A 144,179-nucleotide genomic window follows, 5' to 3' on the forward strand; every position below is an offset into this window, starting at 1 on the left:
AAGCCCTTTTTACATCAGCAGTTGTCACAAAGTTCTTATACAGAAACCCAGCTTAAAACCCCAAAGAGTAAGCAATGCAGATGTAGAAGCATGGTGGCTAGGAAAACCCCCCTAGGAAGTCAGGAACCTAGGAAGAAACCTAGAGAGGAAACAGGGTCTGAGAAGTGGCCGGGTCTGTGCCGGGTGCCAATCTGCGATTGCCTACCAATTAATTTAATAAAATGCTCTGAATATCTTTTGCATCTGAGTAATTAATGGTGACCCACACAACTACCTGTTAACCAACATATGCAATTTAATCAGAATGGGAAAAAGTCAATCCCATTTTTTTAATAGACATTTACCTTATCTATTATAATCTATTGATCATCTGTGTGGCAAACCACTACAAATATTTGAATCAGTTTTGTTTCTGAAATTGGGTTTTAATTAATTAATGACCACCTTCTAAAGTAGACAAACTTGTTTTGAAAGAAATGTATAAAAAGTTAGGCTTATTATTTTGTTGTGCTATGTGCTATGTGACCATGAGCACAAGTTGAGCTTGTCACGTTAGCTACTCTCCCGTTATTTCACGCCAAAAACAGTTTGAAAATGTTTGCTAATGTTTGTTTATGTTGCTAGCAATTTCGGGCACATTTTTCCCACATTTGTATATACAATATCACACGTGAAAAGAACGTTTAACAACATTTATTTATACTTTCTATCGCCAACCTGTGTACTCACCAAAAATGTTGGATAAATGTCCCACTCATGCCATATTACCATTGAAAAAAAGGAACATAAGTGTCTGTCCTATATGTAGGCGATATAAGAAAGCTCAGGAAATATTAGAGTTTTTTCTGACACATATTTAACCCCTTATTTTTGTTGGCACAAAACTACCTCCATACTTACATTTGTGTGTATGGCTTACACTCAAACCAGTACCTTGACACTTGTGGGGGTCCTAGAGCAAAACGGAGAACACTAGGAGGGCATTAATCAGAGAGGCAACAAAGATACCATAGATAACCCTAAAGGAGCTGCAAAGCTCCACAGTGGAGATTGGAGTATCTCTCCATAGGACCACTTTAAGCCGTACACTCCACAGAGCTGGGCTTTATGGAAGTGGCCAGACAAAAGCCATTGCTTAAAGAAGAAAATAAGCAAACACATTTGGTGTTCGCCAAAAGGCATGTGGGAGACTCCCCAAAAATATGGAAGAAGGTACTCTGGTCAGATGAGACTAAAATTGAGCTTTTTGGCTATTAAGGAAAACGCTATGTCTGGCGCAAACCCAACACCTCTCATCACCCCGAGAATACCATCCACATCCACAATACCACAGTGAAGCATGGTGGTGGCAGCATAATGCTGTGGGGATGTTTTTCATCAGCAGGGACTGGGCAACTGGTCAGAATTGAAGGAATGATGGATGGCGCTAGAAAGAGGGACATTCTTGAGGGAAACCTGTTTCAGTCTTCCAGAGATTTGAGACTGGGACGGAAGTTCACCTTCCAGCACGACAATGACCCTAAGCATACTGCTAAAGCAACACTAAAGTGGTTTAAGTGGAAACATTTAAATGTCTTGGAATGGCCTTGGCAAAGCTCAGACCTCAATCCAATTGAGAATCTGTGGTATGACTTAAAGATTGCTATACACCAGCAGAACTCATTTGTAAATGATGTCTGAGTGTTGAAGCGTGCCCCTGGCTATCCGTAATATTTAAATGGTGCCGTCTGGTTTGCTTAATATAAGGAATTTTAAATGATTTATACTTTTACTTTTGATACTTAAGTATATTTAAAACCACATACTTTTAGACTTTTACTCAGGTACTATTTTACTGGGTGACTTTCACTTTTACTTGAGTCATTTTCTATTAAAATATCTTTACTTTTACTCAAGTATGAAAATTGGGTAAAATTGTGGTGGATTGAGACGCAGCCCATACAAAAAAATCTGATGCTCAAAGGGATATTCAATGTCTGCTTTTTTTATTGTTACCCATCTACATATCGGTTCCCTTCTTTGTGAGGCATTGGAAAACCTCCCTGGTCTTTGTGGTTGAATCTGTGTTTGAAATTCACTGCTCGACTGAGGGACCTTACAGATAAGTGTATGTGCGGTACAGAGTCATTAAAAAATCATGTTAAACCCTATTATTCCACAGAGTGAGTCCATGCAACTTATCATTTGACTTGTTAAGCACTTATTTAGGCTTTCCATAACAAAGGGATTGATTACTAACTGACTCAAGACATTTCAGCTTTTCATTTTTTATTAATTTGTAAAAAATGTTTTATAAAAAATAATTCCACTTTGACATTATGGGGTATTGTGTGTAGGTCAGTGACAAGTCAAAAGGTGTAAATACTTTCTGAAGGCACTGCATTAGGACCTTTGTAGCTCTGTTGGTAGATCATGGCACTTGTATTATATTCTGTATATGAACCAGAAAAAAAAAGCGAGTGAGATGTCTCACTTCCTCTTCCGTCTCTGGTACTCCACCATGGATTTATCACGTGCACATAGTTATCCATCCAGCAGGTGTGCGAGACTAGAATGTAGGTCTACTTGTTTTTTATGTTTACATTATGTGATATCATGTCCATAGTGGTATTCTACGAAGCAAGCTAGATCTACTCAGGCTTTTATAAAGCTAGCTAGCTTCACATTCCAGGCATCTTCCGTACTACAATGGTGGATATTGCTCGTCTGTCTGCCGCTCTAGCAGGCTTGTAACTGCACGTGCATGTCGCATATGGCTAGTGGAACGCTAAGCTCTTCATTGAGACAATGCTGAAACATCAACCCATGTGCGAGTCAGTGCCACATTTTAATTTGTGCATTTTAATTTGTGCCGAAATCAAAATGAAAGAAAGGGTATCTTGCAAATTCAGCAGACTGGTGTGAAATAGGCTTTTAGAAGTGCCATCTTTATTTGAATTTGTCTGGGGTGTCATTCACTCAAAGTTTGAGGGGGCACAAAGTACGTGAGGATGGCTGGGGGGGTTGGATAATTTTGCACTGGTGGTTCTTTTTTTAAAGAAACAAAATATTCTTCTCTGCATTGCTGCTAAAAACAGTGTAAAAGATTGAAAGGAATGTGAGTCTTATTCAGTACATTTAGTTATTGCTTGCTTTTCTAGTCTACCAACGTTGCTACAGGCATGCCAGCTAAAATAGTTTGACAATCTAGCTACTCTAACTTGATTGATAGCCTGAAATGGCTAACTTCATAAAATGTCTAGGTGGCTAGTAGTATTACAGAGACATCAACCAAAAATATGATTAGTATTTATTAAATATTTTTAACAGGATAAATCTGAGGGGCACGTGCCCCTGTGCCCCCAATGGGGATGACGCCTCTGCAATTGTTAATGCAGTCTTTGATGTGCTTTGGTGTGCATGACCACTTTTTCTTTTCCCACTCCTTTCACTCTTGTTGTGTTGTGGCCATATACATATAATCCGTAGAAGGGGTTTGGAACCTCTAACCCTGGCAATTTGACTGAAGAATGGCTGCCAGTCTTGACTTGATTGCGAACTGCAATCTATGGATTAGGCCTATATGTCTATGGTTGGTTGCGGCTGTCAGTTTGCCTTTTGCAAACGTCAAAATAGAATCGAGTGAAAAATGTACAGTTTGGAAAGCAAATACTGTCATTATTAAATTTGTAAAGTGATAGGTATTTTAAAGGGATACTTCAGGATTTTGGCAATGAAGCCCTTTATGTACTTCCCCAGAGTCAGATGAACTTGTGGATGCCATTTTTATGTCTCAGCACAATGTCATTGTGCAATGATTGGAAGTCTCTGGTAATTGCTAGCATGCTAGTTGATACCATAGACTTCCAGTCATTGTGCTATAACTTTCTTCATACTGGATGCAGAGACATAAAAATGGTATCCATGAGTTCATCTGACTCTGGGGAAGTAGATAAAGGATTTGATTGCCAATATCCTGAAGTATCCCTTTAACATAACGCACACAAAAAACATTTGATGAATGAAATATTGAATCATTAGTCTTCCTCAAATAAAGGTGATGATGACACAATCTTTGTGAGAGGGAGGGTATCTGATTTCATTGGTCCTCAACTTCCCAGCTAGCAATTCTAGGGAGAGAGAACGTTTTTGCAATCTTACCCGTAATGTTCCTCTAATGTTTGAGTGTCCAGTTTTCCGTTAGTTAGGGGAACATTCTATCTATGTTAGTGAGAACCTTTTTAGCATGGTTTGGTGTTAAAGTTAGAACATTCCCTTAATGTCAAACAGAACTTATATAGAAGCTGTTTACAATGTTCTCAGAATATAGAACGTTAATGTTCTAGACACATTTAATGGGACCTTGCAAGAACATTCATGTGTCCAGTTTTCTGAGGGTTAGGAGAATATTCCATCAATGTCCCACCAAACATACAGTACATAGTTCAATCGAGTACAGGCTTAACTGAATGACAACAGAGACAGAATGCAACATGGAATTTAATTGAATAGTTTGGGGTAGTCCTCGTCTCAGAGGAATGCTCCTCAGAGCCAGATGCTGATGACATGTTGCACTCTGCTGGGCAGCTGGCATTGAAACCCTCCCCCGCTGGGAGAACGAGGATCCGAAGATGGTCCTTTAGTTGGTGGTGGTGGGGAGGTGGAAGGTTGGTGGTGGTTGGGAGGTGGAAGGTCATTCGAAGACTGTTGCTGCAAAACAGCAAGTGAGAGACAGAAGGGGTGAGTTGGCATATAAATACTCCCTTAGACAGGGGTGTAAAGTACTTCATAAAAAATACTTGAAAGCACTACTTAAGTAGTTTTTGTCAGTATCTGTACTTTACTAGTTTTTGACAACTTTTACTTTAACTTCACTACATTCCTAAAGAAAATGATACTTTTTACTCCATAACTTTACCCTGACACCCAAAAGTACTCGTTACATTTTGTATGATTAGCAGGACAAGAAAACGGCCAAATTCACACACTTATCAAGAGAACATCCCTGGTCATCCCTACCGCCTGATCTGATGGACTCACTAAACACATGCTTTGTTAGTAAATTATGTCTGAGTGTTGGAGCATGCACATGGCTATCCATAAAAGAGTTGAGACTCTTACGAACACGTACATGTTGGTTGTTTTGCTCTAGGACTCACACAGGCCTTACGAGATTCGTCTGAAGGTCCCCCGGTATCAGTATCAAAATAAATGGTAGTACACTATATATTGAGACTGTTCAGTGCCAGAAATAAGGGGTACAAATACATGTAAAAAAATATATATATTTCCTGATCTTTCTTATAGCTCTCAGATATAGGACAGACACTTTATGTACAATTTTACACTGTCCATTTGCAATGTCTTACAATGGGCATTTACCATCCTGAATTGGACATGCTCTAATATTCTGCAGAAATACCCAATTGACTGGCTCATTGAACTCATGATGGACGAGCAGTGATAGTGGTTCCTCTCCATCGCTCGGTGGTGCAACGAGAGAAATTGAAAAACATCCAAAATGACCCCCATTGGCAGGACCCAGGTGGGTGGTGGGGGGGGGGGGGGGCCCTACCCGGCCATGGACCCCTAGCACCCCCCTGAAGCCATTTAGAGCCATATTAAAAATCGCTCCTGGTAACCCATTCAATTACCAGGTGCACAGCTGTCCATTTGCAATGTATTACAATGGGCATTTACCATCACGAATTGGACATGCTCTAACATACTGCAGAAATGCCCAATTGACTGGCTCCTTGAATTCGGGAAGACCGAGCAGTGATTGTGGTTCCGCTCCATCGCTCGTTGGTGTTGATTTCAGCCTGTCCATTTGGTGATGGAAAATCCCTCATTATATACATTGGAAATGGACAAATGTAAACTGTCCATTTGCAATGTCTTACAATGGGCATTTACCATCACAAATTGGACATGGTCTAATATAGTGCAGAAATGCCCAATTGACTGGCTCGCTGAACTCGGGATGGACGAGCAGTTAAAGTAGTTCCTCTCCATCGCTCGTAAGATGCAATGAGATGCAAGTCCCGTTGGTGCAATGTCCTGCTTGTTGGTGTTGATTTCAGCCTGTCCATTTGGTGATGGTAAATCCCTCATTAAATACATTGGAAATGTACACTGTCCAAATGTACAATGCCAATATATTATACTGCCATCAAGTTAGCCATCAGTCAATAAGATATCATAATGACACCAAATTTATAAACTCAGCAAAAAAAGAAACATCTCTTTTTCAGGACCCCGTCTTTCAAAGTTAATTCGTAAAAATCCGAATAACTTCACAGATCTTCATTGTAAAGGGTTTAAACACTGTTTCCCATGCTTGTTCAATGAACCATAAACAATTAATGAACATGCACCTGTGGAACGGTCATTAAGACACTAACAGCTTACAGACGGTATGCAATTAAGGTCACAGTTAAGAAAACTTAGGACACTAAAGAGGCCTTTCTACTGACTCTTTAAAACACCAAAAGAAAGATGCCCAGGGTCCCTGCTCATCTGCGTGAACGTGCTTAAGGCATGCTGCAAGGAGGCATGAGGACTGCAGGGCAATAAATTGCAATGTCCGTACTGTGAGACGCCTAAAACGTCTCACGCCTAAAACGTACAGGGAGACAAGACGGACAGCTGATCGTCCTCGCAGTGGCAGACCACGTGTAACAACACCTGCACAGGACCGGTACATCCGAACATCACACCTGCGGGACAGGTACAGGATGGCAACAACAACTGCACGAGTTACACCAGGAACACACAATCCCTCCATCAGTGCTCAGACTGTCCGCAATAGGCTGTGAGAGGCTGGACTGAGGGCTTGTAGGCCTGTTGTAAGGCAGGTCCTCACCAGACATCACCGGTAACAACGTCGCCTATGGGCACAAACCCACCCAACCCATCGCTGGACCAAAAAGTGCTCTTCACTGATGAGTCGCGGTTTTGTCTCACCAGGGATGATGGTCGGAATCGCGTTTATCGTTGAAGGAATGAGCGTTACACCGTTACACCGAGGCCTGTACTCTGGAGCGGGATTGATTTGGAGGTGGAGGGTCCGTCGTGGTCTAGGGCGGTGTGTCACAGCATCATCGGACTGAGCTTGTTGTCATTGCAGGCAATCTCAACGCTGTGCGTTACATGGAAGACTCCCTCATGTGGTACCCTTCCTGCAGGCTGACCCTGACATGACCCTCCAGCATGACAATGCCACCAGCCATACTGCTCGTTCTGTGCGTGATTTCCACCAGATACTGACTGTTACTTTTGTTCAGGGACACATTACTCTATTTCTGTTAGTCACATGTCTGTGGAACTTGTTCAGTTTATGTCTCAGTTGTTGAATCTTGTTATGTTCATACAAATATTTACACATGTTACGTTTGCTGAAAATAAATGCAGTTGACAGTGAGAAGATGTTTCTTTTTTTGATGAGTTTACATACTGACACCAAACCCACTTTGTCCAACTCGTTAGAAGCCAATTATCACATATTTCAGAGCCGGCCCAAAATTCACAGCGCCTTCTGTTAAAACCATTCAAAAAACGTAAAACACGTAGTTACATTCTAGCTGCTGGTCCAGTTCTGACATTATGTTTAGGCCTAGCTGAGGCGACCCCGAATCCTGAGTTTCGGCTTGATAGGTCATTCATTGACCAAGCAGCGACCTTAATTAGTGCTGAAAAGGCACTTTTTACAGGCGTTGCTACGGGGTTCCTGGAAGAGCTATCAGACAAGAACTTTAGGGTCCGTCTCTATGGGCTGAGGCGGTTTCAATGCACCTAGTCTTGTGATTTTGGTACTTTTTTAAGTGTTGTCATTTTCGCAACGTATAAAATGAATTGAAGTTATTGCAAATGGACGAGGCTGTTTCTCGGCCTGAGAACCTTCTAGAGCGACATAACTCACAGTGTACTACCGACTTAAGCTCTAGAACAGGTTTATAAAGTTTCAGAACTCTAGGTCTGATGGTTCTTTGATGGGTCGAACGCAGGTAACTATTGCAGGCTCTGTGCGTCTGTAAGCCCTCACAGAAAATCACAGAAATCACATAAAGCTCCGAAACCTGCCTTAACGGATTCACCTTAACACGCCGCAACTGGATCAATAACTTTTTGGAAAAAAACCCACATTTGTTTAACCATCATCAAACGGACGTTGTACAATTTCTCGTAAATTACGATAAATGGCTGGTTCTATTTTTCCTTACACCGTAGGTTTATGTACTTTGACGTGAAGTGGTCAAGTTAACTCTGTATTACCAATTTCGACCTTTAATCCAAGAAAATGGGCATTAACTTCTTTGGGATAGGGGGGCGCTGTTTTCACTTTGTAAAAAATCGTTCCCAAATTAAACTGCCTCGTACTCAATTCTTGCTCGTACAATATGCATATTATTATTACTATTGGATAGAAAACACTCTCAAGTTTCTAAAACCGTTTGAATTATATCTGTGAGTAAAACAGAACTCATTTTGCAGCAAACTTCCTGTCAGGAAGTGAAAAATCTGAAATCGAGGCTCTGTTCCAGGGCCTTCCTATTCATTTGCTTGAAATCTATGGATATACATGCACTTCATACACCTTCCACTAGATGTCACGAGGCAGTGAGAGGTGGAATGGGGTGTCTAGCTTGATCTGAGGTCGAACAAGAGCTCTTGGAATGACGTGACCACTATTTCCTTTGTTCAGCAAGGCGCGGGAAGGAACCCTGGATTGCGTTCTGAAAAGCTTTCGTTATAGACGGCTAATATCTCCGGCTTTGATTTTATTTGATACATGTGATAATATCATCGTAAAGTATGTTTTTTCAATATAGTTTTATCAGATTATTGAAAGTTTATCGGGAGTTTTGGCGGTTTCCGTTCTCTGCGTTTGGTGAAGATGGACAGCTTCGTGCCACTTGGCTAGCTTTGGTTGCTAATTCGACAGGAGAAAAGGACATTCTAAAACCAAACAACGATTGTTCTGGACAAAGGACCCCTTGTACAAGATTCTGATGGAAGCTCAGCAAAAGTAGGAACCATTTATGATGTTATTTCGTATTTCTGTGGAAAATGTTTAGTACTATTTTCCGCCCTCATTGCAGGCGCTGTCTCGCTATAACGTAAGCTGTATGTCGTACTAAAGTTATTTTTAGAATTCTAACACGGCGATTGCATTAAGAACTAGTGTATCTTTCATTTGCTGTACAACATGTATTTTTTAGTAAAGTTTATGATGAGTTCTTTGATTAGATTAGGTGAGTGTCAGAAATATATCCGGATAATTTTGTGCAGTTTGGCTACGTATTCACATTGTAAAACCACGATTTGTACCGCTAAATATGCACATTTTCGAACAAAACATATCTGTATTGTGTAATATGATGTTATAGGACTGTCATCTGATGAAGTATGTCAAGGTTAGTGAATAAATTTATATCTTTTGCTGTTTTTTTTGCTATCGCTACCTTTGCGGTGAATGAATGCGGTTGTGTGTTTGACTATTGTGGTAGCTAATATAATGCTAAATTGTGTTTTCGCTGTAAATCACTTAAAAAAATCAGAAATATTGGCTGGATTCACAAGATGTTTGTCTTTCATTTGCTGTACACCATGTATTTTTCATAAATGTTTTATGATGAGTTTTTAGGTATTTCACGTTGGTCTCTGTAATTGTTCTAGCTGCTTCGGTGCTATTTGTGATTGTAGCTGCAATGTAAAACTATGATTTATACCAGAAATATGCAAATTTTTCGAACAAAACATAGATTTATTGTATAACATGTTATAAGACTGTCATCTGATGAAGTTGTTTCTTGGTTAGTGACTAATTCTATCTCTATTTGGGGGTTTTGTGCAAGCTACCTGTGCTGTGAAAGAAATGTCTGTGCTTTTTTGTATTTGGTGGTGAGCTAACATAAATATACGTGGTGTTTTCGCTGTAAAACATTTAAAAAATCGGACACGTTGGCTGGATTCACAAGATGTTTATCTTTCATTTGCTGTATTGGACTTGTTAATGTGTGAAAGTTAAATATTTAAAAAACATTTTTTCTTTCTTTTCGCGCACTGCCTTTTCAGTGGAATGTGGGGGGGGGTTCCGCTAGCAGAACCCCGGGGCTAGACAGGTTAACTCAAAGAGCGTTGAGGCCTCGATGCCATCTTGTTTCAGGGCTAAAAGTACATTTGGCCAAACCTGTGCTCACCCAGTTTCGTCTTCCAAGTCTTTTCCATTTACGAGAAACGGCCATGTCCATTTGGTGATGTTTTGTCCATTTGTCCATGTCATAAGCATCCAGTCGCAATCTGGTGGAATTTTCTGGTAAAAATTTCCAAAAATGTTACATTTTATAACGCGGAAATCAAATGTCCGAGAGACTTTATTTGATAACTTCCCGGAAGACCGGGCCCTGGGGGACGACCCGAGGCCGTCGGCCTATTTTAATAACAGCTGCGGACGTCTAGTAAGGAATCGTACACTTCCAACATGGAGATCCTCATCGATCCTACGGAAAATGCCGAAGAGTGCCCTTAAGGTATGTAAGGCCCAGATTGTACAAAAATGTAAATACATTTTTTTAAGCTCTAAGGGGTCTTAAAATTCATAATCAAATAGCAAAATGATCCTCGATATGACCTTCTTCAAATAATTCCATATAGCTTAGTTTTTTCTGGGACACAAATGTTTTTTGAAACATTCCTATAAAATGCGTCTAGAACATTAATATCTTATGTTCTGAGAACAAGGCATCCATGTTTTGTGTATGTTTGGTGGAACGTTGATGGACTATTCTCCTAACCCACAGAAAACTGGACATGAATGAACATGAATGTTCTTGCAAAGTTCTCATTTAACATGTCTAGAACATTAAAACCTCTTAAGGATTAGCCCCTTTTTTTCAATTTTCGCCTAAAATGACATACCCAAATCTAACTGCCTGTAGCTCAGGCCCTGAAGCAAGGATAGGCCCTGTAAAAGGAAACACTTTGAAGTTTATGGAAATGTGAAAGGAATGTAGTAGAATATAACACAATAGATCTGGTAAAAGATAATTCAAAGAAAAAACCAACCGTTCTTTTGTATTTTTTTGTACCATCATCTTTGAAATGTAAGAGAAAGGCCATAAAGTATTATTCCAGCCCAGGTGCAATTTAGATTTTGGCCACTAGATGGAATCAAGGTGTGTGCAAAGTTTAAGACTGATCCAATGAACCATTGGATTGCTATTTAAAATGTTGTATCAGGACTGCCCAAATGTGCCTAATTTGTTTATTAATAACTTTTCATGTTCAAAATTGTGCACTCTCCTCAAACAATAGCATGGTATTATTTCAGTGTAATAGTTACTGTAAATTTGACAGTGCAGTTAGATTAACAAGAATGTAAGCTTTCTGCCAATATCAGATATGTCTATGTCTTGGGTAAGTTCTTTATAAGTTTTTTATTTTACTTTTATTTAACTAGGCAAGTCAGTTAAGAATAAATTCATATTTTCAATAATAGCTTAGGCCCCTTGTACAGGGGCAGAACCTTGTCAGCTTGGGAATTATTTTGTCAGCTTGGGGATTTGATCTTGCAAGCTTTCGGTTACTAGTCTAATGCTCTAACCACTAGGCTACCCACTGCCCCAAAAGTTATGGGAACATTTGTTGTTAGCTGGGTTGTGGCTCAGACACTTAATTCAGAATAAATGGATTTAGTCCTGAGTTAACCTGCCCCAGAGCAGGTTAGTTCTGAATGATTCATTGCCATAGAAATGTATCTAGCTAAAAGGTGAGCCACTTTCGTGGTAAAGGTTATCCTGAGTTGAACTCATTTGACCTTGCTGACTTAAACCTGATTCGTAGTATAGGGCTCAGATGTTTTGAAATGTGTTATGTATTGGGCCTTGTTATTGAAACTACTGTAATAAAATTCCAATGAACACATTTCAAATGTCACTTTTGTCAGACGGACTTTTATGCTGAATTCCAAAGAAGCGGAAGTAGACGACTTTTATTCTGACAAAAATGTGCAACGAACACTGTAAATTGGTGTAACGTTAGCTAGGTGGACATTGCATTTTGCTAACTAACCCTACCTGTAGATCTTTTTCTAGTGTTATACCAACAAGTTCGTTGGGAAATCAGTTGATTTTTTTCAACGAACATAACTTTGTCTATTTGCAAGTAAGTGGCTAAGCTAGCTATCTTTTCAAGATGATTGACGTTTAGACTACCATTTAACGTTAGCATTTAGCTAACGTTCACTAGATAGCTAATGAAATTGCATTTATTGTTGATTTAGCTACTGTAGCTAGCAGCAAATTAATTTAGTTGATAACTCACTAACGTTAGTGCTACTTTTTGTTGGAAAACTGAAGCTATGAAGAGATATTTAGTAGAGTAGTCAGGGTAACAGTACTGACAGACTAACTAGCTAACGTTAGCTGATGTGTTTGCTCGAGCTAACTTTACAATCATATTTTGACTGACTAACGTTAGCTAGCTGGTTAGCAAACGTTACCATAATCTTTAGTGTAACGTTAACTGCCTAGTCCTCCGCGAAACACACCCTAAATATCTAGCTAGTCGCGCATGCGCCGGTTATGTCCCTCACTAGCTAACTGACGTTCCTTAATTAACTTGAACCACTGAACCTAGCTGGCTAACTAGCTATCTTAGCTTGCCAACTGTTATAATGTTTGTGCTTGATGACGCTTTCACCTAGCTTGGTCCCGCAACTAGCAATTACATTTCGATTGTTACTTTTAATGTGACAGGTGATGGTATCTGTAACATTAAACATTATTAATTTAAATGACAAAGATACTTTCGGCAGGATGAACTAACAACCTCTGAAATAGATACTACTGAGGATGAGCATTTCCATTGGTGACAATGACGGTGCTGGCGTGAGCATAATTAGAAACGCATTCTTTCACACTGACTGAGTGATGATTTTTTTTTAGTAGCTACAGAGATCCTTATCAGTCTACTACAGGGAGACTACAATGTTATTGTTTACTTACTGGGATTGGGCAGATGTACACCGGCTCACTTCAAAGAATTGTGACGTTTGTTGAATGCTGAAGCATCAATAACAGTGGTGAGGAGGAGCTTTGCAGACTCTTTGTGTCCGGAAGTAATTTAGCCATTCATTGTACACCTTTGTGCTCCGTAGAGTTGCTATTTTCTCTAGTTTTCTCATGTCAATTAGCCTGTAACGTTCTTGGATTACTCATTATATTAATAAAGTCTGATTTAATCAAGAAATACGATAGTCGGTTTAAAAAACGTTAAAGGTACCAGACTGTGTTCTGTTTGTGTTGGAAAAAATCACTACATATCCCATTGAGCCAAGCAGGGAGAGGCTACCAGTTGTCACAGTTTCAAGACCAGTCAGAAACGTCCAGCTAACCTTAAGCCTTGGGTGCTCCCGAGTGGCGCAGCGGTCTAAGGCACTGCATCTCAGTGCTTGAGGCATAATTACAGACCCTGGTTCGATTCCAGGCTGTATCACAAATGGCCGTGATTGGGAGTCCCATAGGGCGGTGCAGAATTGGCCCACCATCGTCCGGGTTAGGGTTTGGCTGGGGTAAGCCGTCATTGTAAATAAGATTTTGTTTTTAACTGACTTGCCTAGTTAAATAAAGGTTAAATAAAAGCCAATGACGCCGGTGGATCTCAAAATTGAACATTGATCTGTGTTAAGTAGCAATGATATCCTTCGCCATAGTTGTCTTACGACAGATGGTTTGAACCAGTCATGACTATTCTACAAACAATAAATAATTTAAGTTTCTTTCCAGCGGATTTCTTAGTGACATGATTGTATAACTAGCAAAGGAGTTTTGAAGTTGAGGGTCCAGTATTTATGAAGTTGGGCAATGATGATGAAAACTGGAATAGTTTAGCAAGGGAAAACTGGGAAAAACAAGCTTGGGACAGGATTTAGCTGGGTGCATATGCACACTCGGTTAAATCAGGAGACAGATTTTTTATTTTTTTGGCCCTGGCAGCGAAAGTTCGATGAAACAATTCAGAGACTGAAACAATAGGCTACATCAGATGATATCTATTTAAAGAGAGCGAATCGATTTACAGTCCCGAAATCAGTTTTAACTGTTAATGCTAAAGGAAAGATTTAAACAATGTTTGAGTGAACCCTGAATCCAGAAAATTAACGGTGAAGTCTCTTCCGGACACGGTAGACGACTCCTCCTCACCACTCTATAGCATCCGGTTAGACCCTCCTCTTTTGCACTCCTCTCCTGTCTCCTCTTGCAAGGACATATAGAGAAGTTAAGAGGAGAGAGAGAGAGAGAGAGAGCGAAGCGTTCACTCTTTGTTTGATACAATTGTTTTTGGTGATAAATAAGACAAGTCAATATGGCTGGAATGCGCAGGCGGCATTCTGTGGCTGTCCCGGCGATGGGCCTGGGTATTGGCCGGGGCAGCTTGGTGAGTCCTATCTGATATTCTGCCTAAAACTAGGCTAGTGCTTGTCTTTAGGCTATAGCTACATTTATTTGATTGAACAAACAGCAAAAGTCAGCTATTTTGCCTATGACTAGTAATTGGCTATCTACATTTGATTTGATTTACATTTAAAAAATGTTGTTATTGTGCCACCTTTTGAGAACAGAACGGTATCAAGAGGAGTTTTCGTGTTGATATTGCTGGCAAAGAAATGAAGATAAAATAATGGTTTTACTCACAGTGCAGGCGATACAGCAAGGTCCTGTAGATGATGTTGGTGATGATGATCTAACATGTTGTGGCTCCACGATCTGTTCACCTCTTCATCTGAAGAAGTCATGGTTAGGATGGGTGGACTATTCCAGTTTTGAAGGGTATTTCCTGGTGGTTCATTTTATTCCAATGTTATTACCAATGGCATACATGGGAACTCAGCTTCTCCTTCTTCTAACACCATTTTCCTGCCATGATTGGATCCTGGCTAGTCCTCCCAGTTGTCTGCCCTTCGGACGATATCCATAAGGCTAGCTACCGTGAATCTGGTCTCATCTCACATGGCATTGCCTCGCCGAAGACCGAAATATGTTTCAAGATCCTCCACTGCCCCCATTTGACCATTTTTATGAATGAGTTCCTCTGTGTCTAGACAGTGAGTGGTGCTGTCTGTGTGTCTGCTGGCTGTAATGGTTACAGGGTGCTGAACCATATGACTGGGTGTGTGACTGTGTCCTCAGGCTGTCTGTGTCCCAGCAGTCAGCTGTCTGGCCTAGCTATCGACGAGTCAGCTGGTTGACATTCAGACAAAGGGAACTAGGCCTAATGATATGTCATCAACAATATGTTTTTTGAATCTAGTTCTTGTTGTGGAATAGGCCTTTTATCATATATTTTCCCTCTCAGCTTCTTCATAGCTGTCTATATGGCCTAGCTAGTAGACAGGAGTCAGCTGTCTGATATTCACAGGGAACTATGCCAAATGTGGTAGCCTGACGACTAACTCTAATATTTTTTTAACTAGGCAAGTCAGTTAAGAACTAATTCTTATTTACAATGACGGCCTACACCGGCCAAACCCAGATGACGCTGGGCCAATTGTGTGCCCCCCTATGGGACAACCAATCACGGCCAGTTGTGAGAGAGCCTGGATTCGAACCAGGGTGCCTGTAGTGATGCATGTAGCACTGCGTTGTGCCACTCGGGAGCCCACTTCTTCACTTGAGTCTGAGACCGCCAACATTGAAGTTGTTTGTGGTGACGAGAGGCATTGTGCAAAACAAAGTCATCAGCGATTGGATTGGCTCTAACCATTCAGAGTATCAAAGCCAATGACGAATTTACAAACCGCCGCTTCACCCACGTGTTCCGGCCCAACCCATCAGTTTCTGGACCAATCAGATGGGCCCGGGATCGGGGAGGTACTCTGATCCAGACTCCTTGCAGAGAAGAAACTAACGTCCGTGGGCGTGGTGCAGCGAGTCTGGGTAGCCAGGCAACTAATGGGGCATCGAGTTGATGGCATATCCATTCCCCCCCCATCAACTATTATTCACTTAAATGACACATTTCATGGTTTAAAGTCTTAATGATAACAAAATCAAAGTGTCCTTACTGACCACTTACAGTGGCTCAGTGTACAACAACAGTCCTTGCTCTCTGTCCTTCCAGCAACCATTAGTGGACTCTGCTCCACCCTCTAATGTCCTTCTGTGTCCCCCTCTTTCTCCCCCCTCCCCAGCTCTTCAGCAGCCCCCTCCTGAGCAAGATGAGTGCGGACGGGGGCGGCAAGCCTGCCAAGGTGGGCTCGGTGGTGGAGGTGATCGGTAAGGGTCAGCGTGGCACGGTGGCTTACGTGGGCGCCACGCTCTTTGCCACTGGCAAGTGGGTGGGCGTGATCCTGGACGAGCCCAAGGGCAAGAACGACGGCACGGTCCAGGGGAAGAGATACTTTCAATGTGATGAGAACTGTGGTATCTTCGTGCGCCAGTCCCAGGTAAGCTAAGCTTACACGTCACACGATATAGACACTTCATACAGTGCATTCGGAAAGTATTCAGTCCCCTTTACCTTTTCCACATTTTGTTACGTTACAGCCTCATTCTAAAATTGATTTAAATTGTTTGTCCTCATCAATCTACACACAATACCCAATAATGACAAAGCGAAAAATAGTTTTTTAGAACTGTCAGCAAATTTATTCAAAATAAAAAACAGAAATCCCTTATTTACATAAGTATTCAGACCCTTTGCTATGAGCCTCGAAATTGAGCTCAGGTGCATCCTGTTTCCATTGGTCATCCTTGATATGTTTCTACAACTTGATTGGAGTCCAGCTGTAGTACATTCAATTGATTGGACATTGAGGCACGCACCTGTCTATATGGTCCCACCCTTGACAGTGCATTTCATAGCAAAAACCAAGCCATGAGGTAGAAGGAATTGTCTGTAGAGCTCCGAGACAGGATTTTGTCGAGGCACAGATCTGGGGAAGGGTACCAAAACATTTCTGCAGCGTTGAAGGTCCCCAAGAACACAGTGGCCTCTATCATTCTTAAATGGAAGAAGTTTGGAACCACCAAGACTCTTCCTAGAGCTGGCTTCCCGGCCAAACTGAGCAATCGAGGGAGAAGGGCCTTCGTCAGTGAGGAGACCAATATCCCCATGGTCACTCTGACAGAGCTCCAGAGTTCCTCTGTGGAGATGGGAGAACCTTCCAGAAGGACACCATCTCTACAGCACTCCACCAATCAGGCCAGATGGAAGCCACTCCTCAGTAAAAGGCACTTTACAGCCCGCTTGGAGTTAGCCAGAAGGCACCTAAAGGACTCTCAGACCATGAGAAACAAGATTCTCTGGTCTGATGAAACCAAGATTGAACTCTTTGGCCTGAATGCCAGTGTCACGTCTGGAGGAAACCTGGCACCATCCCTACGGTGAAGCATGGTGGTGGCAGCATCATGCTGTGGGGATGTTTTTTAGCGGCAGGGACTGGGAGACTAGTCAGAGATCCAGTACAGATGAAAACCTTCTCCAGAGCGCTCAGGACCTCAGACTGGGGCAAAGGTTCACAGCCAAGACAATGTAGGAGTTGCTTCGGGACAAGTCTCTAAATGTCCTTGAGTGGCACAGCCAGAGCCCGGACTTGAACCCGATCAAACATCTCTGGAGAGACCTGAAAATAGCTGTGCTGCGATGCTCCCCATCCAACCTAACAGAGCTTGACAGGATCTGCAAAGAATAATGGAAGAAACTGCCCAAATATAGGTGTGCCAAGCTTGTAGCGTCATACCCAAGAAGACTTGTGGCTGTAATTGCTGCTAAAGGTGCTTCATCAAAGTACTGAGTAAAGTCTGAATACTTATGTAAATGTGATATTTCAGATTATTATTTTTTTTACTGATTTTGCTTGGCCATTATGGGGTATTGTGTGTAGATAGAGGGGGGGTGGGGAATTATTTTATCCATTTTAGAATAAGGTTGCAAAGTAACAAAATGTGGAAAAAAATCGAATAAAATTTTATTTGTCACATTTATCACAGGTGTAGACTTTACAGTGAAATGCTTACTTACAAGCCCTTAACCAATGATGCTTTTAAGAAGTTAAGAAAAAGAAATATGTTAAGTAAAAAATTAAAAAATTAAAGTAACAAATAATTAAACAGCAGGGTTCTGAATACTTTCCGTATGCACTCCAATGCAGATGCACGCACTCACGCATAAGGGGATGAGATGATATTTGATGATGAGACATTCATTTTAGTGGGCATAAACTACTTGCATAGGAACAATAGTATTCACAAACACGCACTCTGTGGTGGACTGACGTATTGAGCATCTCTCTCCCTCTTTATCTTTGTCAGATCCAGCTAGTGGAAGATGGATCCAGTGCCACCTCTCCAGACACCCCAGAGGCGGCCACTGCCAAGTTCCTGCCCAAGCAGAAAGGTGAGCTGGATAACAAAGCTTTTATACCGTCATTTTGGCCCCCTACAGGGTCTGGGCCCATGCTCATAAAGCGTCTCAGAGCAGCAGTGTGATCTAGGATCAGTTTTGCCTTTCAAATGATTATTAATAAGATTACATGGACAGAGGGGACCTGATCCTAGATCAGCACTCATACATAGACTGTGAATACTGACCCTGGTGCTAATCGTATGCTACACTGTAAAACTTTACATTGATGATACCATTTTTTCTTTTTTACAAGTAGTTTATAAACTATAATGAGTTTGAGAGAACAATCTTTTTTTCCCCCCAGACATTCCTGAGACTCCGAAATCAGTCAAACAGGTGCAGTAAAAATACAGACAATATATTTTTTGTTTGTTTTAGAATGATTTGTGCCCTTGTGCTGATTTATACCCCGTCCCTCTCTTCCCCTCCCTCCCATTTCTCCTTTTTTCAAGTGATTGTCCTCCCTTTCCCATACTTCTCTCTATCCCTCTCTCCTTTCCCCCCCGAATACCGTTACAGATGCACATTCCCAAGAAGGTAGAGATATTTAAACTGTGCTCATCTGCCTTGCCATGGTCCTTGCTTGTCACGTTTTCTTTTCCAACACATCAGCATTTTTTTAAATTTAGAATTTGGCTATTCTGGGTTATATTTTTGCTCAACAGTAATATATTTTCTGTAGTTTGTCTTTCGCAGTTCATACCTCAACTGTTTTACATGGACATTTTGTGTGCACATTTTTTTCCCTTTTGATTTCTTGAGACATTTGGGAGCATGATTCACATTTTTGGGCTGTTACGCACATTTTTTTAGATTTGTATTTTTTGGTTAACCTTTCTGAGACAAGTGTATGCTTGCTTGCATTGTGATGCGCCGTGTTTGTGCCTGGACATCACTTGGGTTTTGAATTTGAACTAATTTGATATACTTTAAAAAAAATCGCCTTCACCCACTAATCTATTACAGTATGTCTTCAGATTTTGAACACAGTAGTTATGGTCAGTACATACTTGCATAAAGACTTCAGTGGTTAATCCAGTAACACACAGTAGTAATCCTGCCTGTAGAGTGATATCTGTGTGTGTAGACTAATCTTAACCCTGTGTATTTCTGCTCCTCTCGTACTGCTAATTGCTGCCCTCGCCTCCTCTGCTGGGCCTATGTATGTCTATCTGTGTATGTGTCCTCTATCCTCTCCTCCGCCTCTACCCACCCTCCTCCAGTTCGTAACCCGCCGTAGTACCAAGGTGAGCTTTTGAATATCAGACAGAGGCATTCAGTGAGGTAACAGGGGTACTAAGAGGGAAGAGTTCACCTGTCTCTCATTTTGTGTACCATATGAAATGAAACATGGGTTTATAGCTCTTAGGTATGGATGTTGTAGGAATGTAACAGATTAGGAATGCAAAATAGCATCTACAGTCTAGAAATGATGTTCAGAGTGCGATATTCCTGCTACAGTGTACCTCATATAGGTCTACTCCGATAGTAGCCAATATTTAACATGCAGTATTTCACACACTCTACATGTATCTGCATCGGCCTAACTATAGAATGTGGGTGTAGTAGAGTGTATAAAGTTGATATAGAGAATGCCCACAGGAAGAGAGATCGCAGCAGCAGACAGTTCTTTGAGCCCTAACAGAGTCTACTTTGTCACACACAACAGTTGAACACTCCTGGTTGCCTCTCCTCCTCCAGCTCCCTCCCCTCCCTCCTCATGGTACGTTCCAGGCCTCAAACCACGCCCTCCCCCCAGGGAGAGACCAACTCACGTCCTGGAGGGGTGAACTCTGGTCATTCTGGTCATTGGTCAAAGGTCAAAATCCTAACAATAACTGGAATGACTACAGCATATATAGTTTGTTTTTCAACCCAAGTCCCCACAAAAAGGAAACAGTAACTTGCTGCTGTAGTTTAGCAACCATCTACGACCAGAGTTCACCTTTTTCCATATAGTTCAGTTAACCTGTGCCAGTTCCTTCAAGGACAGTTGATACTTTTTATTGTAGGCCAGATCAGCACAGTAAGGGGAGACTTATATGGCACTGGGTGTGGCGTTTTATCACCTGTGTGCCAGGTGTGTTGACTCACTATGACAGGTTCACTTTACCATGGGTTGACCTTAGTTCACCTGGGTTTGTTCGTCTGTTCTTAGCCTGAGTGCCAGTCTGTTTCTGCTCGCTTGCCAACTCCTTATGGGCAAATGACAGCAAATTGATCTCGGACCAGGCTATGTACCTGTGTTCTGGGTGGCAGTCTCTTTCACTATGATCACTGGGATTAACGGGTAATGGTACTGTCTCACGGATGTAGTTTTCTCTTTTACATGCGTTTTACTTTTATTTCTCGATTCCTTCCTATTCTCTCCCCTTTCTATCTTTTTTCCATCTCTCCCTGCCCCCCTTCTCTTCTCTTCCCCTCCCCAGACCCCCCGAGTCTTAGCCACCCCGGCCTCTGGTCTGTCCAGCTCTCTTTCCAGGGAGGATGTCAGTGAGGGCAGCCTGTCTTCCAAGGGTGCACTGGGGGCTCCCGTCGTCCCCCTGCCCAGCGGCACCCCTGCCACGCCCGGAGCGCCTCCCCCTGCCACCCCTAGCAAGGTCAGTCCACAACACACCCTGCCCAATTAGATCATTAGCTAAGGTAGTGTACACTAATTCTGGTTCTTGAGAGTTAGTGTGTGTACTGTGTGTAGGCTTTTGTTCTAGCACAGCAAGAATAGTCAAATAGTCATTATGACTTTGATAAGTTGATGGATGTTTTTAGTGCTGGGCTGGAACAAAAGCCTGGCTAACCTGAAGCTCTCCAGAACCAAAATCGGGGACCACTAATCTAAGCCCAAAATATCACCTCAATCCATTGTTTCCTCATTTGTCATATCATCTGTTGACTGTTCTATTCATGTTGTCATTGTAAACAGGCTGAGCCTCCCGTATCTAAGCAGGTAGGGTAACATTATCTGGACGCATGCGTAGATCTGGCCTGGGCATGTTGTTTGACTAACTGAGTTCACAGGGTGTTTCAGAAGAGTGCTTCTCCTCAACCTCACTACTACTGCACTTCCCCAATGTGCCCACAGAGGGCAGAGTTTCCATCTTTGGTTTCATGTCAGTGGAACTGTGTCACTGCAACGATGGTTCTTGGTGGTGGGAGCGTGTATTTGAGCTGTGTGCGGGTTTTATATGCGGGTGCTTTAGACTCCAGTCACTCTCTGAGATGTCAACTATCCCCTCTCTCGGGGTTAAAAGTGCCTTTCCCAATTGACCACACATCAACATGAAGTGATTCTCTGTGTGCACCTCCCTCTTGCCGCTCTCTCTTTCCACTTCTTTATTCCGTTCTTCCCCCAGGAGGAAGAGTCTCTGCGAGGTCAGGTGAAGGATCTAGAGGAGAAACTGGAGACCCTGAAGATGAAGCGAGCAGAGGACAAGGTCAAGCTGAAGGAGCTGGAGAAGTACAAGATCCAGCTGGAGCAGCTGCAGGAATGGAAGACCAAGATGCAGGAGCAGCAGGCCGACCTGCAGAAACAACTCAAAGAGGCCAAGAAGGTAACAAGTACTAGTACCCACCATAGAAATGAATAAATCACGTTGATGTCTCTTTATGGGTACCTGTCCACTTTCCCTATTAGATAAGAAACATTTTCAATGAACAGTAAAACATGATATTCTATTTGCAAAAGTTCTTATTTTTCTTACAGGGTAACTGATGAGGGTAACTGATGTAATTGTCTTGTATGTGAAGTGAGATTACTGATGTTAGCTCTCGTCATTCAGGATGCTCGGGAGGCCCTGGAGTCTAAGGACCGCTACATGGAGGAGATGTCAGACACGGCGGACGCCATCGAGATGGCCACACTGGACAAGGAGATGGCCGAGGAGCGGTCGGAGAGCTTGCAGGTGGAGGTGGAGGCACTGAAGGAGAAGATGGAGGAGCTCACCATGGACCTGGAGATCATCAAACACGAGGTCGAGGAGAAAGGTCAGAGTTCACTCGACAGGGTGGTAATGTTAAATGATTGGTAGCGTGTTGACCTGCTCTTAATGGGGGAAATAAAGTTGTTTGGATTGAATTGACCTTGAATTGACCTGTTACCAAATTTGGAAGTAACACAATTTTGATTGTGAGGTTGAGGAGAAAGGTCAAAGGTCACTAGTAGTGTGCTGGTGTAAAAAATTGCAAAATGTATTCCGTCTCGTCCTTCCTGGAGCTTATTGTCGATCCCTTTTTACTACAGGGATTATTGAGTAGCTACTCAAATGTAATTAGATTTTTTTTCCCTAAGAAACAAATCAAATTGTATTTGTCACATCAGTAATCTCACTTCACATATAACAGGTGTAGACCTTACAGTGAAATGCTTACTTACGAGCCCTTAACCAACAATGCAGTTTTAAGAAAATACCCCCCCCCAAAAAGTAAGAGATAAGAATAACAAATAATTAAAGAGCAGCGGTAAATAACAATGGCGGGGAAATATGCAGGGGGTACCGATACATAGTCAATGTGCTGGGGCACTGGTGTCAAGGTAATTGAGGTAATATGTACAGTAGGTAGAGTTATTAAAGTGACTATGCATAGATAATAACAGAGAGTAGTAGCAGTGTAGGGGGAGGGGCAATGCAAATAGTCTGGGTATCCATTTGATTTAGCTGTTCAGGAGTCTTATGGCTTGGGGGTAGAAGCTGTTTAGAAGCTTCTTGGACCTAGACTTGGCGCTCCGGTACTGCTTGCCGTAGGTAGCAGAGAGAACAGTCTATGACTAGGGTGGCTGGAGTCTTTTTGACAATTTTTAGGGCCTTCCTCTGACATCGCCTGGTATAGAGGTCCTGGATGGCAGGAAGCTTGGTCCAGTTATGTACTGGGCCGTTCGCACTACCCTCTGTAGTGCCTTGCAGTTGGAGGCCGAGCAGTTGCCATACCAGGGAGTGATGCAACCCGTCCGGATGCTCTCGATGGTGCAGCTGTAAAACCTTTTGAGGACCCATGCCAAATCTTTTCAGTCTCCTGAGGGGGAATAGGTTTTGTTGTGCCCTCTTCACGACTGTTGGTGTGCTTGGACCATGTTATTTTGTTGGTGATGTGGATGGCAAGAAACTTGAAGCTCTCAACCTGCTCCACTATAGCCTCGTCGTTGAGAATGGGGGCGTGCTCGGTCCTCCTTTTCCTGTAGTCCACAATCATCTCCTTGGTCTCCTGTCTTGGTCACATTGAGGAAGAGGTTGTTGTCCTTGCACCACACGGTCAGGTCTCTGACTTCCCCCCTAAAGGCTGTCTCACCGTTGTCGGTGATCAGGCCTACCACTGTTGTCATCAGCAAACTTAATGATGGTGTTGGATTCGTGCCTGGCCGTGCAGCCATGAGTGAACAGGGAGTATAGTAGGGGTCTGAGCACGCAACCCTGAGGGGCCCCCGTGTTGAGGATCAGCGTGGCGGATGTGTTGTTACCTACCCTTACCACCTGGGGGCGGCCCGTCAGGAAGTCCAGAATCCAATTGCAGAGGGTGGTGTTTAATCCTAGGGTCCTTAGCTTAGTGATGAGCTTTGAGGGCACTATGGTGTTGAACGCTGAGCTGTAGTCAATGAATAGTAGTCTCACATAGTTGTTCCTTTTGTCCAGGTGGGAAAGGGCAGTGTGGAGTGTAATAGAGATTGCATCATCTGTAGATATGTTGGTGCGGTATGCAAATTGGAGTGGGTCTAGGGTTTCTGGGATAACGGTGTTGATGTGAGCCATGACCAGCCTTTGAAAGCATTTCATGGCTACAGACGTGAGTGCTACGGGTCGGTAGTCATTTAGGCAGGTTACCTTAGTGTTCTTGGGCACAGGGACTATGGTGGTCTGCTTGAAACATGTTGGTATTACAGACTCAGACAGGGAGAGGTTGAAAATGTCAGTGAAGACACTTGCCAGTTGGTCAGCGCATGCTCGGAGGACACATCCTGGTAATCCGTCTGGCCCTGCGGCCTTGTGGATGTTGACCTGTTTAAAGGTCTTAATCACATCGGCTGCGGAGAGCATGATCACACAGTCGTCCGGAACAGCTGATGATCTCATGCATGTTTCAGTGTTACTTGGCTCGAAGCGAGCATAGCAGTAGTTTAGCTCGTCTGGTAGGCTCGTGTCACTGGGCAGCTCTCGACTGTGCTTCCCTTTTGTAGTCTGTAATGGTTTGCAAGCCCTGCCACATCCAACGAGCATCGGAGCCGGTGTAGTACGATTCGATCTTAGTCCTGTATTGACGATTTGCCTGTTTGATGGTTCGTCGGAGGGCATAGCGGGATTTCTTAAGTCCCGCTCCTGAAAGCCCGGAACATATTCTGTCTGTGCTAGCAAAATGGTCCGGTAGTTTAGTATCTGCTTCATCTGACCACTTTTTTATTGACCAAGTCACTGGTGCTTCCTGTTTTCATTTTAGCTTGTAAGCAGGAATCAGGAGGATAGAATTATGGTCAGATTTGCCAAATGGAGGGCAGGGAGAACTTTGTATGCGTCTGTGTGTGGAGTAAAGGTGGTCTTTAATTTTTTTCCCTCTGGTTGCACATTTAACATGCTGTTAGAAGCATCGGTCTGTGGTGGTATGTAGACAGCTACGAAATATACAGATAGTGTGGTCTACAGCTTATCATGAGATACTCTACCTCAGGTGAGAAAAACCTTGAGACTTCCTTAGACAAACAAACAAACAAACAAACAAAGTAGCTGTGATTTATCCAGTATTGCTTGGCAAGTTGAGACGTAACCTAACTGCATTTCTTCACCAGGTTCTGATGGAGCTGCCTCCAGTTACCATGTCAAGCAGCTGGAGGAGCAGAACAGCAGACTGAAAGAGGCTCTGGTCAGGTGAGTGTGTTTAAAAAAAAAAAAAAAAACTCCCTTGAACATTTTACTCCAGGATTCATTTTAATCTGTCCAGAAAACCAACCCATAATGTTTCCCTTTGGTTTGAGCTTTAACAGAACTATCTCTCCTCCCAGGATGCGTGACCTGTCTTCCTCTGAGAAGCAGGAGCATGTGAAGCTCCAGAAGCAGATGGAGAAGAAGAATGGAGAGCTGGAGACTCTGAGGACCCAGAAGGAGAAGCTACAGGAGGAGATGAAGCAGGCTGAGGCCACCATTGATGAGCTGAAGGAGCAGGTTAGTCAGCCAGTTTTATTTATTTATGTATTAGTACCAGTCAAACATTTGGACACCTACTCATTCCAGGGTTTTTCTTTTCTTTTGACTATTGTCTACATTGTAGAATAATAGTCAAGACATCAAAACTATGAAATAACACATGGAATCATGTAGTAACCAAAAAAGGGATAAATCAAATTTTATTTTATATTTGAGATCCTTCAAAGTAGCCACCGTTTGCCTTGATGACAGCTTTGCACACTCTTGGCATTCTCTGGAATGCATTTCGATGAACAGGTGTCCCTTGTAAAAGGTTAATTTGTGGAATTTCTTTCCTTCTTAATGCGTTTGAGCCAATCAGTTGTGTTGTGACAAGGTAGAGGTGGTATACAGAAGATACCCCTATTTGGTAAAATACCAAGTCCATATTATGGCAGGAACAGCTGAAATAAGCAAAGAGAAAGGACAGTTCATTATTACTTTAAGACAGGAAGGTCAGTCGATCTGGAAAATGTCAAGAACTTTGGAAGTTTCTTTAAGTACAGTCGCAAAAACCATCAAGCGCTATGATGAAACTGGCTTTCATGAGGACCGCCACAGGAATGGAAGACCCAGAGCTGTTTTGCGGGTGCTATTTAATGAAGCTGCCAGTTGAGGACTTGTGAGGCGTCTGTTTCTCAAACTAGACACTAATGTACTTGTTCTCTTGCTCGGTTGTGCACTGGGACCTCCCACTCTTTCTATTCTGGTTAGAGCCAGTTTGCGCTGTTCTGTGAAGGGAGTAGTACACAGCGTTGTACGAGATCTTCAGTTTCTTGGAAATTTATCTTATGGAATAGCCTTCATTTCCAAGAACAAGAATAGACTGATGAGTTTCATAAGAAAGTTCTTTGTTTCTGGCTATTTTGAGCCTGTAATCGAACCCACAAATGCTGATGCTCCAGATACTCAACTAGTCTAAAGAAGGCCAGTTTTATTGCTTCTTTAATCAGAACAACAGTTTTCAGCTGTGCTAACATAATTGCAAAAGGGTTTTCTAATGATCAATTAGCCTTTTAAAATGATAAACTTGGATTAGCTAACACAACGTGCCATTGGAACACAGGAGTGATGGTTGCTGATAATGGGCCTCTACGCCTATGTAAATATTCCATAAAAAATCTGCCGTTTCCAGCTACAATAGTAATTTACAACATTAACAATGTCTACACTATATTTCTGATCAATTTGATGTTATTTTAATGGACAACAAATGTGCTTTTCTTTCAAAAACAAGGGAATTTCTAAATTACCCTAAACTTTTGAACGGTAGTTTGTGTGTGTGTGCGGGCGCGCACATTCGGAAAGTATTCAGACCCCTATACCTTTTCCCTCTTTTATGTTACAGCCTTAAAATTTATTAAATGTATTTTTCCCTCAATCTACACACAGTACTCCATAATAACAAAGCAAAAACAGGTTTTTAGACATTTTTGCAAATTAACTGAATATCACATTTCAATAAGTATCCTTTACTCAGTACTTTGTTGAAGCATTTTTGGTAGCGATTACAGCCTTGAGTCTTCTCGGGTGTGACACTACAACCTTGGCACACCTGTATTTGGGGAGTTTCTCCCATTCTTCTCTGCAGATCCTCTCATGCTCTGTCAGGTTGGATGGGGAGTGTCGCTGCACAGCTATTTTCAGGTCTCTCGAGATGTTCGATCGGGTTCAAGTCCGGGCTCTGGCTGGGCCACTCAAGGACATTCAGAGACTTTTGGCTTCCGTCTGGCCACTCTACCACAAAGGCCTGATTGATGGAGTGCTGCAGAGATGGGAGAATCTTTCCAGAGGGACAACCATCTCCAGTAACCATTGGGTTCTTGGTTACCTCCCTGACCAAGGCCTTTCTCCCCCGATTGCTCAGTTTGGCCGGGCGGCCAGCTCTAGGAAGAGTCTTGATGGTTCCAAACTTCTTCCATTTAAGAATGTTGGCGGCCACTATGTTCTTGGACCTTCAATGCTGCAGATTGTTTTTGGTACCCATCCCCAGATTTGTGCCTCGACACAATCCTGTCTCGGAGCTCTATGGACAATTCCTTTGACCTCAAGGCTTGGTTTTTGTTCTGACATGCACTGTCAACAGTGGGACTTTATATAGACAGGTGTGTTCCTTTCCAAACCATGTCCAATCAATTGAATTGACCAATCAAGTTGTAGAAACATTTCAAGGATTATCAATGGAAACAGGATGCACCTAAGCTACATTTCTAGCCTCATAGCAAAGGGTCTGAATACTTATGTAAATAAGTTATTTCTCTTTTTATTTTTAATACATTTGGCAAAATGTCTAAATACCGATTTCCACCTTGTGCTATTGCGTGTAGATTGAGGAACATTTTTTATTTAATTAATTTTAAAATAAGGCTGTAACATAAAAAATATGGAAAAAGTCAAAGGGTCTGAATACTTTCCGAATGCACTGTATACTACATGAGGTGATGAAGCAGGTTGAGGTTACCTAATGATCTCCAAGAACAACCTAGGAAGTTTTTCTATGTTAGTGTCACTTCGGATTACTCGCATCTGTATGTTTTTTTTTTTTTTTTTGTATATGCCTAGGTTGCTTTTAAGAGCTTTGCAACATACGTATTTGTAAAAAGTTCTATATAATTGAGATGTTATGTGTCCTAGGTTGATGCTGCTCTCGGGGCAGAGGAGATGGTGGAGACTCTGACTGAGAGGAATCTGGACCTGGAGGAGAAAGTCAGAGAGCTCAGAGAGACTGTCACAGACCTGGTGAGTTCATATCAATACTCCTGTCAACCCTGTTACCTTCATGTCAACCCTGTTACCTTAATATCAATGTCAACCCTGTTACCTTAATATCAATGTCAACCCCGTTACCTTAATATCAATGTCAACCCTGTTACTTTGTATGGTTTGAGTCGTCAGGGATTTGTTGAGTTCACACACCCATACCAACTATTTTTGGTTTTGAATAGCCAACTCTGTGTCAATGCTATGCCCCTGCTGTGCGCACACTATATTGGTAAGGACTCTGTTTTAGAGTCCGAGATACACCCTTTGTGTTTGAACCCTGTCCACTCAATATTCACCACACCACCACATAAGACACCCTACCACCTCTGACCCATTCCAGGAAGCGATCAACGAGATGAATGACGAGCTGCAGGAGAACAGCAGGGAGACGGAGATGGAGCTGAGGGAGCAGCTGGACCTGAACGGGGCCAGGGTGAGAGAGGCCCAGAAGAGGGTGGAGGCCGCTCAGGAGACCGTGGCTGACTATCAGCAGACCATCAACAAGTATCGCGAGCTCACCACCAGCCTACAGGTATAGAGTTTGAATTCATTGTTTCAGTGTAGTGTCACACAACATGCAATCGGAAGAAGGGCACTTAATAAACACACTATTGTTGTTAATAGTTTAAAAAAACGATTCTGTGAACTTGTTTCTCAGTCAGGGTTTTACTGACATCCTGAATACATCAGCCTTTAGGCAAAATGGGAAAGGTCTTGTTAGCTGACTGGTTTATTTTGGTTATTTGTATATGAATTGTGTGTGTAGGATACCAACAGGGAGCTGACCGTTGCACAGAATGCCAATGCAGAGCAGGTCCAACAGCCTCCTGCTGAGCTGTTTGACTTCAAGATCAAGTTTGCTGAGACCAAGGCCTACGCCAAGGTAAGAAAGTGTCCCACATACATACAGTTCAGTGCAGTAGTTCCTTTACAGGGACCGCCAGATCACCGTTTTTTTAAAGTAAAAATTTTACATCAAATATTTATCAGTGAATGTAGTAGTTTAAAGGCCTATTATTGCAGGATGTGTGAGATTATACCGTTACAACAACAAATAACATGTTTATCCTATTCACGTGTGTCTCCCCAGGCCATCGAGATGGAGCTGAGGAAGATGGAGGTGGGCCAGGCCAACAGACAGGTGTCTCTCCTCACCTCCTTCATGCCCGACTCCTTCCTGCGTCATGGAGGAGACCACGACTGTATTCTGGTGCTCTTGCTCATACCAAGACTCATTTGCAAGGTATTGTGTGTGTGTCTGTGTGTTCCAGTTGATTAGTATTACAAGCTCCGAATTTGACGAGGAATGTGTGTGAGTATTTAAGGTTCTTACTGTGTGTGTGCCTAATGTGTGTGTTCCTCCCTCTCTGTAGGCTGAGTTGATCAGCAAGCAGGCCCAGGAGAAGTTTGATCTGAATGGTAACCCAGTGGAGAGGACTGGGATGAAGATGAGAGGACCACCTGGAGAACAACTCAGCTTTGCCTCTGGACTGGTGTATTCTCTAACCCTGCTACAGGCCACACTGCACAAATATGAACAGTAAGGAGGATAGAATTAAGTAATATGGTCAATATACCACGGCTAAGGGCAAAACGGGTGCCTGGATACAGCCCTTAGCCGTGGTATATTGGTCATATACCACAAACCCCAGAGGTGCCTTATTGCTATTATAAACAGGTTACCAACGTAATTAGAGCAGTACAAATATTTTTTGGGTCATACCTGTGGTATACGGTCTGATATACCACTGCTGTCAGCCAATCAGCATTCAGGGCTCGAACCACCCAGTTTATAATCTCACTTATACTTCTAAGATAGTAACAGCATATTGAAGTGGCTGCTTTCTCTGTCTCGCCTGCCTGATCACACTTGTTTTCCTATAGAGTACATCTAATGATAATCGAGCAAAGGGAAATCAAGGAGTGCCATGTTCTTTAAAGAGCGAATGCCCCTAAAAAGCAACTTCTCGTTTTGAAAATGGCCTATGTAGCATCGATATGAGTCAGAAACATTTATTCTAGTGTAAAAATGGACTACAGCGTGTAAATAGGATCGTTTTGGTCATGAAGTCCGTGTCGTCCAAAACTGTGAAGGGTAACATAACAGTTTTTCTTGGGTTGGGTTTATTTCAATCCTGCACACAGCTGGCAGAACCCAAGTAAGCATCAATTTGCAGTGCAGCTGCACACGCCCGATCTTAATGCCTATGGTCAATTTGGTTTGACATTCGATATCCCCATGGGGGTAGTTGGGGACCATCAGTAAATTACACAATATTGGACACTATATTAAAAGGTTAATAGCTCCAAATTTCAATGACTTAAAAACCTCAAACCAACTATGCCTTGTAGAAATGCATATACAAATATTAATAGCGTTTAATGAGAACGAAAAGATGTGCGACATTTACATTGTGTTCATTTATTTACGATCCATAACTAGCCCCGGAGATGGGCTATCCAATGTCAAACCAACTTTACCACGGTTGCACACCAGCCGGCTGAAACTAATTGGTGAGAAAAGTTGACTAGCAACAGCTAGCCTAGGCGACTTCAAGACACAAGACCTGGTAAGTTATCTATATGGTTGAGTGACTAACTTTGTATTGTTTCGGCAGGGTGAATGGACATCTCTTGTTTGGCTTGAGTCATGGCCACTTAATTTCTTTCTGAAAACGAGGCCAAATCAGGAAGTTCATACATTTCCTTCTCTCTCCCACTCTCCCTCAGATCTCTGAACTGCTGCAGTGTAGAGGTGTATAAGCGGATGGGGACTCTCTACTCAGAGATGAGTGTCCATGAGCGTTCCCTAGACTTCTTTATAGACCTGCTGCACAAAGACCAGCTGGATGAGACTGTACACGTGGAGCCTCTCACCAAGGCCATCAAGTACTACCAGGTAGGCAATACACACCCTGAACACTCGCGACAGAGAACACACACTTCACACACAAACTCTTGTTGACACTCAATATATAACACACAATGGCCCGCACATGCTGTACACTCTTGAGAAAGAGCTAGGACCAAGACGTACTATTGCTTCACCATACCATTTATTTGGCTAGTTACTTGACCACTCTTGACAGAGAACACTCCACACGCTCTGTCCACTCAGTTGTGCTCATTCTCTCAACTCTATACACACACACACACACACACACACACCTCAGCACTGACATACTATATACTATAAGTTAATCAATGCTATGAGTAGGGCCTTGTAAGCTACTCATTGACTAATCTGTTTTTATTTTGCAGCAACTGTACAGCATCCACCTGGCGGAGCAGACTGAAGATTGCACCGTGCAGCTGGCTGACCACATCAAGGTACAACCATCCTTCATCAACAAAATCACTATTACATTTTATTAAGAAAAACATTATTTTCTTATACAATTGCTAGAAAGACTATATTTAAAAAAAGAAAATACCCTTGTAGCCTATTACAAACATATCTTCCCTAAATTCAGTTATAACACTGAACCGAATTTGACCTCTGACCTTTGAACTCTGACCTCCAGTTCATCCAGAGTGCGTTGGACTGTATGGGTGCTGAGGTGGTGCGTCTCAGGGCCTTCCTGCAGCCGGGGCAAGAGGGGGCTGACCTGAACATCCTGCTGAAGGACCTAGACACATCCTGCAGGTCTAATACAATACTAATATGTCATTTCTATGTAGATCAATTTATCTCAGTTTATATTTTTGTTATTTACCCCCTGCAGCGACATCAAACAGTTCTGCAAGAAGATCAGACGCAGGATGCCAGGGACCGACGTGCCAGGGGTGCCTGCCGCTCTGGCCTTTGGCGCACCGGTATGCGCCTTGTTGGGGGATGGGGTTCCGGGTTGGGGAGTTTTAGCCCTGGGCCAAGTGTTTCACAGTATCTTTGGAGCTCCGATATAGACCACATTTCTTAGGTCTTGCACCTAACCCAAACCCACTGTGCTGGCGTTTGGAGCGCAGGGCCAAGTGTTTACAGTAGCTCATAAAGTACAGTAATGCAACTCAACTTTGCATTTGTGGAACCGGGACTACTGCATGAGAATTTGACTGACAGTTCTGTGGACCAATGGCAGGTGTCAGAGACTCTAACGGACTGCAGGCGTCAGCTGACGCGGGTGGTTGCCGTGCTACAGGAGGTAGCTGCGGCGGGGGCGCAGATGGTCGCCCCTCTAGGGGAACAGGAGGGGCTCAACACCCTCAAACTGGAGGACGTGGCCTTCAAGGCTGTTGAACAGGTACAGTGACCATATACTGAATATAGATTGAACATAGACTGATCATTGCATGTTTGCGATTGACTACATTGCAGTTGGATTGCACGGAATCATTGATCTAGTATTAAAAATCCCCTTGAGGGACTCATGAGTGGCGCAGCGGTCTAAGGCAATGCATTGCAGATCTGAGGCACCACTACAGTCTGGGGTTCGATCCGTGACATGGAGCCCCATAGGGCGGCGCACAATTGGCCCAGCGCCGTCCAGATTAGGAGAGAGTTTGGCCAGGGAACTTTCCTTGTCTCATTGCGCTCTAGCGACTCCTTGTGGCGGTCCGGGCTCCTGCAACCTGACTTCAGTCGAAAGGTGTTTCCTCTGACACATTGGTGCGGCTGGCTTCTGGGTTAAGGGAGCAGTGTGTGAAGAAGCAGCGTGGCTTGGCGGGTCATGTTTTCGAGGATGCATGTCTCGACCTTCGCCTTTCCCGGGCTGGTTGGCGAGTTGCAGCGATGAGACAAGATCGTAGCTACTAATTGGGTATCACGAAATTGGGGTGAAATTACAATAAAAATAATAACAATAATAAACAGAAAATATCACCTTTACATCCCAAAGAACTACTTTGTGATCAAGATTAGTGATTCTGTCTTGCTCAAACTGACCCCTTCAAACACTCTGACAGTCTCTGTCTCTCCCTCCTCTCCAGGTGTATGGGTCCCATGGCCTGAACCCCCATGAGTGTCTGCGTCAGTCCTGCAGCTCTGTCATCTCCACCATGAACAAGATGGCTACCGCCATGCAGGAGGGAGAGTATGACGCCGAGCGACCACAGGGAATGGTATGTACGGGACTAGGGCTGGGGGGAGTATGACACTAGGTGGGAGGTATGGCTGGAGACTGAATGTCTTAAAATTTTCTAGCCTTTTCAAAACTAAGAATGTTACGTCTGTAGCACTTTTGCCCCCATTTAATTTAATCACTCTCTTCCCCTTCTCTCCCTGCATAGACTCCCCCGGTAGAGGCTCGTGCAGTGGCCCTCAGGGCAGAGATCACTGACGCAGAGGGTCTGGGAGTCAAACTGGAGGACAGAGACACCGTCATCAAGGAGCTCAAGAAGTCCCTCAAGATCAAGGTACGGTCATGTCTCTCCTTTCTCTCTCGCACACACAAAGATGCACACGGTTATTCTCATCCTTGTACTTTTTCTTATACACACACATTTTCCCCCTCGCGTTGCACATGCACCGTCTCTCACATGAACACCCGCACACTCTCACTCACTCTCCGTCTCTCTCTCCCACCTTCCTGTCTCTCTAACCCAGGGAGAGGAGTTGAGTGAGGCCCACGTGCGTCTCAGCCTGCTAGAGAAGAAGCTGGATACGTCCACTAAAGATGCAGACGAACGCGTGGAGAAGATCCAGACCAAACTGGATGAGACCCTCGCCCTGCTGAAGAAGAAAGAGAAGTAGGACCGGGGAACACGGTGGCTGTGGGACTATTAAGGAAGGAAGGAGGATTTTGTAGAATCAGGACACTTCTGTCTGTGTATAGTTGTGTGCAATGGATTTTGCTTTCTCCTATCCCAGTGCCTTTCAGATCAACATATGGGAGATGTAAGAGAGGAGTAGGGGTGAAGATGGTAGATAGTCTGTTTGGTGGAGAGATGGCATATTTTCACCTAATATAAGTGTTTTTGCATCGTTGCCTGCTGTAGAGCCAGGAGAGGACATTATTTTAATTCACATAGTAGATGTATTACATTGATCAAGTATTTGTGTATAACCTACGTTTTTTTTTTCACTCTCTCTCCCTACCCCCCACTCTACATCCCTCCATCCATACCTCCCTCCCCAACCCAGGGAGTTTGAGGAGACCATGGACGCCCTGCAGGCAGACATCGACCAGCTGGAGGCAGAGAAAGCGGAGCTGAAGCAGCGTCTCTCCAACCAGTCAAAGGTGACCATCGAGGGCCTCAGGGCCCCGCCTGCCTCTGGCATCGCATCCATCATCTCAGGAACCGCCGGAGGTGAGTCTCCTGAGTCTTTTGATACCTCGCACGCCTTTATACCTATATAACGCACCTGACACCTCACATTATACCATCACTCATATTCTGATGAAGCTGTTTCAGAAGATTGACATGGAAAAAGCCATGTAGTGTTTGTGCGAAATCAACTTTAGTCGTGAATTTGTACTTAGAAAATCGCCCGATAGACAATGTTATCGCCTCCTAGCGGCCATCCCAAAAATGTCAAATGCTAATGTAAAATGTAAAAAAAAAAGACTGCGAGCTCGCATGCTACAGGAGGGACAGGGTTATCATGACATTGACAAAAGCAAATTATTGGAGCTAAATCTTTTCCAGCAGCCTGCCCTATTCCATTCTGGTGGAGCTGTGGCACGAAAGAGGTGTGTAGGCCTGTCTGTAGTGATGGGCATCTTTCCATTTTCAAGACGATTCGATACCTATCTAGATACATGAGCGATATGTTTTAGTTTGAAGCGATTGGTTTGATTAGAGGAACGGTTCGATGCGGTACAATTCGGTGCACTAACATTTGTTGCATACACACAAGCTTTCCATTCTAAATGAAAATCTGCTGCTGATGGAGATCATGAGCTGGATCTGTCTGAGGAGATGTGTGTGTGTATGATGTATGTAGGCACCTGAGCTAAGCCAGAAGAGAAACTTTACCACCCCACTATCACGGAACCCAAACCGGCTGCGTGCGTGCGCCATCGTGCATACATTTATTTTGTCCCCCTACACCAAATGCGATCACAACATGCAGGTTAAAATATCAAAACAAACTCTGAACCAATTACATTAATTTGGGGACAGGTCGAAAAGCATTAAACATTTATGGCAATTTAGCTAGCTAGCTTGCAGTTGCTAGCTAATTTGTCCTCGGAGTTGTTATTTTACCTGAAATGCACAAGGTCCTCTACTCCGACAATTAATCCACACATAAAACGGTCAAACGAATCGTTTCTAGTCATCTCTCCTCCTAGGCTTTTTCTTCTCTTGACTTTATATTGCGATTGGCAACTTTCATAAATTAGGTGCATTACCGCCACCGACCTCGTTCGTCTTTCAGTCACCCACGTGGGTATAACCAATGAGGAGATGGCACGTGGGTACCCGCTTCTATAAACCAATGAGGAGATGGGAGAGGCAGGACTTGCACCGTGATCTGCGTCACAAATAGAACTGACTTATATTTTAGCCCTTGGCAACGCAAACGTTCGTTGGCGCAATAATTGAATAATATTGATTTCTAAATTTATTTTTCAACGGTTGCGCACACGAGTCAGCCTGTTTGTTAAGTGTTAGCATTTTGTCATCCAACCCCCCCCGCCCCCACACTTTTGATCTGAAATCACCATCACCCGCTAATTAGTTTGTCATTTTAGCAGATAAAAAGTGTTAGAGCTAGATTGAATTGAAACATTTGGTATAACATAGCCAATGAGTATAGAGCACAACTTTGGATTTCACCCTGTCTCATAATTGAATGGTTTAGACAGTTTACGTTTGGACAAGACTTGGTGATTGCTGTCCTCGTTGTGAAATTATCAACTTTACCATGTATATCTAAAATATACAGATTTTTGTTTCAAGCAAAACTACCAAAACAAATTGTTCAGGTTCACCCTCAGCAATAAAATGAAATTGAATGTAAGCGCCCCCGATCAGCATGTGAGCCAGATGAGTTATCTCTGGCGGTAGCTTATGCTACTTTTATTCCGGTAAAACACAATTTTCAAAAGCACATTTGATAAAAATAACCTACGATATTACATTGGTTGACGCTCAACTAATAAAGCGTAATTTTGCGCAAGCTATTTTACAAACATTTGAATACTGAAGGTGATGTTCACTTGTGCAAGATCAGGAATAGGCCTACATTTTTGCTGGTCAGCGTGAAAAGCTGCACACATCGCAGAGTTTGACTAGGCTACTGATATTGCCTGCCTGGGGTTGATGCAAAATTACTTTTAAATCAATGACTGTCAACACAATTACATGCTTAGTTCGACACTGAAGGTGAGAGGTATTTTCTTATTTGGACACTGAAGGTGAGAGGTATAAGATGAGAGGTACACTATATATACAAATGTATGAGGACACCCCTTCAAATTAGTGGATTCGGCTATTTTAGCCACACTCGTTGCTGACAGGTGTGTAAAATTCAAATCAAATCAAATCAAATTTTATTAGTCACATACACATGGTTAGCAGATGTTAATGCGAGTGTAGCGAAATGCTTGTGCTTCTAGTTCCGACAATGCAGTAATAACCAACAAGTAATCTAACCTAACAATTCCACAACTATTACCTTATACACACACAAGTGTAAAGGGATAAAGAATATGTACATAAAGATATATGAATGAGTGGTGGTACAGAACGGCATAGGCAAGATGCAGTAGATGGTATAGAGTACGGTATATACATATGAGATGAGTACTGTAGGGTATGTAAACATAAAGTGGCATAGTTTAAAGTGGCTAGTGGTACATGTATTACATAAAGATGGCAAGATGCAGTAGATGATATAGAGTACAGTATATACATATGAGATGGGTAATGTAGGGTATGTAAACATTATATTAAGTGGCATTGTTTAAAGTGGCTAGTGGTACATTTTTACATAATTTCCATCAATTCCCATTTTTAAAGTGGCTGGAGTTGAGTCAGTATGTTGGCAGCGGCCGCTAAATGTTAGTGGTGGCTGTTTAACAGTCTGATGGCCTTGAGATAGAAGCTGTTTTTCAGTCTCTCGGTCCCTGCTTTGATGCACCTGTACTGACCTCGCCTTCTGGATGATAGCGGGGTGAACAGGCAGTGGCTTGGGTGGTTGTTGTCCTTGATGATCTTTATGGCCTTCCTGTGACATCGGGTGGTGTAGGTGTCCTGGAGGGCAGGTAGTTTGCCCCCGGTGATGCGTTCTGCAGACCTCACTACCCTCTGGAGAGCCTTACGGTTGTGGGCGGAGCAGTTGCCGTACCAGGCGGTGATACAGCCCGACAGGATGCTCTCGATTGTGCATCTGTAGAAGTTTGTGAGTGCTTTTGGTGACAAGCCGAATTTCTTCAGCCTCCTGAGGTTGAAGAGGCGCTGCTGCGCCTTCTTCACGACGCTGTCTGTGTGGGTGGACCAATTCAGTTTGTCCGTGATGTGTACACCGAGGAACTTAAAACTTTCCACCTTCTCCACTACTGACCCGTCGATGTGGATAGGGGGGTGCTCCCTCTGCTGTTTCCTGAAGTCCACAATCATCTCCTTTGTTTTGTTGACGTTGAGTGTGAGGTTATTTTCCTGACACCACACTCCGAGGGCCCTCACCTCCTCCCTGTAGGCCGTCTCGTCGTTGTTGGTAATCAAGCCTACCACTGTAGTGTCATCCGCAAACTTGATGATTGAGTTGGAGGCGTGCATGGCCACGCAGTCGTGGGTGAACAGGGAGTACAGGAGAGGGCTCAGAACGCACCCTTGTGGGGCCCCAGTGTTGAGGATCAGCGGGGTGGAGATGTTGTTACCTACCCTCACCACCTGGGGGCGGCCCGTCAGGAAGTCCAGGACCCAGTTGCACAGGGCGGGGTCGAGACCCAGGGTCTCGAGCTTGATGACGAGTTTGGAGGGTACTATGGTGTTAAATGCTGAGCTGTAATCGATGAACAGCATTCTCACATGGGTATTCCTCTTGTCCAGATGGGTTAGGGCAGTGTGCAGTGTGGTTGCGATTGCGTCGTCTGTGGACCTATTGGGTCGGTAAGCAAATTGGAGTGGGTCTAGGGTGTCCGGTAGGGTGGAGGTGATATGGTCCTTGACTAGTCTCTCAAAGCACTTCATGATGACGGAAGTGAGTGCTACGGGGCGGTAGTCGTTTAGCTCAGTTACCTTAGCTTTCTTGGGAACAGGAACAATGGTGGCCCTCTTGAAGCATGTGGGAACAGCAGACTGGGATAAGGATTGATTGAATATGTCCGTAAACACACCAGCCAGCTGGTCTGCGCATGCTCTGAGGACGCGGCTGGGAATGCCGTCTGGGCCTGCAGCCTTGCGAGGGTTAACACGTTTAAATGTTTTACTCACCTCGGCTGCAGTGAAGGAGAGCCCGCAGGTTTTGGTAGGGGGCCGTGTCAGTGGCACTGTATTGTCCTCAAAGCGGGCAAAAAAGTTGTTTAGCCTGTCTGGGAGCAAGACATCCTGGTCCGCGACGGGGCTGGTTTTCTTTTTGTAATCTGTGATTGACTGTAGACCCTGCCACATACATACCTCTTGTGTCTGAGCTGTTGAATTGCGACTCGATTTTGTCTCTGTACTGGGACTTAGCCTGTTTGATTGCCTTGCGGAGAGAATAGCTACACTGTTTGTATTCGGTCATGCTTCCGGTCACCTTGCCCTGGTTAAAAGCAGTGGTTCGCGCTTTCAGTTTCACGCGAATGCTGCCGTCAATCCACGGTTTCTGGTTTGGGAATGTTTTAATCGTTGCTGTGGGTACGACATCGTCAATGCACTTCCTAATGAACTCGCTCACCGAATCAGCATATTCGTCAATATTGTTGTTGGACGCAATGCGGAACATATTCCAATCCGCGTGATCGAAGCAGTCTTGAAGCGTGGAATCAGATTGGTCGGACCAGCGTTGAACAGACCTGAGCGCGGGAGCTTGTTGTTTTAGTTTCTGTTTGTAGGCTGGAATCAACAAAATGGAGTCGTGGTCAGCTTTTCCGAAAGGGGGGCGGGGGAGGGCCTTATATGCGTCGCGGAAATTAGTATAACAATGATCTAGGGTTTTTCCAGCCCTGGTAGCACAATCGATATGCTGATAGAATTTAGGGAGTTTTGTTTTTAGATTAGCCTTGTTAAAATCCCCAGCTACGATGAATGCAGCCTCAGGGTGTGTGGTTTCCAGTTTACAAAGAGTCAGATAAAGTTCGTTCAGGGCCATCGATGTGTCTGCTTGGGGGGGAATATATACGGCTGTGATTATGATCGAAGAGAATTCCCTTGGTAGATAATGCGGTCGACATTTGATTGTGAGGAGTTCTAGATCAGGTGAACAGAATGACTTGAGTTCCTGTGTGTTGTTATGATGATCACACCACGTCTCGTTAATCATAAGGCATACCCCCCCGCCCCTCTTCTTACCAGAAAGATGTTTGTTTCTGTCGGCGCGATGCATGAAGAAACCAGCTGGCTGCACCGACTCCGTTAGCGTCTCTTGAGTTAGCCATGTTTCCGTGAAGCAGAGCACGTTGCAATCCCTGATGTCTCTCTGGAATGCTACCCGTGCTCGGATTTCATCAACCTTATTGTCAAGAGACTGGACATTGGCGAGTAGTATGCTAGGGAGTGGAGCGCGATGTGCCCGTCTCCGAAGCCTGACCAGGAGACCGCCTCGTTTGCCCCTTTTACGGCGTCGCACAGGGTCGCCGGCTGGGATCAGATCCATTGTATTGGGTGGAAGGCAAAACACTGGATCCGTTTCGGGAAAGTCATATTCCTGGTAGGAACGATGATGAGTTGACGTTAATCGTATATTCAGTAGTTCCTCCCGACTGTATGTAATGAAACCTAAGATTACCTGGGGTACCGATGTAAGAAATAACACATAAAAAAACAAAATACTGCATATTTTCCAAGGAACGCGAAGCGAGGCGGCCATCTCGTTTCGGCGCCGGAGCACACAGCCATGCAATCTCCATAGACTAACATTGGCAGAAGAATGGCCCGTACTGAAGAGCTCTGACTTTCAACGTGGCACCTTTCCAACAAGTCAGTTCGTCAAATTTCTGCTCTGCTAGAACTGCCCCGTTCAACTGTAAGTGCTGTTAATGTGAAGTGGAAACGACTAGGAACAACAATGGCTCAGCCGCGAAGTGGTAGGCCACACAAGCTCACAGAACAAGACCGTCAAGTGCTGGAGCGCATAGTGTGTAAAAATTGTCTGTCCTTCACGCTTCACCATCTGGCAGTCCGACGGACGAATCTGGGTTTGGCGGATGCCAGGAGAACACTACCTGTCTGAATACAGGGTGCCAGCTGTAAAGTTTGTTGGAGGAATAATAGTTTGGCTGTTTTTCATGGTACGGGCTAAGCCCCTTAGTTTCAGTGAAGGGAAATCTTAACGCCACAACATACAATGACATTCTAGACGATTCTGTGCTTCCAGTTTTGTGGCAACAGTTTGGGGAAGGCCCTTTACTGTTTCAGCATGACAATGCCCCTGTGCACAAAGCGAGGTCCATACAGAAATGGTTTGTTGAGATCGATGTGGAAGAACTTGACTGGCCTGCACAGAGCCCTGACCTCAACCCCATCGAACACCTTTTGGATGAATTGGAACGCTGACTGCGAGCCAGGTCTAATCACCCAACATCAGTGTCAGACCTCACTAATGCTCTTGTGGCTGAATGGAAGCAAGTCCCTGCAGCAATGTTCCAACATCTAGTGGAAAGCCTTCCCAGAACAGCGGAGGCTGTTATAGCAGCAAGGGGGGGACCATCTCCATATTAATGGCCATGATTTTGGAATGAGGAGTTCGATGAGCACGTGTCCACATTCATTTGGTCATGTAGTGTATTTTTTTAAAAGACATTTTTAGCGGAAAACATTTTGTGAACCGCCGATTTCATAACGTTTGAATAAATTTCTGACCAAATGGGTCCAGTGGAACGACGGGTCCACTCATACCGCTGTGTATCAATTAATCATTACATCCCTACCGGTCGGTGTGTGCCGAAGCATGCAAATGGAGCGAGTGACACGCAGTCAACAGTCGAGTAATGGGTTGTAAATCATCATGGGCTGCAGAGCAAGCAACTCTGCTGTCCTCAACTGGTTATAATTATAAACTGATTTGCATTTTTGCCTCATCCTCTCTTATTAGGCCTAGGCTACTAGACTATACGTTGTAGGTAAGGTTGCACATGTTTGGAATAATATGTAAATGGGCATAGGCCAACTACAGGCTACGCATCGTTTCTTTCATAAGCTTTGCTCAGCTGTAGCCCAAGTTACATTTTTTGACTTATTTTTCCATCTTGTTTGCTCAATTTCAATTCTTGTGGCCTAAAATATTTGCCATTCAAAATAAAGCTGTGATTAAGAATAGCATAGACTCCGACTTTCATGATTGTTCCCATTTTTAAAAGCTGCAACTTTAAGACAAACACTTTATTAGCATAACTGGAATTTATCCATATGGATAGGGCCACATTTGAAATGTTCCTAATATAAGAACTATAAAAGGCATATGCATGACCATGGTAGCAATTGACAGGGAACACTTTGGAGATGATGAGGAAATGATCCGATCAAAGGTGAGGACGCAATGGTTGTGTTGATTTGATGTGCATTTTACATTTACTGTACTTTTCACAACATTTTGTAAATAACGAAATCTGAAAATACTCGTGTTACATCCAGTAACAATACGAATATTCATTGACATTTTTGAAGTAGGTGCAAGATAAGAAAAAAAACGATTGCAAGGTTTTAAGCGAGCGGTCTAATTGGTGTCTTCAAGTGGCCATACACCTCTCCCAGACTGTGCACAGTTACTAAGTAATTTCCATGCACTTTTATGACTCCAGGAAAGAGCCTTCAACTACCCGGTGCTTTTTTTTTTTTAGCTCGTAGCTTTGCCATTTAGGAACTGAAGCACGCACACTTGTTTGGGACACAGTCCTGCGTCGACCACCATCACACACATTACTGTTGCTGTTTACCCTAGCCTAAAACACCGGTACATTTATAAATTGCAATCTGGGTCAGGTAGGCATCATTTGAAAGCTGGTTCTATTGCCAACATGGCTAGCTAAGTTCTAAAATACGATCTTACAGTGTTGGGTTTTCAAAAGGCACTTCAGACAAACAGATTGTACTTTTGGTGTGCATAGAATGGAGTCATGAGTGCATTCAGATGTTGGTCGAACAGAGCGATCATAATCGTTGATAGTGTAAATGACGTGAGTTTTCAAATATGGGAATGTAGAGTGCACATCTGGACTCATGGGTGTGCGGTTTGCTTGTATGACATCGAAGCGGTATTTATTGTAATTGTTAACGTCTCATCTTTCAGAACACATCAACTCATATCGATTTACAGCATTTCCCTCACTTAGACAGCAAATGTGCAAAAGTAGTCCAATTAGCGGGAGGGAGGGAGGGGGGGGGGGGGTGTCTTATCACGCGATGTGCTCTAGTTTATAACGGCTGTCTGTCAAAATCTACAGCGCTGTGAAGAGAGAACCTGAGCTCTGACGTCATGTATAGCATGTTACTGTACAGCCACTGCATTCCAATTGAGTGGAAAGGGATACTGCTAATATTATATTTCAATTAGTAGGATAAGGGTCTCATGCATAATGTCTGTCTTATAGTGCTTTGCTCAACTGTAACCTAAGGTTTGTTCAAATTTCAAATTTGTTCTCTCATTATTACCTCAGGCCTACCATGTTTATAGGTAATTCAGGTTATTAAAATAAAACGTTACTTTCTGAGAAAGATCATGAAAGCGCGATGGTAGAGAAATCCAGTATGCATTAAACTGAAAGAGTGCCTTTAATAGGCCAAGTCATATTCGTATCAAATGGAGAGAAAATTAGTCTTTTAATCAATACGATTTAATAAAAATGTACTTTGTTTATTGGCCCAGATCATCTGACATTCGAGAGAGAGAAAAAAAAAAACATTTTCTGAACGGACATTTTGCGCTGTTTTGGTGAAACTCTTAGCTCTGCCTACGTTGTTCTCTTGCATTCTGTAAATATAACATATTTTTTGAAATTGACTATAGCCAAAATAAATATATAGGCCATTTTCTCAATGTCACCCATGAAATTCTCTGCTGGCTTTGCCTGACTCTGCTTTTTACTGTGTGGCCACAGTCAAGCTGAAATAGGCTTGGTATCGTCTGTCACATCACCATCGATGATGGCTGTCAATCATCCTCGATAGACGGTGCTAACTTAATATCATCCAATCCTAAAGCCATGTTGTGATTAGGGTTTATAATCTGCTAAATATGTTCTGACTGTTTTAATTTACAAATGTCTTACCCCTCCTTATCTCCCCCTTCTCTCCTCCTCCCGCCCCCTCCCTTCCTCCTCTCCAGCGGGTGTTGCCCCAGGGGCAGGGGGCCTGTCTGGGCCGGTGCAGGTGGTGGACTCCCCTCTCCTCCGTCAGCAGGTGGAGACCCAGAGACTGGGCATCAAACACCTGAAGAACGAGAACAACAGACTGAAGGTCAGACCACTGCAGGGAACTGACTTGTGTGTGTGTCACTTTTAGTGCCATCTCTATTCTGTCCTAATCAAAATATGGATTCATTCTTTCTCTTGTTACCAGTAACGAGAACCCTATTTTTGAAGATCATTGAAGTCTGTCTGTGTTGTATGCTTTTCTTGATGTAGTTCATTGAACAGTCTATTTATCATGGAACGTGTATTCACTAGGAGTTCATTGAAAGTAGTCCATTCCTTTTCATTGTACATGTATGTTTCTGACTGTAGTTAGCTCTGTGTTGATGACTGTGTCTCTGTCTCTATTGATAACTCTCTGTATATCGCTCTCCTCCAGGCAGAGAAGATGAGAGCCCAGTTAGCCTCCCTCCCTCCCCTCCACGTCCCCAAGCTTCCTCTGAGAGAGGCCTCCATCTCTCCCCCTGCTGAGGGGCCTCTCCACGGGGCTCTCTACAGGAAGACAGACCAGCTCCTGGGGACCCTGCTCAAGATGAGCGCCGCCGTTAAGGTGGTCGACATCACCGGGAAGACTCCAGGTGGGAGGGATGTGGGTGTTTTTGTGTGACAGGAAGACACCAGGTCTGTGTGTGTGTCTAAAGGGTTTTGTGAGTGTGTAGCGTAGTTTATATTGTTTTTCAGTACGTGTGTATTTGAGTTAGATAATAAAATCTAATATGTACCATCTCTTTCTCTCCTACAGTGAGTGCGAGTGCTCAGCTCCTGGACCAGACAGCTCGACTGCAGTCTCTGAGTGACGCTCTGGACAAACTGAAGGTGACCTGAATTTATATGATCAACCCTAGTAATAATCATAGTATTTCTCTACACCACAGACCGATTTTGTCCACTAATCTCTCGATCATGGAAATGGACACAACAACATCTCTCTCTCTCTCAGGGTGAAGTGTCAGAGCATGTGGTTTCTCAGCAGTCTGGGGCGAAGGTCTCCTCTGACTTTGCCACCTTCCCCATTTCCTCCTTTGTCAAGGTAACACACACATCAGACACTTCGTAGGCACTCACATAAATACAATAGATATCTGGTTTAGGCATAAGACTGTATTTGTTGTCCTTTGACCTGTTCTTCTCAGGCCAAGGAGGAGAAGCAGGGGGGTACGGTGTTCATAGGGCGCGTGGCCATCCCATGTGCCAAGGGCCAGGAGCAGGTGCACCGTCTCGTCCTATCACAGCAGCACCTGCAGCAAGTGCACCGCCTTCTCATGACCTAAGATGCCATCCCATGGGCCTGCAAGCTCCTCCAATCAGAGCACAGCAGATGCAAAAAATGTTTTTTTCAGTTCCAGTCCCTTTCCTATTGTTCATCAGATTCTCTCAGGACACGTTGTTACACTACACCACCTGGTCAAAGGTATTACACATCTATGCCAAAGAGACAAGTGTTCTCGTCTAAATACTTCATACAGTAATTGTTATTCTTTACCAACACGTTCTACATGATTGTCAGTCTTTTTAAAGCAGCTTTTGAGTGACTCAACTCGTAAATGTTGCATCTCTAGAACTGATTTTAAAGTATGGAGAAACAAACGACAAAATGTATGCACACCAAGCGAGTTGATGATGGAGCAGAAATTAGTTAACCATAGGGAAATGGCACAATTATTCATGCATTGCACTTTTTGTACTGTGGTGATTATTTAAATCTACACCTACCTGTGTAAACCAGCAGTCAGGACCAAGCAAATTCACCACTGAAATAAATGCCATTTAGCCACGTTAATGTGTTATTCCCATTTTGAGAGACTACTTTATTCTAGATCAAACCTAGGGTGTCAAAAGGCACCCTATAACATGACAATGAAGTTACAAGTCATACACCTTTAACTTCTGAGACGGGACGCTAATTTGATAAATGTAGGGTGTATGACATGCCAACAGCAACCAGGTTTCACTGATTTATAAATAGTGTTGGTATTCACAAGTTCAGTTAGACCATCATATGTACCGGTGTCGAGACCTTAGTCATTATGGTAGATGAATGCAAGTATGTCTGGGTGGAAAAGACATGATTTGTAAATGCTGAAGATTCTAGGATGTGGCTAGTGTTTAAAGTTAAACCTCAAAAGCCATTATACTGTTTAACATGTTCCTACTCCAGTGTTCATTGAAGACCATGTAAGACAACACAGTGGACTGACGGGAGGCTGTATGACTGTCCTGTATTCTAAAACAGACCAATAAAGTTCTTACCTAACAAAATTGATTACTTGGTAACATGAAATTCCTTCCATGCCTAGACCTGGACTAAAACACAAGGAGACTCAATCAGTGTAATTTTATTGTAACATTTTTCCAGTATGCCTAAACATACAACCAACCCCCAACCATGGCAAGAAAATACTAAGATATAGACTGACAGAATATAATGTCACAGCCTTTCAACTTAAAGCCTCAATAGTAAAAAGAAACAATTTTTAAAAACTATGATTTCTTGAGCAGAAGGCAATACACAGCCCTTTAGAAATGTAGTTTGAGGCACCACACATGTTTGGGATACACAAGCAAATTACAGAATTATGAAATACCTTTAAACGCTGCCCATACATAATCACGTGATGAGATGAGCAAGTACCATTAGTTTGAACACTATATACAGGGCCCGGAGTTTTTCCTGGTCACATGGTCCAGGAAAAGCTCTATCCTAGTTTGCACAGTCTACAGCAAAGAGCTACACAGAACTAAAGTACAAGAGCTTTCCAGTCAGTATCTCTGGCATGTGTACGGGGCGTAGTGCTTCTTCGGTTGTTTCTTCCTCATCACATACTGGTTCTCAGGACGGCGAGGGACGTAGGGTCTGGGGTGGTAGGCCTCATTATGCTGCACCGGCCTGTAGTGTCTAGCTGGAAGAGATTAAAGGGAGAGTGCTAAACAGTCATTTGGGCTTTAATCACCCCAGGATTGATACAATTCTTTACTACAGAGCAGAGGCACTACTTGTAAATCCCTTTTGCATCAAGCAAGGGAAGAGAGACTTCAATGGCTAAATGTTCTTGCTTCACACAATGGAATCTGGAGGGATAGGTATACAGAACTACACTTAATGGCCGTGTCCAAAATCTGTCTTGCCTACTATGGCCAGTGTCAGAGGTCCCATGATTAGACTACTGTGCGCACGTGTTTGTCAACTTACTACTGCTCCGGACCATCCCGTTACTTTCACTGCATCTGTTGTCCTGTGAGTGTCTGTTGACTGGGGGATGTCTGTAGACCGCCGTCTGTCTGTGGTTGACCACTTGGGTGTGTCTGTGATGCACCGGGGCAGTCGGCTGTCTGTTGACCGGGCTTGGTCTGTCGGCTTGGTCCTCCTCGAAGCTGAAGTAGCCAACGCCGTACTTGGGGTGGACAGGAAGCTCGTCCTCATAGAATCAAGTCAAATTGTATATTCATTTTCAAATGTGTTGGACATTGTTAAATTGTGACTTGACAATTTAAAAGTGCATTTAGAATCGCAACACTTCACAATAAAAAAATGGAAGAAATAAAAGGCAATAAATAGAAAAACAAAGGATGTCTAAAACAGTCAAATCACAGATTAAAGGCCAAGCTAAAACGGTGGAGTTAAGTGCAATTTCAACCTCACCACTTTAAGCAACATACCAGTATCTACATGAGAAAACGGGAAATAGTGAAGTGTCCCTTTAAAACCATCAATGGTGTTTGCCCCTTACCTCGTAGAACTGTTCTCCGCAGCCGTTGTATTTCCCTTCCAGAGGCCTGTAGGGTTCATCCGAAGCTGGTCTGTAGGGCTCAAGGCCTGAGTCCTCAGCAGGATTCCATCCTAGAGCACAAAAAATAAATAGAGAAATGTTAAGTTTAATGTACGTAAGCTATCCTTCCATAGATCTGTAGGGCTGAAGGACAGAGTCCAATGCAGGCTGCCACCTTAGAGATACAGGACACGAGGAGAGACGGATGTTGCAGTTGAGTTGAATTAATGAATACAGAATTGTTATCCCCAAAAAGGTTTCTCAAGAGCTGTATTAGGAAGTTGTCATTATACAAATATCTGATTCATACCTGCTGAATTGGGAGTGAAATAGTTTGCCTGAGGCTCGTATCCGTCATAGTGTCCAAACCCCTCTGTTGCCCAGGCAACTGGTGAATTACATGGCAGGGTCAGTACACATACATTTATCTCCACTCACTGAAAGATTCCTTAGGATCCAAACCTCCCATAACCTGTGGTCATGAATCATTACGCAGTTGTGGGAGTTGTGAATTAATTGGTTACTCAGGTGCCGTGCACAGAGGGACAGGTGTGAAGGAGGCAAGTCAAGTGGGTGTGAATGACAGCAGCCTTTTTAAAGTGGCATTAAGTGAAGATGCAGGTTAAACTCCACAGTAGTCAAGTGAACCAGGCAGTCAAGTGAACCAGGCAGTCAAGTGAACAAGGCAGTCAAGTGAACAAGGCAGTCAGTAAATCATTTTACCACTGCAGTGACCTGGGTTCATCATCCTGGGGTCTGGTCTCCTGAAATGAGGCTCTGGTGGGTAGTGCCAGGTGTGTAGCAATGAGGGAATAACACAAACTCCAAAGCAAATCAGGGGGAGAAAAACAGGTTTATTTGAGAAGGACAAATCATAGATGTTATGCTGGGAGGTAGATGTTCAGTCTCCCCTGTTCTCAGTTTTTCTCTACAGAACAAAGGAACAGGATGCCATTTATAACCCCCCCACCCTAGCCTGGAGTTGACCAATCAGAAGTCCTTGCAGTACAACTGGGTCAATGGCCAAATAAGTATCCTGCTCCCGACTCAATGTACAGACCGTAGCACACGTATCTCTGAGTTCAGGAGTGACATTCCACAGATTCTAAAACAGATGTTGAACTGAAACCCAACTCCTATTTACAATTCCCTATTGACCATTAGTACTCTATAGCCTTTACTCTTCTCATCCGCTGTGTTGTGTATTTATCTTCAAAATATTCTTATAACCTCAACGTCACGATAACCCGGCATGGTACTACTGTACTGACCAATACAGTGGAAGCCACCACTTACCTCTGTTCTTGGTCATGGTTTTTGTGTGGGCTTTGAGCTGCTGCTGCTCTGAATGATCAATGTGCTCTACAGGGAGAAGAATACCAGTCTTTCAACTGACAGTCAAATTCAAAAACAGACAGGTGATGTGTGTATGTATATTTATTATACTGTATGTGTGTGGTGTTCTACTAACTAACGGTGGTGAGAGGACAGTGTAGCACAAACCCCCAGACCTGTGCAGCAGCAGTAAGGATGTGATGCATCAGTGAGCTAGAGAGTTCCAGTGTGTATGTATTTACAGTGTGTGTGTGTGTGTGTGTACTAACCAACAGTAGTGGCAGGACAGTGCAGCACCACTCCCCAGGCCTCTGCAGCATGTTGCAGCAGTAAGGCGGTGATACGTCGGTGGGCCAGAGAGTTCCAGTGGACCCCATCCTTCATGCGGTGCGCAAGCGAGAAGCGGAACTGGAAGTGGAGGTCCAGGACGTCAAGGCCATAGGCGTCGGCCACCTTGCTGCTGTAGAAGTTGGCCTGGATCACGTCGTAGCACAGCGTTGGGCCCCTGTGCTCCATCTGGTTGGGAGAAATTAAAGGGGAAGCTATAATAGTTCTTTAGCCATTATTGTGCATTGTACATCGTTTACTATAATTGAGCAATTACTGGGTCACGTTAAATAGGAGCAAACATTCTTAAAGCGGAAAGCCAAAAAAAGCATTCAAGTTTGGGTAGTAAATCAAGATGGTTCCAAATCCGTGCCTATTGAACACGACCCGGCCTCGTCATCTATCTACCTCAGGAACGAAGAAGCCCCCTACGATCCTCTTCCCCAGGGGCATGGTCATGTTCCAGATGACCAGACATTCAGGAGGCAGGATGGAGTTCATCTTGTCAAAGAGCTTATGAAGGTTCTCCTGGTACTCAACATGCCATTTAGGGTTATACCTGGGTGACAAGACAAACCCAGGGACACAAACTAGTTTTTTTTGTGTTTAAAAAAAAATGTGCACACAAAAGAAATGGTTGTATAATGCAAGAAAATGTGCCTATTTTGAGGACAAAGTTGTCACAATACCATCATTTTGCTCAAGATTGTGATACCAGGCCAAGTATCGCAATACAGAGTAGTATCGGGATACCCAAGGGGTTAGCCCTGCCCCCCCCCAGAACGCATGTTCCCGTTTTGGATACGTTCTGCACAAAAACTTGTCCCTGATAGTCACATCTCTACACAATACAACAAATTGAATTTAACTTCACAGTTCAGTGTTCCCCTAGGATATTTTTCCATCAGTGGCAAAGTTGGCATGGGGGAGTAGTAGTGGCTGTGGACAATGGAGCGGTCTCTGACTGCAGATTTTATAGGCCCTCTTGGCCGCAGAGAAAACTTTGCTGTTTTAAAGCTAATTTCCTGCAATTCTACACATTTTGCCATGTTCTTATGCCATCAGAGTGACTCATAAAAATAAAGATATACATATATACACACAAACTCAGGAAAAAAAGAAACGTCCTCTCACTGTCAACTGCGTTTATTTTCAGCAAACTTAACATGTTTAAATATCTGTATGAACATAACATGAGTCAAACTGAACAAGTTCCACAGACATGTGACTAACAGAAATGGAATAATGTGTCCCTGAACAATGGGGGGGTCAAAATCAAAAGTAACAATCAGTATCTGGTGTGGCCACCAGCTGCTTTAAGTACTGCAGTGCATCTCATCCTCATGGACTGCACCAGATTTGCAATTTCTTACTGTGAGATGTTACCCCACTCTTCCATCAAGGCACCTGCAAGTTATCGAAAATTTCTGTGGGGAATGGCCCTATCCCTCACCCTCCGATCCAACAGGTCCCAGACGTGTTCAATGGGATTGAGATTCGGGCTCTTCGCTGGCCATGGCAGAACACTGACATTCCTGTCTTTCAGGAAATCACGCACGGAACAAGCAGTATGGCTGGTGGCATTGTCATGCTGGAGGGTCATGTCAGGATGAGCCTGCAGGAAGGGTACCACATGAGGGAGGAGGATGTCTTCCCTGTAACACACAGCGTTGGCAATGACAAGCTCAGTCCGATGATGCTGTGACACACCACCCGACCATGACGGACCCTCCACCTCCAAATCAATCCCGCTCCAGAGTACAGGCCTCGGTGTAACGCTCATTCCTTCGACAATAAACGAGAATCCAACTATCACCCCTGGTGAGACAAAACCGTGACTCGTCAGCGATAAGCACTTTTTGCCAGTCCTGTCTGGTCCAGCGACGGTGGGTTTGTGCCCATAGTGAGCTGGTGAAGTCTGGTGAGGACCTGCCTTACAACAGGCCTACAAGCCCTCAGTTTAGCCTATTGCAGACAGTCTGAGCACTGATGGAGGGATTGTGCGTTCCTGTTGTAACTCGGGCAGTTGTTGCCATCCTGTACCTGTCCCGCAGGTGTGATGTTCAGATGTACTGATCCTGTGCAGGTGTTGTTACACGTGGTCTGCCACGGCGAGGACGATCAGCTGTCCGTTCTGTCTCCCTGAAGCGCCGTCTTAGGCGTCTCACAGTACGGACATTGCAATTTATTGCCCTGTCCTCATGCCTCCTTGCAGCATGCCTAAGGCACGTTCACGCAGATGAGCAGGGACCCTGGGTATCTTTCTTTTGGTGTTTTTAAGAGTCAGTAGAAAGGCCTCTTTAGTGTCCTAAGTTTTCATAGCTGTGACCTTAATTGCCTACCGTCTGTAAGCTGTTAGTGTCTTAACGACCGTTCCACAGGTGCATGTTCATTAATTGTTTATGGTTCATTGAAGAAGCATGGGAAACAGTGTTTAAACCATTTACAGTGAAGTTATTTGGATTTTTACGAATGATCTTTGAAAGACAGGGTCCTGAAAAAGGGTTTATATTGCAGCAGTGGTATGCCGCTGCTAAATTAATATAGGGGAAACACTGCACTTTTTACTGTATAATAGAAAAGGCTATTGCAGAAAATAGCTGATTTGCTCATATCCAAAGGCCTACATGTGGGCAGGAGGAATGTAGTAAGGAATATAAACGCATAATGATCTGCTTTTTCATTAAGGGGGGGACCCCACATCTTTAGCCTACTCTTCAGACAACTTTACACACAGCCTACACACTCTCCCTCTCACACACATCCATTTTCTCTCACACACACACTGCTCTCAAAAGTTATTCTTTTTGGAGCCTAAGGAACACCAGAAAAATACGGATTTTGGATTCAGATTTAGCTTAGAAATACATTGATTAGGCATACGCTTCCTACTTTTGAAGCACTACCATGAGTAGGCTAACTATCCCTTTGCCATCCAAATGTGTGCATCGCCAAGGGGTACCATGTTAGCTAGCAAGCCAGGCAACATGACTAAACATAGTCGTGTGTTATCAAACCTCACAGACCATGAGTAATTTAAAACGGCCCGCGACATGGTTTATAAAATGATATAACATATGTGCCAATTCGCCGTAGAATGGGGTTTGGCCTAGAAACTTGCGGTTTTCAGTGATGTTAAGGCGCAAGCATGACTGTCACTGTGCTCCGTTTTTCCTCTATGGCAGTGACAGCGAAGACTAGTCAGACTGGAGAACTTGTTCTTACAGGCGAAATGAAAAGGTATCTACGTATCCACTTCACTCGCGTTGCGAGCCACTCCAATAATTAAACAAAATGTAATAACAGTGAAAATGTGTCATCGGCCCAAACAAGAAAAACATATTAGCCCATTTTTAAGCCCAAAATTGTCAGATGCTAAATGCTTTTCCACATAATTCAAAATTTGATTATATTTCCAAGTACGATACATTTGTTCACATTTTCATTTCTTTAAATCCATAATATCAAAAAACAAGTTGTTTTTAGTTGGAACTAGCCTAAAAACTGCCAAAAATTAAGAAGCACTGTTTTTCAAAATAATATAATGAGAAAATAAGGAATTGGTTATTTTTCTCATCAGTTATGTGGGTGGGGCTATATCTGTAGTCCCATCTCATTTTCCATATGCATATCCTGTTCAACATAGCTTTCAAAATAAGAGTTGAGCGTTTGTTGTGAAAGCAAAGGATCATGATTTGGCAAGCTCAGGCTACAGTGTATGACCCTAAAGGTGGTTATGCGTTTTAAGCCATAGATATAATACCAAGGTTTTAAGCATTCTATTCCATTTCGGTTAGTGGGCCAAATACTTTCCCCTTGCAGCTACTCAATTGTGTCAACTTTTTGGTCAGAAAAAGTTCACGTTAATCCACTGAGGCAAAAAGGACAACGCCTATAACCTGTCAAAAATTCCCCAAAAGGGGATATACAGTATCTATTGCCAACTGAACAGAGGAGTTGTCCATTTCAACACCACAGAGCTCCGCTATAGGCGTACCAGTGACAAAGAGTGGAGATGCAGGAGAAGCGCTGTCCATTAAGCTGTGCTGAATAAGGCCAGGCGTGGCCTCGGCTCCCTTTAAAAACGTGGAGTTTTCCTTTGTAGTCTAGGCCTACTTCCTGATTTCGCCATTTGTTCAGTCGAGTTTCTTCGCTCCCTTGATTAGTGTAACCAATCCTTTGATTTATGCCTTTTATTTCAATGCATTATGTAGTTTTGACCACTTTTGTCCTGCGTTTGCTTTCGCTGAGTAGCCGTTATGGCTTTTGATGTCGACCTTATTGTGCATTGTAGCCACTATTCAGTGGCATTAACATGTGCAATTCAGTAAGAGAAAAGCTGTGAATGGGGAGTTGAAAATGGGAAGGGATGGCCAGAAAAGCAATTTTGGGGAAAGATTTGGTCTCATGGTCCAAGTGGCTCTATGCCTGTTTTCAAATGTGCCCATTTATTTATGGTTTGCTTATAGGACCTACAGAAACAATCATTTAATGTGTCAATGTTTTAATTGGGTCTGTACTCTCGAAAATGAATAGGCCTCCATTAGAATAGGCTACTTCTTGGCCGTTTTAACTGTTATAAATTATATATACCACCTCAGTCACCGGCTTCATCAATAAGTGCATCGACGTTGTCGTCCCCACAGTGACCGTACGTACATATCCCAACCAGAAGCCATGGATTACAGGCAAAATCTGCATCGAGCTGATGGGTTTGAATTTCCGAGCTTTAACCATTATTAATCATTAGTTATAATAGAGACATGAGGGGTGCCATAGCCGAAGGTCTACACCAGAAGTTAATGGTTATCTGTAGGAAGAAGGGTTATGGTGGGAGCAATTAAGCTTGGAATGGGCTGAGTGCAGGGAAAACGGTCACATGTGGCAGTACTGATAAGGGGAAAGAGCCGTGGATAAGGGGGTCAAGGTCAGGTCATGTCACGTTAAGGGAAAGGGAACCGTTTATTGCCCGTATCACTTAGTTTCCTGCCAAGCAATAAAGATGCAATGTTTAGCAATAAGGAGGAGACTCCACCCAAACTGGGGTATGTATACTACCACGGGTGGAACCATGTCTGTCTGATGCAGCTGTATTGACCCTCTGGGAAGAATAAACTTGGTTTAAGCTAGGGATGCACAATATAGGGGTGAACATATCGGAATCAGACGATATTAGCTAAAAATGCCAACATCGGTATCGGCCAGATGTCAAGTTTAACGCCGATGTTAAAAACTGATGTCAAAGCTACCGTGCATACCCATATAACGTAGGTACATGGCGTAATGACGCACGTGGAGCGCAAAATTTTACGTGGCAACACAGCATTCCTAACCTAGCCCACACAATGACTGCTGTGTGGATCGAGCAGTCAACAAGTCGAGCAATCACTTGAAAGAGTAAGAAAATTTCAGCGAGACAACTCAAAGGTGAAATCCATTAAAGCCAAAATAATGGAATTCATTGCCCTTGACAATCAACCGTTCTCTGTCGTGGATGTTGGCTTTTGCCGACTGGTCGAGCACCGGTACACAAGTGTGCTATTTTTCAGATGTTGCCCTACCAGTGTTACACAGTAATAGCGTCATTGCTATTAGCTTCACAACATACAAACATACTATGGAACGCCGTTTGGGTCTTTGCGTGTCAAGAAAGATACAGTAGCACTGTCAAAACTGTACAAAAAAGTCTGCAAACAAGCAAACACAGACCACGAATGATGCGTTTACAATACCGCAACTTCTGGGATAGCTAGTTTTAGCTTGTTACCTAGCAAGCACCAATACAACCTGCAGTCATTTTCATTATTCTTAGCAATGATTTAGGAATCCTTGTGAGTAACTATTAGCTAGGTTGCCACTTGTTCGCCTATTGAAATTGAACTCATCTGGCTAGTGAGCTCGACCGGAACGAGTAATGTGTTGTGAAGCTAGCCACAACAAGGATTATGCACAAAAGTGGAATTTGAAGTTTGCCTTCAAAATAAAAGTATGTCATTGACAGTGATGCAAATGAATACAAATAGAATTATGCCAAACTTTGATTTTGAAGTCTAACCGCAAAGTCCACAATTGTGGCTAATCCTTATTGTGGCTAGCTTCACATAGATGGGCCCGACCACCATTAATCAAATAACTGTCTTATAAATTAGGGTTATTTTAGATGACACCTAGCTATATAGCTAACTATAGCTACTGAAACAGATGTAATTTTGCTATGTTTTTGGGACAAAAATATTGTTTGCATCTATAAGCTAGCTAGCGTTTGTTTTTAATGACGAGCACTGCAGGTGCCCGAGACAACTTTACCAGCATAGCATATGTATCGATGAATCGTCGTGACATATGAAATACGAGGGAATGTGTAATAACTACGTAAAAAATTTACGAACGTGTTAAATTATTATGTGACAGGTCAGGTCCTGAGGTCCTGATTGGTCAAATAGTGGTATTTGACGTGTATCTTTTTTGACACGCAAAAACAAATGGCGTTCAATAGAAATCCTGGTTGAGAATGAAACGACTGAACAACGAAACAGCACAGCAAGTAAGTGAAAGAAATAGGTTTTGATTGTTTTACTGGTAATGTAAAAAGTAAATGCCAACAAAATAACTTTTTGGTCAGTGTGGTGTGTGTGTCTGTGGGTATAACCTTCATTTAACTAGGCAAGTCAGTTTTACAATGACAGCCCGGACAACGCTGGGCCAATTGTGCGCCGCCCTATGGGACTCCCAATCATGGCCAGATGTGATACAGGTTCTTGCACCGAGATGCAGTGCCTTAGACCGCTGTGCCCGTGTGTGTGTTAAATAGTTAACTGTACTAGAATGCTTAAAAGGCCACAAAATTTTAATAGCGGATATCAGTATCGTTTTTTTTGGGCAAGGAAAATATTGGATTTCGGTATCGAACAAAAAATGTCATATCGGTGCATCACTAGTTTAAGCTTTCAAGGTGTCCGTCAAGTTCTTACTCTTATAATTAGAAACTAACAGAGCTAAAGGCTAGAGCTGCCGCTTTCAAGGAGCGGGACACTAATCCGGACACATAAGAAATCCCACTATGCCCTCAGACGAACAAGCAAAGCATCAATAGAGGATTAAGATTGAATCCTACTACCACTGACTCTGATGCTCGTCGGAAGTGGCAGGGCTCAAAAACTATTACGTGCTACAAAGGGAAACCCAGACGCGAGCCTTCCAGACGAGCCAAATGCCTTTTATGCTCGCTTCGAGGTAAGCAACACTGAAGCATGCATGAGAGTACCAGCTGTTCTGGACGACTGTGTGATAACGCTCTCGGTAGCCAATGTGAGCAAGACCTTTAACAGGTCAACATTCACAAAGCCGCGGGGCCACACGGATTACCAGGACGTGTACTCAAAGCATGCGCGGGCCAACTGGCAAGTGACTTCACTAACATTTACAACCTCTCCCTGACCGAGTCTGTAATTCCTACGTTTCAAGCAGACCACCATTGTCCCTGTGCCCAAGGAAGCGAAGGTAACCTGCCTAAACGATTACCGCCCCATAGCACTCACGGCGGTAGCCATGAAGTGCTTTGAAAGGCTGGTCATGGCTCATATCAACAGCATCCTCCCGGATACCCAGACCCAATCCAATTTGCATACCGCCCCAACAGATCCACAATCTCTATTGCACTCCACACTGCCCTTTCCCATCTGGACGAAAGGAACACCTATGAGAATGCTGTTCACTGACTACAGCTCAGCGTGCCCACAAAGCTCATCACTAAGCTAAGGACTCTGGGACTAAACACCTCCCTCTGCAACTGGATCCTGGCCTTCCTGACGGGCCACCCCCAGGTGGTGAGGGTAGGCAACAACACGTCTGCCACGCTGATCCTCAACACTGGGGCCCCTCCAGGGTGTGTACTTAGTCCCCTCCTGTACTCCCTGTTAACCCACGACTGCGTGGCCAAACACGACTCCAACACCATCATTAAGTTTGCCGATGACAACACTGGTAGGCCTGATCACCGAAAACGATGACAGCCTATAAGGAGGTCAGAGACCTGGCAGTGTGGTGTCAGGACAACAACCTCTCCCTCAATGTGAGCAAGACAAAGGAGTTGATCGTGGACTACATGAAAAGGTGAGCTGAACACATTCCCATTCACATCGACAGAGCTGTAGTGGAGCGGGTCGAGAGTTAAGTTCCTTGGTGTCCACATCACCAACGAACTATCATGGTCCAAACACACAAAGACCGTCGTTAAGAGGGCACGACAAAACCTTTTCCCCCTCAGGAGACTGAAAAGATTTGGCATGGGTCCCCAGATCCTCAAAAAGTTCTACAGCTGCACTATCGAGAGCATCCTGACTGGTTGCATCACCGTCTGGTATGGCAACTGCTCAGCATCTGACCATAAGGCGCTAGTGGACAGTGCGTTCGGCCCAGTACATCACTGGGGCCAAGCTTCTTGCCATCCAGGACCTATATACTAGGTGGTGTCCAATCACCCAAGTTATAGACCGTTTTCTCTGCTACCGCACGGCAAGCGGTACCCGGAGCGCCAAGTCTAGGACCAAAAGGCTCGTTAACAGCTTCTACCCCCAAGCCATAAGACTATTTACATTGACGACACCCCCCCGCCAACCCATTTGTTTTGTACACTGCTGCTACTCACTGTTCATCATCTATGCATAGTCACTTCACCCCTACTGCCATGTACAAATTACCTCGACTAACCTGTACCCCCTCACATTGACTCGCTACCGGTAACCCTGTATATAGCCTCGTTATTGTTATTTTATTGTGTTACTCATTTTTTACTTTAGCTTATTTGGTAAACATTTTCTTAACTCTTCCTTGAACCGCACTGTTGTTTAAGGGCTTGTAAGTAAGCATTTCACGTTAAGGTCTACACTTGCTGTATTCGGTGCATGTGACAAATAAAGTTAGATTTGATAATAATGATTTACCTCTACAATGGTTCATGAACTCAGGCCTACATGATAAACTTGAGATATTTTTACTACTTAAAACAAACATAAAGCATCTAACAATAAAAAAGTCAACGTCATAATAGCATTAATTAAAAGCCCATCTTTTATTTAAGCAGACTAACTACACTAGGGGTCGGTTTGGGAGGGAAACCTGTAAGGGGACGGTTAGAGCACGTAGGTTACCCGGACTGTCTAATGCCTCCGCGACCTTTGCTCCTGCAATGCCTGGAATGGACACCCTGGGACGGCGGTTCCTGCGGACAGGGCGGCTGGTGGTTTTTCTGCATCTTCTGGACATTGTGATCGATAGGCTAGGTAATACTATGAATGACTTTGAGACTGGCTTTGGCTCCGTTATATAGGGCGGTTCTACCGTGCCGTTCCAAAGCACAAAAACCAGGCAGATACAACAAAATACAGCGAAATATAAAAGTGGCCTACTGGATGTAAGAGGGGGACACTTCTTTTGAGCCTAAAATGAAGAAAATCGGCATAAGATTGGCATAGGTTTTCCGCATGTGATGTAGATCACATGTAGCCCAGCAGCTAAGAATCCTTAGCGTAATATATACAGTGCATTCAGAAAGTATTCAGACCCCTTGATTTCCCCCACATTTTGTTACATTACAACCTTATTCTGAAATGTATTAAACATTTCCCCCCCTCAATCCACACATAATACCCCATAATGACAAGCGAACAGTTGTTTTGCCAAATGTATAAAAAAAGAAAACAAAATATCTTATTTACATAAGCATTCAGAACCTTTGCTATGAGACTCGAAATTGAGCTCACGTGTATCCTGTTTCCATTGATCATCCTTGAGATGTTTCTACAACTTGGGAGTCCACCTGTGGTTAATTCAATTGATTGGACATGATTTGGAAAGGTGCATGTCAGAGCAAAAACCAAGTCATGAGGGCGAAGGAATTGTCCGTAGAGCGCTATAAAACAGACCTAGTAGGTATCATGAATGCTTGATGAAAAATAAATAAAAGCGTGCGTAAAACCTGCAGACATCCTTAACAGACTGGTCACCTGGAGACGTCCCAGAGACAGGAGTTAACGATGACGACGTCTGGTTTGAGACCGTCTTCGAAGTCCCTCAGGATGCTCTGCATGTAGCGCGAGTAGATCCTCGTCAGGAAGTAGAACCGCACCAGGTGGTGGTCTGAGCGGAACTGACGCACCTTAGGATGAAATAAAGGAAAAGACAGATGTCATAAGAGATCAGGAAGTGCACATGGAAGCCAATAGTTATAATTGTGTCATCTAGGGCCATTCATTCCCAGTGCAGGTATACTTCCTAAAGAATCACTGTCTTTCTCCTTTTTCTCATCCCAGTGACACACCTCACGGTATTCCGTCCCATTGGTCATTTGACCCAGCCGTCCGCCCTCCACCAGGATGTCTTGCTCGAAGCTCATCTCTCCCTGGTGATGAGGGAGAGAGGGGGTAGATTGGGGGGGGGGGGCAGAGGGTGTGGTGGTGGAAGAAGCTAGAAGCCACTTTAGTCCTGGTATTATTAAATCAATCATGTATGTTTTTTTTTTTTAGGACACATTGAAAGCAAAGCTGCAAAAATATTACAATAGAGAGATAGAATGTATCTACAGTAGGGTTGGACAATGGTCAAAATATCATATCAACGTTTTTCTTATTTTTTACAGTATGGCATTATGATAGTATTTTAAGTTTCTGAATAATACAAGTTATCTATTTTATGAGTAGTGCATGACCCTAGGATGGAAACTAATGAATTCTAAGTGGTTTTAATGTGCTTTCTCCAATCAAATTTTTTTTTACATTTAAAAAAAATATAAAAATACTCAACCAAACTATGACAAAACTGACAGTGAAGTGTTCATTTATTTAGCACTGTATGATAATACCTTTATAGACAGTATTGTAAAAATCCATACCGGTATGTGGATCCATACCGTTATACCTTAAAAGACAATATATCACCCAGACTTAATCTATAGATCAAATGTCTTTCTAGAAATGTTGCATGGGATATCTCACTTTCACCTTCCAAAATCTGTGAGTCAAGGTTTACCTTAGTCTTGAGCTGACCCAAGCTGAGATATTTGTCCTTTTGCAGCAGAAGCACAATGTCCTTATACACTGAGCGCTGAACTGTGGAGAACACAAATTATGGACATTGACTGACAACGTAAGTTCAGTTGGCAATTTGTCATCCAAGGGGTGCACTGTACATTCAATTTGATAACCACAGGCGAGCACTCAAATTCAAACCTGGACACCGGGAAGCCAGTTCTACTGCTTTGCTTGTTAGTATTTATTTGTTTCCCTCTAATCGGGCAATGATTTAGGCCTGGGACACTAGGTGGGTGCAACTCATTAACAGGTTGAACAAAAAAAAACAGCAGTATCCAGACCTCGTTGGGTATGATTTGATACCCCTGGGCTAGGGCTTCTTGGGCCTGGAGACACGAAAGACTGAACCACTGACATACATTGGTTTGTACACTTACTCGAGTCCCCCAGGACAACAACAAACTTGTTGTGTAAGAGCTGGCTGGCTTGCTGCTGGCTCACAGCCTTCATGTTCTCCCTCTGTTCATTAAAGTAGAGATTAGGTTCCCAATATTTATAGGAGTGCCTATCAGACGTTGATTTATAAATTGTGTGAGCACTGATAACAGAGTTTCAGAGGACAGAATAGCAATTATATTGTTAGTGGTGTCATAGACATTGCTGGGAAGTAGCCTACTCACTTCAATAGTCACCAATGCATGGGGTCCAATTGTTGCAGATTCCACATAAAGCTAACATACATTGCTAGGCAGGCCAAAAGGCTATCTGGCAACTCTTTCAGACTGTTATTAACAAGGACGTTAACTACTTGATAATGTCTCAGGTTAGCTCTGGTTCAAGGCGTTAGTGTCCGTTCCTCCAATAGTGAAGGAACGGACACTAACGCACTGGACCAGAGCTATCAACCAGGTCACGATACTTACCATGTTTGGTTGAACTTGAATTATCTTGATTTAGCTATTACCATTAATAAATGTAAGCAGGTGGTTGAAGTCAAACCTGTCTTAACCAGGATGCCCCTGGTCTGAATAATCGAGTTATTGTCCAAATGATCCAATTATTAGTTGGCTGCTACTACAGTTAGCTAGTAACGTTAGCAAACCCGTTTTTTCAGTTTTTGTAGAAAAAAATTATGCCGATTGCTGGCAACTTGATTTTCCAGAACGGTTTGGTTAAATATGCAGTTTTTGTACGTGATTCTTTCGCCACAACAATCCTCGTCTTTGATTTTATTGAAAATATGAATAGTCATTCGCATGCTAATTAATTGCAACACCAATTTGCACCTGTATTGCTAGCCAGTAGTAGCTAGCTAGCAAGATAGGGAATGAGAAGTCCAATTCCACCTGCATTGCGAGAACCCATCAACATAAATGTATTTTCAATTAGCATTAGACGAACGTTAGACAATAAGTTCTCTATGGTTTGATAAAATACTGTAATAATTTTAAATCGAAAAGGCATCGAAATGTGGCTAATCTTTGTGTCCGATGACTTCCATCTGCAAACCATTCACCGCGTGAAATTTGATGTGTGAATTTGAATTTGGCGGAGCCCGCGTCGTGTTAATTATGACAGGTCGTAAAGAGCGCTCATTGGTCGTAATGACCAAATTTGTCCTGCAGATGGTAGTAAATTAAAGTCACTGTGATCATAACGAGATGATAAACAGTATCATTGCCATAGGACTCATTGATCAAACAAACAAGCAGCTATTTTTTAGATGCAGTTTGATCTCCATTTCTACAAGGTTCTACAAATATAATTTATACAGTATTTATTTGGTTAGTTTCCACACCGAAAAATAATAACTTGATCAGACAGTAATATGTTTTATTATACAAGGTCAGACGTTTACTGTTATTCAATATCCTTTATTTCAGGGACCACAATTCCTATCTGTTTCATGATATCCTTTTCAGATTTCCACTTTTAGTAAAAGTCACTGTCATCATCATCAATGTCATAATCTATCACTTGTATTTCATCTTCTTTCTTCAATGTTTCCCTCTCTTCCTCCTCTTGCTCCTTATCTTCCTCCTTCTCGTCATTCTCTTCATCCTTCTTGGTCTCTTGATCTCTCTTCTGGCGATAGTCCCAGTATATCCCAGTCAAAGTCTTTGCTGCTTCCAGAGAGACTTTGAGTTTTCCCATCACCTCTTTCTCTACATCCACACTGACAACTATTTAGGGAGAGAGAGAGAGCGAGAGAGAGGGGGAGATGGAGAGAAGGAGAGAGGAAGAGAAAGAGGAGTGGTAGAGATAGAGGGGTGAGTAGAGTAAGAAATGCAGTGCATAAGGGAGGAAAAATGATAGAATATGTCACAGAAATATTTACAACAATAGAAATATAGAATCTCACTGTCGATCTGCCGCTCGGTGATGTCATTCCCTGTCAGCAGCAGTTCCTGTAAGTCCAGGAAAGCGTGGCCAACGTCGGTACACTCCTCGTCATCGTCATCATCATCATCCATTGGCTCGTTGACCACTGTGAACTTCAACCTGGGTAGACACACATTATAGCATGCATTGACTCTATTGAAAATGGCACATACACATTCATGGGTATCATCCAGTGATGGCTGGTGGCACTTTAGATTGGGGTCATAGTAATGGTCATAGTAATGGCTGTAAAGGAATGAATGGAACGGTATCAAACACACATGTGTATGATACCATTACATTCATTACATTCCAGCCATGACTATTTTTTCTCTCTCTCTCTCTCTCTCTCTCTCTCTCTCTCTCTCTCTCTCTCTCTCTCTCTCTCTCTCTCTCACTCACTCACTCACTCACTCACTCACTCACTCACTCACTCACTCACTCACTCACTCACTCACTCACTCACTCACTCACTCACTCACTCACCTGCCCTGGTTTGGGTCAGTTCCCTCCAGCATGGTGTACAGGTACTGTCTTAGTGGGGCTGCCTCAGAGCTGTCCACATAGATGACTGGGAGAATGAGGGAAATAAAGAATATATGGTGAGACAGGGAATTTGAGCATCAACACCTACACCCGTCCAAACACACACAGACACACCTCGTGTGAAGTTGTAATGTATCTCCTCCCCGTCCGATGGTTTACGGAGGGACATGGGTGTCTCTGTGGTTTCCATGGGAACTCCCAGGAGGCGGTACTCCACATAGACGCGCTGCACTGACTCATCGAGAGCCACTCGGGAGGTGGGCTCAAAAGAGAGAGAGAGAATCTCCACTCTCAACTTGTCTCCCTGAAACACAGAAATAAAGATTTAAAGGAAATTTGAGAAAAATGTAAGATGTCTATTTTCTATTTTTCTCATTCTCACCTTAATCAATCAGTTGGTCACCAGACCCAATCGATTGATACATTGATTGATTGATTCTTACCTTTCTGATTCTCCTTGAAGATGGAGGAACAATGATGACATCACTACGGTTGGAGGTCCTTGATTCTCTGGATTCCATGACCTCACTATCCACTTGGGCTACAGAGGGAAGTAGAACCAATGACTGTTCATGACATCAGGATATTCTTATTCAACTCCAGGACAAGAGTACTTTATTTTTCTTAAATAGGATACAGATAGCACTGTAATGAATGATCACCTTTGTCACTTTTCTCCTCCTGCTCCTCCTCCTCCTCTTCCAAAGACACCTGTTCCAGTGAGGGGATATCCTGAGAGGGAGGAAAAGATAAAGATGTCAAACGTTCACTCTTAACGTATGATGATCAAATCATTATACTGTTTCTCTATTCCTTGCAGTCCTTTTAGTCGTATACAAACCTTTTAAATGTGATCCTGCTTTTGCAATTATTCCCTATAATTTGTTATAATTTTTTTACTTAAAAAAATTATATATATATATATTTTTTTTTAACCTTTATTTAACTAGACAAGTCAGTTAAGAACAAATTCTTATTTACAACGACGGCCAAAACCGGACAACGCTAGGCCAATTGCGCGCCGCTCTATGGCACTCCCAATCACGGCTGGTTGTGATACAGCCTGGATTCGAACCAGGGTGTCTGTAGTGACGCCTCTAGCACTGAGATGCAGTGCCTTAGACCGCTGCGCCACTCGGGAGCCCAATTGTCTTACCTACATGTTAGCATTGCTTATGGCCATTGTCTGCATTCAAATTTCTGCTATACTATCTATATCCACTCACCTTAAAATAACTCTTATCATCGCTGGCGGAACTCCTGGAGGAACGAGCTGAGTCAGGTCGAGATGGGGTCAACTCTGACACAGGCGAACTCTGACCTCTGACCTCAGGTGGCCTCAGAGGGGTCGCCTGCTTCTGGGAGGGCGTGGCTTGACTCGTCCCAGGTGTCAGAAGGAGTGTGGCAGGTGATCTAAGAGGCGTGACCCGTTTTCTCGCTGGAGACTGGAGGGGTGTGGCGACACTGGGTTCCGGGGAAGTCACAGGTGTGGCTCGCTCTGATTGGGCGTCGGGTTGGGGTAATCGCAGCTTGATTGGTGGAGGACGGGGCTTGGGCTAACAGGTACAGAGAGTGATAACTCAGTATCTCTGAGTTTTTCAAATCTCATAATAGAGCAAATACTTTGTTGCATATTCAGATGATAATGGTTGGTTGTTTGTGTGCAAGTGTGTTCCATACCTGAATGCTGGTCTCTTTTTGTGCAGCAGGTCTGTCCATTCTGGGCTCAACAGCCTTTGACTGAAATAAGGAGAATATAAAGAGAGGTAGAAAAAGGTTGCATGAGCAAGGAGATGCTAACAATTAATGTGACCAGTCTATGTAAAAATGAAATGTGAACCATACCTTCACCCTAGGCTTGGCAATAGGCCTCGGCAGTTCCTCTGCTCTCTCGCTCCTCCTCTCCATCGCTCTCTCCATCCTGTCCATCTCCTTGTGTCTTTGGGTGCTGTCCTCTGGTGGTTGGAAGGGGTAAATCCATCGTATGAACACGCGGACCATCCCCCGCGGACCGCCACCCGTGTCCCTCAGAACATAGTCACCTGAGAGTAAGGAAGGAATTAAAGAAGGAAAGAAGGAAGGAAGGAAGCAAGGTACAGATGGAAGCGAGGTATAGCAGGAAGCATGGCTTCGGGGTGCGACCAAAGTTTCCCCTAGGTACAGATCTAGGATCAGCTTCATGACACAAACTGTTCACACCCCTCTTGTTGACGGAGAGAACATTTTGCAGGTTTAAAGCTTATATCCTGCAATTATATACATTTTGCCATATGATGGAGACTTTTTTTGGTGCATTTTAAATCTAATTTCCTTCAACTCTACACATTTTGTCATGGTGTGCAGAGACAATTTTGCAGATTTAAAGCTAATTTCCTGCAGTTCTACACATTTTGCCATCTCTTATGTGTGTTCATGTGATATTTGAGTCACTCAAACATTATAGCACAATCATTTGGCAAAACAAACGAGTAAAATTTTTTTTTAGCTGACATGGGCTAGTTGATCTGGACATTTCTGACAAGTTATACAGTGAGGAAAAAAAGTATTTGATCCCCTGCTGATTTTGTACGTTTGTCCACTGACAAAGAAATGATCAGTCTATAATTTTAATGGTAGGTTTATTTGAACAGTGAGAGACAGAAAACAACAAAAAAATCCAGAAAAACGCATGTAAAAAATGTTATAAATTGATTTGCATTTTAATGAGGGAAATAAGTATTTGACCCCTCTGCAAAACATGACTTAGTACTTGGTGGCAAAACCCTTGTTGGCAATCACAGAGGTCAGACGTTTCTTGTAGTTGGCCACCAGGTTTGCACACATCTCAGGAGGAATTTTGTCCCACTCCTCTTTGCAGATCTTCTCCAAGTCATTAAGGTTTCGAGGCTGACGTTTGGCAACTCAAACCTTCAGCTCTCTCCACAGATTTTCTATGGGAGGGGATGGTGTTCTTGGGGTCATAGGCAGCATTCCTCCTCCTCCAAACACGGCGAGTTGAGTTGATGCCAAAGAGCTCCATTTTGGTCTCATCTGACCACAACACTTTCACCCAGTTGTCCTCTGAATCATTCAGATGTTCATTGGCAAACTTCAGACGGGCATGTATATGTGCTTTCTTGAGCAGGGGGACCTTGCGGGCGCTGCAGGATTTCAGTCCTTCACGGCATAATGTGTTACCAATTGTTTTCTTGGTGACTATGGTCCCAGCTGCCTTGAGATCATTGACAAGATCCTCCCGTGTAGTTCTGGGCTGATTCCTCACCGTTATCATGATCATTGCAACTCCACGACGTGAGATCTTGCATGGAGCCCCAGGCCGAGGGAGATTAACAGTTCTTTTGTGTTTCTTCCATTTGCGAATAATCGCACCAACTGTTGTCACCTTCTCACCAAGCTGCTTGGCGATGGTCTTGTAGCCCATTCCAGCCTTGTGTAGGTCTACAATCTTGTCCCTGACATCCTTGGAGAGCTCTTTGGTCTTGGCCATGGTGGAGAGTTTGGAATCTGATTGATTGATTGCTTCTGTGGACAGGTATCTTCTATACAGGTAACAAACTGAGATTAGGAGCACTCCCTTTAAGAGTGTGCTCCTAATCTCAGCTCGTTACCTGTATAAAAGACACCTGGGAGCCAGAAATCTTTCTGATTGAGATGGGGTCAAATATTTATTTCCCTCCTTAAAATGCAAATCAATTTATAAAATTTTTGACATGTGTTTTTCTGGATTTTTGTTGTTGTTATTCTGTCTCTCACTGTTCAAATAACCCTACCATTAAAATTAAAGACTGATCATTTCTTTGTCAGTGGGCAAACATACTAAATCAGCTGGGGATCAAATACTTTTTTCCCTCACTGTAGATAGCTCTCTAAGGTCTGCAATGACTGACATGACAAGAGGAAAACTGCTGATTCACTACCCAGTTTTAAAATTGCACCTTGTGCATTCAACGATTACAACTTTCAGGAGTAAGCTGAAAGCCCGACTGAGTTCCATAGGGGGGGCACCGTTTGGGAACCACAGACCTTTAGGATGAGTCACCTGAGAGGTCAGAGCATGAAGGTGAGACATACTTTTTATTTCTATGAATCAATATGATCTATTTTGTCTTTAACAATGTGATGAGTTTAAGGGTTTGCAGGGTTTTACTCCAGCTCAGCACTAAGGTTCCATGACGGATCAAATCAAGGGCACCCTGTAGCTCTACAGAATTGGTGATAGATAGGGTAGGATTACGGTTGATGACAACTGTCATTTTCTCACCTCTGATAGGTTGTCCTGCTGCCAGCGGGCGGAGTGGTATGGGTGTCTTGGCCAGGTAAGCAGGTGGAGTCTGATCATCATTGTCATCGAACACATAGACCCAGAGACTGCCCCCTCTTAGGTACTCCAGAACGTCAGTGGTCACGGCCAGAGGGTAGCTGACCGTGTCGTTGAACAGTGGGTTGGCGCTGCACGGTATTGTGGGGGAAGCGTGAGGCGGCAGGTCGTAGAGACGGTACACGAGGTAGGAGTCCGGAAGTAGTTCCGGCCAGCGGGCTCTTAGACCCACGCAATGCTCTAGCACCACCTCCAGCTCGTTGGGTATACCTCCGCCATAGTCAAATAGCTCCTGCTGTAGTGGAAAATAACATTGTGCACTGCATGAATTCAACCACCCAGTGAATCTTTGGTCTTTTAAGAGCAGAGCTAGGCTTACAATATTCCAGTAACTTTCCCCCAAATTCCCAGGTTTTACAGAAATCCCAGTTAGAAGATTCCTGGAATCAGGAGGGAATAAGCTGGATATCAGGACATCTTCCAAGTAGGATTTCTATAAAACCTGGGGATTTTAAATGACAGACCTGTTGTAAAATTGTCTCAGTAGCCTACCTCGCGCACACTGTCCTCCAAGCCTAGACCTCTCTGGGCCCAGATGGGGCTCCACTGTCTCTGTGGACTGATGGTCCTTCTGTCCATCAGTCTGTCTGTCATTCTGTCTGCTCCTCTCTCTATCCGTCTGTCTGCTCCTCTCTCTGTCATTCTGTCCGTTCCTCTCTCTATCAGTGTGTCCATGGGCTCCGCAGGAGGGAAGAGACGCATCCAAAAGTCCAGGATCCCTATGACATCTCCCTCAGAGCCTTCAAGGGATAATAGGTGAGTCTCAATGATGGGCGCAATCATACTGGTTTACACAGTATGTCATATTACTGGTATACTGTATATCTAATGTTTCAGTTCTACTGGCCCACATTTGCATGGCCTCGCATAGTGTCTGCTAATAATGATGCACATTAGAACACATAAATAATAAATTGTGGCTATAACAATGGTTGATCCATGATAGCTGAAACCGTTGTTGCTGCAATATAATGACACCAGGTGATGCTAAGACTTACCTGCGATGTTGACTCGTCCGCTCACCCGCTCCCCTCTCCTCTCTACCGCTCCAACCAGTGGCACCTGCGCCCCCCCTCGGGTCAAGAAACGCACCCCTCCCAATGCCTGGTGCAGCTCCACCAGCACCCCTCCCCCCTGACCCCCCAGCCTCCCCAAATCACGAGCAGAGAGTGGGTACTTCGATGTGAATCCGTAGTTGGGTTGCCCTCCCGAAACCAGGGGTGTGGAGTGCATTTCAAAGTCCAGGAGGGCGTAGGTGCAAAAGGTCACAACCGCTTCACCTTTTGACCCCGCCCCTTTCCGGGCGCCCCCCATGGTCCGTAGCCCCCCAGGGGTGAAGGCTGCCCCCCTGAGGTGGATCTCCAAAAGGGACTCCCCCGCTCGTAGTTGAGAGAAAGTGGTGTCGTCTTCAATGGGCTGTACCACTTCCTGGTCCCCCCCCGGCCAGGTGTACTGTAGTGGTATGTTCCGTTTGTAGTTCCTAGGGCTGTAGGCTAACTCCTTCAGCTGAGCTTTAAAGAAGAAGAAAAAAAAGTGATTTTAAAGCTTTAGTAGATGACGCTCAATTACATTTTTGATATTAAAGGAATAATTCACTCAAAACTATATTTTTGTATTTTTTTCATTTCTGCCCAAAATGTTTTGCATGTCAGCAGTCAAGTTTTCAAGATATTGGACTTTTAAAAAGAAAAGTGTAACTTGCCACATCATGAAAATGAATCATATGATGCAAAACGCATCATCATTATGATGTGGCAAGTAATGTCGCGTTCACGTGCTAGTCAGAACGAGGAAACTCGTTCAACTTGCTAACTATTGTAGTTATACACTTGCCGCGTTCAATGAATCAGCAAGTCGGAAAGTTCAGAGTTTCCTCGTTCTGACTAGCATGTGAACGCGGCATTAGACTTTGCTTCTTGTAAATCATATATCTTGAAAACTTGACTGCTGACATGCAAAACATTTTGGGACTGTATCAACATTAGACTAATGAAAGAAATACGAAAGATCATTTTTGAGTGGATTATTCCTTTAAAGAATAATTATTTAGATACCATTTGAATGAATTAGTGATATCTTATTCAAACATTGCAAGTCGTCACACTTTATTATAGGGATCACATATTGAGGTACTATGCCCTTATGAGTCCCACATTGAGACCGCTTACTAAGAGTCTGTTTCTTGTGTAACTTGCTCTTATGGCTTACAATGAGGTTATTAAGGATTGGCCGGTAAAACATGACTTGTAATGTTTGAATTAGAAAACACTTAATTGAGACCTAATATATTGCCAATTAAGACATTATAAAGGCCTTAAAAGCTACTAATATACACACTTATAAACTACAAATTAGTGGCTAATATGTGTACCTTCAAATAAAGTGTTGCCACATTCTTCTTACCTTGTAAAGTGTTGATTTGCAAGGCTCTTCTTCCAAGTAGTTTATCTTTCTCCGCTACCCTCCTCTTGGTCTCCCCCCTCTCTCTTTCTGCTCTCTCTATCATTGTGTTCAACTCAGCCTGTGACAGGACAGGAATAGGAAGGAGAACAGAGGAGAGGGGGTTAAGATGGAAGGAAGGAAGGGAAGAGGAGAGTATTGAAGATAACCTTTATAATTACCTTTGTGTGTATGCAAGCGTCCATGCGTGCCTGTGTGTGTGTGTTAATAATAGTAATAATAATAATACATGGGATTTATATATCTCTTTTCAAGGACCCAAAATTGCTTTACAATTATAGAAATTTGAAAGGAAAACAGGTAGGCCTATCTGCCTACCTGCAAATCATTATTGATGCGGTGCTGCAGTAACAGTAAGTCTCTGGTCTTCTGTAATTCTAACACAGTCTCTGCTTGGGATGCCTGGAGGTCCCTCAGCTCTCTGGATGAGTCCTCCACCTTCGCATCAATCCCTAGGAACCGCAGACCCTCACGGCCCTCCTGCTGTAGCCTAAATGTCTACGAAAGGCATTACAAAATGCGCAGTAAGAGAGAACGTTAATAAGGTTTAAAGGACCTCTTATATTGTTGACTCGTTATATTGTCGTTATTTAACTAATCTGAGAAGGCACTAACCTTAATCTGTATCAGGGTTTCACTGAGGTCCTCAACACTCATGTCAAACTCCTGAGAGAAACGGAGGGAGAAAGAAGAAAAAGAAGAGAGAATGGGGAGACATGAAAATCGGAGCAAAACTGTTTTATAACATACAGTATATTATTAAGTTGATATTAACATATTCTTAACATGTTATTCATGTCAATAATAACCTCCCACCTTTGTGACTGAGTCCAGTTTCTCCTGCAGTGATGTCACTTCCTGTCTGTACTGTAGAACTTCCTGTTCCATTCGATCATGTTTTCCTCTAATCGACTCAACGGACTCTATGAAAATTCATATAAAAATTATTGTCAAACAATAGAATAGACTGCCTATGATATTTAGAACACAATTGATACCCAATAAGTCATGAGTGTTTCTAGACCACGTGACCTGACCAGGAAAAACCCTAGGTCCTAGTTATATGCCAGGGCTTTGTCCAAACGGCACCCTATTCCCCATGTAGTAGACTAAAATTGGGAATAGCCAGTGTACCATTTGAGACACAGCCTAGGTCAGGTCACATGGCCAAGAAGAAACTCTTGGCTTTACCAATAAGCAGTACTGAACTTAATCTCTCTCTCCTTCACCTCTCTCCCTCTCCTGTTGTTCCTCTATCCTCTCTTTGTCCCGTTGCAACCTTTCTTTCTCCTCTTCCAGCCTCCCTCGTTCCTCCCTCTCCACTCGCAGAATCTCCTCAAGCCGTTTTATGTCCATCCTCCAGATCTCCTCTTTCTCTCTCTCCCTATCTTTTTCCAGCTCTCTCTCTCTGTCCACCTTCTCCTCCGCATGACTGTGGACAGATAAAGTGCTGAGAAGGAGAGAGAAGGAGAGAGAAAGAGAGCGAGAGCGAGAGCGAGAGAGAGAGAGAGAGAGAGAGAGAGAGAGAGAGAGAGAGAGAGAGAGAGAGAGAGAGAGCGAGCGAGAGAGAGAGATGGGCAGGTGAAGAAAGAGAAAGACAGAAACAGTGTCGGTCCATTTACTATAGTTAATTAATTCCTCACCTCTCCAGGAGTGTATCATAGCTGTCCTTCAGTAGATTCTTCTCTCCTTCCAGGTCTGACACTCTCTCTTGGAACTGAATAGAATAGTATAAAGTTAGAAGTATTTGGCCTTGTATCAATGGGTAGGGAGGGAGAACTTCTACCTACTTCCTCCACCCCTACTTGCAGACTCGTTGCAATACCTCCTCGAGGGCTTGCATAGAAAGAGTGGCAGCGGTGAGCTGTCCCTCCAGTGTCAGCGCTCTCTGTCTCTCTTGTTTCAGCTGTTCACTCAGCTCCTCTACCTTCTCCAGCAATGCCCCCTGGCTCTCCTTCAGTGACCTCTGACCCTTTAGCGGACATATGGAATATTAGACGGTCAATACAAGTTCTTTCATGTTATTGGCTGATTGTTCATAGTTACACTGAAGGTTTCTCTTACTACCTCTTCCAATTGAGCTTCATAAGCCTAGAATGGGGGAGGGGGGGGGGGGAGAGGGAGAGAAACAGGGTCGAGGTTGTCAGTTTCTCATCATGATGAAGTGAAAGAATGGATGAACGAGGTAGAGAGAGCCCCCCACCTCTTGCAACACGTTGAACTTCTCCTGGCTGACACGCAGGGCAGCGCTCTTGTCTGACAGATGCTTCTGCAGGCGGATCATGTCCACATTGTCCTTTATAGTGATCCTGGAGAAGGAAAAGGTCCTCGTTTAGATTCACAACATACTACAGCTCAGAGGTGTGCTAAGAAGTAGGAATGGGTAAGTGTGTGTGTGTGTGTCTGTGTGTGTGTGTGTCTGTGTGTGTGTTTGTTTTTGTGTGTGTGTGTGTGTGTGTGTGTGTGTGTGTGTGTGTGTGTGTGTGTGTGTGTGTGTGTGTGTGTGTGTGTGTGTGTGTGTGTGTGTGTGTGTGTGTGTGTGTGTGTGTGTGTGTGTGTGTGTGTGTGTGTGTGCATGCTTGTGTGTGTGCGCGCATGCTTGTGTGTGTGTGAACTTCCCCCACCTGTGTCCGCCGGCCTGTTGTCTCCTCATCTCTTTCATACTGTCCTCTATCTCTCTCTCCTTCTCCCCAAGTGTGTCTCTCAGGGACTGGGCAGCCTGCTCCAGCTCTGTCACCCTCACCTTCTGGGTCTCGATCACACTGGACCTGCTGGATCAAAGAGGAAAGAAGACGGAGAAATATAGGAGGGAGCGGAAAGAGGAGTAGTTATGCTTCTGCTAAGGTAAGATCACACAGGCCACACAGCAAAGCATTGTCATCTATGGGTCTGTTAGTGTACTGTTAGGAAATTGATGTGGTTTCATAGTAATACCACTTAGAATGAAGCAATGTATTAAATGATGCATGTATTCTAAGTGGTTTGCTTGTGTGGATATTGGAACATAGCCTATGAACCTGCCTCATGGGTTGCTTGCCTAACTACATCAGAGTGGTTTGCAATTATAATGGTTTGTTTTTATGCAGACAGGCAGTCACTCACGGACCTGAGGAACGTATGTCTGTTTAGGAGTGGTACAGTAGTGGAGGGGTGGGAGGGAAGAACGTTGGACGAATGTTGGACATTTGCTTCTCTACTCAACTGTTTTTTTGCTCATGGTCTCTTGCGTGCATACACGCACCCACTCTCTCCCTCTCCCTCTCTCTCTCTCCTTACAATGTCTCTATCGCTCCTCTGGTGTCCTCCAGGCTGAGGCCGTAGCGGGGCGGAGCTGTCTGTGCTGCTTGTCTGACTCCCCCCTGCCCATCCATTCCCCGCCCTGAAAGGAGAAAGGGGGAAAGGTGTCCTGTGTTGAAATGCATATTTCCTTAATTCCTCCATTATGATTGGATCGGTGAAAGCCTACAGAGGATCCACTGGATAGCTTTCACCAATTTAGTCAATCGATCAAATGTATTTTATAAAGCCCTTTTTTACACCAGCAGTAGTCACAAAGTGGTATACAGAAACCCAGCCTAAAACCTCAAAGAGCAAGCAATGCAGATGCAGAAGCACGGTGGCTAGGAAAAACTCCCTAGAAAGGCAGGAATCTAGGAAGAAACCTAGAGAGGAACAAAGCTCTGAGGGGTGGTCACTCCTCTTTTGGCTGTACCAGGTAGAGATTTAGTCATGTCACATCAGTGATGACGTACAGGGAGGGAGGACAATAAATAGAATTTCATAAACAATACTGTGTAGAATTATTTTCACATAGATGACTCAAAATACATGACTCAAAATATCGCTCTATAGTTACACAGACAGCTAAGTACCTCTGAGTCTGTGGTAACTCCGTCCAGGCCCCATGTCCATGATGTGCTGCCTGGCCATGCTGAGTTTGCTCTGCAGTGCCCCCTTCTGGCTCTCTAGGGTGGCCACACGCGCCTCCAGCTCCTGGATCATCTCCTCCATATCCCCCTCCCTGACCCTGGTACCGGCCTCACCCGGACGCCCCTCCCTTAGACGCATCAGCTTGGTGGACATCCTGAGGAGAGAGGACATAGAGGATATACATTGGGTGGTCTGGTTCAGCTGGGTTGTGTTCATTAGGGCACACCGTAGCAAAATGTTATGTAATGCAGAACAAAAAGAAGCGTGTCTCATTGGACAAGTACCTGCGTAGCCTCTGTTCCTGTGTGCGTGTGTGCTGTCTCAGTAGGTTGTTCTCCTCTTGCAGACGGAAACACTGGTCCTCCAGCTGCTCCCTGGGCACCTGGAACACCCTCTGACGGTCTGATGGAGAGGAGGAAGAAAAAGAGGGAAGAAGGAGAGGGAAAATAAGGGAATGGAACAGAGGTGAGGAAAAGTGTGGGGGGAGTGAAAGAGAAAGGGGAGAAAGAGGGGAAAGAGAGAGGGAATAAAGAGAGAAGGAGAGGTGGAAGAAACTGACAGTGAAGAAGAGGAGAAAGAAATGTAATTAAGAGGGATGAAAGAGAGAGGGAAGAAAAAAGAGAGGAAGAGACTAGAGAAGAAAGACAAGAGAAGGAAGAAAGACAAGAGAAGGAAGAAAGATAGAGAAGGGATTAGAGGTGAAAAATTCCCAGAAATAGATACATTGTCATTTTGATCTGTGAGTTCCTGGTTTTGATCTGTGAGTTCCTGGTTTTGTTTGACCTTTTAACTTGAGCACCTGTGGTTTCTTCCATGACCTTCCGTCTCTCACAGAGTCTGGCAAAGGAGAGACAGACAGAAAGCGAAGGAGACAGGGTGTTAAACCACATTGCTTCAATCAAATCTATTTATATCCTGATACTAACATTTGATACGACATGAATGTAAAATGTAAATGCACTGTTTTGTTCAGTTACTCATTTCTTCTGCATTCTTTTCTTCTCTTGTCCCCTCACTCTTCTCCCCCCCCCCCCCCCCCCCCCCCCCATCTCACTCTCCCCCACTCCATCCTTTTTACCTGGTACGGTGGGCATCAGCCCTCCTCTCATCAGCCCTACGTCCCTCACTGGTAGATCCCCTGCTGTCTCGTCCACTGTCAGAGACATGATTGGTCCTAATGAAGGTTCAGCCAATCACAATGCTTCTTTCTATGGAGATGGGGCCCTGGTGGTGATGTCATCACAGAGGATGGGACTGACATCACACGTAGTGGGTCGGTATGATCACAGAATCCTTTTTCTTTTGGTGCTTTCTGATAAACGACAGAATACAATGCAGTAGACTTCCAAATATTATGTTTGTTGTTCCTTACAATAATTTCTGAGCGAGGAGAAAACACACAGATGACTCATACATGACAGACAATAGATCTTAAGAAATATGCCTATTTACTCTGTACTTTTAACATAAATGATAGTAAGGGCCTTACCTTTGAGCATATTACCTCTACTTCACTGACATTTCAAGCCCAGACATTAAGCTGAATTCATTTTACAGCTCATTGAGCACAGCACAGTGTCAGCATGGTAGCTAGCAGTGTTGTCACCTACCTGTTTCGTCACAGTAGCATCCAGGTAATCCAAAACGAAATGTGAAGTTACAGAAGAAGTGTTGATGATGATAAAGTCGATGCTGTTAAATGTTATGATGACGATACCAATTATGAAAATGAAGTAGTTGAGGGTTACATTTGGTCCAGTCACAATCTTCCAGGCACTGTAAGTGTCTCTAACTCAGCTACTATGATAGAGCCCAATATAACTAATCCCTCCCCCCACCTCTCTCTCTCTCTCTCTCTCTCTCTCTCTCTCTCTCTCTCTCTCTCTCTCTCTCTCTCTCTCTCTCTCTCTCTCTCTCTCCCTCCCTCCCTCCCTCCCTCCCTCCCTCCCTCCCTCTGTGTACAGCCTCCAGCCGGTCTCATTTTTTTGTCCCAAATGGCACCCTATTTAGTACACTACTTTTGACCAGAGCCCGATGGACCCTATGTAGAGAATAGGGTGCCATTTTGGACACAGTCTTAGTGTCCCACCTGCTCCTATACTAATCCTATCTCAGTCTTAATCTGATTAGCTAGGCTGAAGGAATGGTCTAGGATGAAGTTAGACACTGGGGTCAGTTTTTAGGTTTTGTCTTAACTGGCTGAGGTTAGGATTAGGAGAGGATAAACTGATCCTAGATATGTACAGACAACTGGGCAAGGAGGAGAGGGTGAGAGGGGGAGAGGAAGAGAGGTGGACAGGGGCACTTGTGGTTATTAGGTGAAGGGGGAGGAGGAGAGAAGTAAAGGAAGAAGGAGGGATACATGACATTAGCAACATGCATGCCCCGCCCACCTGAGGATCTTTCCTTTTCAGCAATCCATTTCCTGTGTTTGAGGGGTGCAAAATCCACTTGTCACCTAATCAGTGGCAACCCGTCATTAACGGCAGGTGGGGCAGAACCTGTTTTGAGCCCCACATTTTTAGCAAAAAAAGTAGAAATATTAATACGTGACACATATCAGTTCGCAAACAATGTAAAAACATATATATCATTGAGTTAATAAAGCCGCAAACAAACATGGTCTCTTTTTTGTTTTCTTGAGTAAGGCAGCTCCAAAATGCAGGTGTTTCAGCCTAACTCTTTCTGTGGTGGTGGGGCAAGCCAGCAGAAAATACGGAGCGTTGCGCCGTGATTGGCTCAGTGTTCTGTCACTGGGGACACTACGTCACTGCAAAGTCTAAGGGTAGACATAGAAAATTCTAGCTCTTTGGGAGCTGCCATAGAGTTACATTAGAAGGTCATTGGCCACAGATAAAATGATGTCAAATCACGTTATATGTACAGTAGCTTCGATTGGACTGATCATGTCAACATCATACTTTCAAAACCTTAGCTAGCAGTCATCATCATGAATAAAGTCAACAATCTACTGGCAAATCCTTTTCAATCCTTGTCATATGAGGATAAATAATGAAGAGAAATTATAGATAAAACGTATCATGGACATAAACATTACACAACAAGTTGGAAATCGCAAATTCAACAATGAGTGGTTTGGAAGGAAGTGAACACAGCTCCAAAAATGTATTGTATGCTGCTGCATAAATGATGTAATATGTCAGGGAGATACAGTGAGGGAAAAAAGTATTTGATCCCCTGCTGATTTTGTACGTTTGCCCACTGACAAAGAAATTATCAGTCTGTAATTTTAATGGTAGGTTTATTTGAACAGTGAGAGACAGAATATCAACAAAAAAATCCAGAAAAACGCATGTCAAAAATTTTATAAATTGATTTGCATTTTAATGAGGGAAATAAGTATTTGACCCCTCTGCAAAACATGACTTAGTACTTGGTGGCAAAACCCTTGTTGGCAATCACAGAGGTCAGATGTTTCTTGTAGTTGGCCACCAGGTTTGCACACATCTCAGGAGAGATTTTGTCCCACTCCTCTTTGCAGATCTTCTTCAAGTCATTAAGGTTTCGAGACTGACGTTTGGCAACTCGAACCTTCAGCTCCCTCCACAGATTTTCTATGGGATTAAGGTCTGGAGACTGGCTAGGCCACTCCAGGACCTTAATGTGCTTTGTCTTGAGCCACTCCTTTGTTGCCTTGGCCGTGTGTTTTGGGTCATTGTCATGCTGGAATACCCATCCACGACCCATTTTCAATACCCTGGCTGAGGGAAGGAGGTTTTCACCCAAGATTTGACGGTAGATGGCCCCGTCCATCGTCCCTTTGATGCGGTGAAGTTGTCCTGTCCCCTTAGCAGAAAAACACCCCCAAAGCATAATGTTTCCACCGCCATGTTTGACGGTGGGGATGGTTTCTTGGGGTCATAGGCAGCATTCCTCCTCCTCCAAACACAGCAAGTTGAGTTGATGCCAAAGAACTCCATTTTGGTCTCATCTGACCACAACACGTTCACCCAGTTGTCCTCTGAATCATTCAGATGTTCATTGGCAAACTTCAGACGGGCATGTATATGTTCTTTCTTGAGCAGGGGGACCTTGCGGGCGCTGCAGGATTTCAGTCCTTCACGGCGTAGTGTGTTACCAATTGTTTTCTTGGTGACTATGGTCCCAGCTGCCTTGAGATCATTGACAAGATCCTCCTGTGTAGTTCTGGGCTGATTCCTCACCATTCTCATGATCATTGCAACTCCACGAGGTGAGATCTTGCATGGAGCCCTAGGCCAAGGGAGTTTGACAGTTCTTTTGTGTTTCTTCCATTTGCGAATAATCGCACCAACTGTTGTCACCTTCTCACCAAGCTGCTTGGCAATGGTCTTGTAGCCCATTCCAGCCTTGTGTAGATCTACAATCTTGTCCCTGATATCCTTGGAGAGCTCTTTGGTCTTGGCCATGGTGGAGAGTTTGGAATCTGATTGATTGATTGCTTCTGTGGACAGGTGTCTTTTATACAGGTAAGAAACTGAGATTAGGAGCACTCCCTTTAAGAGTGTGCTCCTAATCTCAGCTCGTTACCTGTATGAAAGACACCTGGGAGCCAGAAATCTTTCTGATTGAGAGGGGGTCAAATACTTATTTCCCTCATTAAAATGCAAATCAATTTATAACGTTTTTGACATGCGTTTTTCTGGATTTTTTTGTTGTTATTCTGTCTCTCACTGTTCAAATAAACCTACCATTAAAATTATAGACTGATCATTTCTTTGTCAGTGGGCAAACGTACAAAATCAGCAGGGGATCAAATACTTTTTTCCCTCACTGTATGTATACCGTAGCAAGGAAAGTAATACTAAGTGTATGTCAAAATAAATCAACTGTACATTTCGGTGTTCCTCAAGGTTCCGTTTTAGGACCACTATTGTTTTCACTATATATTTTACCTCTTGGGGATGTTATTCGAAAACATAATGTTAACTTTCACTGCTATGCGGATGACACACAGCTGTACATTTCAATGAAACATGGTGAAGCCCCAAAATTGCCCTCGCTAGAAGCCTGTGTTTCAGACATAAGGAAGTGGATGGCTGAAAACTTTCTACTTTTAAACTCGGACAAAACAGAGATGCTTGTTCTAGGTCCTTCTTCTGTTAAATCTGACAATTCATCTTGATGGTTGTAAAGTCGTCTCAAATAAAACTGTGAAGGACCTCGGCGTTACTCTTGACCCTGATCTCTCTTTTGACGAACATATCAAGACTGTTTCAAGGACAATCTACGTAACATTGCAAAAATCAGAAATTTTCTGTCCAAAAATGATGCAGAAAAATTAATCCATGCATTTGTTACTTCTAGGTTAGACTACTGCAATGCTCTACTTTCCGGCTACCCGGATAAAGCACTAAATAAACTTCAGTTAGTGCTAAATACGGCTGCTAGAATCCTGACTAGAACCAAGAAATTTGATCATATTACTCCAGTGCTAGCTTCCCTACACTGGCTTCCTGTTAAGGCAAGGGCTGATTTCAAGGTTTTACTGTTAACCTATAAAGCGTTACATGGGCTTGCTCCTACCTATCTTTCCGAGTTGGTCCTGCCGTACATACCAATACGTACGCTACGGTCACAAGACGCAGGCCTCCTAATTGTCCCTAGAATTTCTAAGCAAACAGCGGGAGGCAGGGCTTTCTCCTATAGATCTCCATTTTTATGGAACAGTCTGCCTACCCATGTGAGAGACGCAGACTCGGTCTCAACCTTTAAGTCTTTACTGAAGACTTATCTCTTCAGTAGGTCATATGATTGAGTGTAGTCTGGCCCAGGAGTGTGAAGGTGAACGGAAAGGCTCTGGAGCAACGAACCGCCCTTGCTGTCTCTGCCAGGCCGGTTCCCCTCTCTCCACTGGGATTCTCTACCTCTAACCCTGTTACAGGGGCTGAGTCACTGGCTTGCTGGTGCTCTTTCATGCCGTCCCTAGGAGGGGTGCGTCACTTGAGTGGGTTGAGTTACTGACGTGATCTTCCTGTCTGGGTTGGCGCCCCCCCTTGGTTTGTGCTGTGGTGGAGACCTTTGTGGGCTATACTCGGCCTTGTCTCAGGATTGTAAGTTGGTGGTTGAGGATTTCCCTCTAGTGGTGCGGGGGCTGTGCTTTGGCAAAGTGGGTGGGGTTATATCCTTCCTGTTTGGCCCTGTCCGGGGGTTTCTTCGGATGGGGCCACAGTGTCTCCTGACCGCTCCTGTCTCAGCCTCCAGTATTTATGCTGCAGTAGTTTATGTGTCGGGGGGCTAGGGTCAGTTGGTTACCTGGAGTACTTCTCCTGTCTTATCCAGTGTCCTGTGTGAATTTAAGTATGCTCTCTCTAATTCTCTCGTTCTCTCTTTCTCTCTGAGAACCTGAGCCCTAGGACCATACGTCAGGACTACCGGGCATGATGACACCTTGCTGTCCCCAGTCCGCCTGGCCTTGCTGCTATTCCAGTTTCAACTGTTCTGCCTGCGGTTACGGAACCCCTACCTGTCCCAGACCTGCTGTTTTCAACTCTTAATGATCGGCTATGAAAAGCCAACTGAGATTTATTCCTGATTATTATTTGACCATGCTTGTCATTTATGAACATTTTGAAAATCTTGGCTCTCTCTAATTTTCTCCTTCTCTCTTTCTTTCTCTCGGAGGACCTGAGCCCTAGGACCATACGTCGGGACTACCGGCCGTGGTGACTCCTTGCTGTCCCCAGTCCGCCTGGCCTTGCTGCTATTCCAGTTTCAACTGTTCTGCCTGCGGTTATGGAACCCCTACCTGTCCCAGACCTGCTGTTTTCAACTCTTAATGATCGGCTATGAAAAGCCAACTGAGATTTATTCCTGATTATTATTTGACCATGCTTGTCATTTATGAACATTTTGAAAATCTTGGCTCTCTCTAATTTTCTCCTTCTCTCTTTCTTTCTCTCGGAGGACCTGGGCCCTAGGACCATGCGTCGGGACTGCCGCCCGTGGTGACTCCTTGCTGTCCCCAGTCCGCCTGGCCTTGCTGCTATTCCAGTTTCAGCTGTTCTGCCTGCGGTTATGGAACCGCCACCTGTCCCAGACCTGTTGTTTTTCAACTCTTGATGATCGGCTATGAAAAGCCAACTGACAATTATTCATGATTATTATTTGACCATGCTTGTCACTTATGAACATTTTTGAACATCTTGGCATAGTTCTGTTATAATCTCCACCCGGCACAGCCAGAAGAGGACTGGCCACCCCTCATAGCCTGGTTCCTCTCTAGGTTTCTTCCTAGGTTTTGGCCTTTCTAGGGAGTTTTTCCTAGCCACCGTGCTTCTACACCTGCATTACTAGCTGTTTGGGGTTTTAGGCTGGGTTTCTGTACAGCACTTCGAGATATTAGCTGATGTACGAAGGGCTATATAAAATAAAATTGATTGATTGATTAATGTCTTAATCGAAATTACGGATTGCCTCTTGTCCGCTCATCGTTCCCTTATGCCATAGTTTGTACATCTCAATTGTCAGTAGAAACCACATTTGTTTAAACAAGTCAGCCATATCAGCTATGCTTTTTAAAAAGGCAGTAAATGAGGCTGAATTAACTGTTTCGATGCCAGACAAGGCTCCGCTGATAGCCAGGTGTAGCAGTGGTAAGGTGTTGGGACTGCTGTTGGGACAGCTTTATGTAGGCCCAAACAGTTTGTGGGCACCGTTTGTCACCATTATAGTGCAATTAATGTATTGTTTAGTGTTGTGTTGTGTAGTGGCTTTGCTAGCATGCATATTTTGTTGTTTGTTTTGCCACACCAAGATATACATGCTAAAATTGCTACTGCACCTAAATCTCACTGGATTGATTGCTTTCAAAATCCAGGTGTCACTTAAATCTTTCCCACTGTTGCTTGTAACATTACTGTTTTCCCGTTAACATAACGACCGCGGAAACATTTGTAATGACCTGTCAAACACACTCCGGTAATGGCTAAAATGGGCTCAATGGAATACATTGGCTTTCTGTTGCATCGATAAGAGTGCTAATGCTTCGCTCGACAGTTACATCACAAGAAAGAGAAGAAAGATAACTTTATTTTGGTGGGTGTTCATTTTTTGTGCAATTGAAAAAGTAAGATTTAATACAGTTGAAATGTTTACAAATGAAAGCAACTTCCAAAAATGAGCACTCGAATTATAGTGATATTATGTCTGATCTCGCAAACGTACACTACCAGTAAAAGGTTTGGACACACCTACTCATTCAAGGGTATTTCTTTATTTTAATTATTTTATACATTGTAGAATAATAGTGAAGACATCAAAACTATGAAATAACACATATGGAATCATGTAGTAACAAAAAAAGTGTTAATCAAATCAAAATCTATTTTATATTTGTAGCGAGTGCGTAACTGGCTGCAGGGAAGTCAGGCGCAGGAGAGCAGAATTGGGTAGCAAACAGAGCCCTTTATTACGGCGAACAAACACACGGCACTAAGAAAACGAAACAAATACGGGTTGACATAACCTGGCGCAAACCAGTCTGACGTGCACATACACGTAACAACAAACAATTCCACACACAGCCATGGGGGGAACAGATGGTAATATACATTCAGTCTGACGAGGGAATGTGAACCAGGTGTGTGGGAAAACAAGACAAAACAAATGGAAAATGAAAGGTGGAGCGGCGATGGCTAGAAGACCGTTGACGTCGACCGTCAAACGCCGCCGAACAAGGAGAGGAACCGACCTCGGCAGAAGTCGTGACAATATTTGAGATTCTTCAAAGTAGCCACCATTTGCCTTGATGACAGCTTTGCATTCTCTCAACCAGCTCACCTGGAATGCTTTTCCAACAGTCTTGAAGGAGTTCCCACATAAGCTGAGCACTTGTTGACTGCTTTTCCTTCACTCTGCGGTCCAACTCATTCCAAACCATCTCAATTGGTTTGAGGTTGGGCGATTGTGTTGGCCAGGTCATCTGATGCACTACTCCATCACTCTCCTTCTTGGTCAAATAGCCCTTACACAGCCTGGAGGTGTGTTGGGTCATTGTTCTGTTGAAAAACAAATGATAGTCCCACTAAGCGCAAACCAGATGGGATGGCGTTTCCCTGCAGAATGCTGTGGTAGCCATGCTGGTTGTGTGCCTTGAATTTTAAATAAATCACTGACAGTGTCACCAGCAAAGCACTCCCACACCATCACACCTCCTCCTCCATGCTTCACGGTAGGGTACCACACATAAAGAGAACATCCATTCACCTACTCTGCGTCTCACAAAGACACAGGAGTTGGAACCAAAAATCTCAAATTTGATCTCATCAGACCAAAGGACAGATTTCCACCGGTCTAATGTCCATTGCTCGTGTTTCTTGGCCCAAGCAAGTCTCTTATTCTTATTGTTGTCCTTTAGTAGTGGTTTCTTTGCAGCAATTTGACCATGAAGGCCTGATTCACGCAGTCTCCTCTGAACAGTTGATGTTGAAACGTGTCTGTTACTTGAACTCTGTGAAGCATTTATTTGGGATGCAATTTCTGAGGCTGGTAACTCTAATGAACTTATCCTCTGCAGCAGAGGTAACTTTGGGTCATCCTTTCCTGTGGCGGTCCTCATGAGAGCCAGTTTCATCATAGCGCTTGATGGTTTTTGAAACTGCAGTTGAAGAAACTTTCAAAGTTCTTGAAATGTTCCAGATTGACTGACCTTCAGGTCTTGAAGAAATGATGGACTGTCATTTCTCTTTGCTTATTTGAGCTGCTCTCGCCGTAATATGGACTTGGTCTTTTACCAATTTTGATTAGTTTAACACTTTTTTGGTTACTACATCATCCTTCTCTTGACACACTTGTTGAATTATGTAATAAAATGTTACAACAACAGTATTAATGAGGCAGTCTAGACAGCTCAGGTAGTCCGAGACAGATACATTTTTTGGTGGTTGTAGCCCTGTTCCACCCCTTTATATTAATTTATTAATGTATGCAAATACATCTAGTGTATATACAGTATGCAAATGAGGCACATATAGATGTATTTTTCACAACGTATATTTTTTAAGGGTACATTTTACAGTACATTGAATACCTGAATTCCAACCTAAATACCCCAAATCTATAAATGATTTGTCCGTGCCAGAACAATGTTTTATTCAGTCAGTATACGATGGATTTGAAAAGTTTGGAATATCTTCATCTATTGTACAACTGTTGCATTCATTCAAATTGTAAAAAAAAAAATACATGACATGAGCTAATAAAGATTGGTTTGGATAGTTGCATTAACTTCTGTCTTCTTCTCAGACAATTACATAAAATATAAATAAAACACAACATATCTGCATTTAAAAGAGCATTCATAATTTCATTTAATTCAACTAAATTAAATGGAGTGAATCTTACTGAATCTTTCTATAACCCATTTATCAATTTAAGTCCATTTTGTTTTCTGTTTTCCTCTTTAGGACACTTTCAAAATGAAATGCAAAGTACATTTCATATTGTTATGTCATCATCCAAACTACCGCCTCTGGTGAAAACACCAACAGGACATATAATGAGCGGTGATATGTTGTTCCCGCTGTCACGCATATCTGGGTTGAGCAAAGGTAACACCCTCTCAGTGAACTGGTAGCCCGTGAACGAATAAATATGAGACCTGTCCGTTACATTATAAAACGACACCTTCCCCTCCTCGTAATCCACAAACACCCCAACCTTCCATGGTTTCTCTCTGATGTGGAGCAACACCGACTGTCCCTCACATGCTCTGTACTCACTTCCTCTCCTCAAACATATCGTCCAATAGCCGTCCTCAGGGCTCAGTGTGACCATGCCCTTCCTGTTGATGGACTCCTTGGCCACACCCAGGTCCCAAGCCGTCTTGTCTCCGACCTTAATCAATTGAAAAAAGTATAACTCACATGACTCATATGACTCTCCAAGATGGCTTAGCAGTTCAGACGTCATTTCTGTTTCGTATTGTTGTGTCCTGTATATATATATATTTACACCTTTCTTCGCATATCTTTTATATATTTTATTATCCAAGAACTCAACTACAAAAGCTTTCCTGCAAAAGCTTTCCTGCAACCCGCTTCACCAATTACAAAAAAGTATTATTTACCTCAAATCTGAAAATCCACCGTGGAAGCTAGCCAGGGGCTAATTCAGAAGCTAGCCAGAAAGCTAACCAGAAGCTATCCGATAGCTAGCCAGAAGCTAATCTGTAGCTGCCCAGAAATTAGCCGGTTTGCTGGCTAGCGTTGGTGATTCAGCTGCCCACGTTTTGTGGTCATCAGCTATTCCTTTAGCTCGATAATCTACCGGCACTTTTGTGCAACGCGACTCGGACCGGAGCATTCCGGGACTTTTTTTCTCTCAGTTTCCCCGGATTTCAGCCGCAGGCTCTGGACATTTGCACCTTGATTTCGCAGCTAGCTAGCTGCAAACCGTGTGACTATTGGCTTACGTCGATCCCGGAGCAAACTCAAATCATTCCGGAGCTAGCCAGCTGAGGAGTTCCATCAGCCATTCCTGGGCTACAGTCACCTATCCGGACCCGTTTTTTTTTTTTTTGTTGTTGCCGCAGATACGGAGCCCCACCGGGCCTTCACGACTGACTACCGACGTTATCTGCCCGAGGGAGTTATCCAACTGGCACCTCCGTCCCGACGTTACCTGAACGCTCATCTGGGGCCCGCTAATCGTTAGCTGTCTTATCGGCTGCTATCTGAATAAGTATATCGGACAATTATCATTATTATTTATTTATTTTATTTTCTTTTTCTTTTTCTTGGGTCACTATATCTATTTTGCCAATTTGGATTGATCCCCTCTACCACACGGAACCCCACTAACCTACCGACGGAAACGCACGAGGTATCTACAAATAGACCTCCATCCTATGCTATCTTGCTACCGATAGCCATCTACCCGGCCAGCTGTCTGGATCGCCGTGACCCCAACCAACCTCTACTCACTGGACCCTTATTGATCACTCGATTAAGCATGCCTCTCCTTAATGTAAATATGCCTTGTCCATTGCTGTTCTGGTTAGTGTTTATTGGCTTATTTCACTGTAGAGCCTCTAGCCCTGCTCACTATACCATATCCAACCTCTCAGTTCCACCACCCACATATGCGATGACATCACCTGGTTTCAATGATGTTTCTAGAGACAATATCTCTCTCATCATCACTCAATACCTAGGTTTACCTCCACTGTATTCACATCCTACCATACCTTTGTCTGTACATTATTCCTTTAAGCTATTTTATCGCCCCCAGAAACTTCCTTTTACTCTCTGCTCTAGAAGTTCTAGACGACCAATTCTCATAGCTTTTAGCCGTACCCTTATCCTACTCCTCCTCTGTTCCTCTGGTGATGTAGAGGTGAATCCAGGCCCTGCAGTACCTAGCTCCACTCCTATTCCCCAGGCGCTCTCTTTTGATGACTTCTGTAACCGTAATAGCCTTGGCTTCATGCATGTTAACATTAGAAGCCTCCTCCCTAAGTTTGTTTTGTTCACTGCTTTAGCACACTCTGCCAACCCGGATGTTTTAGCCGTGTCTGAATCCTGGCTTAGAAAGACCACCAAAAATTCTGACATTTTCATCCCCAACTACAAGATTTTCAGACAAGATAGAACGGCCAAAGGGGGCGGTGTTGCAATCTACTGCAAAGATTGCCTGCAGAGTTCTGTTTTACTATCCAGGTCTGTTCCCAAACAATTTGAACTTCTACTTTTAAAAATCCACCTCTCTAAAAACAAGTCTCTCACCGTTGCCGCCTGCTATAGACCACCCTCTGCCCCCAGCTGTGCTCTGGACACTATATGTGAACTGATTGCCCCCCATCTATCTTCAGAGCTCGTGCTGCTAGGCGACCTAAATTTGAACATGCTTAACACCCCAGCCACCCTACAATCTAAGCTTGATGCCCTCAATCTCACACAAATTATCAATGAACCTACCAGGTACCACCCCAATTCCGTAAACACGGGTACCCTCATAGATATCATCCTAACAAACTTGCCCTCCAAATACACCTCTGCTGTTTTCAACCAAGATCTCAGCGATCACTGCCTCATTGCCTGCATCCGTAATGGGTCAGCGGTCAAACGACCTCCACTCATCACTGTCAAACGCTCCCTGAAACACTTCAGCGAGCAGGCCTTTCTAATCGACCTGGCCGAGGTATCCTGGAAGGATATTGATCTCATCCCGTCAGTAGAGGATGCCTGGACATTTTTTTAAAATGCCTTCCTCACCATCTTGAATAAGCATGCCCCATTCAAGAAATTTAGAACCAGGAACAGATATAGCCCTTGGTTCTCTCCTGACCTGACTGCCCTTAACCAACAGAAAAACATCCTATGGCGTTCTGCATTAGCATCGAACAGCCCCCGTGATATGCAACTTTTCAGGGAAGCTAGAAACCAATATACACAGGCAGTTAGAAAAGCCAAGGCTAGCTTTTTCAAGCAGAAATTTGCTTCCTGCAACACAAATTCAAAAAAGTTCTGGGACACTGTAAAGTCCATGGAGAATAAGAACACCTCCTCCCAGCTTCCAACTGCACTGAAGATAGGAAACACTGTCACCACCGACAAATCCACTATAATTGAGAATTTCAATAAGCATTTTTCTACGGCTGGCCATGCTTTCCACCTGGCTACCCCTACCCCGGTCAACAGCACTGCCCTCCCCTCTGCTACTCGCCCAAGCCTTCCCCATTTCTCTTTCTCCCAAATACAGTCAGCTGATGTTCTGAAAGAGATGCAAAATCTGGACCCTTACAAATCAGCCGGGCTAGATAATCTGGACCCTTTCTTTCTAAAACTATCTGCTGAAATTGTTGCCACCCCTATTACTAGCCTTTTCAACCTCTCTTTCGTGTCGTCTGAGATTCCCAAAGATTGGAAAGCAGCTGCGGTTATCCCCCTCTTCAAAGGGGGGGACACTCTTGACCCTAACAGCTACAGACCTATATCTATCCTACCCTGCCTTTCTAAGGTCTTCGAAAGCCAAGTCAACAAACAGATTACCGACCATTTCGAATCCCACCATACCTTCTCCGCTATGCAATCTGGTTTCAGAGCTGGTCATGGGTGCACCTCAGCCACGCTCAAGGTCATAAACGATATCTTAACCGCCATCGATAGGAAACAATACTGTGCAGCCGTATTCATTGACCTGGCCAAGGCTTTTGACTCTGTCAATCACCACATCCTCATCGGCAGACTCGACAGCCTTGGTTTCTCTAATGATTGCCTCGCCTGGTTCACCAACTACTTCTCTGATCGAGTTCAGTGTGTCAAATCGGAGGGTCTGTTGTCCGGGCCTCTGGCAGTCTCCATGGGGGTGCCACAGGGTTCAATTCTTGGACCGACTCTCTTCTCTGTATACATCAATGATGTCGCTCTTGCTGCTGGTGATTCTCTGATCCACCTCTACGCAGACGACACTATTCTGTATACTTCTGGCCCATCTTTTGACACTGTGTTAACAACCCTCCAGGCGAGCTTCAATTCCATACAACTCTCCTTCCGTGGCCTCCAATTGCTCTTAAATACAAGTAAAACTAAATGCATGCTCTTCAACCGATCGCTGCCTGCACCTGCCCGCCTGTCCAACATCACTACTCTGGACGGCTCTGACTTAGAATATGTGGACAACTACAAATACCTAGGTGTCTGGTTAGACTGTAAACTCTCCTTCCAGACTCACATCAAACATCTCCAATCCAAAGTTAAATCTAGAATTGGCTTCCTATTCCGCAACAAAGCATCCTTCACTCATGCTGCCAAACATACCCTTGTAAAACTGACCATCCTACCAATCCTCGATTTCGGTGATGTCATTTACAAAATAGCCTCCAAAACCCTACTCAATAAATTGGATGCAGTCTATCACAGTGCCATCCGTTTTGTCACCAAAGCCCCATATACTACCCACCACTGCGACCTGTACACTCTCGTTGGCTGGCCCTCGCTTCATACTCGTCGCCAAACCCACTGGTTCCAGGTCATCTACAAGACCCTGCTAGGTAAAGTCCCCCCTTATCTCAGCTCGCTGGTCACCATAGCAACACCTACCTGTAGCACGCGCTCCAGCAGGTATATCTCTCTGGTCACCCCCAAAACCAATTCTTCCTTTGGCCGCCTCTCCTTCCAGTTCTCTGCTGCCAATGACTGGAACGAACTACAAAAATCTCTGAAACTGGAAACACTTATCTCCCTCACTAGCTTTAAGCACCAGCTGTCAGAGCAGCTCATAGATTATTGCACCTGTACATAGCCCATCTATAATTTAGCCCAAACAACTACCTCTTTACCTACTGTATTTATTTATTTATTTTGCTCCTTTGCACCCCATTATTTCTGTCTCTACTTTGCGCTTTCTTCCACTGCAAACCAACCATTCCAGTGTTTTTTAGTTTTTATTTTACTTGCTGTGTTGTATTTACTTCGCCACCATGGCCTTTTTATATTTTTATTTATTTATACATATATTTGTTTGCCTTCACCTCCCTTATCTCACCTCACTTGCTCACATTGTATATAGACTTATTTTTTTTCACTGTATCATTGACTATATGTTTGTTTTACTCCATGTGTAACTATGTGTTGTTGTATGTGTCGAACTGCTTTGCTTTATCTTGGCCAGGTCGCAATTGTAAATGAGAACGTGTTCTCAATTTGCCTACCTGGTTAAATAAAGGTTAAATAAAAAATAAAAAATAAAATAAAAACACCCCTATAGTCCAGTAGCTTTACCAATACTTAAAGGTAAGGTGCCTATAGGCTTACCTATACCTACAGTATTACCAGGGGCATGGAGAAAAACTGTACACTGAAAAATAAAAGAATCTCCAGCACTTTGGTGATCATGATGCTCCACAGATTTAATGTATTTGAACCAATGTTTTAGTCTGACAGACCTACATCAATTAAACAACGTATATAACGTGTTTTTTCCTTTTAATTTCAGTACAAACCCACCTCGACCTCCCAGTAGTGCCTCCCGGTGGCAAAGCCGTCCTTGGCAAGGACACAGGGTGCCGTGTCGAATCGTTGAGGACCGTTCAGGAGGCTCGGCTCCGTGTCCCCGTCCCAGACCTGCTTACCATCCTCAGACACGACCAGCCAGGGGTTGGCAGTGCTCGGGTCCAGGGATACGTCAACTTTGAGGAGACGTAAAATAGATAAGAAAATAAAATGTTATTGTCCATTTTTTTTTCTTTGGTGCTCTAATTTACAGGGTCAAAAGGAAACAAAAGGCATATAACATTAAACACATTGAACATTTACACGTGTCAACGTTCAAAAGATTCTGTTATATTTGTACTGCATGGCCATTCTTCTAGGGAGTCACCGTCATGGAAGCAACAGCTGAACAATGAAGAGAAAAAGGATTCATTAAAATGATTTGAATCAACACCAAAGAAAACTTTACCTGCACACAGCTGTATCTTTTCATGCTCTGCAAGGTAAGGAACCACAGAAAACACAACATTAAAATGTATGTCTCACAATGGATTGTATAACTGTAGTGAGAAGACAGAAGATGGCAACGACCTTTAATTGACAGTTTGTTTTTTGCTGTCTCCACTACCTCCTCCAGAAGAGATACAGCTCTCCTCACATTCCCCAAACACAGGTCAGAGTGAACACTGATCTCAGACCAGTCCTTGGTGGGTGGAGGAGTGCACAGGGATGGAAAAATCTACCACGGGAAACAGGAGAAACACTTCAGACAACATCCTCTGATGTTGACGGTGAGGTAATCCTAACTTCCACTTAAGTCGGATTTTCATTTAGTCATTCATTGATGGAAATGAGGGAGTAGGTGAAAATTCTACTTAAGTGGAAGTTAGAATTTGCCTATTGTGACCATATTGGTAGAGGGACACGGACCTTTAGGAGGTGGAGGTGGTCCTCAGTGAGTGAGAGCTGCTCCAGCTCAGTGCTTCTCCTCTGTAGCTCAGTGATTTCCTGCTCCAGCTCTTTGACAAGCCCTTCAGCTCGCCTCTCTGCTGCTGACTGTTTCTCCTCGATCAACTCGATGAGCTCAGCCTGGCTTCTCTCGATGGAGCGCACCAGAGCGGTGAAGACCTGCACTCCATCCTCTATCTCTTTCTTTGAATTTATCTGACCAAATGACATACATTTGAAAACAGTTAGGCCGAGAGTTGAACCCTATGGTACCCCACATAGAAAATAACATTGACGTCATGCTCATCGCCCTCTATTTCTTTCTTGGAACTTGTCTGATGACAACAAGGAAATACTGTAGAAAACAGTCCCATTCTGTTGTGCCAATGGAACTGAATCAGCAACAGTAGATAACAAGATGCTGATCATAAAGACTCACTCTGCTAAGTTTGACTGAGTGTTTGATCTCATCCAACTTCTTCAATCTGGCCTGGATCATCTGCTGCACCGCTGCCTCAGTCTTCTTCATCTGAGCCTATCAATCAGAATCAGAAGAAGAACCAGAAATGGAACCAGAATTGGAATCAGATTCCGAATGAAAATCAGGAACGTAGGAATTTGTCTTGGCAAAAAATAAACGTATTAGTCAAAATGAAAGAATAATCAGAGCATTACCTTCTTGGCCGTACTCTCTCTCTCTGCTGGAACGGTGTCGTGAGCCCTGTGGTCCGTCTCCGTGCAGAGCACACACACACATCTCTGGTCACTCCTACAGAACAGCTCCAGGAGTCTCTCGTGCTTCTTACACATCCTGTCCTCCAGGTTCTTCACAGGGTCCACCAGCTTGTGTCTCTTCAGAGTCGCCACTCTCTGATGAGGCTCCAGGTGAGTCTCGCAGTAAGAAGTCAGGCACACCAGGCAGGACTTCAGGGCCTTGAGCTTTCTCCCCACGCAGACATCACAGTGCACGCCTCCAGATTTGGCATCAGATTGCTTGATTCCGTTCCGTCTGTTCGCCCTGATCTTTTTTGAAATGTCTTTAGCGAATGAGTTCTCGAGGAGATCAGGGCATCCTGCAAACACCCTCTTACATCTGGGACAATGGCAGACATCACTGCTATCCCAGTGTCTCTTTATACAGGCCATGCAGAAACTGTGGCCACATGGGATGGAGACTGGCTCAGTGAAGACATCCAGACAGATAGAGCACTGGAACTGCTCTTCAGATAATATATCACCGGAAGAAGCCATGTCTTCAGATAGAACAGATAGGATCGAACACCGTTTCAGAAAGGCAGCCCAAAATAAAGCAGTCTTTCAAATGTATTTCAGCTGTAAATGGAATCAAATACTCCCTAATTTGAACATAATAAAAGATCTCAAAAGTATTATAATCCTATGTAAAACACTATGCTTCAGAGAAAGTAAATCAAACAGTTAACTCAAACTTATACTGTAGCTCCCTGCATGCGGTTGCTTTCACGACAAACCATGACCTTAAAACTCAGCCCTGGGGTGTATTCATTAGTGCCCACCATAGCAGAACATTTTTTCTATGAAATCTAGCGTTTCTTATTGGAAAAGTTCAGGTTAGTCCCTCCCCGTTTCGACCTGTTTGATTCTTAGTGAATACAGCACTGGTGCCTTATCAGCTGCCTGTGAAAAACATCAGCGGTCAAAGTACAAAGAGTCATCATGGCCCATACTCAGAGCAGGAAACCAGTGTACTGTGACAGCCAACCCAGCGTTTTAGGTTAGAGTCAATAGGAAATAACTGTATTGAAGAGTTTCTCTCTCCTTAATTCTTGCCTCGGTGTGAAGTCATAACCTCTTCCTTGAAACTATACTTATCCTCATAAAAGTTGTCACTTACCTTGGCAGGCAAGGGTTTGCCCTCAGGTGGCAGAGTAGAGTTATCTAGGTTCTGCTGTGTTCCAATCAATTGCTCAAGCCCCTCCCCTTTATACAGTGGGATACTGTATGGATGGGAACTTCCTGATGTATTAACTCTTTCCACTCCATTTCACCACTGAGCTACATTGACACACATTATAACATTGCATCACAATACTTGAAGAAACACAAACAGTAGTAAAGATTTCTTCCTTGTGCTACTCCAATGTAAAAAGTGACTGTCAAACAGGAAGGTATTGGTGTTTCCTTTCCTTTTATTCTGAAGGACAAGAAACAGGCAGGTATTCAAAAGGACAAAAAACAGACAGGTATTCAGAAGGACAAAAAACAGACAGGTATTCAGAAGGACAAAAACAGACAGGTATTCAGAAGGACAAAAAACAGACAGGTATTCAGAAGGACTAAAAACAGACAGGTATTCAGAAGGACTAAAAACAGACAGGTATTCAGAAGGACAAAAAACAGACAGGTATTCAGAAGGACAAAAAACAGACAGGTATTCAGAAGGACAAAAAACAGGCAGGTATTCAGAAGGACAAAAAAATACGTTTCCACGATTTCTCAAAATCAAATATCAATATGTCAAACCAAATATATTCCATTCATATCCATAATAAACACACAAATACTGTATATCCCAATCCTATCCATAACAAAAACACAATCAACTTGCAAAATATCTCACTGGGAACACCATGTCATTTCAACGTGGAAATCTGAGTAATATTTGGTTGAGATGTTGATCAGTGAGATGTCAACCTTTATTCACACTCAAAACGTTTGTTGAATTCCCAAATGTATTATCACTTATGCTTTCAACCATCTAAAAGCACAACCAAATTATATAGAAAAACAATATCAGATATTTTGGTTTAGTTGTCATCTAAATCTGTTATCACTGCACTTTCAACCATTTAACAGCTCAAATGGGAATACAATGTCAGACATTTTGTATTTATAAAATAACTTAATGTGTTACATCTAATAGCACAACCCAAATTACCTAGATTGCAGTTGAGATTACAGTGCATTCGGAGGGTATTCAGACCCCTTGACTTTTTCCACATTTTGTTACGTTACAGCCTTATTATAAAATGGATTAAATCAAATAAAAATATCATAAATCTACACACAATACCCCATAATGACAATGCGAGAACAGGTTTTTAGAATTGTTTGCAAATGTATAAAAAAATAAAAAAAAAAGATACGTTATTTACATAAGTATTCAGACCCTTTGCTATGAGACTCGAAATTGAGCTCAGGTGCATCCTGTTACAATTGATCATCCTTGAGATGTTTCTACAACTTGATTGGAGTCCACCTGTGGTAAATTCAATTGATTGGACATGACTTGGAAAGGCACGCACCTATCTATATAAAGTCCCACAGTTGACAGTGCATGTCAAAGCAAAAACCAAGCCATGAGGTCGAAGGAATTGTCCGTAGAGCTCCGAGACAGGATTGTGTCGATGCAGAGAGGGGAGAAGGGCCTTGGTCAGGGAGGTGACCAAGAACCCGATGGTCACTCTGACAGAGCTCTAGAGTTCCTCTGTGGAGATGGGAGAACCTTCCAGAAGGACAACTATATCTGCAGCACTCCATCAATCAGGCCTTTATGGTAGAGTGGCCAGATGGAAGCCACTCCTCAGTAAAAGGCACATGCCAGCCCGCATGGAGTTTAACAAAAGGCACCCAAAGGACTCTCAGACCATGAGAATCAAGATTCTCTGGTCTGATGAAACCAAGATTGAACTCTTTGGCCTAAATGCCAAGCGTCACATCTGGAGGAAACCTGGCACTATCCCTACGGTGAAGCATGGTGGTGGCAGTATGCTGTGGGGATTTTTTCAGCGTCAGGGACAAGGAGACTAGTAAGGATCGAGGGAAAGATGAACGGCGCAAAGTACAGAGAGATCCTTGATGAAAACCTGCTCCAGAGTGCACAGGACCTCAGACTGGGACGAAGGTTCACCTTCCAACAGGACAACAACCCTAAGCACACAGCCAAGACAACACAGGAGTGGCTTCGGGACAAGTCTCTGAATGTCCTTGAGTGGCCCAGCCAGAGCCCGGACTTGAACCCGATCGAACATCTCTGAAGAGACCTGAAAATAGCTGTGCTGCGACGTTCCCCATCAGACGTGACAGAGCTTGAGAGGATCTGCAGAGAAGAATGGGAGAAACTCTCCAAATACAGGTGTGCCAAGCTTGTCATGTTATACCCAAGAAGACTCGAGGCTGTAATTGCTGCCAAAGGTGCTTCAACAAAGTACTGAGTAAAGGGTCTGAATACTTATGAAAGACTGCCCTACTAGCCACTTACAAACTAACCACAGCACTTAAGTGGCAGACTTTCTCCAATGTATTTATAAGGACATATTCCACAGACTTTTTGTACATTAGGAGAGGAGTTGGAGCTTAAAAGCCCTAAAAAGGCACAGCGCCTCAATGTACAAAGAAGTACTTTGCTTTATGTTTTTTGTGTGTTCTCAAATGTTTGTTCAACCTACACATAATGTATACACTAACTTTGACTCTCCCATATCCATGGGATGTCCACCACTCTCATATGATTCATTTAGCAGACACTCTTATCCAGAGCAACTATGGTTAAGTGCCTTGTTCAAGAGCACATCAACAGATTTTGCACCTATCTGGCTCGTGGATTCAAATCAGCAACCTTTCGGTTACTGGCCCAACGCTCTTAACAGCTAGGCTACCTGCCGCCCAGGTAGCCATGTCTGCTAAAATGTTTAATCTGGTTCTTCAATGATAGATGGAACAGACAAGGTTAACTTTGATTCTAAACAAGTACTGGCCAACAAAATCCAATTTATTACATGGAATCTACACAGGCAAGAAAAAGCATAAGGTTCTTGAACATTTCATATTTAAAGAGGAGCTGGTTTGAAAAGGCTTATGCTGATACTTACTGTAGTAAGAGAAGAGGTGTAGGTATCCTAATAAACAAGAATACACCCTTTTCGCTTATATCCCAGCACATGATCCAAGAAGGCCGTTTTCTAATTTTGAATTGTACCTTACATGGTGGTAAATACACATTGATTCATTGTATATCCGCCCAGGGGCAAATCTTAGATTTTTAGATAGAATTCAAGCTATATTAGATCAAATCCAGACATTAACTATTATCTTAGCACGTAACCTAAATCACACATTCGGCAAGATAGACAGACACAGCAATAAAAAGGGCAAATTCAAGGAACTGCCAAATAGGCATAAAAATGTAATTTCTACAAATATTCTACAGGACACCTAAAGATTACTATTCCCAACTACAAAAGACTACTCCTATTTTTCTCAAGGTAAGAAAAGTTATTCAAGAATTGACTGCATTTATATTTCCAAACATGCACTCAACAATTTATTAGGTAAACAAATCCATGACATGGTGATATCAGATCATTCTCCTGTATCATGCTTAATTACACCAACAGAAAATACACTTAGTGACAGAATATGAAGAATGAACAGAGCGCATCTTCAAGACCTTGAAATCTATTAAAGACCAGGGCCAGTTAGTTAGTAGTTTTTGGAGGATAGTGGGGTGTGGCTCCTGTCCTTGAACCCAGACTGACAGCAGGTGAGTTGTGTTTTTTGAGCATTTGTAATAGTTGTATTGGTTGAGGAAAATGTCTTCCATTTTGAGTAGTTTTGTTCAAGCTCCTTCAGAGGTAGCCTTAGAGTTGTGTACAAAGGATCAGTTAATTGAAATTGCTGAACATTATCAGATTGAGATTGTTGATAAAACAATTAGAGACTGTTAAAACTAGATTAAAGCAGGGTCTTAGGGAAATGGGTGTTTTTGACGGTCAGTCTGCTAGTAGTGAGGGTGCAAGTTTTCAGTCTAGCCCTTCATTAACTTTTGAGCAGCAGAGGGAACTGTTGCAAATGCAGTTAGAGATAGAGCGATTGAGAAATGCTAATAGACCAGAAAGACTACCACAGTTTGATGTTTCACAGAATCTTCGTTTGTTGCCTAAACTTGATGAGTCAGATCCAGACACATACTTTACTTTATTTGAGCGTATTGCGGAAGCTAGAGCTTGGTCAGATTTGGACATGACTATGTTGTTGCAATGTGTACTTACAGGTAAAGCACGTGAGGCTTTTGCAGCACTGAGTGTAGCTGACAGCAAAGTTTTTGCTAAAGTTAAATCAGCAGTTCTGAAGGTCTACGAGCTTGTGCCAGAGGCATATCGTCAACGTTTTCGTTACAGGAAAAAGTTAGATTCACAAACCTATTCTGAGTTCGTGATTTGACTACTGCATTTAATCGTTGGTGTACAGCTTCTGAAGTTAGTACTTTTGAGGGTCTCTCTAATTTGATTGTGTTAGAACAGTTCAAAAATTCTGTGTCTGACCAGGTTGCTACATACATGAATGAACGTAAAGTTAAGTCTCCAAGTGATGCAGCAATCCTTGCAGATGAGTACAGGCTAACACATAAAAGCCATTTTGAGTCAAAAAGTGACATGTACCATAAAACTAACTTTACTCCTAGGAATAGTAGGTCACCTTTTTTTGAAGCTTCTTTCCAAAGGCCTCAGCAGAAGTTTGGGTCTGGAGGACTTAAAGCACCGGTTAATGCTAATCCCTGTCGCTACTGTTTAGTTGAAGGACATTGGAAGAAAGATTGTCCTCTGCTTAAATCAAAACAGTCAGGTCAAGTTAAACCTGCTGTGATGGCAAGTCCTGTTACAGCCTCTGGCCACCAGGGTGAGCTGTGTCAGCCACTAGTTGAGTTTGATTCTCAGTCTTCCCGCTGTGATTTTTCAGCCTTTATTTCAGATGGTGTAGTGTCCCTGGTAGATGGCAACCAGAATGTTAAAATCAAGATCCTAAGAGACACTGGAGCTTTAGATTCTTTTATTCTGGAATCTGTTTTGCCGTTCTCTAAAGAGTCTGATACTGGCCGTTGTGTAGTGGTATGGGTTTAGTTCCATTCTCTTGTCCTTTACATGAAGTTACCCTAAAGTGTGGTCTAGTAGAGGGTGATGTAGATGTTGGGGTTAGACCCCAGTTGACAGTAGAGGGAGTCCACATGATTTTGGGGAATGACTTGGCAGGTAGTAAGGTGTGGGCAGATGGCAAACTAAACATCTGTAAGAAGCAACCTTCAGTGTCCCCTGCAAGGGAATCTCCGGATCAAAACTGTGTCTCCTGAGGTATTTCCAGTTTGTGCGGTTATCCGCGCAGCCTCTCGTAAGGAGATTGAGAGTAAGCCAGAAAGTCTTGAGTTGCCAGTCAAACTCCAGACAGAACAGTTGACTAGTTCTAGAGATTCATTGATGGCTGAGCAAAAGGCCGATACTACTTTGGCTGATCTGTTTGATAAAGTGGTTCCTGATTCAGTGGTGAGGAATAGTGCTCAGTGTTATTTTCTTCTTGATGGGCTGTTGGTCAGGAAATGGGTTCCACACTATGATCAGGGTTTAGGAGAACCAGTCTTTCAAATAGTTGTACCTACTACCTTGCGAAATAAAGTGTTGCAAACTTCACATGGTGATGTGGCAGGTCATATGGGTGTTCGTAAAACTTATGATCGCATACTTCGTTATTTTTTCTGGCCACGTTTAAAGCGGGATATAGCTCAGTTTATTAAAACTTGTCATACGTGTCAGCGCACAAGTAAGCCAAACCAGGTCTTACAAGACACTCCATCACAAACCCACTTAATTGAGCATGATATAGACATCGACATTAAGTAGGAATATGATATTTTACTTTTGAAGAGAGCCAACAACTACAGGTTAAACTCAAATAAAATATAAAACATTTAGGCAAATAAACCCGGTAAACGCCCTGCAGCCCTCACAAAATGAATACATTCAATTATTAATTATTAAAGTGGCTAGAGATTTGAGTATGTTGGCAGTAGCCACTCAATGTTAGTGATGGCTGTTTACCAGTCTGATGGCCTTGAGATAGAAGCTGTTTTTCAGTCTCTCAGTCCCAGCTTTGATGCACCTGTACTGACCTCGCCTTCTGGGTGATAGCGGGGTGAACAGGCAGTGGCTCGGGTGATTGTTGTCCTTGATGGTCTTTTTGGCCTTCCTGTGACATCGGGTGATGTAGGAGTCCTGGAGGGCAGGTAGTTTGTCCCCGGTGATGCGTTGTGCAGACCGCACTACCCTCTGGAGAGCCTTACGGTTGTGGGTGGAGCAGATGCCGTACCAGGCCTTGAAACAGCCCGAAAGGATGCTCTTGATTGTGCATCTGTAAAAGTTTGAGTGTTTTCGGTGACAAGACAAATTTCTTCAGCCTCCTGAGGTTGAAGGGGCGCTGTTGTGCCTTCTTCACCATGCTGTGTGGGTGGACCATTTCAGTTTGCCTCACAAGTCCTCAACTGGCAGCTTCATTAAAGAGTACGCGCAAAACACCAGTCTCAACATCAACAGTGAAGAGGCGACTCCGGGATGCTGGCCTCCAAGGCAGAGTTCCTCTGTCCAGTGTCTGTGTTCTTTTGCCCATCTTAATCTTTTCTTTTTATTGGCCAATCTGAGATATGGCTTTTTCTTTGCAACTCAGCCTAGAAGTACGCCGTTGTAGATATTCCATAAATCAGCCGTTTCCAGCTACAATAGTCATTTACAACATTAACAATGTCTACACTGTACTTCTGATCAATTTGATGTTATTTTAATGGACAAAAAAGTTCGCTTTTCTTTCAAAAACAAGGACATTTGTAAGTGATCCCATGGTAAAGGTAGGGGAAAACACCTGGAATTATTTTAGCCTGAATTATCTTCAGGTGAGTTGTTTGGTGCCAAATTATTTATGATTCATTATCTACAGTATCTTCAAAATAATGTCTTAAACCCTACAATTTGTTAGTCTTGTAGTGAAAGGTAAAAATAAACCATGGCTTAATTGGGTTGATTTCACTTTAGCTAGACAAGAATTGAACTGTTTCAAGGATGTGATATTCCACTGAGTGTGAATCATAGCTTGGCAGTCCCACACCATGGGATAACAATATGTACCTGTCTACTTAAGCACTCGACTTCCTTGTGACGTGATGTCCAAAAACCTCTGTCTACACACACACACACACACACACACATTTCTCTGTCGCCAAGTGATTTCCCGCTCCAGCTCTTTGACGAGCCCTTCAGCCTGTCTCTCTGCTGCTTTAATAACTTCTTTGGCATACTGGTTATTGTTCGGAATTTCGGATGACTGACGTGCCCAAAGTAAACTGCCTGTTACTCAGGCCTAAATGCAAGTAAACACAGTTTACCCACTTTTTTTCAGAAAAAAATGCATTGAAAGTATAGGTAGCGTACTTTTTTCACCGTGACCGGCAATCAGAGTTTACCCACCTATTTCTTTACCACCACGTCACTGTTACCGGTAGGCCTGTTTGATGTTCATGGTAATACACATTGTAGCCTAGTCTAGTAAACTAGCTATGTGTGTTAGGGTGACCATCCCATTTTTCCCTGGACAGTTTCAACCCAATTTCAGGTGTCCCAACTTTTCAGGCTACAACAAAAGTCAATTTGTCAGCAAGACGCATCTATTAATGTAGGCCTAATCAATGGCAATCACTGAATGTCATAAGGCACACTTCTTGGTGTTTTGTTAACAGATGTCTATTTCCATCCATCAAATGGCGCGAGCGCACATGCAGCGCACTGTTTGGATGCTGGAATTATTTTGGAGTGGACAAACATGCACAGGTAGCCTACTTTTTTAAGTGATTTGTTTAACAATCAGGTAATTGTCAAGGATCCTCCTGTACTGCTGCTCATTCCGTTCACCAGCTCCAGAGGTCTATATCACCAGCCTTCTAGGCGTCACTGAACTGGATTCATTACCAGCAACCCCGGACTGTCTTGTCTCATTACACACACCTGGTTCCCATTCCCCCTGATTAGTATGTGTATATATGTGTGTTCCCCATTGTCCTTGTCGGTTATTGTTACCATGTCCGTTGGTCTTGTGAGCACCTGTGCTGTTGTATCGGCTTCCATGCTACGTGTTATTGTGCACTTGTTTTACGGGTTTCGTCCTGTGTATTATTTAGAGGGTTACACCACGCTCTTTGTATGGGTGGAGAAAATAAAAAACCCTATTACGTATTCCTGCGCTTGTCTCCTATCATTATACAACGTGGCAGTAATACATTGTTACTGTTAAACTACGTCTATTACTAGGCCTAATGGAGAATCTCAATTGAAAATACATTTTATTCCATGATTAGGTTTACTCTGTGGCCAGGAACAAGCTGAATGATAGAACAGCTATTTCCATGTTAAAATGTTATGGGATGCATTTTCTCCACATTTTTGATGGTAGGCCACTCTGGTAGGCCTACATTATGATCAAATAGCCACAGTAACTTACTTGGCCACTGTTAAAACTGTAACTTTGAGCAGGTACAGCCTCAGTGTTCACAGTAAATGCGCACCGGAAGTTGCACATCATTTTTAGTTGGGGCTCAGCAGATCTGAAATCAGTGCTGAAAATTCTTTGAGAGAACATTGGTAGGGGTGCTTTCCTGACAGTAGCAGCCAATGTGTGGTGTTCAATGTAGGCCTACATTCCATGAGACTTTTGGAAAAAAAACATGCATCGCTTGACATGAACCTGTTTATCCACCTGTCTTTCAGACAAGGAGGTGACTGAAAATGTTGTGTTTGATGCAAGAAATCACTGTTCAAAATAAAATGCATTATTATTCACATACCATTATTACAGACAATCAGACAAATTATGCTAAGCTCTGCCTAGTGGCTACTTAGCTTTTTCAAGATGTCTCAAAATACAACACTGCCCCTTTAAGACAAAAAAACACTCTCTACCTGAATGCTTTTCAAAGATGGCTAGAAATGCACACATTTTTGTGCTCTTGTTGAAAGCAACCACTGTTGACTAGAAATGAGCTATAACTGTGCTAATAACTCACTTACTAGCAAAGAATATGAACAAATGTGCACATGTGGCTACTTGGAGCCTTTGCTTTGATCTCAAAACAACCGCATTCCGACCGCTCATACTGTAACCTAAACATGTCCAGTTCAAAGTGAATGGCACAGATCCATATATGGCAATGGTTCTTTGCATTTCCTCAGTGTTCAGGGTTCTGCTAGCTCCTCATCAAAATCTGTATTTTTTCTAAATATTTTTTTTCTGTCAGGTTGTGCCTCAAATGGAAGCCTATTTTATTATTGCACTAATTTTGACCAGGACCCATAGGGAATAGAGTGACATTTGGGACACAGGCTTAGTCTCTGGCAGCTACAGTAACTACGTATTTCCACAAGGATGAATAATCTACATTACAACATTATCATCAGACAGACCACAGACATTCTGTCACATGTTTATGAGTGCCATGTTTCGCCATGCCAGTAAGCCAATTATGGTAACACTTGGATAAAATCTACATAGTAAAAAGGGCACTGTAATGTGAAGTGTTACTGTTTTTTCCGTTTACAGTCACAGGTCGTAATGTGACACATACTGTACATTAAGGGAGCATGAATTCTGGAGCTGACTCGAGACTCCTTTCCATGTAAATGCAGTACACGCCTTGTTGGTCGTCTTTAGTACTGTAGGTTTAGTGTGTGTCTTAGTTTCATGATCATGATCACAAATGTCAGTGTTTTGATAATGGCTCAGTATGGTCTTTTCAACAGCAATGAGGTGGGTTTCATTCCTACCTGCTTATAAGTAGGAACCATTCCAATACAGTAGGTGAAAATTGTAAGTCACTTTGAATAAAAGTGTATGCTAATCAACCATATAGAGAAAACCCTGTACAGTGAGTTCAAGACTAAGGTTTTTGCATGTCATTCTCTGAGCCATAGTCATAAGAACATTACATAATGGAATGATACTATCCAGGATGTCATTCTATCTCAGAAAACCTTTGGGGTTTCCCTCACTTAGGGCTTCCCCTTTCTGTTTCTTACCAAATGTTTCTTTGTAGTTGTTGGGCCAAGGATGTGTAGGAGAGTTAAAATAGTTATTCCATCAAATTTGAAATTATTAGAATAGTACACAATGCAGAACAGAATATCCAGGTTATGGATCTGTGGCCAAAACCTGCGAAAGGGAATATTCAAAGTTCAGACAGAAGAGGGGAGTCAGATCGCTATGATCGCCAGGAACTTTACTTTTGGTTTCTATTTGCAATTGTTGCACTACTAGTACAGCCTGTTGATATTACGTAGGCAGCTACAGTAGCTGGATGATATTAACATCTTCGGTTTTTATTTCATAAAATGTTTTTTATTTCATCTGGGTGCTTACGTTACCTACAAACACCCTGGTACTACCCGCAGCTCCCGTTCTCCTCAATCCGATAAAACACTGAGAGAAAGGTCTGTGTCGCAGATTAGAAGTCCATAACGTCAACTAATAAAGCATCCCAAGATTATTGCTATAGGTATTGTTATAAGGGAGTGTGAGACTATTGAAACATGTAACTTTCAGAGTTGTATCGTTGTTATTGATATAGTTTTACAGAGCTAGCATGTCTTTATGTGGTGCAGATAGTTAGCTGAGCTGTTAATTTATTCTAGCGTTGCATTATGGGAGATGTAGTTTTAAACCTCTAAGGTCTGAACGGGATAAATGCGATTTCACGTTGTAGCTTGTTTGTATTACGGTGTTTTTGTACATGAGTTGTTGTATTTTAATACTGTCAACACTGAAAGCACCTAGTAATGTATTGGAGATGTGAGACAGGGTATGTGTTTTACCTTTCTTCATGCTCCTCTGTAGAACAACTTGTCAGATGGTGCATTGGAGACTGATGTATTCCTGTCCTGTCTTTTCATAATATTATTGCAGGTATTGTTCTATTGTCTAAGAATTACTATAATATAGTCATTGTATTAAATATTTTATACATTATGGCTATAAACACTGAGAGAAAGAACAACTTGTTATATGGTGCATTCGAGACTGGTGTCCTGTCCTGTCAATAATATTATTGCAGATCTACATAAAAGCCCAAAAAGACAGCCGTGGTGTCGCTTTTCATTTCTTGGTTCTTCTATCGTACATATAAAGACTTCTACAAATGCATCCCAAATGTCACCCTATTCCCTATATAGTTCACTACTTTTGTATAAGTAATGCACTATATAGGCCGGGACTAGGGTGCCATTTGGGACGTATGCATACCAAGCATAACACAGTAAATGGTTTTCAAGTGTCCAATGGGGGTAGAATATGCTATGACAACAGTGTTCTATTTTATCCCCCTCCCCCATACAGTAGAAAAAGTGTTCCTATAGTAAAACATATCTAAGAATAAACACACATTACAGTATGGTAGATATACTAAAACCTTTATTTCAAATACTACCTTGGGTCCTCATTTAAAAGTTGCTTCATAGCACAGCTTGCAGTATGGTATGGCATGGCATGTTTGAGTGCATGACGTCATAGTATTTTACTGTCAGCCATTGTTGCCATTAATGCTAGTTCAACCAGCAGAGGGCATCTTTGATCAATGTTATGGTGTTTCTATTCCAAAAAAAACTAAAAATGCATTTTACAGTAGCATATGTAGGCCTCAGGGTTTCCATTAGGAAAATGTGGCGCTGTACAACTTGACCGTTTTTTTAGTATGCCTAAATAATCCTAACACTTCCACAGTGGTGTCAAGTACTACTTAAGTCGTTTTTGGGGGTATATGTACTTTACTATTAATATTTTTTAGAACTTTGACTTTTACTCTACTACATTCCTAAAGAAAATAATTTTCTTTTTACTCCATATACTTTCCATGACACCCAAAAGTACTCGTTACATTTTGAATGCTTAGCAGGACTGGAAAATGGTCCAAATCACACACTTATCAAGGATACATTCCTGGTCTACTGCCTCTGATCTGACGGACTCACTAAACACAAATGCTTTGTTTGTAAATTGACTGAGTGTTTGAGTGTACCCCTGGCTATCTGTAAAAATAAATAAAACGTGCCTTCTGGTTTGCCTAATATAAGGAATTTGAAATGATTTATACTTTTACATTTACCTTTTGATACTTAAGTATATTTAAAACCAAATACTTTTAGACTTTTACTGAAGTATTATTTTACTGGGTGACTTTCACTTTCATATGAGTCATTTTCTATTAAGGTATCTTAAGGTACTTTTACTCAAGTATGACAGTTGGGTACTTTTTCCACCACTGCATTTCCACAGCCTAATTGTAGCCTAACCAATATCCAAACGAAGATTCAGTGAAAATAAAAGTCGGATTTATCGAGACCAATCCCCATGCTTGTCTTAAAGCAGAGCAAAACGGTGCTGCTATCGTTGACCACACGCGGGTAGGCTTTTGCTTCAAATCCAATTTTAAAAATTGGATGACTTTGGGAGTTTTAGTAAGGAACTATTGCCTTCAATTGCATTAGCCTACTTTATTCCAATATTTCCGTCATTCAGTGATATTTATTCCCATAGTAATTCGTTATCCATCCAGATGTGGTAAGAAAACAGTGCATGTGGTGAGCTAACAGGATAATTATGCCATACAGTCTATTACATAAAATAGAGGGTGTGCTCGTGGAGAGGGTGCTATTCACCACAGAGTGGCACAGTTCCCAGTTTAAAAATGCAGATAACATAAGGCCAGCTATTGAGAAAGAATACTTGTAGATCTTGTTGATTTCCTCTTTCGCTTCAACGGGCCACACTGACGTTGGAGCCAAGCAAACAGCCTACTGTTCGCATTGTAATTGTATGGTTCCGAAGGATAAAGCGTCACCTACAGATGGATTTGTGGTTTCAGAGAGAAGCCAGCTGCGAGCCTGTGACCAGGAAGAAATCCGAGTGATGAATGGACTTTTTTTTGAAGTTATTGTTTTAGTATTTATATATTTATGTGTTGGCTTATATTAGAAGACTCTTTATAGCGATTTGAGTTGTCAATGTACCGCATTGCATTGTGAAAAAAATGATATTGTTCTTAATTCATGGCATGGTTTCTTTTTAGCCAAATGTTTTCTTTATTTAACTAGGCAAGTCGGTTAAGAACAAATTCTTATTTACAATGACGGCCTAGGAACAGTGGGTTGTTCAGGGGCAGAACAACAGATTTTGTACCTTGTCAGCTCAGGGATTTGATCTAGCAACCTTTTAATTACTGGCCCAATGCTCTAACCACTAGGCTACCTGACCCAAATGTTGAATAGACATGCAGACAAATTAATTAATGCAGGAAAATAGGATTAATATGCCTACTGTCTGTAGTCCTAAAAACAATTAGGCTAAATACATTCCTGTTATTTTTCTTGTGTAATGGATGGGCTCTCGGGACTCATATAATAATTCATTCATAAGGTTAAACCCATAGGTCTTAGGCCTGCAGTAAATTAAATTAGATTACCAGGCTCATTTTTCATTACATTAGAATAATTCATGCCTTCTGGGAATGTTATAAACTACAAAGGTTATCAGTGGAGTTAGAGCGTTGGCTGTCAGAAGTATTACAATGTAAATGTACTTTAATTCGTCTGTCTTCATATTTCAAGACATGGTAAATGAGGGTCCAGTGAGATACCCGATGGGTATGACGATACTTTTCCCGTCAATCATCGTTAAAAAAAAATATATATATTTAAAATCTGGAAATCAATTAATTGTCAGTCTTTAAATGCATTATTATCCAAATGTGACTCGTTTCAGAAAACTAAGCATATGTCATGTGTCACTACCTCATAGGAGCGCCATTTGAATGTAAACTTTAAAAACATATTTTTTATCCAAACACGTTTTTTGGCAGAAATGCCTTCTGGAACATGTGAACTTTCATGTGCCTTAATAGCAAACTTGTATGCCATCTGTAAATATGAATTCAATTGTTAAATTACGAGCCTAGTTTGTTTAGCCATGGAAAAATACAGCAAACCTTCCCGCTAGCCATGATTGGCTGAGATAATGAGTGGTCTGTACACGCCGAGAGATGAGTTCGGATTGGTCTGCCATGTAGCGAGCTTCTGTCTATAATATGAACTGGTCAGTATGTGTAAGTAATCCTTTCTGACACAGCTTTTTTGAAAGATGTCACGTAGTAGAACTGCGTAAGTGATGCTCTCCACTTTCTGGAGGACCGAGTGTTTACATCAGTGGAATTAGAGTATGATAGCTAAGGAGATAGCGAAAATTCTGACGTTTGGAAATATGCAGACGTGGTCGAAAAGAGAACACAAAAGGCTACGGATTACATCTTCAAACTAAGGGCAACAACCTCTTCCTCAGTGTGAGTAAGACAAAGGAGCTGATCGTGGACTACAGGAAAAGGCGGGCCGAACAGGCTCGCTGTAGTGGAGCAAGTCGAGAGTTTCAAGTTTCTTAGTGTCCACATCACCAATGAACTATCATGGTCTAAACACACCAAGACAGTTGTGAAGAGGGCACAACAACACCTTTTCCCCCTCAGGAGATTGAAAAGATTTGGCATGGATCCCCAGATCCTCAAAAAGTTCTACAGCTGCACCATCGAGAGCATCCTGACCGGTTGCATCACCGCCTGGTATAGTAACTGCTCGGCATCTGAACGTAAGGCGCTACGGCCCAGTACATCACTGGGGCCAAGCTTCCTGCCATCCAGGACCTACACTACCATTCAAAAGTTTGGGTTCACTTAGAAACGTCCTTGTTATTGAAAGAAAAGCACATTTTTTGTCCATTAAAATAACATAACATTTATCAGAAATGCAGTGTAGACATTGTTAATGTTGTAAATGACTGTTGTAGCTAGAAACGGTATGTGGTGAACAGCAAACTTCAAGTCTTTCCACATATTTTTAAATGGGACTCATGTCTGGGCTTTGGCTGGGCCACTCAAGGACTTTTGCATTCTTGTTCTGAAGTCATTCCAGCATTGCTTTGGATGTATGCATGGGGTCATTGTCCTGTTGGAATGTAAATTTTCGCCCCCCGTCTAAGGTCGTTTGCACTCTGAAGCAGGTTCTCATTAAGAATTTGCCTGTATTTGGCTCCATTCATTGTTCCCTCTATCATTACCAGTCTTCCAGTTCCTGCGTCTGAAAAGCATCCCCATAGCATGATGCTGCCACCACCATGCTTCACGGTAGAGCTGGTGTTAGACGGGTGATGAGCTGTCCCTGTATTTCTCCAGACATAGCGCTTTGCATTCAGGCCAAAGAGTTACAGTTTTCTCTCAGCAGACCACATAACAGTTTGCCTTATAATCTCAGAGTCTTTCACGTGCCTCTGGGTAGTTCCAGATTTTTGAATTTGCCAATGATGGAGACCACTGTGCTCTTGGAAACTTTCAACACTCTAGAAATAGTTGTATACCCTTCCCCAGACATTTGCCTCATCACAATTATATCTCAGAGATCTACGGACAGTTACTTGAACTTCATGGTATAGTTTCTGCTCTGACATGTAATGTCAACTTTGGGACCTTTTATATAGAGATGTGTTTTTTTCTAAATCATGTCCAAACAATTGAATTGGCCACAGGTGAACTCCAGTCGAGTTGTAGCAACATCTCAAGGATGATCAAAGGAAATTGGATGCACTTTAGCCCAAATTGGAGTGCCATAGCAAAGGGGTGTGAATACTTATGTAAATGAGATATTTCTGTATTTTATTTTCAATAGATTTGCAAAAATGTCTCAAAACAGGTTTTCACTTTGTCGTTATGGTGTATTGTGTGTAGATGGGTGAGAGAGAAAAAATATTGAATCCATTTTGAATTCAGGCTGTAACACAACAAAATGTGGAATAAGTCAAGGATCATTCCGGTCCATGTTCTGGTCATTTGGGGTTAGCCTCACTCTCACCACCTACTTTGTCTTCTTTACTGGAGGAGCTTAGAAACACAGAGATGTGGATAAAACGCCATGTTGATCGCAGTGAATGTTACAAAGTAAAAGAAAAGTTATACAGTCATTTTGTACTGCACAAATTTTTACTTACAAATTGCATCGAACATGTTTTAGACCTTGTTTATGGAAAACTGTTTATAACTATATTTCACTGTTGGAACACTATAATTTTGTATAACACTCAAAGACCACAAATGGAAGAATACAGAATACTGTATTTCTTTCACAAGAAATACAGTTGTTTGTCACTTTAGTAGAAGAGTCTATACAGTAACTCGCAACTGTAGCAAACGAAAGGATAGCTGTCATTCCAGTTCCAATCGAACCATCTGTCCATCCACGTGTCTCGTGCCTTGTGCACTGCAGCATCGCAGGACTGAATCCCTCTGTCATTATTGGGTTGTCAAGGCCACCAGTATCTGAAGGAGGAGTCACTTCTCTTTGACCACTTCCAGGAGTCTCTGAACAGGCCGAGCCACACAGCCTCATTGTCTACTAGTGTCTGTATCTAATCCTGGTTCCTCACACTGGCCAGGTCTGTGGAGCGATCTCTGCAGTAGCTCTGAGCATCACACCAGCTTTTTTGGGGTTCATTTACTAGGATAAATCTCGGACTTTGTTGTGGATGGGTTTTAAAATCAGGCTGGGTGGGTATTTAAAAAAAAAAATGTTTGCACCTCAAATAAACTTGACTGGCCAAGTGCAACGAACATGCTGGACTTTGCACAGTGCAGTGTATTATCATTGGTTTCCTTAAAACGACACTAGTAATCACATTACTTGTATTTTTTTTAAACGACCACCTTATAAACTACACACGAACCAAAACCCCTGTTTTGTCAAGTGGCAATAAATCCCTCATCGATTAGGGGGGATATGTGCTGTTGGACATACTTTTACATCACTGGTTAGGGGACAACCTGCATAACACAGTCAGCTACATTTTGGAAACGGAAAGCGAAACACACTGTTTTGTCAAATAACTCCTATCGATTATCACATTGAAATGAATTGAGAGAGGGTGTAGATGAGGTTGCACGTCCTGTTAAAACTAACGCAGCTCAAAAAGCACACAATCTAGGAATAGTGTGTACATCACTGTTTAGAGGACAATTTGTAGAAGACAGCGAGCTACATTTTGAAGTGTTGCATTTTGATTCAAGTATGTCACCAGTGCGGTTAGTGTAAACGCAGCACTTTTTTGGGTTAATTACTTGCGTAGATATCACGCTGAAATCAATGGAACAGGGGACAAACGTAGAGCTGTTTAAACTAACTGTCACGTTCCTGACCTATTTTTATGTTATTTTGATTATGTTTAGTTGGTCAGGGCGTGAGTTGGGGTGGGCATTGTATGTTGTGTGTGTTTTGGTTAGTCTATGGGTGTTGTATGTGTATGGGATAGAGTATTGTTAGGTTGTCTAGTCATGTCTATGGCTGCCTAGATTGGGTCTCAATCAGAGACAGCTGTCATTCATTTGTCTCTGATTGGGAGCCATATTTAAGGTAGCCATAGGCAGTAGGCTTTTGTGGGTAGTTGTCTTGTTAAACGTCTGTTGCTTGTCTGTGCACTTGCGTTATTTAGCTTCACGATCATTTGTTGTTTTGTTTGTTTGTATAGTGTTTTCGTTTCATGTTCATCTTCGTTCATTTAATTAAAAGAAGATGGCTTATTTTCCTCAGGCTGCGTTTTGGTCCGAATCTCTTCCACACGATCGTGACACTAACGCTATTCAAAGGACACACGGAAACCTGGAATAGCCTATACATGGTTGGTTAGATGAGAATTGGTAGAAAGCTTCTATCTATATTTTGGAATAGTGCATGTTGATTTAAGGAGGCTGCCATCACGTAAAAGGGAACAAATTACTTTTTCTTGTAGAAAAAAAAAGATGAGGAAAGGAAGCGCTGCTAAGGTACACAATAGTAGATTTTGGTAGACAGAATGTGCTCTTTAGTAAAAGGGTGAAATTGGTCATCAAAAAGAAAGGAGGACCAAGGCACTCTTCATATAATTAATTAAAATGCCTTTATTTCTATGGCGTGTCCAATGAACATGCCATACAAATAAAGGCATTTGAATTAATTATATGAAGATGAAGAGTGCCTTGGTCCTCCTTTATTTTTGAAAACAACTTTTTTTTGTTAGTTAACTTCAAGGAATCACGACCCGCCATAGGATATCAAAAGTGACAACGGTTGGCTGTATTTAAGTAATAGTTTGACTTTCAAATCAGTTTATTGGTGTGGGGCTAGCGACTTTGATAGAGAGACCGCCCCGAATTATCCGTTCTATTTTGAGAAAGAAAATGATAGTCCTACACCCCCAGCGTATATGACAAAATCAACAATACAAACCAAAGATATTGATCTGTTTTAAGCAATTGATCTTGTGTTATTGTGTTGACTATAAACTTTTATACTAACATCACCAATCTGAGGTAAAAAGTAATGTGTAATTCCCCCCAATTCGATGTGGTCAAAACTTCAGCTTGTGTAATGTACTAAGACATACTGTCCACATCATAGACAGGAGCGTAATATACACGGAACAAAAATATATAAACTCAACATGTAAGTGTTGGTTTCATGTTTCATGAGCTGAAATAAAAGATCCCAGAAATGTTCCATATGCACAAAAAGCATAAATTTCTCAACTTTTGTGTTTGTATTTACATCCATGTTAGTGAGCATTTCTCCTTTGCCAAGATAATCCATCCACCTAACAATTATGACATATCGAGAAGCTGATTAAACAGCATGATCATACACAGGTGCACCTTGTGCTGGGAACAATAAAAGGCCACTCTAAAATTTACAGTTTTGTCGCACAACACAATGCCACAGATGTCTCCAGTTTTGAGGGAGTGTGTAATTGGCATGCTTACTCCAGGAATGTCCACCAGAGCTGTTGCCATATAATTTACTGTTCATTTCTCTATCATAAGCTGCCTCCAACGTTGTTTTAGAAAATTTGGCAGTATGTCCAACTGGCCTCACAACCGTCAACCACGTGAATGGCGTCGTGTGGGCGAGCCTGTTTTCTGATGTCTACATTGTGAACACAGTGCCCCATGATGGAGGTGGGGTTATGGTATAGGCAGGCATTAGCTATAAACAACAAATACAATGCATTTTGTCGATGGCGATTTGAATGCACAGAGATAGCGTGACGAGATCCTGAGGCCCATTGTTGTGACATTCATTCCCTGCCATCATCTCATGTTTTAGCATGATAATGCACGGCCCTCATGGGACGAGAGGATAATGAAAGTTCACAGAAGTAATGAGTAAAAGTAGACCTACCAATTAGTTATAGTGTTTTTAATGATATCAATTTGTTTATTGTTGGATTCTAGCTTGAAATATACTTATTCATGTTACCATACCGGAACTAGGGGTTAGGTATCAAGGAACTTTGTGTGTGGAAAGTTACTGAGTGATATGGAAAGTTACTGAGTGAGAAAAGGGGAAGTGCAGAAAGTTCATATTCTGTTCAAATATGTTGTTGTTGAATATGAATGTTCCTAAGGTGGGAAGCAAAGGGCAACAGTCTCGTTTCAGTTCCTGATAAGTCAGGCCAGTTTGTGCGGAACCAGGACCACGAGGGATGTGGAACTCAACTCCAGACAAGGTCAACAGTTGAAGAGAGAAGACTGCTGGGAGGGGGGCCACAGGGGCCCACCTCAAAGACCATCTGATTACAGTCCTATCTAACACACACATTTCCACGCCCATGAGGGTCCTAGACTTAGGAAGGGCAATGAAAATACCAGTAAGAGGAACCTATTGTGTTCCTGCCTAACAACAGAGAAGGAGTGTCTATCTAAGACATGCAAGGAGATGACTCCACCTAGTTGGAAGGTATAAATAAGTGCTTGTGTGACTTGTATGTCGTCTTTGCAGCTGTATAACCCAGTGGGGTGAATAAACTTGGTTTGATCTTTTTCCTACTCGTTCGTTTGAGTTTTACTCTATTTGTTCAGAACCTTACATTATGAATTATTGAGTGATTAAAACTTGTAATTTTGTTACCATGTACAGTATAACGGAATTAAGGCAATTGAAATGGCTACAATGGGAAATCATAGTAGTGACAAACCACAGTCACCTGCTACTGTCCTCCCTTCCACTGCCATCGTGTTACGTTCAGTTCATAACAGTTAAAAAACAATTTTTTTTCTGTTGTCTGGTGGTCAAAGCAAGACTTTGAAAACAGTCTGGACAACCCCTCACTTTCAACCTCCCTCTCTCTCTGCTGCTCTATCTTCTCTCTCCGGTTCATGTATTCTCTCCCGGCTCTAACTGACACCTACTGTACCATGACACCTACCACCTACCACTGTTCCATTTACTGTAACAAGCATCCTCACGCCTGAGCACAGACCGACACCGGACGTCTATGGACGTTGAAAAGTAGTTGAAATTTGGTCAGTCCGGACCAAATCTGAACCAATCATAGACGTCTATGTTTTACAAGTTTGGACAGCACAATAGAGTACGGTAGAGACAAATAGAGTACAGTATTGTACAGTAGATTGCTGTACAGTAGAGATCAGTACATGCAGTAGAGCACACTAGAGTAGAGTACAGTATAATGTACTGTACTGTACGCTACTGTACTGTACTGAACTCTACTGTATTGTACTGTACTCTACTGTACTGTACTTTACTCTACTGTGCTGTGCTGTACTGAACTCTACTGTGCTCTACTGTACTCTACTGTGCTGTACTGTGATGTCCAAACTTGTGAAACACCGACATCTATAATTTTTTCAGATTTGGTCTGGTCGGACCAACATAATGTGGTCTTGTTTGGGGGTGAAGCTAAGGCTGTGTCGGTCGTGAAATTTTGTCAGCTGGTGATTGTCAAGCAAATCATGGTAATTGACCGTTAATTAATATAAACACATTTAGCATCTCCTGGCTTCCACGCATAGCCTACAAGCAGCTGATGCAGACCTTTGGAACATTTACACTTTATAAAGTATAATAAATCCATCTAATATAGCCCACACCATCACAATAAATCCATTATTTATTTTAGACAGGTCTAAAGAAACATGATATGAAGAAAATGTAGTCTATTTCAGAAGAACAGAATGAATAGCATACTCTGAGTTGTCCTTATGTTAGGGCCTGATCTGGCTATGCCATATGGCTGTGGGCTACACTTGTTCATTTAGCAGACAAGATTTGCTTAGAATTCCGTGGCATTATTTTATATTATTTTATAGTATTAAGAATACAATTTAACATAGCTGAATAAAATAGAAAGGATATTTTCTCCAAATGATTTGAGGGAGTGAGCACATGTGGCTATTCTGTGTTGAGCAGTTAACAAAGACAGGTATTACTATATGCTTAATTTAGAGTTATTTATGTAACTTTAGTTGTGATACAAATGTTGGGCTATATGTTTATATTTTTTTATACATTCTAAGGCTGCATGATGCGACTCCAATTATGATTTGAAAAACGTTGCATGAAAGGCATCAGCTCTGCTTTGTTTTTTTTGCGCAGGCTGCACATACTTCATCAGTCTCTCATTGCCAATTTGACGAGCACTTGATAATGCCTCGAATTTCCCAGCTGCATCCTCTTTGTGTGCTGTAATGCCCCCCCAAAAATCCAGGCCTTTTGCAGCCACTGGCCATTGTGCCCTCGGGCTGAATATAGTAATTATAATTCACTTCTCCCAGCTGGATGCCGAAGCACCTCTCACTCACATGGCTCTCTGGGGACGCATCGGGACACATCGGGGACGCAACTGGTATATTGAAGATATTGGAAGAACTGTACCCAATTACTTTTCGTCAGTCAACAAAATTAGTAGGCCTAACAAACAGCAAAAGCTCTAGCCTATGACAATCTTCTATCCCCCACAGTACAAAGGTTGACCTATTCTATTCTGTGCCAAAAATAAATATTCCAAACAGTCTAGGACAGTTGTGGGATGCGATAGATCCCAAATGAATACAACCACTAGCATAAAAAAAACTGTTTTAAGCAATGAGCCTGACGCAACAGATGAGAACATTTAGCTTAACATGTTGATAAACTATTAGGCTATTTCCTCACATTATAAGCGCAGAAATGCGCACACGGCAGTAGACTATAAGCGCAAATGTTCCATTAGCGGAAAACACCATTTTTAAAAGTGACTGCAAATGAGATTATGCATGTAATGCTTTTATTATAAAGGTTCATTTTTAGGGTGAAAATGATCTTCCCCAAACTTGAAACTCACAGGCTGCGTATGTATGCCAGTTAGGCTCTACACCAGTTGTAAAGTGGGTTAATGTGCTTCATTTTAAGAAGTTATTTAGCCACTTTAGTTGTGATACAAACCTTATCAAAACATATACACCTTTGGGCTATATGTGTGAGTTTCAAGTTTGGGGAAGATCATTTTCACCATAAAAATGCACCTTCATAATAAAAGCATTACATGCATAATCGCATTTGCAGTCACTTTTTAAAATGGTATCGCATCCATGCATAATCACATTTGTGGTCACTTTTGAGAATGTTGTTTTCCTGCTAACGGAAGTTTTGCGCTTATAGCCTACTGCGATGTGTGCATAGCTCCGCTTATAATAGCTCAATAATTTATCAACAGGGACTAGGATTTGAAAAAGACATAAAAACAAGCATGCACTGTTTCTTGCCTTAAACTGGGCATCATCCACAAGTGATAATATATAATTCACGAGTGATAGGCTAGTATTGTCACCCATCACACTATTCTTGATTTAATCTTGTCTTTACATATACAAAATAATATATGTTTGAAATTTGATTTAGAATGGACCATTATCATGCACCTGTCTCGAAACAGGGGCAGCAGAAAAAAATGTATAGCAAATGGAGGATGCTTTTCCCGTGGATCATTTTCATGCCAGCCAGGTATTATTATTTTTTATTTAACTAGGCAAGTCATTTAAGAACCCCAGCCAAACCCTAACCCGGACTACGCTGGGCCAATTGAGCACCGGCCTATGGGACTCCCAATCACGGCCGGTTGTGATACAGCCTGGAATCAAACCAGGGTCTGTGACGCCTCTAGCACTGAGATGGAGTGCCTAAGACCGCTGCGCCACTCGGGAGCCCAGGTAGCTAGCTAACATTGAACCTGGTTGGTTAGCTACCTGCAGATTCATGCAGGGTAGTAACATTATGAGCTGGGATTATGGTTAATTGTTTAGCTAGCTGGCTAGCTACACATCTAAACAAAAGACTCCACTATGCAAGTACCTATTTCAATAGAATGTTCGGTCTGGCTATCTACTCCGATTTCAGAGCACTCTCGTCTGAGTGTGCCAGAGCGCAGAATAACTGATTAATTTATGAACACTCAACACCAGTTGAATATGGCCGGTGTCAGTAAACGTTGGCAAAAAAGTGCAATGAAATTGTTGCCAGCAGCACAGTTGCAGTCACCAACGCTCTGGATAACATAAAAACAGCCTAACCAGCTCTGCAAGGGCGAATTCAATGGTCAGTGAGCTGTTCTCTCATTTGTGTCTGGAAGTAGCTAGCAAGCTAGCCAACGTTAGCCAGATAGCTTGGGTGCTTAACTGTTGTTTTTAGGTCAGAACGCTCAGATCAACCACTACTCCTCGTCCAGAGCATCCAGTGTGCGCTCTGAACGCTCCGAGAGCGAAACTCTCTCAATTTACAAATGGACAATCTGACAACACTCTAACACCCAGAGCCCACTCTGGCACTCCAGATTACATTTACGAACACACCCGTAGTATAAACCAGCCTTTAGTCTTGAAATCTTTGGTTGTTTAGTACATAGCTTCACATGTGAATCCTTAAAGAGATGGGAGCCCAGGTGGGGCTAAAGCTTAAGAGGGTGTTAACTATGCTGAATGGGTGTAGACAAAGAACAGCTCTCCAATAGGTATCAAAACATTCAAGGGCCATTTTCTCAAAAGTGAGGTTACAAGTGAATCAACTTTCGAAACATAATTACTTTCCCATTGTTCCTCAAGTATAGTGTATGATATACCATTTTCTAGCTCTGAGTCTTTACTTTTATCCAATGTATCCAAAAAACACAAATAAAAATGTTGCTACATGAGACCGAATCGAGCCAGTCGTTCACATAATAGGAAAGTTGAGAAATAAATATAGTAGGCCTAGCCTATAGAAAGCTGGTGGAATCCTCCTCTTTTTAATAGAGGCCATCACTGTTTTCTCATGTAATTGCATAGCCTATAAAAATGTTGGGCAACAAGTGTTTGATTAGATTTTCAATTACATTTTCATTGATGTCAGAGTGATTAGAGGGACAATAGAGTGTTGAGTACTAGGCTGTTAGCAAATTTGGTAGGCTACTAATGACCATCGGCAGCATCAGAGCTTGGAGAAGCCTAATTTGACTGCCGTCATGACTCGTGACCGCCAGTGTGGCAGTAATACGGTCATGGTAACAGCCCTAGGCAGAGCTCCTTATGATAATAGCCATTGTGTAGAATAATACCCAAATATGCAAAAGCAGGATAGTGCATATTTTTACCTTGTTTACCTATTCAGGATACATCAGGATATATCTGCCGGGGCGGCAGGTAGCCTAGTGGTTAGAGTGTTGGGTCGGTAACCAAAAGGTTGCTAGACCAAATCCCCAAGGTAAAAATCTGTCATTCCTCCCTTGAACAAGGCAGTTAACCCACTGTTCCTAGGCTGTAATAATAATTTGTTCTTAACTGACTTGTTAAATAAAAACTCATATTTTGCTTGAGGACTCCTGATATCTCCATGTCTTTATCTGTTGTCTAGTACTGTATTTTTTCTAGCTAGGGCCATCTACTTTAAATTATGCCTGTCTTCCCAGTAGCCTACTTGGTGTGTGAACTGCTGACTGCTCATAACTTGCAGATGATTGTTGACACATCAACCAGAATCAAGGGACAGGGCAATTTGTAACTTGTTTTGGAAATTAGTACAGGGAGGTGTTCTCTTCACCTCTGCTAGGCAATTAGCAATTAGTGTTAGTACTTCAGTCTCCCCTGGCCTCTCAGCGGCAGCTGTAAGTAGTGGTCATGTCAGTGGTGGTCTCGTCGCCGAGAAACAAAGATGGTTCTGGCGAGTTGTTCTGCCGAGTTCTTTGAGGAAGAAAAGAGAGGAAGTCTCCACACCACACTCTCACTTGAGTATTTTACCTAGTAATTTTCTGATGATCTCATTTTGCGCTTTTGTAGCTTTGACAACTATGTGTCTTTTCTATACCTTTTCGCTCCTCTCCCTGTAGGCTTTACAGACGCTCCCCACCCCTTGGCTGCAACCCTCCTAATTTTGTGTACCCTGAGCCCACAACCCATGTGGAATTCCATGTCTTTGGCAGCGTTCGGAACTGCCGATCTGCAGTCAAGAATGCAGAGTTCATCTCAGCCTGTGCTGCCCTTCAGTCCCTTGACTTTTTGGCCCTGACGGAGACTTGGATCACCCCAGAGAACACTGCTACTCCAGCTGCTCTCTCCATCTAGCTACGTTTTCTCACATAGTCCAAGAGCATCTTGTCATTGTGGTGGTGCCACAGGGCTACTAATTTCTCCTAACTGGAGATTTTCTCTTTTGTCCCTCTCTCACCTGTCCATCTGCTAATTAGAATTTCATGTTGTCACTGTCACTTGTTCTCTCAAGCTTAACATTCTTGTCATCTATTGCCCACCAGGTGCCCTTGGAGAATTTGACACCCTGATAAGCTCATTTTCTGACGATGTCTCACCACTCTTCGTACTTGGCGACTTCAACCTCCCGACGTCAGACTTTGATTAATTTCTTTCCAAATCTCTCTTTCCCCTCCTTGCCTCTTTTGACCTCACTCTTTCCCAATCCCCTCCAACTCACAAGGCGGGCAATACACTTGAACTCATATTTACTAGAGGCTGTTCGCCTACTAATCTCACTGCAACTCCCCTCCAGGTCTCTGATCACTACTTTGTTTCCTTTTCTGTCTCCCTTTCCTCCAACCCTAGCCACTCAGCCCCTACCAAGATGGTCATGCGGTGTCACAATCTTCGCTCTCTCTCTCCCACTACTCTCTCCTCTTCTATAATTTCTCACTTCTGCTAAATCCTTCTCCCTCCTGTGTCCTGATTCTGCCTCTTCGACCCTACTCTCCTCCCTTTCCACATCCTATGACTCGTACGGTCCCCTTTCCTCCCGACCGGCTTGGCCTTCCGCTCCTGCTCCGTGGCTGAGTGACTCATTGCGAGTTGACAAAACAGGGCTGCGGGCAGCTGAGCGAAAATGGAGGAAAACTAAACTTCCGGAAGACCTATTGTCCTTTCACGGCCCCCTTTCTACCTTCTCTTCCTCTGTATCCACTGCTAAAGCCACTTTCTAAATGTCAAGCTTCTGCCTCTAACCCTAGGAAACTCTTTTCCACCTTCTCCTCCCTCCTTAATCCTCCACACCCTCCCTCTCTGCAGACGACTTTGTCAACCACTTTGAAAAGAATGTTGACGACATCCACTCCTCATTCACTCAGCCGATTGAGTCCACTGGTTCCACTCACACAGAACTACACTACGCTTTGACCTCTTTCTCTCCTCTCTCGCCAGATGAAATCCTGTGACTAGTGAGGTCAGGCCGCCCGACAACCTACCCGCTTGACTAAATCCCCTCCTCCCTTGTCCAGACCATCTTTGGAGACCTTTTCCCATTCCTCAATTTCCTCATCAACTCATTCCTGACCACTGGCTGCATCCCCTCTGACTTCAAAATGGCCAGAGTTGCTCCCCTCTTCAAGAAACCAACACTTGACTCATCTGACGTCAAACTATAGAACTGTATCCCTTTCTTTTCTTTCCAAAACACTTGTGCGTGCTGTCTCTGATCAACTCTCTCATTATCTCTCTCAGAACGATCTTCTTGACCCGAACCAGTCAGGCTTCAAGATGGGTCACTCAACAGAGACTGCTCTTTTCTGTGTCACATAGGCTCTCCTCACTGCCAAATCTGACTCGTCTCCCCTCTGTTCTCATCCTCCTAGATCTATCTTTGACACCGTGAACCATCAGATCCTCCGCTTCACCCTCTCAGGGCTGGGCGTCTCACACTCTTGAATTGCATCCTACCTGGCAGACCGCTCCTACCAGGTGACGTGGAGAGGATCTGTCTGCACCATGTACTCGCTGGTGTCCTCAAGGCTTGGTTCTAGGATCGCTTATCTCTATACACCAAGTCACTCAGCTCCGTCATATCCTCATATGGTCTCTCCTGTCATTGCTATGTGGATAACACTCAACTACTTTTCTCCTTCCCCCCTTCTGACACACAGGTGGCAACACGCATCTCTGAGTGCATGGCAGATATCTCAGCTTGGTTGTCGGCCCACCACCTCAAGCTCAACCTCGACAAGACGGCGCAGCTCTTCCTCCCGAGGAAGGCCTGTACGCTCAAAGACCTCTCCATCACGGTTGACAACTCCAGTGTCACCCTCCCAGAGTGCAAAGATCCTTGGTGTGACCCTGGACAACACCCTGTTCTCTGCAAACATCAAAGCAGTGACTCGCTCCTGCAGGCTCATGCTCTACAACGTCTGTAGAGTACAACCCTACCTCACACAGGAAGTGGTGCATGTCCTAATCGAGGAGTAGTCCCGTCTGGACTACTGCAACTCGCTGTTGGCTGGTCTCCCCGCTTGCGCCATCAAACCCCTACAATTTATCTAAAACGCAGCAGCCTACCTGGTTTTCAACCTTCCCATGTTCTCCCGTGTCACCCTACTCCTCTGCACACTCCACTGGCTTCCAGTCAAAGCTCGCATCCACTACAAGACCATGGTGCTTGCCTATGGAGCAGCAAGAGGAACTGCCCCTCTGTTCCTTCAGACTATGCTCAAACCCTACAACCCAACCACTCCACTCTGCCATCTCTGGACTCTCGGCCCTCTGCTAATGACTCAAATGTAAATGTACATCACCATGAAGAGAATGATATTCATTAACATAATTATGCATTTCTGTTTAGTACAGATCAGGGACCCATGATGTAATTTGGTTACCGGATGTAAATCCACTTCACCTACTGTTGTTCAATAACCAAAACAAATATTTTCAAACTCAAGATGTCATAACTGACACCCCATTCTTTCTTCAGACATCTTTGAATCTCAAGTTGGAGTTTTTGGAAAACGTGGTCGAATAAAGAAAAGGAGGGAGATTTTACCCTAATTCTCATAACAAACTTTGCATCTGCACAGTTCTTCCAATAAATGTGTAAATTGTTCAAAGCAGTTAGAAATCAATGGTTTTTGTTTGGCATACATTTTAATGTGAAAAATCAGATTCAAAGCATAATTCCATTACCGTGAAAATGCCCATAAGCAGAAAAGAACCACATACTTATTGTAAAATATGGTGGTGGAACCTTGCAGTATCTTTCCACTTCTACAGGTGAAACTCCAAGTCATCCATTAGCGACTCCTAATGACCAGTCATTTCCCTAGCCTCGCTCACCATGGTAATATGCACTCCCTTCATTAGCCTAGCAAATACCAATGGCCAGCGATAAATGTGACCAAGGTGACCAACTGGGATTGAACCTGGGTCCCTTCTGTTTGCCAGACGACTGTTTGCCCTATGAGCTAAATCTATGATTCTCAAACCTCTCCTCGGGGACCCCCAGCCATTCCATGATTTTTATATTTTCCAGAGCTAGCACACCTGAATCAACTTTTCAACTAATCATCAAGCCCTTTATAAGGTAGTTCAGAAATGTTTAAATGCTTGAGGGTCCCCAAGGAGAGGATTGAGAACCACTGAGCTAAACGCCTAGGCATTAGGCTGCCAACATGTGGTTTTGAATGACAGACTGGAAAAGCTCAGTGTTTCCACTGTCCCTCCCAGCTGAGACTGAGGATGCAGCAGGTGAGAGGTCAAGGTGCATCAGGCCCAAACCTTCACAGTCACACCGCCACGGGCCATGACATCATCACACAGAAGAAGTGGAAATTATTTCACTGCCCAGAGTTACAAGGTTTAACTCAAATGTATTGAATTACTACTTTACAAACACGTTTATAATTATTTTCAAACATGATTTATATGGATCATACATATGAAGAGTTTAATTCCAAAACGCTATATGTCCATTTTCAGAAATGTTGATAAATTAGCTTTTATTGTTTAAAGAAATTATAGAAGAGATTGGAGTTGTTTTTACCATCATGTCAGACATGTATTTGGTGAAAATCTATTACAGACAAATAATAATGTTTTTTGCTAAATGCTATATATCCACCTCACGCTCAGAGAAATATAGTGCCTTCAGAAAGTATTCATACTCCTTGGACTTTTTCCACATTTTGTTGTGTTACAGCCTGAATTTAAAATGGATTCAATTCTGTCACGATCGTCTTCGGGTGAAAGAGAGGACCAAGGCGCAGCGTGATATAGATACATCTTCTTTTATTTGAGAAAATGAAAACGAACACTAATACACACTAAACAAAAACAACAGTGACGCTACAAACGAAAGTGCAGACACAAGCTACTAACATCAAACATAGACAATTACCCACAACCTACCTAATGCCTATGGCTGCCTAAATATGACTCTCAATCAGAGACAACTAATGACAGCTGTCTCTAATTGAGAACCAATCCAGGCAACCATAGACATACATAAACACCTACACTGAACACAACCCCATGAAATCTACAAAAAAAACCTATACAATACAAACACCCTATACGAGACAAAAACACACAAACATCCCCCATGTCACACCCTGACCTAAAATAATAAAGATAACTAAGGCCAGGGCGTGACAAATTCAGATATTTTGTATCTGGCCTGAACACAATACACCATAATGCCAAAGTGGAATTCTGTTTTTAGAACATTTTACAGATAACAAAAAATGTAAAGCTGAAATGTCTTGAGTCAATAAGTATTCAACCCGTTTGTTATGGCAAGCCTAAATAAATAAGTTCAGGAGTAAAAATGTTCTTAGCAAGTCATAATAAGTTGCATGGACTTGCATGTGCAATATTAACATGATTTTTGAATAACTACCTCACCTCTGAACCCCACACATACAATTATCTGTAAGGTCCCTCAGTCGAGCAGTGAATTTCAAACACAGATTTAACCACAAAGACCATGGCAATTTTTAAATGACTCGCAAAGAAGGGCACTGATTGGTAGATGGTAAAAAAAAAGCAGATTACCTGATTCCGTTTTCTTCTTTTCTATATTTTGTTTTCTCCATTTTGTTCTTTTTTTAAATTCAGATTTTCCCTCTCAAAATCACACTTTATAATAGAAACACAACAAAACTGGATGTTCTAAGTCCGCAACAGTTCTTAAATCACATTAGGAGACCACTTTTGCAGTCTGGGAAAAATCTGAGGAATTTAGATTTTTGGGTATAGTTACATTTAGTCAATTCTCTACTAAAGTCAATACATTTTTGAATATTGTTGAATTCTGTTTCAAAGCCTGGATTTCGTGACGGCCCCGATTTACATAATTTGGACCTGAATGAGGCTCTCTCTATTGTTCCTGCAGTGATGATTCACCATCTTCATCAAATGTTTTCATAATTTATCTGCAGATAATCTCCAAAATGCCTAGGCCTACCAACAGTGGCCTATGCAAATTAGGGAGCTAAATGATCGGCTCTCATTCGGTAGCCTACACTGACTGACAAGAGAAGAGTCACTCACTTTAGCGCCACTGTCTAGCAAGCCCCGACATCCTAAGAAAGGAAACCTAGGAAATAATTTGGTTTACTTTTTGGGATGTGATACCTTGGACATATAACCACGTTGCATGATTTATGAATGGCAAAGGGATATAGGAGATCGACTTTATTCAGTCGGTTCGACATCTTTTATCAATTAGTAAACACTTGCTGTTCAGCTGTCAATCAAAGCACAGTCAATAGTTTATATACGTCTAGACTCCGCTTGGCTGGCTATGTGATACACGTAAAATAAAATAAATGAATGTGCCAGAAAACAATAATTAGGCTAAGTGATTTTCGACTCTTTACCACTAATGCTGTGTTTCGATGGAACCAGGTAGACGGTAGACAGCAAACCGGATGTCATTGTTTTCAATGAGAGAACGACCATAAATGCTGTTGAGTTCAAATATTTTAACTTTTGCCGTCTGCTGTAGCGTTGTTATATACCGGATGTTGATTTGCACTGTTTGTTTACTGAAATTACCATAGCAACGTATACCGTCGCGCTAGCTTGCTTGTGCCGCCACCATCTTTCTTGCTGTCTTGGCCCTCTATAACGACTGGTATGACCGTTTTTGAGTACCTCGTCTAAATGCAGAATTAAATTACCTGGCGCTAATTAGAATTAAATTACATGGCCTACAACCGGCGCTAATGGAAAAAAAATGGTTAATCCATCCCCATAGTAATGTTCGTCTGCCAGAGACCACTGCCACACCGTGGTGTCTCCCTTCTGCGTATCTAGACGGATCCATTATCAGTGTTGATCAGCCGGTTCATGTCATCAATGTTTTCTGTGGTGACCGGGTCAGTGTACTTCTCTTTGGAGTAGCTCTGTGCCTCAGTCCAGTTCTTAGGGTCGTTAACATAGTTGTACTCATGAGTTGAGGCAGGAGGAGAGGGTACACAGCCCTGTGGAGAAATGCAATTCTGTGTATGATGCAAAGACAACCCCAGAGATACACTGCCGCACTCTCTCTCTCACTCTTTCTTTACCTGTCCCTCCTTTCCAGTTGGGTCTTTTCTCTCTCTGACCTGGAGACTGTGTCCTAAATGGCACCCTAGCTCCCTACATGGTGCACTACCTTTGACCAGAGCCCTAGTCATAAGTAATGCGCTACTTATGGAATAGGGTGCCATTTGAGATGAAATGGAAAAATGCAAACATTAGACATATAGGTGACATGACCTTCCCCTTTACTCACTCACCTGTATGTGAGCATGTGTGTTAGGCTCCTTGAAGTTACCCCTAGACATAGATCTAGGATCAGCTTCCCCTTCCTCAATCCTAACCATTAGTGGGGGAAATGCAGGTCACACTTTATTTGGATAGTCCTGATTTTTCATCTGTAGAGCATCATACTATCAACAAACTATATGCTGATAAGTAACTGCTTGCTAAGGTTACGTTAGGGTAAGGTTTAGAATAAGGGTTACTGTTAGGGCTAAATCACTATGTCAAGCAAATCACGTTTTCCTTTATTGAGTAAACATGCTGTTTCTGAGACATATTCTCCAGTCCACATGTTGAACCTGACCTTCAAAATAAAATAGGTATCTCTTTTTCTGTGGGCCGTTAGAGTTGAATGGTCTACTAGCCATGGGGTGCTCAAAGTGGGGTCCGCTGAGTTATTGCTGGGGGTCCGCAGCTAGATCAAAAAATATATAACAAAGAAAGTATTAATCAATATTACTAACAGATTAAATGACTTTAAGCCAAGGGGTCCATTAAATAAGTGTAAAGTGTGTAATACAATACAATATAATAAACTGCAGTAACAAAAAATGTCTTCCCCTTGAATTGCAGGAAATTAGCTTGACAACTGCTAAATGTTCTCTCCGATGCCAAGAGGCGGGCCTTATAAATGTTCTTTCTCCGGGCCAGAGACTTGGTTCGTACAGACATGTACTGAAGACGTCATAGTGAAACTCCTTGTAGGCTATTTTTATCGCACTCGAGTGGTGTTCTGATTATGAAGGGATCCCTGATGAATTTGCCAACAGGAAAGGTGTCCCCGGACGCAAAAACGTTGAGAACCCTACAGTAAACCATTAGAATAGAAGCATATCTAAATATTGTAATTGGAACCTGAGAATGTAATTTTTTTTTGAGCATTCCTGGTATGGTTCACTGACTGATAAGACATGGAAGAACACTATCATCTGTCATTTGAGGCGTTTACAATAAACAAGTGTTCGTTGTTGTTTGACTCAAAGATTGCCCCTTTAAAAAAGTATGTGGTTATATCCATGGTTAATTTAGAAAAAGTCCCAAATAGCACCCTCTTTCCCACAGTAAATAGTGCACTACTTTTGACCAGAGCCCCAGTGAAAAGTGGTGCACCATAAAGGGAATATGGTGTAATTTGGGATGCAGACCAATGTCCTCTGAGGTCTCTGCATGCAGCTGAGCTCTCAGCACCAGTAGGCCTATGCAAAACTCATGGAAACTCTGGTTCTGGGTGGATGCAAACTAGTATGTTACACGCAGATGGAAGGAAAAGCATGACATTACAGTAAATGCGCACATTCAAAATGTTTATTCCCATTGAGTATTATAATACATAGGGCCTAAGTAATATGACAAGTATTGATGCAAACTTTTATCAGAGACAGTTTAATTGAAAAATCTAAAACAATACATTTATTAGAAATTGTAAACAACTGGTCAAGATTAAGTGCAATGTCAACCAAAGCATTTAAGCGACTTGTTAGTCTTTAATCACAAGGTTATTTTACATGGTCGCACACCATGATTGACAAGGGAGATGACCAATGGGGCTAGCAGCATACCACTCTGCATCCCACTGCTGGCTGAAGCTAAGCAGGGTTGGTCCTGGTCAATCCCTGAATGGGAGGGCAGATGCTGCTGGAAGTGGTGGTAGAGGTCCAGTAGGAGGCACTCTTTCCTCTGGTCCCAAAAATTATCCCAATTCCCCAGGGCAGTGATTGGGGACATTGCCATGTGTAGGGTGCTGTCTTTTGGATGGGACGTTAAATGTGTGTCCTGACTCTCTGTGGTCACTAAAGATCCCATGGCACTTGTAAGAGTAGGGGTGTTAACCCCGATGTCCAATCTGGCCCTCATACTATCATGGCCACCTAATTATCCCCAGCTTCCAATTGTCTCATTTCATCCCCCCTTCTCTCCCCTGTAACTATTCCCCAGCTCACTGTTGTAAATGAGAATGTGTTTTCAGTCAACCAGGTAAAATACAAATAAAATATGTTTTTACAATGGCTGCATTCGTATTGTGTCGCGTGTGCCACATTAAATAGCCAACCATTGTTGAATGTTGCAGATCGAAATGCCATAAATAGAGCTGACGTGAAACATTATTCTACATGTCAGAGAGGCACGTGTGTTCTACATTGCATATGTCTATCTGAAAGTTCCAAAACGTTGTGTCCTGCCGAACGCACCCACTGGAACTGAGGAATGGTTAGAGGCAAATCAGAAACCTAACCTTCATGATTGACAGGGGAGATGACCAATGGGGCTGAGTTTTTACCATCATCACTAACACTGGGGCTGAGGAATGGATAGAGCCTTTCAGTGAAGGAGTATCCAGTGAAAGAATAGATATGAGCCTTGGCCTCCACATCGTAAAAGGACACTAACCCTTCCTCATAATCCACAAACACCCCAACCTTCTGGGGTTTCTCCCCCAGGGAGAGGAGAATGGAGGGGGATGCAAGGGCCCGGTACTCTTCCCCTCCTCTGAGCCTAATGGTCCAGTAGCCGTTCTCTGGGGTCGAAGTTATCATCCCCTTCCTGTTGACGGACTCTCTGACCACGCCCAGATCCCAGTAGGTCTTGTCCCCCACCTGTGAAGAACAAAAAGAGGATTAGTGCTAGGGCTAGAGTTAGGGTTAAGTTTAGGGTTAGGTTTATTGTTGGGTAGTGAACTATATGTAGTTCAACTAGTAATCAAACCAAATTTGCAGTAGCTTGGTGGTAGTTGAACTAAATTTAAATCTAGGTAGTGTTTTCAGTAATTAATAACTTTTTGCCATGTAGCGGTGTAGCTAACTACTGGAACTACACCAGTGGCAGTTTAAGATAAGATTTAAGATAATTAATTTTAGTTATGAGCGTGGTCTTATTTCTATTACAGCATATTGGATGACTGTCATTCATATTCCACTTACCCAGCTCATTGTAACATCTATAGGTTTAGGCTACTACATGGTAATCGAATTGTCCCTATACCCATCATGAAGTTGCTACAACCTAGCCTATGAATTAAACTTTACCAAGGGAACAGACTGACACATTCAATACCGCCTTGCAAACTCTTGCCTTCATCTATCTGATCTAGGGTGTAATCATTAGTCCAACAGTTGCAAACGAGAGTTTCTATTGGACAAATTCAGGTATGTTTATCCCTGTTTTGTTCTGTTTGCTTCCGTTTAAGAAACGTTTTTCAACAGAATCGGCGGAATAAATACCCCCCTGATCACACACAAACAGTTCACTTTCATAGCAGCCACATACAGATGATCCCTTTGATCATTGTATAATTCCTTTTTGCATCTATGCGCTTTCCTCCTCTCACCTCTTCCCCTCGCCTATGTACTTCAGTGTTCAATACATCAGCTGTCTGTGACCAGGCAAAAAAAACTTCCAAGGCAAACTTTCATAACAGCTAATGCAACAAACATATTAACTAACGTCAAGTAAACATAGCTACAATCATGCAGTGCGGTGTACAGTTAGCAATCAGTTTAGCAGTCATACCGGTGAGCCCCGCTGGCAATAAATTAATAAAAACCAAAGTTTACCTTGACATGGAAGAGTTCCACGAGCCTCCTAGGTTTTGTATTGAAGTCAATGTATCTAGAAGAGGACGGAAACTAGCTGTCCTCCGACTACACCATTGTGCAACCCTACAGAGTGCTGTTGAGGCTACTGTAGACCTTCATTGCTAAACAGTGTATTTTTATCAATTATTTGTTGGCATGTGAAAATATTTAGTGTAGTTTGATCTAAAAAGGATTACTTTTATTTTTCACTATTTTTATTTGTATGAAATTCACTGAGGAGGATGGTCCTCCCCTTCCTCCTCTGAGGAGCCTCCACTGAACTACACCCTACTTTTTTGTAAAAAATAAACTAAAATATGGGTGAAGTAGGCAAGAATGTCAGACATGCCAAATTATCACTTCAAACTGTTTTTTTGTTTAGTAGGCTGACTCCAGTCTGATCTGTTCTTGCAATTTGTAGATATGATTTAGATATGATAGTTTAGATGTAGTGAATTACTTATTCAAAGTAACTTTATTTAACTAAACTACATTTTTCTTAATGGTAGCTTTAGTGTAGCTTAACTTCTTCTATTGTGAAGTAATTAGTAGCTTGGTAAACTACATTTTCAGAGTAGCTTCCCCAACACAGGGTTTAGGCGAAGAAAATTGTTCATACACATCCGACTTGGCACAGAAGCTGGTATAAAAAAAAAGAACAACTGCAGAAACTGATCTAATGTCAGTGGAAGTTAGGATTCGCCCAATGTTTGTCTACCTGAACCTCAAAATAGAACCTCCCAATGGAGAAACCTCTCTTCCCCAAGATACAAAGCACCGGGTCGAAGCGCTGGGGGTTGTCAGGGAGAATCTGCAACATGTCACCGCGCCGTGCCTGCTTGCAGTCAGAGGACAGGACGATGTTGGGGTGTGCGGTGTCCGGGTCCAAAGTCACGTCCACTGTTGAGATACAGAGAGCATGGAAATTCTCGTAAATGCTTTATGAAGTGTTATATGGCCTTTTAGAAACAGTCATAGCACCTCAGAGTTGCAGGCATGGAGCATGATGAAGACAGTGAGAATGATGAAGATAGTGAGAGTCATTATGAAAATAGTATTATACCTGCATACTTCTGGATCCTCTTAAACTCTGGGGCACAATAGAAAATAAAATATTCTCAGTTGTTACAGGAATACATTACCAGAACTACATATTATTCTCAACATTAACGTAACATTCAGTATAATATCATAGCCATGTGCTTGATTAGTATAATTTCCCACTTCATTGATACTGAATCTGTGCATATGCATAGGTTTTCCGCAAGTCATAAAAAAGTATAATGTGTTTAATTGACCTTTCTCTTTCAGGGTCTCTAACTCATTCTTAAGTGTGTCCTCTAGTTGAGATAGAGCTCTCCTCACATTCCCCACACAAATGTCAGAGTCAACACTGATCTCAGACCAGTCCTTGGTGGGTGGAGTGGTGCACAGCGATGGTAAAATCTAAAACAGGAAGAGAAAAAAACACATCCATCTTTCTGGAGAATGATGTCTTGTCTTGTGATTGTTTAGTTGGCCCATTGCAAGGTTCCCAATCTTGCATCCCGGGGGCCAAATTCAGCCCGTGTATGATTTTATTTGGTCACCCAAGTTTTCGGAGGACTTTATTTTATAAAAATGTTCATTGTTGAACCTAAAATACTGTACATCTCCAGGAAATCAGCTCCAAGTGATTGCAATGAAGTAAATCTCTCCCCAAATATTCCCACACATAAATAGAAAGACATTATATGATCGTATACCAATGTAATCAATGTCATCAAGGTTTGAAATTATTATGTTTTTGTCAAATACTATATCTGTTTGGGATTCTTGCAGTCAATTTACAATATACAAATGATTTATAATTATGTTCCGGTCCCCCGACCATCCACTCAAGAACAAATCAGCCCATGACTGAATGTAGTTGGGGACCCCTGGTTTATTGGTTTGTCAAGTCTTAAAATCAATGTATAAGTTCAATTGTCCATATTGACCAGATAGAGGGACACTAACCTGTAGGAGGTGGAGGTGGTCCTCGGTGTGTGAGAGCTGCTCCAAATCAGTGCCTCTCTTCTTTAGCGCAGTGATTTCCTGCTCCAGCTCTTTGACGAGCCCTTCAGCTCGCCTCTCTGCTGCTTTCTGCTTCTCCTCGATCCCCTCATTGAGCTCAGCCTGGCTTCTCTTGATGGATTTCACCAGAGCAGTGAAGATCTGTGCACCATCTTCCATCTCTTTCTTAGAAGTTATCTGATGAAATTAAATACATTTAGAAAAAAGTTGGACTGAGACTTGAACTCTGTGCAGTGGTGGAAAAAGTACGCAATTGTCATACTTGAGTAAAAGTAAAGATACCTTAATAGAAAATGACTCAAGAAAAAATGGAAGGACACCCAGTAAAATTCTACAAGTATTTGGTTTGAAATATACTTAAGTATCAAAAGTAAATGTAATTGCTAAAATGTACTTCATTTTAGGCTAAATCAGGGTTACACAGAGTGTTTCTTAGTAGTTTTAAACAAATCAATTTTGAAACAAGTATACACCTCACACACATGGTTATGGGCTGACAAAAAAGAAGACACCTGTACCATGTCAGATATAGAGTTGAAATGTATTACATTTTGAGTTTGCATCCCAACACTGAAATATAGCAAAACTGTGTGAAATAGAATCATCGTATTTTCGGCAGGTTCTTTAAAATAATTTTTATTTATTATGAAAACTATTAGTAACATTCCACCCATGAGGCAACTAGGTCATCTGACTGCAGGAAACGCTATGTATCAAAAGTAAACTTATACATCATTTCAAATTCCTTATATGTAGCAAACCAGACGGCATCATTTTTATTTTATTTGTTATTCATTTTTTATGAATAGCCAGGGGCTATCTCCAACACTCAGACATCATTTACAAATGAAGCGTTGGTGTTTAGTGAGTCCGCCAGATCAGGCAGTAGGGATGACCAGGGATGTTCTCTTGATAAGTATGTGAATTGGACCATTTTCCTGTCCTGCTAAGCATTCAAAATGTTATGAGTGCTTTTGGGTGTCAGGAAAAATGTATAGAGTAAAAAGTACAATCTTTCCTTTGGGAATGTAAAAGTTGTAAAAAAATGTTAAAAAAATTGTAATGTATTTTTACTTAAGTACTTTATACCACTGACCCTATGTTACCCCACAAAGACAGTAATGCTCTACAAAATATTGCATTTGGAGACAGCTTACAGATACATACAGTATATAGGGTTGCACCTTTTTGTTTAAATACATTTGGACAATAATTAAACCCTGCCGTATTGATTTCACATCCATCTGTGATTGTTTGCAGAACTTACCCTACTGAGTTCCATTGAATGTTTGATCTCCTCCGCCTTCTTCTGTCTGGACTGGATCATCTGCTGAACTCCTGTCTCCATCTTCTTTATCTGAGCCTACAGAAAGAAGGACATGCAAACCATCTAAGAAGTAGTTGTAGTAGTACTGGGCTAGAAGTAATAGTTGCAATTCTGGGTGAAGATCTGGGTCAAGATGTGCTGGAAGGAGTAGAGTTTTCCACACTGGGGTTAAACCCAAGATCAGAGTTTGGGCCCTATTGATTCTTGTCCTTTAAACAAAAAAAAGTCAATAAAAAGCAATTGATCACAAAAAAGTGAATCACTATTGTGTATCAACATTCATCCCCCAATGTCTACAGTACCTTCTTTTCCCCACACTCCTCCTCTATAGCAACGGTGTGGTGAGTCTTGTGGCACGTCTCGGTGCAGAACTGACAGACACACATCTGGTCGGTCTTACAGAACGACTCCAGGAGCTTCTCGTGCTTCTTACACATCCTGTCTTCCAAGTTCTCCATAGGGTCAATCAGTTTGTGGACCTTCAGCGTAGCAACTCTCTTGTGAGGCTCCAGGTGAGGCTCGCAGTAAGAGGTCAGACACACCAAGCAGGACTTGAGGGCCTTGATCGTCCCTCCGGTACAGACATCGCAGGCCACCTCACCAGGCTTAGCGACAGTTAGGTTTGAGATGCCAACTTGAATCGTCTTGAATTGATCGGTGATTTCTTTGAATGCAACGTTGATGCTAATTTGGGGCCTAACTGTGAAGGTTATCTCACAGGTTGGACACTTACAGCCATAACTGATCTTCCAGAGCCCTCTGATACAGGCCATGCAGAAGGTGTGGCCACATGGGGTCGTGACTGGGTCAGTGAACACATCCAGACAGACAGAACACTGGAACTGATTCTCTGATAGCAGACTAGTAGGGGAAGCCATCTCTGGGGAGAAAAAAGGAACATATAGTATACGTCCCAAACTACTTCCTATATAGTGCACTACTTTTGACCAGAGCCCTAGAAAATAGGGAGCCATTTAGGACACAGACAGTTTGACATTATACAGTCCATAATGATCACTGAGAGAGGAAGTAAGTGTTGAGTGGACGCCAATGACAAGCAATACAAGATCGGTATGATAACAGTTGTGCTATGATAACAATTCAAAAAAGTCTTATTTCTCATTTCTGAAACGTTGGTATTAAAATATCTTATCTGAGCTCCTACAGGGTACGGCTCTCCTTTATTTTTGATAGTGTTCTACTCTGCTACCCTTGTAACACTACTTGAACATAAACATTATTAGCACAACACCCTTGGCATTGCGATGCAATTTACGGATTATAATACTCTAAATAACTATACTGAACAAAAATATAAACGCAACATGTGAAGTGTTTGTTCCAAGTTTCATGAGCTGAAATAAAAGATACCAGAAATGTTCCATACGCACAAAAAGCTTAATTCTCTCCATTGTATGCACAAATTTGTTTATGTCCCTGTTAGTGAGCATTTATCCATTGCCAAGATAATCCATCCACCTGACAGGTGTGGTGACAGGTGTGGCATATCAAGAAGCTGATTCAACAGCATGATCATTACACAGATGCACCTTGTGCTGTGGGCCAATAAAAGACCACTCTAAAATGTGCAGTTTTGTCACACAACACAATAGGCCCACCCACTTGGGAACCAGGCCCACCCATGGCTGTGCCCCTGCCCAGCCTTGTGAAATCCATAGACTACGGCTTAATTCATTTATTTCTATTGATTTCGTTATATGAACTGTAAGTCAGTAAAATCATTGAAATTGTTGCATGTTGCATTTAGATTTTTGTAGTATATTTCTCACCATTGAAATAGTAAAACCTACTCATTCAAGGGTATTTCTTTATTTTTACTATTTTCTACATTGTAAAATAACAGTGAATCACAACTATTAAATAACACATATGGAATCATGTAGTAATCAAAAAAAGTGTTAAACAAATCAAAATATAATTTATATTTGAGATTCTTCAAAGTAACCACCCTTTGTCTCGATAACAGCTTTGCACACTCTTGGCATTCTCTCAACCAGCTTCATGAGGTAGTCACCTGGAATGCATTTCAAATAACAGGTGTGCCTTGTTAAAAGTTCAATATTGGAATTTCTTTCCTTCTTAATGCGTTTGAGCCAATCAGTTGTGTTGTGACAAGGTAGGGGTGGTATACAGAAGATAGCCCTATTTCGGAAAAGACCAAGACCATATTATGGCAAGAACAGCTCAAATAAGCAAAGAGAAATGACAGTTCATCATTACTTTAAGACATGAAGGTCAGTCAATCTGGAACATTTAAAGAACTTTGAAAGTTTCTTCAAGTGCAGTCGCAAAAACCATCAAGCGCTATGATGAAACTGGCTCTCATGAGGACCACCACAGGAAAGGAAGACCCACAGTTACCTCTGCTGCAGAGGGTAAGTTCATTAGAGTTACCAGCCAAAATAAATGCATCACAGAGTTCAAGTAACAGACACATCTCAACATCAACTGTTCAGAGGAGACTGCGTGAATCAGGCCTTCATGGTCGAATTTCTACAAAGAAACTAAGGGACACCAATAAGAAGAGACTTGCTTGGGCCAAGAAACATGAGCATTGAACATTAGACCGGTGGAAATCTGTCCTTTGGTCTGATTAGTCCAAATTTGAGATTTTTGGTTCCAACCGCCGTGTCTTCATGAGATGCAGAGTAAGTGAAAGGATGATCTTTGCATGTATGGTTCCCACTGTGAAGCATGGAGGAGGAGGTGTGATGGTGTGGGGGTGCTTTGCTGGTGACACTGTCAGGGATTTATTTAGAATTCAAGGCACATTTAACCAGAATGGCTACCACAGCATTCTGCATCAACACGCCATCACATCTGGTTTGCGCTTAGTGGGACTATCATTTGTTTTTCAACAGGACAATGACCCAACACACCTCCAGGATGTGTAAGGGCTATTTGACCAAGAAGGAGAGTGATGGAGTGGTGCATCAGATGACCTGGCTACCACAATCACCCGACCTCAACCCAATTGAGATTGTTTGGGATGAGTTGGACCGCAGAGTGAAGGAAAAGCAGCCAACAAGTGCTCAGCATATGTGGGAACTCCTTCAAGACTGTTGGGATAGCATTCCTCATGAATCTGGTTGAGAGAATGCCAAGAGTGAGCAAAGCTGTCATCAAGGCAAAGGGTGACTACTTTGAAGAATCTAAAATATAATTTTGGGGGGGATTTTCTTAACACATTTTTGGTTACTACAAATTCCATTTGTGTTATTTGATAGTTTTGATGTCTTCACTATTATTCTACAATGTAGAAAATAGTAAAAATAAAGAAAAACCCTTGAATGAGTAGGTGTGTCCAAACTTTTGACTGGTTCTGTATGTCTTCACCGACACATAATGACAGTTCAAGCATATAACTACTGTCCCTCCTATTCGATCATACAGTCCCTTGCACTGTAGCTGTCAACATAACAGTATCTGTTACACTGTCAATTATTCTGGAATGTTTAATATCGATACTTACTCTTCATTGTGTTGGGTACCTACTTCAGCTCTCTGCAGTTAGCAGCAGCCAGCCCTGAAGATCTCTTCTAACGCACACCGGGACAGGTCACTTGTGAGTGTGGCAGGTAGACTTTGTAAGGCTAGCTGTAAAACAGGAAAATGTCATAAGGTATCAATGCAGTTATTCACAGGTCAGTTAACCCCTCCCGCTCATGTGCCTCAGTGCTGCATGTCTGTCTGCCTGCCTGCCTGTCTGTCTCTCTGTCTGTCTCTCTGTTTAAAACCTGCCTTAATGCGACAGCATTCACCACAAAACACAATCGTGGTTATTTGTTTTGCGTAGACATGCATTCACTTTACAATGCAATGACTTATTTGTGTGTGTGTGTTAGGGGCGTGCCTATTCAGTCCAAGTGGCAACGTTTTCTAGCCATGATGACTCACCTAAATGGACAGCTGACCACCTGACAAGGTGGAATGATGCATTACCAAATTAAAGCTGAACAAACATAGGCACGCACATGCACACACACAAACCACCAAGCAGGGAGGTCAGAGTAAGATAACACTGACAAACTGAAGTTCATTACAGTAACACAATTGCAAAACTCTAGGCACTAATGCATCATAAATCAAATGATGCATCCAGTATAAGTACAATAGTCCAAGGTGTGTTCACTAACTAGGCTATGGGTGTGACTATGAGGTCATGTGGAATCAGTGTGACTGTCATGACTCGACAGCAGCACCTGAGCTGCCTGCATCTATTAAGTCCCTCCCACTCCAGCTCTTACTGACAAATGGGAACTCAAGACAACCCAGGCAATTGGATCTGTTCCAATATCAACACTAGCATATTATTTAGAATGACTGAAGAGAGCTGCTCATCTCAAAAGCAACCTCGAGGGGGTAGCATCAATATATCTGTGTTTGTCAGTGCTGGTTCCTCCATACCTTCTTGTTCATTTCCTGATATGAGTATCCCATCCTCAATCCAACCAGGGCCTTTTCTCAATTAGATTTGATCAACTCCTGCGTCCTCCCTATTGTGTCCTCCCTCGCCTTCTGTCATTAAAAAAGGTCAAAGGTAATCGAGGAGAGGCGGCGAGGAGAGCGAACGTGGACGAAAATGCGCTTGTGTGAAACAAGAAGCTCCTTCTCCATTCGTGCATCATGAAGCAAATTGTGTTTACAGGGGTGGATCCCAAAATAAATGTGTAAAGTGATAAAAAACAAATTAAGTTAGTTGTGCAAGACATTTTATGAATAAAAGGATACAGTGCCTTCAGAAAGTATTCACACCTCCTGACTTTTTCCACATTTTGTTGTGTAACAGCCTGTATTTAAAATGGATTAAATTGAGGTGTTGTGTCACTGGCCTACAAACAATAACCCATAATGTCAAAGTGGAATTATGTTTTTATAAATCTTTACAAATTCATTTAAAATGAAAAGCTGAAATGTCTTGAGTCAGTAAGTATTCAACCCCTTTGTTATGGCAAGCCTAAATATGTTCAGGAGTAACATTTTGCTTAACAAGTCACATAAGAAGTTGCATGGAATCACTCCGTGTGAAATAATAGTGTTTAAAATGATTTTTGAATGACTACCTCATCTCTGTACCCCACACATACAATTATCTGTAAGGTCCCTCAGTCGAGCAATGAATTTCAAACAGAGATTCAACCACAAAGACCAGGGAGGATTTTCATTGCTCTCAAAGAAAGGCACCTATTGGTAGACAGGTAGAACATGTAAAAGCAGACATTGAATATCCCTTTGAGCATGGTGAAGTTATTAATTACACTTTGGATGGTGTATCAATACACCCAGTCACTACAAAGATACAGAAGTCCTTTCTAACTCAGTTGGCGGAGAGAAAGGAAACCGCTCAGGGATTTCACCATGAGGCCAATGGTGACTTTAAAACAGTTACAGAGTGATGGCTGTGATAGGAGAAAACTAAGGATGGATTAACAACATTTTAGTTACTCCACAATACTAACCTAAATTACAGAATGAAAAGATGGAAGCTTGTACAGAATTCAATTTTTCAAAAACATGCATCCTGTTTGTAATAAGGCACTAAAGTAAAATTGCAAATAATGTGACAAAGAAATTAACTTAATTTCCTGAATACAAAGCGTTATGTTTGGGGCAAATCCAACACAACACATTACTGAGTACCACTCTTCATATTTTCAAGCATGGTGGTGGCTGCATCATGTTATAGGTATGATAAAAAGAAACGGAACAGAGCTAAGCACAGGCAAAATCCTAGAGGAAAACCTGGTTCAGTCTGCTTTCCAACAGAAACTGGGAGACAAATTCACCTTTCAGAAGGGCAATAACCTAAAACACAAGGCCAATAACCTAAAACACAATGCCAATAACCTAAAACACAAGGCCAAATATACACTGTAGTTGCTTACCAAATGTGGAATAAGACAAGGGGTATGAATACTTTCTGAAGGCACTGTAAGTAGCATATTGAAAAAAATTGTGTGCATGCTTTTTCTCCTCCAACAATACAACATCTGATTCAAAGGGGGTGTGGCAGATGTCAAAACTTTTCCGTGGTAGGATACACTTGTGCTTCCTCACTAAAAGGAGGCTATCGAGGAGGGGAGGACCTTCTTCCGTTTGCCTACTAATGAATTGACACACTTCTGGACCACTTGACCACTTATCGGTTTCCGGTTCTTGGAGGAGAAAGGACGGAGGAGAGAGGACAGAGGATGGACTTTTGCCCAAACGAGAAAAGGCCCAGATCTCTGCCTTTACTCATCTTCCTCTTCCCCCCTCACTTCTCCTCTTTCTCTTCAGTCTCTTTCGCTCTGGGGTGAAGTTTCTGCAAGTTGCAAGTCTAGGATCAGCTTCCCCTCCCCCATCCCAACCTTAACCATTAGTAGGGAAAATGAGAAACTGACCCAAGATCAGTGTCTAGGGGATACTTCATCCTACACCAGTCTCTCTCGTTCATCCCCCTTTCTTCGCAGCCCCTCAGGCCCATAATGGTTCTGCGTCTGTGTGACAATGTCATGAATGTTTGGACCTGGTGCACTTGGACCTCTAACGTGCTCCATCCTCAGTCTCAGCTGGGAGGGACAGTGGGAGGTGTAGGGTGAAGTTGCCCATAGATGCTGAAGCAGGGACAGTTCTGCATTTCCCCCACTAATGTTAAAGGTAAGGATTGGTGGAGGTGGAGCTAATCATAGATCTGTACCTAGGTGTAACATCATCCTGGAGCACAGTGGAAACACATGTTTTTCAATCAAATGTATTATACAAAGCTCTTTTTATATCAGTTGTCACAAAGTGCTAAACATTACACTCAACACCCCATGTTGGCAGCCTAATGCCTATGCTATAGGCTTTAGCTCAGAGGGCTAACACAGTCATCTGGTGAACACAGGTCACACAGGTACCAACCCAAGTGGTCACCTTTGTAGCCATATTCATCATTGACAACTGGTATTTGACAGGCTAATATGGGGAGTGTCTATTACCATGGTAAGCAATGCAATTCGATTAACATGGTGAGCGAGGCTAGGGAAATGACCAGTCATTAGGAGTCTCTAATGGATGACTTAGAGTCACGGCAGCGGCGGCCATTTTGTTTCACCTGTCGAAGTGGATAGACACTGTAACGCGTTGTTTGGGGGGTTACTTTGCATCTCAGCCCTCTAAAGGACCTCTGCATAGAGCAGAGACAACCACAGACAGAGACAGCACCAGACACACAACAACAGGGAGACCTCAGTCCACAGACCAGAGAGAGACCAGGCCAGACCCACTCAACAGGTTAATATCTTTTAATTCAAATTTCTGAATGTAAACTGAATTATCCAAACTGAGTAATTAATCAGTTTATGTTTTTTGTAAATATGGACCAATAATTTTTTTTACATGTTTTTATAGATTCATAGTAGATTTGACTTTTATTTGCAGTGAATGTATTGAAGAGATAGTTTTCTGAAATTTTACCACAATGTCATTCATTTTTATGAGTCTTACTCAGTGTTTGAATTGGACTAAAATAGGTGCCAGTATTTAATTCCTTAGAGTCTAACGTTTTGGAGGAGGGGGGAGGGGAACAAGATTCTCTGGTCTGATGAAACCAAGATTGAACTCTTTAGCCTGAATGCGAAGCGTCACGTCTGGAAGAAACCTGGCACCATCCCTACGGTGAAGCATGGTGGTTGCAGCATCATGCTGTGGGGATGTTTTTCAGCGGCAGGGACTGGGAAACTAGTCAGGATCGAGGAAAAGATTAATGGAGCAAAGCACAGAGAGATCCTTGATGAAAACCTGATCCGAAACACATAGCCAAGACATCGCAGGAGTGGCAGACTTGAACCTGATCGAACATCTCTGGAGAGACCTGAAACTAGCTGTGCAGCAACACTCCCCATCCAACCTGACAGAGCTTGAGAGGATCTGCAGAGAAAAATGGGAGAAACTCCCCAAATACAGGTGTACCAAGCTTGTAGCGTCATACCCAAGAAGAATCAATGCTGTAATCGCTGCCAAAGGTGCTTCAACAAAGTACTGATTAAAGGGTCTGAATACTTATGTAAATGTAATATTTCTGTTTTTTTATACATCTGAAAAAAAATCTAAAAACTGTTTTTGCTTTGTCATTATGGGGTATAGTTTGTAGATTGATGACGGGAAAAAAACAATTTAATACATTTTAGAATAAAGTTGTCAAGTAAAATTTTTTAGAAAAAGTCAAGGGGTCTGAATACTTTCCATTTTTATATATTTTTTTTAATGGTATTTTTTACATATACATTTAACCCCCTTTTTGGGTAGGCACAACTACCTTCATACTTCCATTAGATTTTTTAAAACCTGTACCAGTTACATTCAGACAGTCCCCTGACACTTGTGGGGACCCTAGCGTAAAAATAGAACACCATAATGTTCACGAGAAGCTCCACTTTCCATTTAGTTTGTAGGTCAAACTATTCGGATGCTACAGACGTTTTCGTGAGAAGACCGATTTGTCAGGATATCTCATGGTCTGACAAACCCCGCTCTTGCACTGCCACCTTTCACTGCAGATGTGGAAGTGTGACACTGGCGCATGCGGTGGATTGAGATGCATCCAATACAAAAAAATGTTCTCTAGCTGAAACTGACGGATTTGTGTAACTTAGATTGATGCACAGGTTGGTCAATCGACTCTAGGGGGTTACAAGGCATAGTTCTCTGAAATTTTAACCCGATCTTAATTGTTTTGTTATCTCTGGATGCGTTATGAGTCTTACTTATGAGTCTTATTTTAAGCCCTGTGAAGTAAACAATGCACCCAATTTGAGTACAAACAGTTGACATAAAAAAATATATATTTCTGATCCAAAATCTTTAATTGTAAGTCAAACACAGATCTTCTTAAGTGATATTGTCGCAATATACGTTGAATGGAAGTGTGAGAGCTAGGTTTTCATAATTGGATTCTCTGTATAAAATGGTACCATATAGTGACTCTTTCCACCTTGTCCTATGTATTGATGCACAGTGGCTGACGAAGGTACTCATTCCTCACATCTTTTGGTAAAGACGTTTTACCTTCCAAAGTAAATTGATTTTAATTGATATATTTATTATCTAAAATACCGTATATATTTTACTGAATTCAGCTATTCTCAAACTAGTTGTAGTAGTTATCCGTTTTGAGCAGTTGGATTAAGAAGTGACAACAATGGCTATAATGTAATGTGAGAATTGCATTGTGAAACCAGTGAAAGAGCGATTTGGTTCAGTTAACAAAGGAATGTGAATTTGTTGTACTCAATGGAAATTGTCTTTAGAGTTTTAAAACATGAACCACTTTGATGATTGGTTTTCAGAGTTGTGAAAATTGAATTCCTACGTGAGAAAATTTCACCAAAGAGATGAAAGAAAAACTGTAGATGTTAGCCCTTGTTAGCAATCACTGATGATGTAAGAAGTCGATGCAAAATATATAATAAATATGTACTATATCATTATTATTAATATTATATTTAATTGATTAATCCTTTTTATATTCCATTAGTCAGCCAAACGATGGGGTGGAGAACCCATCTCTTACTGTTTCTTACAGGTAAGTACAGTAAATGTGTGTCTGTACAGTATGTTATATTTCTGTGTTGTTGGATGAAGGTATGTGACCATGTAAGGGCTAGATGTGTTTGCACTAAAATCGTTTTATTCCCAGGGTTGTATTTGCCTTCTCCATGCCTTCCTTATCAGTACCACTTTGTGGAAAGATGGACAACCTGGAAGGAAGCACAGACCTACTGCAGAGATACGTACACTGACCTGGTCACCATAGGCAATATTGAGGATATGAACAGATTGATGAAAATGGACAGGTTTAGTGTTAATTATTGGATAGGCACTGTCTGGATAGGGCTGTATGATGATGTTATTAACAGCTGGAGGTGGTCTCTTGAAGACAGTGGCTACTACAGTAAGGGAGAGGCTGAGTTTAGACACTGGCAGAGCGGTGAACCTAATAACATTCCGGAACAACACTGTGTGGTCATTAAAAATGGGATGTGGAAAAATCAGGATTGCAAGCTGGAACATTTCTTCATCTGCTGCACCGGTGAGAAATGTGTTTTTTCTTTGCTGTATTCCTCCGTCTAGAGTTTTAAGTAGACTATTACTATGCTAATCACTTTTCTTGTCATTTTCATGTTTACAAATACACACTCAAACATGCATACTGTAAACACTGATGAGCAGCCTCAGTGTAATTAAGTCAAGTACATTTTTTTAAACATTTTAGCAGACACTCTTATCCAAAATGCATGAATGTTCATACTATTTCACACTGCTCCCCCATGGGAATTGAACTCACAACCCTGGCCTGGCAAGCACCATGCTCGACCAACTGAGTCACACATGACCACCTTACTTGAAGTGCAAAATGTAGATTTGTAAGAAAATACCCACTCAACCTTATTTCTAAATCCATCCATTATTTGCAGGTGACAATAATAACAGTCCGAGATTTATCTTAGTAAATGAAACAAAAAAAAGCTGGGGTGAAGCTCAGAACTACTGCAGAACACGCTACCGAGACCTGGCCAGTGTGAGGAACCAGGCTGAGAACCAGGAAATGGAGACCTTGGTTGGTGATAGTGATGTGTGGATTGGCCTGTATAGCGACTCCTGGAAGTGGTCAGATGGCAGTGGTGCCTCATTTAGGCACTGGAAGTTGGGAGAACCCAATAACAATGACAGTAAATCTCGATGTGGTGCAGCAGTGTTCAAGGAAGGAAACACGGTGACAGACGAATGGACAGATTGGCCCTGTGATAATACTTGGCAACCCTTTGTTTGCTACAGCAGTGAGTTAATGTATAAACTATTCTGACAGAGTGATGAACAACTGGATTGCTTGTAAAAAGACAAATACATGAATTATTTCTAATTGTAGTCTTGAGCATTAGGGTCTACACAAAATGTCAATATAACTCTCCCTTCGCTTTCCTATATAACATGCACTGCGATCAACATGACAAAAGTTTAATTGTCATGTCTGTTTATTTCTAAGCTCCTACAGTGAAGACGACTCAGAAGGTGGTGCGAGTGAGACTGACCCCGAATGACCAAAACATGGACATGAATGATCCTGTCGTACAGGAGTCCATCTTACAGCAAGTGAGTCTCATGGTATCTTTTTGGGGTCTATTATTGACACATTTAAAGTATAAAAAAAGATAACACGATGCATTATACTGTATTATAATCCATTATTATATTATATCATAGCACATTATACTGTGTTCCGTGTATTTTTGTTCCTCAGATAAAGAAGGAGCTGAGGGAGAAGGGGATGTCTGATGACGTCAAACTGAGATGGAAGGAGCAGCCCGATGGGAAGATCTTCCACAAATAAGAAAAGGGGGGTTCCCAAAAGATGGAGAGAGAACCAGTTATGACAAAAAGAGGATTGTACATTTTATTATATTTCTTGATTCGTAGGAAAACTCTCCTCCTATATAATATTTTAGCTGATTTTGAGTTTTGTATGTGTCCAACTATATGGAATGATAATATTTTACATTCACACAATAAGATTGTTACTATCCTGAATTAATTCAATGACTTAAAATGATTCATTATTTTGTGAACATCTATGTATTCCTAGAGCAGGGATCATCCACTAGATTCAGCCGCGGACCGATTTTGTTCTTGAGCGGATGGTCAGGGGGCCGGAACATAATTTCAAATAATTTGTAGGCAGCAAATTGACCATTAAGTCCAAACAGACGTAATATTTGACTAAAACAGAATCATTTCAAACCTTGCTTTGAAATGCATCTCAATATTAGGAAGGTGTTCTTAATGTTTTGTGCACTAAATGTATATCATTCTATTTGCGATAGAATACTTTGGAACAGATTCCCCAAATTAAAATCACTTGGAGCTGTTTTGCTTGTGTTTTTACAGTCTTTTATGTTTAACAACAACAACAAATTTGTTCTTTGGGCCGCCAGTTGGGGAACCCTGTCCTAGAGTATGTATTACATTACATATATTATATTACTGTATATCATTAACAATTACTAACTCATTAACAATTAACAGGCAGATAGGAAAAAAGGAGGTAGAGAAAAGGGGGAAGAAGAGAATGAAGAGAAAGACAGAGATCTAACTCTAAATGGTGTCGGATCAAATAAGTTACTTATAACCTTCTGGCTTTAGATATAATCTGACATTTTGTATGAAATATCATTTGAGTGTGTATTATAAATGTGTGTTAAGATATCTCAACTTTTTTTGTGGGGGGGGGTGGTTATTCATTTGATTTGATTGACAATTTAAAAACACGAATAGAATTCATTTAAAATCATTGAGGATAAAAATGTACATAGTGTAAAAACCTATTTCCATTTTGGTCCTCTTGTTTTATTTAATTATAATCATGAAATTACATTAATTTAAAAAAAAAACGTCATTAAATAAGGTACACATTTTCTGGAATTAGTGTTGATCTTTGTAATTTGGAAGCAAATTATAATAAAGGATGACTACTTCACTTGTGACTGTTTTTGTTTCTATGTCAACACAAACTTTAAAGGGCAACTCTTACCCAGAACAGTGAGGGCAGAGGTGGGTGGGTTTAAGGGGACAGTATGTTCCCTGATTGGATAGGTGTGGTTAAATATGACCATTTCCCCGCCTCCTATCAGGAACACCTGTATTGGAATCGACTGAACACGTTTTTTTTCTGCTTACCTGGGTGTAATTACACA

General features: G+C 42.5%; 5 protein-coding genes and 1 long non-coding RNA gene across 18 annotated transcripts; 1 reads left to right on the forward strand and 5 right to left on the reverse strand.

Annotated features, from left to right (window-relative positions):
* Positions 1-4,298: 4,298 nt before the first annotated feature.
* LOC139534881 (uncharacterized) lies at positions 4,299-15,098 on the reverse strand. Of its 2 annotated transcripts, XR_011667021.1 has the most exons (3): positions 12,987-13,484; positions 10,182-10,294; positions 4,299-4,689 (listed from the first exon to the last, which is right to left on the reverse strand). It is a non-coding gene; the product is annotated as an uncharacterized lncRNA (long non-coding RNA). The 2 variants fall into 2 exon arrangements; XR_011667022.1 differs by lacking the exons at positions 10,182-10,294; positions 12,987-13,484 and adding an exon at positions 14,676-15,098.
* Positions 11,977-46,007, forward strand: LOC139534879 (dynactin subunit 1-like). 8 transcript variants are annotated; one of them, XM_071334396.1, is made up of 32 exons: positions 11,977-12,144; positions 16,172-16,426; positions 18,294-18,378; positions 18,692-18,723; positions 18,907-18,924; positions 19,611-19,634; positions 20,057-20,110; positions 20,817-20,987; positions 21,308-21,331; positions 21,738-21,935; positions 22,164-22,368; positions 25,154-25,232; positions 25,367-25,526; positions 28,182-28,286; positions 28,651-28,842; positions 29,077-29,193; positions 29,401-29,553; positions 29,684-29,850; positions 31,041-31,209; positions 31,572-31,640; positions 31,835-31,956; positions 32,036-32,126; positions 32,390-32,551; positions 33,237-33,368; positions 33,537-33,662; positions 33,853-33,995; positions 34,390-34,556; positions 43,660-43,790; positions 44,124-44,322; positions 44,487-44,560; positions 44,685-44,774; positions 44,878-46,007. In XM_071334396.1, exons 2-32 carry the CDS (start codon positions 16,199-16,201, stop codon positions 45,013-45,015), a joined length of 3,825 nt encoding a protein of 1,274 aa, XP_071190497.1. In that variant the 5' UTR covers positions 11,977-12,144; positions 16,172-16,198; the 3' UTR covers positions 45,016-46,007. The 8 variants fall into 8 exon arrangements, with proteins under 8 accessions (XP_071190497.1, XP_071190498.1, XP_071190499.1 ...); XM_071334397.1 differs by lacking the exon at positions 21,308-21,331; XM_071334398.1 differs by lacking the exon at positions 20,057-20,110.
* Positions 46,008-46,064: 57 nt separating this feature from the next.
* Positions 46,065-61,795, reverse strand: fam113 (family with sequence similarity 113). Of its 4 annotated transcripts, XM_071334405.1 has the most exons (13): positions 61,124-61,795; positions 60,638-60,719; positions 60,199-60,278; positions 59,492-59,572; positions 59,178-59,329; positions 49,582-49,732; positions 49,116-49,362; positions 48,808-48,873; positions 48,235-48,333; positions 47,822-47,899; positions 47,473-47,582; positions 46,935-47,160; positions 46,065-46,644 (listed from the first exon to the last, which is right to left on the reverse strand). In XM_071334405.1, exons 1-13 carry the CDS (start codon positions 61,124-61,126, stop codon positions 46,505-46,507), a joined length of 1,515 nt encoding a protein of 504 aa, XP_071190506.1. In that variant the 5' UTR covers positions 61,127-61,795; the 3' UTR covers positions 46,065-46,504. The 4 variants fall into 4 exon arrangements, with proteins under 4 accessions (XP_071190506.1, XP_071190507.1, XP_071190508.1 ...); XM_071334406.1 differs by lacking the exon at positions 60,638-60,719; XM_071334407.1 differs by lacking the exons at positions 47,822-47,899; positions 48,235-48,333.
* Positions 61,796-62,016: 221 nt separating this feature from the next.
* rpgrip1 (RPGR interacting protein 1) lies at positions 62,017-75,603 on the reverse strand. The gene is made up of 27 exons (XM_071333386.1): positions 74,975-75,603; positions 74,680-74,733; positions 74,181-74,298; positions 73,839-74,050; positions 73,243-73,345; positions 72,591-72,737; positions 72,170-72,275; positions 72,034-72,057; positions 71,792-71,938; positions 71,610-71,683; positions 71,196-71,416; positions 70,783-70,889; positions 70,582-70,632; positions 70,285-70,464; positions 69,910-70,027; positions 68,505-69,017; positions 67,999-68,246; positions 67,390-67,741; positions 64,974-65,170; positions 64,809-64,868; positions 64,355-64,684; positions 63,791-63,860; positions 63,572-63,669; positions 63,243-63,432; positions 63,069-63,153; positions 62,563-62,702; positions 62,017-62,383 (listed from the first exon to the last, which is right to left on the reverse strand). The coding sequence occupies exons 1-27, from the start codon at positions 75,060-75,062 to the stop codon at positions 62,133-62,135; spliced, it is 4,284 nt and encodes a 1,427-aa protein (XP_071189487.1). The 5' UTR covers positions 75,063-75,603; the 3' UTR covers positions 62,017-62,132.
* A 6,488-nt stretch (positions 75,604-82,091) lies between these two features.
* On the reverse strand, positions 82,092-92,712 carry LOC139534883 (E3 ubiquitin-protein ligase TRIM39-like). 2 transcript variants are annotated; one of them, XM_071334409.1, is made up of 8 exons: positions 92,650-92,712; positions 91,452-92,029; positions 91,216-91,311; positions 90,759-90,992; positions 90,420-90,567; positions 90,298-90,324; positions 89,844-90,025; positions 82,092-84,732 (listed from the first exon to the last, which is right to left on the reverse strand). In XM_071334409.1, exons 2-8 carry the CDS (start codon positions 92,025-92,027, stop codon positions 84,334-84,336), a joined length of 1,662 nt encoding a protein of 553 aa, XP_071190510.1. In that variant the 5' UTR covers positions 92,028-92,029; positions 92,650-92,712; the 3' UTR covers positions 82,092-84,333. The 2 variants fall into 2 exon arrangements, with proteins under 2 accessions (XP_071190510.1, XP_071190511.1); XM_071334410.1 differs by lacking the exon at positions 92,650-92,712 and having other exon boundaries at positions 91,452-92,555.
* Positions 92,713-125,848: 33,136 nt separating this feature from the next.
* Positions 125,849-132,323, reverse strand: LOC139533425 (E3 ubiquitin-protein ligase TRIM39-like). The gene is made up of 7 exons (XM_071331455.1): positions 131,748-132,323; positions 131,386-131,481; positions 130,062-130,295; positions 129,362-129,509; positions 129,127-129,153; positions 128,782-128,963; positions 125,849-127,085 (listed from the first exon to the last, which is right to left on the reverse strand). Exons 1-7 carry the CDS (start codon positions 132,321-132,323, stop codon positions 126,720-126,722), a joined length of 1,629 nt encoding a protein of 542 aa, XP_071187556.1. The 3' UTR covers positions 125,849-126,719.
* Positions 132,324-144,179: the final 11,856 nt, after the last annotated feature.

The sequence above is a fragment of the Salvelinus alpinus genome, chromosome 11, assembly GCF_045679555.1.
Source record: "Salvelinus alpinus chromosome 11, SLU_Salpinus.1, whole genome shotgun sequence".
Classification (NCBI taxonomy): Eukaryota; Metazoa; Chordata; class Actinopteri; order Salmoniformes; family Salmonidae; genus Salvelinus; species Salvelinus alpinus.

Bases quoted from the DNA above. Each gene is read 5' to 3' on its own strand.
- LOC139534879 (XM_071334396.1), top strand. From the start codon at position 16,199: ATGAGTGCGGACGGGGGCGGCAAGCCTGCCAAGGTGGGCTCGGTGGTG. The intron at 16,427-18,293 runs GTAAGCTAAGCT...TATCTTTGTCAG, and splicing joins TCTTCGTGCGCCAGTCCCAG to ATCCAGCTAGTGGAAGATGG. The intron at 25,527-28,181 runs GTTAGTCAGCCA...TATGTGTCCTAG, and splicing joins TTGATGAGCTGAAGGAGCAG to GTTGATGCTGCTCTCGGGGC.
- fam113 (XM_071334405.1), bottom strand. The intron at 59,573-60,198 runs GTAAACCTTGAC...CCTCATCACCAG, and splicing joins TGGGTCAGCTCAAGACTAAG to GGAGAGATGAGCTTCGAGCA. The intron at 47,161-47,472 runs GTAAGGGGCAAA...TGATTCTATGAG, and splicing joins GCGGAGAACAGTTCTACGAG to GACGAGCTTCCTGTCCACCC.
- rpgrip1 (XM_071333386.1), bottom strand. From the start codon at position 75,062: ATGTCTCTGACAGTGGACGAGACAGCAGGGGATCTACCAGTGAGGGAC. The intron at 74,299-74,679 runs GTCAAACAAAAC...CCTCTCCATCAG, and splicing joins ACAGGTGCTCAAGTTAAAAG to ACCGTCAGAGGGTGTTCCAG. The intron at 63,670-63,790 runs GTGATCATTCAT...TTCCCTCTGTAG, and splicing joins GGAGGAGAAAAGTGACAAAG to CCCAAGTGGATAGTGAGGTC.
- LOC139534883 (XM_071334409.1), bottom strand. From the start codon at position 92,027: ATGGCTTCTTCCGGTGATATATTATCTGAAGAGCAGTTCCAGTGCTCT. The intron at 90,993-91,215 runs GTGAGTCTTTAT...TCATTTGGTCAG, and splicing joins ACTCAGTCAAACTTAGCAGA to ATAAATTCAAAGAAAGAGAT. The intron at 90,026-90,297 runs GTAAAGTTTTCT...GTCTCCTCAAAG, and splicing joins AAAGATACAGCTGTGTGCAG to TTGACGTATCCCTGGACCCG.
- LOC139533425 (XM_071331455.1), bottom strand. From the start codon at position 132,323: ATGGCTTCCCCTACTAGTCTGCTATCAGAGAATCAGTTCCAGTGTTCT. The intron at 129,510-130,061 runs GTTAGTGTCCCT...TTCCTGTTTTAG, and splicing joins ACCACCTCCACCTCCTACAG to ATTTTACCATCGCTGTGCAC. The intron at 129,154-129,361 runs GTCAATTAAACA...ATTGTGCCCCAG, and splicing joins AGAGACCCTGAAAGAGAAAG to AGTTTAAGAGGATCCAGAAG.